The sequence below is a fragment of the Bos mutus genome, chromosome 10, assembly GCF_027580195.1.
Source record: "Bos mutus isolate GX-2022 chromosome 10, NWIPB_WYAK_1.1, whole genome shotgun sequence".
Classification (NCBI taxonomy): Eukaryota; Metazoa; Chordata; class Mammalia; order Artiodactyla; family Bovidae; genus Bos; species Bos mutus.
The window spans coordinates 27,958,559-28,102,146 of record NC_091626.1 but is presented as its reverse complement, the minus strand read 5'-3'; the positions used below and the strand labels follow the sequence as shown (position 1 = coordinate 28,102,146).

Genomic DNA, 143,588 nt, shown 5'->3' with positions numbered 1-143,588 from the left:
AGTGAAAAGTATTTTTTAGCAGACAGCCATGATAGAGTGGACAAGTATTCCGACCTCAATTTCTTCAACTGGAAAGTGGGAAGAATCACACGTACCCCACTTCCCAGGGTGTGGGGTAAATGAGATGAATGGTCCTAACGTGCCCTGGCACTGATAAAGACTGGGTCTGATTGAGGGGGTTTTGGCAGATGTTGACCTTCAGCCTGTCAGGACCACGGGGGCCATCCCATCGTGGGCACTCTCATATGTACGTGCTCCACTTAAACATATAGGTTAAATGTGAGTCAAGGCACACATTCTGTGAGACCACTGGGGGCCAGGCGTCCTGCCGAGTGTCGGCCCCCTTGGGTGTCACACAGGAGCCACTGCTGGCCTCCTCCCTCCCCAGAGGAGCCACCCCTGCCGTGCACCCCTGAGAAGAACAGGAATGGAGCCCCCAGAGTTTTCTCTCTAGATGAAGAATGAGTTAGAAAATGAAAAATAGGGCACTACCCATTCTGGGCTGTGGCTTTGAATGGAGAAATGCATCCTAAGAAAACAGATCTTTGGCAGATCAGCTCACTCTCAAAGAGGGGGACAAGGGCTGCACAGACACCTGCTCTGTGCTCAGTGGCGCCCCCACAGGGAGCTTCTGGAGCTCTAAGCAGGCATGATGGCCTCCAGACACCAGGGGGCAGCCTAACACACCCTCCAGGGGTGGAGGGACCCGCCAAAGGTGACCTGGCAACAGACACTTCCAAGACAAATCTAAGTAGCCCGGGCATGCAGAGGAGGAAATCCCAGGGAGGCAAGATGGCCCACACCGCCAGCTCTTGAGTCTTTGCCATTTGCCCCCAGGCAACTGGTGAGTAGCTTCCTGCAAGACAAGCTTTAGCCAGAAGAGAGTGTTGGTGAGGGACCCACAGGCTACAGAACTGGCAGGGACATGGCATGCAATAAAAGCAGAAGGTAGGCTGGGGGCTGAGAGAGCAGCCACGCCAAGTCTTTAGATTCTTGCTCTAGAACCTCCTGCCGAGCAGATGAAAGGTCTGTCCCATCCCAACCTGCTCCACATCCTCCCCTTCCGCTGTCCATGGGACCCCCCGCATGTTCTGTGCCTTCATCCCAATAAGGAAGCAGAAAGGAGACCCCAGGAAGGTCTGAATGTTTTCCAAAACTCCTTGGAGTTTGAGATCTTTGAAACGCATTCATGGGATTACTCTCAGAAAGCCCCCTGGCTCCAGAGAAGAGAGCAGCCTCTGTTTGAGCCCTTCAGAGCTTCAGTGCCTGGGTTCAAATCCTGCCTCTGCTGTTTACCAGCTCTGTAACAGAGGGCAAGGTACTTAGCCTCTGCGCCTTAGTCTCCCGCTCTGTAAAAAGAGTAACAGTGACTCTCTTGGGTCATTGCCTACAACAATGGCTGGCTGCAACAAGGGAAGGCATTTGAAGAAAGCCTGAAGTTTTCATAGAAAATAACTCAGAGACACGCACAGCACTGCTCTCTGCACAAGCCAGAAGTCCCAAAGGTCTGTGCTTCTTCCTAGCAGGATGCATTCACAGAGACCACCAAGCTGTGGAGGCACAGGCCCTGAGTCCGCAGCAGGAGTGGGTTTAGTGTCTTCCCAAGAGAGGGAAGCTCCTCTCACAGGGAGCTTCTGGAGCTCTGAGCACCTGAGCTCAGTGCAGCCAGCTTACCCAGTGCAGCCCGCCTGTGCCCACTTTGGGTTTTGTGCAGGACAAGCAGAATACATCACTCACATTGAAGCTGGGCTTGTTAAACTCATCAGCCAGAGGCTGGAAGGCAGGCTGGCAGCCCTCTGGAGGACGGGCCCACGTGGGCAAGCCTGGGGAGAGCCAGCCTTGCGGAGGCCAGGCCTGCACAGAGGGTGTGAGGAACCTACCAGCCTCAGAGCAGGGTTGGGCTTCCTTGGGATGGAGACGAAAGAGTTAAGTCGACTCTGGGCTCCAGAGGGCGGCTCTACAGCTATAAACAGTGAGCCAAGGGAGGGAGGGAGCTGACACAGGATGTGGCCAGGGCCTGAGCTGTCTGATTATTAACTTCACTTTTATTTGGAGGGGGATTCGATTCTCTGTTTTACTTCCCATCAAGGAAGTGAAAGCCCAGGTCTCGGAGGGGCCTGGTTTCAAATTGTTTTGTCACAGCTCATTTATTTTTCCTCTTAAATAAATAAACAAAACCACCTCTTTGTTTTCCCCTGAATGAATGTTCAGCAAATTATCTGTGGGTGAGGCATGAAAGGGGTTTTCTGGAGTCTTTCGTGGGGGCACTTGGGCTTTTTCTTTTAAAAGGAAAAAAGCAAAGATTCTTCCTTTAGCTTTGACCTTCTCCAAGACTGTCAAGGCACTTTCTTTTCTGTCTCATCTTGAGATGGCAGCCTGAAATCACAGCCTCAAGCCCAATCAGACACACAGACTTTCCTTTGCTGGTCCTTGGGGCCAGCCTTCACATGTCACAGGCTCCAACCCCAAGGCCACACAGAGGAAGCAGCAAGAACACTTGGAGCTCAGTGGTTAGTTAGTCCTCTTGGTCAGCTAGGACCCATGGGGTTTTTTTTCCTATGGCACTTTGGTGTTTCCACTAAAAATAACAAAGCAATTAAACACAAAAGGATTCCATCACAGGGCTTAATAAAACCCATTACATGTTCCTTCACTCAAGGTTCAAAATATTTGGAAAATTCGTTTACAACACCAAAACCATTCAATAATCTCTTGACTCTTGGAATAACCCTTTCCTGTATGACCTACATATGGGAGGGGCCAAGTGGGGTGCAAAGACCACCGTCACACAGTCCCTACCCTCCTGGTGCCCACAGTTCAGAGAGGAGAGAGGAAAACAGGAGCTCCTACAGCAGAGGCCAGTGGAACCACAGGTGGGCAGGGAGGGAAAAGACAGGCTCTGCTGGAAATGAGGGGGGAAATGGAGGATAGTTTCCTGATGGAGCTTATATTTAAGCTGGATCTTGAAGAACCGATGCTATTAAGAAGAAAGGATATGCGAAGAGCTGAAAAGTACTCAAATGACAGACAATATCAATCTGTGAACCAGGTCAGATACAAGACCATGGGACTGGTGGAGGCTGGAGGGCCTATGGTTCCTCAAATGGCATTCAGAAAGGCGGCTAAAGTCCTCACGGTGGAGAGGAGCTCAAAGGAGCAAGCCACTTCAATTCCGCTTCAGCTGCGAGTCCCTGGCTTGGCTTGGAGACGGGCCTGCGTGTGAAGAAGCTGCTGTTTATGCTGTGAGATACACTTGTCTGGGGCGGGGGCGCGGACAGACGCTGGGCTAGTCCCAGACACCTGAAGACGACCACCACCGGGAGCGACCACCATCGGGAGCAACGTTTGGTGCCTGTTCGCTGCCTCTAGCTTTCTGATCCTGGAATAAGGGGCAAAGAAGGAAGGAGTGACTTTAACAAACCCAATTCACTTACAAAGGCTCGGGCTCCTGATGCTATATAGAATATGGGATGGGGTTTCCAAAGACCACCACCACCCCGGGGGGAGTTGCCAGGATCTAAGGTTTTCTTCTAGGTCTTGGAAATTCCTGCTCCGTCCCCCGTGGCATCGCAGCTTCCAACCCTCAAGGTGCCCTCGCCGCCGCGCTGGGCCGGGCGCCGCGGCTACGAGGGGGTTAAGGCGCCGCCAAGATGGCCGCCTTGTTTTGCACTTCTGAGGGGGTCACGCGGGAGGCTGCCCTTTGCCTCCGGGGAGGCAGTCAAGGTCCCGCCGCCCTCCCCGGGCGGGCGCTCTGCCCTCAGCGGCCGGACGGCGCCTCCTCCCCTGCGCGTCCCGCACTTTCGGGGCCGCTGAACTTTCCAGGCCCCAAGCGAGCCAAACTCCCAACCTTCCAGGCAGCAGGCCTGGCCTTGGATGGGGCGAGGCAGGGAGGGCCCCCCACCCACCCTCGGCGATACCCGGGCCGGGGGTGCGCTCCAGCCGGGCCCCTTCGGCCTCTGAGAACGTCTGGAGGCCCTGTGAACCGAGACCACAGCCTGGGCCGCGATTCCTACTTCTTGTCTCTTGCCTGAAGCCGCCCCTGCAGTCTCCCGGAAGGCCTCCGAAGGCTGCTCCCGCCTGCAACCGGGCAGGGGCGCGATGCACGTGGTCGCACTGCCCTCCAGTGGCCGGTGTGCCGAACAGCACGGCGGGCCGGGGCAGGGGTCCGGGTGATGAGCCAGTGTCCCGTACACTCGGCCGGCCGGCCCGCCTTAGAAAAGGGCTCCCCCTTGCTGCTTTTGAAGACGTGGCCTTGCTCATCCCCAGTGCCTTTTATAGGCGGCCCTTTGCCGCGGTGGCCACTAATCCAACAACAGGGCATTTGCTTCCGCCAGTGGTTCTTGAACTCTTGTGTGCCCCCTTCTGGGTGCCCAGTTGCTTCAAACCCAGATTGCTAGATCCTACACCCAAAGTCAGGGAATCTGCATTTCCTTGCTAACAAGTTCCCAGGAGCCGCTCCTGGGGAGACATTTATAGAACCACTGGCCCAGGGGCTCCTCCTGTCCTGAGGATCCTGTTATTCACTCATTGGGTATGTAATACGCCCTGCTGGGCGCTGAAGACCAGAAGTGACCGTCACCAAGTTCCCACCTCACCAGGCCCCCTATAACAGAAAAGACAGATTCGTTTAAACAGATAATCTCATAAATAAATACAGTTCCATTTGAAAAAGTGTTCAAATTCCTCTGAAGGAAAAGAATAAGCTGCTCAAAGAACTTGTATGCATGGAAAACTATTTCAGAGTTGGGTTGAGGAGGCTCTAAGTTGAGGCCGACAGGAGGAGAGATGTCAGAGAGGTGGGAGAGGGTCTGAGGCAGCAGATAGAGCAGGCGAGAAGCTGTAGACACTGAAAGGAGATGCAGAGACTGGAAGGATGGAACTGGGTGGTAGAAGGGGAGGGGATGTAGAGGGTCAGAGACCCCAGGTCTATGCATCTGGTACCCAAAGACCCCACTTCAAAAGGGGCAACATGCAGAGAAAGCTGAACAATTAGCCACCCTCCTCAGGGCCCAGGAATCGTGTCCCACCAGAGGAAACCTCAGCCAAGTGCCCTTGGCCCATGAACTTGCTGCTCCCTGAACCAGATTGGTGCAGGCTTCTCCCCCAAACCTGAAGGAGAGCCACATTTGATGGATCCAGGTGAGCAGTGGTAGAAAGACGTGCTGTACCATCTACCCATCTGCACACTGGGCGTTTCATCTCCTTCCTACTGTGGGTACAGGATACAGCCATTTCTCCAATGAGCATTTTTAATTATCTATGTGTCTGCTCTGGAGTCACTACAGTGACACGTGAGGTGTGCCACAAGGGGCATGGCCTGCCCGCTGGACTGTCCTGCAGGGCAGGGAGATGGAGGACCCCATCCCTGATCCCAGTCTCAGTTCCTAGCTAGCTGCCTGAACCCACATCCCACCCACATATCCCTGGGGCAGCTCCTGGAGGGGAAGGGGGGCAGGGAACAAGATGGCAAAGGGAGTCTGAGAACTCTACTGTGGGGACGTTGTGTGTGTGCACGCTCAGTCACTCATTCATGTCTGAGTCTTTGTGACCCCTTGGACTGTAACCCTCTAGGCTCCTTTGTCCATGGGATTCTCCAGGCAAGAATACTGGAGTGGGTTGCCATTTCCTTCTCCAGGGCATCTTCCCAACCCAGGGATCAAACCCACATATCTTGTGTCTCCTGCATTTGCAGGTGGATTCTTTACCACTGCACCATTTACTTGGTATCAATGCCAGTTTGATGGCAGGGGTGAGGTGACCTCCAGCCACTCCACTGCCTCTATTCCTCAAGCTTAATCTCTAGGTATCTTCTCATTAGGACTGTCACCTTGCACAGTCACTACCCTCTCCAGTTTTCTCATCGGAAAAATGGGGGTGGAGATGAGTTGTATTAGATGATCTCCAAGGTGTTTTGATCCAGGCCTAGCCTATCAGCCCACGGCTGGAGGGATGGATGAAGAGAAGGTTTCTGCTCAGTGACACTGCAACTATGCAAAGTTAGGCCTTGGTGCTAATCACCTCCAGGTTGCGGGGAAGGAGAGAAGAGCATCTGGAAATCTGTTGCAGCTTCAGAGTCAAACCAGTCCAGTTCAAATACTGGCTCGGCTCCTGACTCGCTGTGTGATCTCCAGCAAGTGGCTCAACCTCTCTGAGCCTCAGCTTCCTCACTTGAGAAATGAGTATAACATAGGACCTTACCTCATCAGGTTGTTCTGCAGATGCACAGTGATAGCTAACCACTTATCAAGCACTTATTCCATGTGAGATGGCACACTAAGGGCTTCTTAGGAATGACATGAGGTCACGCACGTAGTCCTGGATCGCTGCCGGCGAGGAGTGACGTTTGATAATGAGAGCCCCAGTTGTTATCATTTCACAATCGCCCCCTGGTGCTTTGCACGGGCGGGTGCGTTCAGTAGACAGGAGGGGCTTAGCAAGCCCTCGGCACACAGGAAGCACTCAATAAAAGATGGCCTTTATTATTAAGACAGAAGGGACCCTTGTGAAGAGTTGCTGCAGCAAGGAGAAGTGGGGGAGGGTGGGCTGAGAGCAAGGCGCACCCGCTTCTCCCCAGGCGGGCCAGGCCCCGGGCTGCCTGGTTAGCCATTGCCCGGGCTGCGACGTCAGCTCTTACTCACCCTTCCCAGAGAGCTGCTAATTAGCCTCCTCGCAGCCAGGAGCTCCCCAGATGAAAGGTGCCTAATACACATGCAAGGTGTGACCCCCATATTTATAACCAAGGTTCCCTTGGGTGAGGAAGGCCCGGAGGCAGGGAGACAGGCCAGATCAGGGCCTCACCTTCTTTATGACAGAGGTTCTCAGGGAAGGGAGCTGCGCTGGGGTGGTTGCGAGCCTGAGAAAAAGGCTTCAGGGCAGTGGGTGTGGGACACCCAGGTCCTGGGAGTGGGAGGAGCTGGGTGGTTGAGGGGGAGGAACGCTCCAGGCCTCAGGCTGCATCTCGGACCAGGAGCTCAAGGTGGGGATGGTGGTAGCCCTGACCTCACAGCACTTAGGACAGTAGGCCTGCCACCCTCTGGCCTTTGCTCCTTCCGTAGACATTGATTAAGCACCTACTCTGTGCACCTACTTCATGGCAAATAGATGGGGAAACAGTGGAAACAGTGGCTGACTTTATTTTTCTGGGCTCCAAAATCACTACAGATGGTGACTGCAGCCATGAAATTAAAAGACGCTTACTCTTTGGAAGGAAAGTTATGACCAACCTAGATAGCATATTCAAAAGCAGAGACATTCCTTTGCCAACAAAGGTTCGTCTAGTCAAGGCTATGGTTTTTCCTGTGATCACATATGGATATGAGAGTTGGACTGTGAAGAAGGCTGAGCGCTAAAGAATTGATGCTTTTGAACTGTGGTGTTGGAGAAGACTCTTGAGAGTCCCTTGGACTGCAAGGAGATCCAACCAGTCCATCCTAAAGGAGATCAGTCCTGGGTGTTCATTGGAGGGACTGATGCTGAAGCTGAAACTCCAATACTTTGGCCACCTCATTCGAAGAGCTGACTCATTGGAAAAGACCCTGATGCTGAGAGGGATTGGGGGCAAGAGGAGAAGGGAACGACAGAGGATGAGATGGTTGGATGGCATCACCGACTCGATGGACATGGGTTTGGGTGGACTCCGGGAGTTGGTGATGGACAGGGAGGCCTGGTGTGCTGTGGTCCATGGGGTCCCAGAGAGTCGGACACGACTGAGCGACTGAACTGAACTCTGTGTCAGGCACTGGGTGTGCTGGGAATACCGACGTGGACATGCCAGATCAAGCAGACCTCCCCACCGTGGACTCACATTCTGTGTGGAAGACAGACAAGAAACACAAGCACCGAGTGATCCCTGATACTCTCCCTGACAGTGGCCCGCACTGTGAACAAGACAGGACTGAGGTGCAGGGATACGACAGAGGTGATGCGTCAAACGCGGCAGTCACACACACTTGCCAAGGCAGGTCTGGGCAGATTAAGAAATGGACGGAGGGTGAAGGACCAGCCCAAAGCTGCCCAGCAAATCCAAGGCTGGAGCCTGGGTCCGCAGCACAGGAACCTTGACCACAGCTGGTGAAGCGGCCGCAGAAGTCCCCTTTACCTCTGGTTAACAGACGCGCTCGCTGCCTGGCCTCATCTGTGCACCACCTGGCCCTGTGCACTGGCCAGTCTGGAGTTGGGGGGGCAGGCGGGCAGCGAGGGTTACAGCTGCTAGGCTGCACCTCGGTCTCACATCTCTCTCCGTTATCCCAGCTGCCCGGCGAAGTCAGTAGCAACCCCATAATGTTCATTCAGGTGAGATTCACATACTGGAAAACGAACCCTCTTAGAGTGACCAGTTCAGTGGCATCTAGCACACGCCCAGTGTGAGACCCGCATCTCTACGGAGCTGCAGCTCATTCTCTCCAGCCCAGAAGAGAACTTGTGTGCATTAAGCAGTTGCTCTCCATCCCCTCTCCCTGCAGTCCCTGGAAACCACCAGTCTACTTTCCATCTCTGGATTTGCCGGTTCGGGATACATCCTGTACCCAGATCTTTAGGCCTGGCTTCGGTCACGGGACCTGTGTTCAAGGTTCATCCACACTATAGTATTCTGTTTTTTGGCTGAATACTGTTCCATTGTATGTAAGCATCTCTGTAAGCAGTTTACAGACAAGGAAGCACTCAAACCAGCAACGCCCAAAGGTCACAGCCGGTCCACACAAGATTGGATCCCAGCCTGAGTCCACGCAGGCCGTTTCCACGAGCGGGCCTGCTCCCCGGAGCATGGGCCCGAGTCCCAGGATGGGAGAGGGCCGCCTCTGGGAGTGGACTCCGGCGCCCCCAGGTGCGGCCCCGCCTCTTCTCAGCACAGGTTCTCAGTGTGGGCGAGGTGGCCTCCCAGTCACCCTGCTCCAGGTCAGCCCAGAGCGTGGCTGAAGAGGCTGCCTCCTTGAGTGGAATTCCAGGTCCCTGCCAACCTCAGGGCACTCCTGGGCCCCAAATCCTCCCTCTCAGCTGGGTCACGAGGCTGGCAGGCACCTCAATCCAGGGGCAGCCTGGTGGGCTGGCCAGGTCAGGAGCACTGGACCCCAGCTGGCTGATGGCCCTGGGCAGAGCCCCCCCCAACCCAGCAAGTAGATACCTTGACCCACAAGCATTTATTAAGCACCCATTCTTTGCTAGGTGGCACGCGACTCCTGCCTTTACAGTGGCTCCCTCGCTGAGGGAGGCACCAGCCCCTGCACAGAAAGTGGGTTCTGGGACCCAGTAACAGAACGGAGTTGGGGAGTCCCTGAACTCCGTCAAGAAGGCTGCACATGTGCCAGCCCTGCCAGCCTCCCTCTACAGGGCAGGTGGAGGGCACAAGGCAGGCTACACACAGACCACTGGGATGCCCTCTCAGGATGCCCACTTGGGCTCCTCGATGCCCCAGCAGGATGCGATATTCACTGTCCATGTACCCTGACCTGACTGCTTGCCTGCCTAGCATCCATTCATTCATTCATCCCATTGTGTTGACCAGTGCCCATCTAGGGTGTGTGTGTGCGTTAAGTCACTTCAGTTGTGTCTGACTCTTTGCGACTCTATGGACTGTAGCCCCCCCAGGGTCCTCTGTTCATGGGATTCTCCAGGCAAGAAAACTGGAGTGGGTTGCCATGCCCTCCTCCAGGGCATCTTACCAACCCAGAGATCGAACCTGGGTCTCTTACATCTCCTGCATTGGTAGATGAGTTCTTTAACAGTAGCACCACCTGGGAAGAGGATACAATGTTTTTTTAAAATGTCAAATAGTCCTTGTCCTTTGGGAGTTTGAAACCGAGTGGACTCTGCAAACTAACAATGACCATGTGGCCTGGTGCAAGGAGCCCAGAGCCAGGGCCCCCACTCCGTGGGCAGCCACTGCTCGAGCGTGAGTGTGAGCAGCTCCCATGCGTCCCGCAGCTGAGCCCGTTTCTAGACAACAAGCTCCTCACCCCAGACATGTACACTCCCCCCATCCATACACACGATAGGTTCACTCGGCAAAGAATTTCACCAGCCAGGAAATGTCCCCTGAAAGTTCCCCTGAGGACTCGCAGAGGGGAGAGAAGGACCCCCCAGGGCCCCCAAAGGGCACCATTGCATGGCTCCTGAAGGCTGTCCTGGGGGTGCTGGGCTGAGCTGAATGACTCAGGAACTCCCCCAGGCTGGTACACGGCCACTGCCCACAGTGGCCTCCCCTCGGTGCCAGGCACATGCTCAGCATGGCACGTGCATTTCTTAAACCACTAAGATTTTTATCAGTGACCAGCCCAAGGTGCCAGGACCAGTGGAGAGTTTGCACTGTGGTCTGATCCACCCCGAAGTCCACACCCACAGTTGTACACATTATCCCCGAGACAAGGCTGGTATCCAACGCTCCCCCACGTACTGGGCAGCCTCCTGACTGTCTGCAGGAGAGGGAACTGACCCCCTTTCACATCAAGTCCCACCCTAACCTGCTCCTGCCAGCTCCCCTCGCCCACCCCAACTGACTCTTCCTGCAGTCAGGAAGCACCTTCCGCTCCCAAAGAGCCCCCAGAGGGCCTATGGAAGGAAGAGAATGAGGTGGGGACGGACAGGTCCATGTACAGGCCTCGGAGGGGAGGGGAAATGACCCTTTGAGGGGTCAGATGCCCTAAGCCGCCCCACTCTCCACAGATGTCATGAAGACCTTGCAGCCAAAGGGGAGGGAGCAAGCTGGCTCTTCCAGGTGTCTTGGCTGACCTGATGTAGCCCCAGAGTGCCCTGCAAGCCAGAAGGCAGAGGAAGGGGTGTGTGGGAAGGTGGTGATTATCGACCTCCATTTCAGGGCTGGGTGTGAGGGCCACCTGCCCAGGGAGGACAGCCTGGTCAAGAAGCAGGGATGAGCCCCTGCCGGTCCCGGGTGTAACCTGAGGCACAGGGAAGCCATGGGAAACAGGCCAAGTGGAGTCCCCACAGCCGGGACATGGCCACTGAGAGGCCCAGTGACCACAGCCGCATTCCCTGGGCTCTGGTTAAAGCACCCTAATTAATTCCGAATCCAATCTTTATGCCCACTGTGGGAGGAAGAGGGTCCCCATTTTACAGATGAGGAGACTGAGGCTCGGAGATTTGACAAATGTTCCCATTGCCACGTGGCCTGGAAACAGTACAGTCAGGATTCACATCTGGTCTCTCTGACCCCAAAAGCTTTGCCCTCGGTCACTTAGAGCTTCCCTAATGGCTGGGTTCAGTGCCAAGACCGGCAACTGAGCTGTTCAGACACCCTCTGGATGAGAGGGTGAGAGGACCAGGGAGTGGACAAGTGGGCAGTGGGCAGTGGGCAGCATGAGTGAGGGCAGAAGTATCTCCACTTCCACAGCCACCGAGCCATTGAGCAAGTGGACAGGTAGGCAATAGACTAAGATCCAAATAGTAGGACAGCTAAAGGGCTCAGAAGGGAAAAGCAACCACTGCTCCATCAAATGGCCTCTGGAGGACAAGAAGGACCGAGGTTTCTGGGAAGCTGGGTGGCCCATCTAGTGCTAGCTGACCATGAAGAATACCCTGTAGATCTCCCTCCTGAGACAGCAAGTCTCCAGAACAAGGGGCCCTGCCCGCCAGGTACACACGCTCCATGACCAAGTACCGGGCCGGCCTGGTCAGTCATCGACCGGCCATTGCTTGATTGCGTAAGAGGACCCCAGGCCAGGCGTTGCCCTGCCAACCCCTGCTGGGAGGAAAAGAGGAACAAGAGATCCATTGGCCCTTCCCGAGGTGGAGGTGGGGGTGGTGGCCGAGACAGCCTTGCTGCTGCCTCCTGCAGGGAGGTAGGCCTGGCCAGGACAGCAGCTCTGCCCTGCAGCCACCGGGCCCCGGGGTCAGTGCCCAGGCCTGTTTGCCAAAGGGATTGGGTACAAGCTGGCATGGAAGTAGCTCACCAAGGGGTCATTGCCAAGGGCTGGGGGAGTAGGGGATGGGGGGAGATCTGAGGTCCAAGGAGGTAACAGGGCTATGAAGGGTGGGGTCAGGGTGCACAGAAAACCGTTCAACAGCTTGCTTCCCTCCCCTGTGCCCACCCGCCTGTGTGAACCCCCTGAGCCAAGGAAATCTTTAAGGGGACAGAAACCAGTACTGCCCTCCTTGGCCTTTCTATGCGGGGTTCCTTGGTCTTCTTAGCCCCTTATCCCCAAATGAGGACCTTCTGAAATTATACTCCATTGGAAAATGCCACAGAGGTTAGTTTGGACCCTGAGCTGGACAGCAGTGAGAGGCAGGGTTAGGGGCAGGGAACGGCCCAGCCTCAACACAAGCCCTGAAGAGGAGGCGTGTGCCCCCTGGTGGCTCTGTGTGGAACAGACGTGTGGAACCACACTCCCCAGACAGGACTTGTAGGAGAGCAGCCTCCACGCAGCCTCCTACAGGCTCTCAGTTCAGGAGCATCTAAATAACCCATAAATTCTTAACGGGAGTGGGGGGAGGTGATACAATTTACACAAAAGGTCATTGTGAGGATTGCACAATATGGGCAGTCCTCTCAGCGTGACATTCTGCAAATAATAATAATGACACAGTGACTCGGGAGGTAGGTGTTTGTTTCCAGTTTTCATGAAATGGGAGCTTGCTCAGAAGCACTCAAAGAGTAACTGGCAGAACCCAGATTTGAACCTAGGTGGGATGCCAAGCTTGTACCGTGTTTTAGGCACTATAACCACTCAGATCTTAACAAGAGACCGTTTCCAGCCAATGGGTAGCTTTTTCTCTCCTGTCTCCTGCTTCCAAGAGACTGCACTAATGGGGAGAAGACAGAGAAATGACCCTTCCTCTTCGCATGTTCAAAGGATCAGTGTTAAATCTTTGTGTGTCCTGCACTTTACAAAGGACTTTCCCGTGTTACCTCACTTGCACTTCACACCAGCCCTGTGAGGGAGGGGGCTGTGGCCCCTAAACATGCAACCCTAAAGTCGGTGGTTCACATAACTTCCAGCCCTGCACCCACATAAGCCCCACCTGGGGCCAAATCCAATACCCAATATTCCTGTAAAAATCCACTCACAGAAAATATTTGCAAAACATATGTGACGAGGGACCAGTATTCAGGATATAGAAAGAACGCATATAACTCAGTAGTAAAAGGACAACCCCACCTAAAGATAGACAGAAGATTTGAACAAACACTTCTCAAAAGAAGACATGTGAATGGCCAGGCCAATAAGCACATAAAAGAAGATAATCAACATCATTAGTCATCATTAGGAAGTATAAAATAACACATTATACACCCACCACCATGGTGGAAATTGAAAAGCCTGACAAAGCCACATGCTAATGAGACTGTTAACGGGAACACTCATACACTGTTGGTAAATGTATAAAGTTGTACAACCACTCTGGAAAAAAGTCTAGTGATTTCTCATAAAAACGAAACCTATACCTCTTCCATGACCCAGCAATTACACTTCTTAGGTATTTACCCAAGAGAAATGAGGATATATGTTCACAAAAAAGACTCATAGGGGAATGTTCCTAGTAGCCTTATTCATAATAACCAAAAACCCAGAAACAGGCCAGCAGATGTACAGACCGTGGTATACCTACATGAGAGCACACTCCTCAGCAACACACAGGGACGAATTTCTGAAACGCACTACATAAAATCAAAATCATTATGTGAGTGACAAAAGTATTACACGAGATAACCTATTGTCTGATCCTATTTATATGGAGTTCTAAAACTGGCAGAGTAATCGATGGTGGGAAAATAATCACAATGGCAGTTGCCTCTAGGGGCTAGGGTAGGGATTGCCTGGGGAGAGAACTTTCTAGTTGCCAGTAATGCTTTATATCTTGATTGGAGTCTCGTTTCATTATTAGATGCATTTATTGAAAATTCAAAAAGACAGTTGTTGTGAACATTTCAGGGTATGTAATTTTTTTTTTTTTTTTTTTGCTTCCCTGATGGCTCAGCAGTATGGAATCTGCCTGCAAATACAGGAGATACGGGTTCGATCCCTGGGTCGGGAAGATCCCCTGGAGGAGGGCTTGGCAAGCCACTCCAGTATTGCTGCCTGGAGAATCTCATGGACAGAGAAGCCTGGCAGGCTACAGTCCATGGGATCGCAAAGAGTCGGACATGACTTACTGACTAAACAACAATGACAACAAACCTTCTTTTACCCCAAAGGAAAAAAAATTATAAACAAATACTGAATTCTAGTTAACAACTTGCACATGGAAACACTGAGGAGGAAGTGTGCCCAACCCATCTCTCCAGCCCTCATTCCATTTGCCCCACCAACCACTGCTGACAGCTGGGCTTCTCCAGCACCAGCAAGCAAGCAGATCACCAGGACAGCCTCATAAGAAGTTCCTTCTGAGTGAGTGCACCTGGGCTGGGGCCCAAGCATCTGCATCTCTGACAAGCTCCAGGTGATGATGCTGCCAGTCCTTGGACCACACTTTGAGTAGCAAAGACTTTGAATGTTACCTTCTGACAAAGATAATTCCTATATCGGGATCCACCAAATGAAGGTCACCCCAGTGGCCTGGCCCACATCCCAAATCTAAACAAACCTCAGTCGGGCCTCAGTTATTGACACACCTTACTGAGGAAAACTAACATGCATGGGTGGCAATCCTCTAAGACAGCTGGAGCTAGCTTACCTGGCCCTAGAAAAGAGGATCCGCTGGCCTTATAAGGAAACCCTCACCTCATAGCCAGTCATGCTCGGTATCCTTGTTACTGCTTCTAATGCTCGATGAAACCCTTGCCCCAGAATCCTCAGGAAGGATGCTGCACCCCTTGTGAGGCCATATACTCCCCCAACCCATGGAGTGTCTTCCCTTGAATAAAGGACACTAAAGCTCATTAGGAAATTGTTTTATTTCATCACCTGACACTTCCTGCCTCTTCTCTTTGGCTCCCACTGCTCCCCTCCTGCTTGCCTTGCCTTGACCACCCTGTGATTGGCTCTCTGAGTGCCCATCCATTTCCCACCTTTCCCCACCTTCCTCTTCCAGTGGGTGACAACTCCTACTAATGATAATGATGACTGATAGCAACGACAACCATCTGTGACACTAGGCGCTTGGACTGCGCTGCATACTTTACAAGCATCGCTTTGTGATTAATCCTTTTAACAGCCCTATGAAGTTGATACTAATACTGTTCCCATTTTACAGATGAGGAAACTGAGGTACAGATAGGTTACACATTTGCCCGAGGTCCCAAAGTCTTGGTCACCTGTATGTTTCCTCTGGCTCCAATTACTACCAGCCTCATGGTAACGACTGTTGTGTCTGCATGTGCACACTCACACACCTGTTTTCTCTCTGCACTGACATCATGTTGTCTTTGAAAGTAGGGACAATAATGCTGTCTCTCTCCCTCCTCCCCAGCCCCTCACCCTCATCAGCATGCAGGCATGCTAAGCCGCTTCAGTCGTGCCTGACTCTTTGCTACCCTATGGACTGTAGCCCACCAGGCTCCTCTGTCCATGAGATTCTCCAGGAAGCAATACTGGAGTGGCTTGCCAAGCCTTCCTCCAGGGGACCTTCCCAACCCAGGGGTCAAACCCACCTCTCTTACATCACCTGCATCGGCAGGTGGGTTCTTTACCTCTAGAGCCTTTGCCACATCAGGGTCTCTTGTTCAAAATGGAACACGATGCAAGTCTCAGCCCACCTGTCATGGGGGCCACAGATGCCCCACTAGTCCTCCCACAGGGTGCTGGCATGGGCGCCCCCAGCTTGGAGCTCCCCCAGCTGAGTGGGCCTCCCAGGCAACCCCTTCCGGTTCAGCCCATCTCTGCTCCTAGCTCCTTTCAGTCTTCCCTCCCATCCCAGGGTGTCCAGAGCCTAAAGCAGCCAACCTGGGCCCCGCTCCACCTGCCCTCTGAAGGGGACCCCACGAAAGTCTCCTTTGCTCCCACCCCACACACTACCCCCTGCACCACATGCTCTGTGAGAGCAGGGAGGGACCAGGCCCCTCCATGGTAGAAGGGTCTCCCGGGCTGGCCTGAGATCGGAGCAGAGCTCAGGTTGGAGGTCCCCGCCCCCTCGAGTAACCTTGCCGGCTGCTCGGTGTCTCCATCACCTTCCAGCCTAGACCGGAGGCATCTCCCACGTGGAGCCCTAACCATGTCCCGCAGTTCCCAGCCCTCCCCAGCACCCCCTCCATCCTCCCGCAAGGCCCTGCTTGGTTTCTCTCCTCCCCGCTAAGACCGAGGAGGGAGGAGATTTTACTTCCCCAGACAAGCTCAGCAATGCCGTGTCTCCTCCTAAGAGGTTAAGGCTAATTGCTCTTCCCAGAAGAAAAGCCTCCGAGGTTTTCCTTGTGGTGAGGTAGGAGGTTGGAAAATTACATGTTCGAGGCAACATCGGGTGACTATATTAAGTCCAGTTCACAGTCGGACGGCTACTGGGCAGCACAAGCTCCATCTGCTGGCCCAAAGCAGAATACCCGCGCGGTCCCGGGCGGAGAGGCCAGCACCGCTACTCCGCGGGGGTGGGGAGTCCTGACGAAGGCACGACGCACACCCGGCTCCGTCTTCCCTTACTGTTCTGATTTTAAAAGCCCCATCTCAACAGTGACGTCTAATTTATCGTGTCCCACATACACTAATTTTGTGATTTCCAGGGATGGAAAGACTTAAAAACTGCCAGTTATGAGCACATCAAGTTGCATACATTAAATATCTACAGGTTTTTGTTTATCGATCAGACCTCAATAAAGCAGTTTCTTTTTTTAAAGGTACCAGACACACTATACACATTAGGCAACGAAAAGACTGTATTTCTATACACGCCCATACAAACACACTGAGACATCTAATTGATGTGATCTCTGACACTTACTGTACCAAATTAGATTTGGCAGCCTTTAGCCTATCGGAGAAGGCAATGGCAACCCACTCCAGTACTCTTGCCTGGAAAATCCCATGGACAGAGGGGCCTGGTGGGCCGCAGTCCATGGGGTCGCTAGGAGTCGGACACGACTGAGCGACTTCACTTTACTTTTCACTTTCATGCATTGGAGAAGGAAATGGCAACCCACTCCAGTGTTCTTGGCTGGAGAATCCCAGGGACGGGGGAGCCTGGTGGGCTGCGGTCTATGGGGTCGCACAAGTCGGACACGACTGAAGCGACTTAGCAGCAGCAGCAGCAGCCTATGGTGTTAGCTGCCCACTCTGTGCGACCCCATCAACTGTAGCCTGCCAGGCTCCTCTGCCAATGGGATTTTCCAGACAAGAATACTGGAGTGGGTTACCATTTCCTTCTCCAGGGGATCCCCCCAATCCAGGGATCCAACGCAGGTCTCCTGCATTACAGGCAGTCTTTACTGTCTGAGCCACCAGAGATGAAAAGGTGTGACCCAGTCAGTCCAGTCAGTGGTAGGCCCTGAGCTAAGACCTTGCAGACTGGATCCAGGGGATCTTCCTGACCCAGGGATCAAACCTGTGTCTCTTGAGTCTCCTGCGTTGGCAAGCAGATTCTTTACCACTGGGCCACCTGGGGATCCCTTTTATCCTATTAGATTGTCTAACGTCCATCTTTAAACAAATGGCTCTCTCAAACATTACGGTGGGAACGTAAATTAGAAATGATTTTCAGTCAATCAAATGATAAAAGCACATAGAGTGCAGGAGTCCCGTTACTGGTAATGAACTCAGTGGACGCATCCACATGCCCCAGACCCCCAAGCGTGAGCACTGGAGGGGCAGCACCTGTACACGGGGAGTGGAGAGGGTAGAGGGTCAGAAGCGACCTTGCCAGTGGAGGTGCTCAGTCAGGGAGTGGTTACAGCACCCTCCAACACTCCAGAGACAGAAAAGTCCAGAAGCATAAAACCACAAATGAGAAGCAAAAAAGAATCACTATATTTCATGGATGCTAAGATAAAATGTAGTTTTTTTTTAATGTACTTTTTTTTTCATATTTCACTTCCTCTGAATTCTGAGTATGTTTCACATTCACTGGCAAGTCAATTTATCTGGCAGTTTTTTCTCCCTTCCTTTTGTTTGTTTGGTTTTTTTTTTTTTTTGGCCACACCACACAGCATGTGGGGATCTTCCAACCAGAGATGGAACCCATGCCCCCTGCAGTGGAAGCATAGAGTCCTAACCACAGGACCCCCAGGGAATTCCCCATCTTTCTTTGTTTCTTTGAAGACTCTTTTTAAAAAAATTTTTTTATTGAGATATAATTCACAAATAAAACTATAAGATATTCAAAGTATACTAAATATACATATACATTATGAAAGGATTCCCCTTGAAAGATGCTTCTTAAAACTGATGGCATGTTAGACTCAGTGAAATACATTATCTATTGAGCCCTGAGTATGTTGCAGGCACCGTGTTGGTCAATTAGCATTCATTATCATAAACTCATTACAGATGAGAAAAGCACCTCAGAGAAGTTAAGTAACTTTCCCAAGGTCACACAGCTAGCAAGTAGCCGAAGTAGGATTCAAACTCAGGCTTGCTGATCTCCAACGCCCCTGTGCTTCCCACCACGTCGTCCTAACCTCCTTCCTTCTGGATGAAGTGAGGGGGACAAAGTCAAAGCCTCAGGTCTGTAGGTCCTAGATGATTCTCCTGGGTGATTTCTTCCGGTCAGCTTTACTTGGATCCTCACTATTCCACTCCAAGCCTAGATGCTTAGGAAGCCCTGGTTCATGGCTCACAGCTCACCCGGTTCTGGAGCAGCTTCACAGACCTCCCTGGCCTGTCTCCACCGCCTGTCCTCCCCAACTCTAATTTTGGGTTTCCTGTTGCCTTCCCAAGCTCACTGGGTACTTTACTGGCCAAACCTACCCCCGCTCCTCCGCCCACCCCAGATTCTAGGGGGAAAGGCTAGAACTCCACGAGGTGGCAGTTTTGGGAAAGACACTAATTATGAGTTGTCTCATCAGACTGGAACTGAGAGGATGAGCAGACCAGGGCTCCCACTTTCAAAACAGCCCATGACAGAAGGGGCCACTGGGAAGGCCTGCAGGGAGTCAGTGGAATTGGAACTCAAACCAGAGTGAAGCAAGGGGACAAGCACCAAAGAGTCTGAGAGATCCCTCCCTTTTCTCCTCCTCTATGCTGCAGCCGCCCACTCGCCAAGGACCTGACATAACCTCTCCCCACCCTTTTTCCCCCCACCCTCCCCCCATCTCTGGGCTCTGACTTTGCCTGTGGGTTCAATTCCCCCCACCAGGCCTTGAAGTTTATGCTTTGTCTCAAGGCTCAGCTGCCTCCAGGCAGTCTTCAGCCCTCCCAGTCCCACTGGTCCCGCTCCCCTCTGCCAGGACACCCCTCCCTGAGGAGCTCTCAATTATACCACCATGTGGCTTGGTTACTCTCTTTGGCTTGTGGACCAGAAATGCTGCCTGCCATTTCAGTAAACATACTGCCCACCACCATGCCCTCAGTCCCTGCAGCCGCCCCCAACAATGTACACAGAGGGAAATTCAGGATGGAAATAAGATACTGGTCCCAGATAGTTAAGATGCTTGTCAAAGGAATGATTTCAATAAGCCCAGACACTTGCATCTTCCCATACACAGAAAACCGTTAAAATCATAAAGTTGAAATGCCTGTTTTTGTAATGAGCAGTAATTTTGTGATATTCGACTATATGTTTGTTTGTTTTCCAGCAAAAACTATACATCCTGGCTCCTCCCTTACCTCATCAGAATAGCCCCTCAGAGCCAACTGTCTGAGAGTCTGTCTCCCGGGCTATAGTTCTCAGGAAGGTCCCTGAATAAAACATAATTCTCAAAAAAAACAAAAAACAAAAAACCCCACATAATTCCCAACTTTTAGTTTGTGCATTTTTTCAGCTAACAAATAGTTGTGCCTACAATAGATGGACACTGTCCTTAGTGCTAGAGTGGCAAGACACCGCAGAGGGGACACGGAGTAGAATCAAACACAGTGGAGGAGAGCAAGTGTTCCAGCAGCAGCCCCTCGGGAGAGCCGGCTCCTGGGAGAGGGCAGTGGGCAGCTCCTCTCTAGTCTGTGGTCTCAGTGACATCAACTTGGCACTGGAAATTGGTCCTGCTGGGAAGATTTATGCCACAGAAATCTGAAAACCAGGACTTTTCTTTTCCTAAATAGTAATTTATTAAAGATGAACTAGTGGGCTTCCCTGGTGGCTCAGTAGTAAAGAATCCACCTGCCATGGCAGGAGACCCAGGTTCAATCTCTGATCTGGGAAGATCCCACGTGCCGCAGAACAGCTAAGCCCCTGTGCCACAACTGTGCGGCCACGTGCCACAGCTGCTGAAGCTGGAGTGCCCTTGAGCCCTGTGCTCTGCAACAAGAGAAGCCACTACAATGAGAAGCCCACTCAATGCCAGAGAGTAGCCCCCCCCCCCCACCACCACCACCACTCTCCATAATGAGAGAAAAGTCCATGCAGGAATGAAGGCCCAGCACAGCCAAAAATAAATTAAAAAAAAAAATTTTTTTTTTAAGATGGACAGGCAGGCCACTGTGGGAGGAGCAGGATGAGGCCTGTGGGTCTGGGGAGAGCCACTGGTTTGGGTTTCCCTAAAAACAGATCCTGAGACAAGGACTTAGCAACAAGTGGTTTCCTTGGAAGGTAATCTCAGGGGACAACAGTGGTGAGGCAGGGAAGGGAAGGAACTTGTTTAAGGAGGTATTACATTTTCAAACATGGGCAACCAGCGCTCAATCTGGGGATGGCAGACAGTGAGGAACAGAACTTCAGTCAGCCACTGAGGCTCGAGGAAGCCGGGCCATTTATCCACCCCTGTGAGTCTTTGGAGGCCTTCACTCCCTGGCTTCTTGGACCCCACATGCTCCTGTCTCCCTGAGACTATAAATCCCCTGGGATTGAGACTCTGCTATTCTGTCTACTGAGGTCCTTGAGACCCATTCAGGAAAGCCATTAGATCAAAACTATTTCTACAACAGGCTTCCCTGATGGTAAAGAATCTGCCTGACAATGCAGGAGACCCAGGTTCGATCCCATTTCTTTCTCCAGGGGATCCAAGTCGGAAAGATCCCCTGGAGAAAGAAATGGCAACCCACTCCAGTATTCTCACCCGGGAAATCTCATGGACAGAGAAGCCTGGCAGGCAACAGTCCTTGAGGTCACAAAGAGTCAGACACGACTGAGCAACGAACACTTTCACTTTCATATTCCTACAACAACACTAAGACGTTGGTATTCTGCCTTCTCATTCTCTCATGAGTCTGCAGTACACTCTTCCAGAGGCTCCATGGCGTGTAATATTACAGTAGTTCTGCGTGCAGAAGCAAATACAAGAGTCCAAGCTGTTCTTTTAAGCCAAACATTAAAGAGATTTGTACAAATGTAGCAAAAAGTACTGATCTTCTCACTTTTTTGTTTTGAAAGATACAAGTTTTAAAGATGAGGTTTTTATATTGGTATTTCACATCTGAAAGACAACATCAAATTAGACTTTAAGGTTTCGAGTCGGAATTTCTCAAACTGGGTCCTGGGAGGTTTTCTTAAAAATCTATGAAAACATGTTTCTTTTAAATGAAATTATTGCTCTCGGTGAGTTAGTCTGTTTTCCTGAAAACTGTCCAATCTGTAGGTTTCCCCAAATGAAAAGGGTTTTTTTTATATATAATAATTGTAAGAGTAGCACTTGCTTCAGGTTAAAAAAAAAATCAGATAATGCAAATGGTATAAGGAGGAAGTTGTGAGGAGGGAAGCACTAAAGAAAGAAGCACTACAGTGGGGGTGGGTGGGTGTGGGGAGTGAGGGGGAGCCCTCGTGGTCCTGAGGTGGGTGAGAGTGGGACGGAAATCCTACTGGTTTATGGAAACAAAGCTGGTGGGGGTGTGGGGAGGGAACCCTCTTGCAGGCAGACCCCTGCTTGGAGCCCCAGAGCCTAGGCAGGAGCAGCTAGTTTGGCCATCCACACAGTCCCTTGTCCCTCAAGGCCAGGTGCCCCCAGAATTCACCCTTGGCTCCCAGTGTTACCAAACCAAGCTCAGGTCACATGTAAATCACATGTGAGTTCCGGCACCTGCCGGAGGCCATACAGGAGGTAAAGCAGAAGCTGAGAGCGTCATGTTCCTGCTCTTGGCTCTGTCCTTCCATAGGCCTCCCCGCCCTGCACACAAGCTTGCAGAAACTCCTGAGCCCTCTCTGGATGGACGGCCTGAGTCCCTAGGGTGCCGGGGAGGGGTCTGTAGCACTCTGCCCTCTCAGACCCTGAGGACCCAGCCACAGAGCCAACCCCTTCCCCACACAGGCTTTGTCCACAGAGCAGAGTCAGAAGACTCACAGGGTCTGTTTTCTGCCTAAATAACTGAAAGTCTAGGCAGAGACCCCAAGGCCCTGGAGGCCTTGAGCCTGGGAAGCCATCAGACTCGTGGCCGGAGTATCCCAGAGGGCTGCTCCAACTCCAGGGTTGAAGCCACCCTATGACATCTAGGGCAGCTGCTCCACAGGCCCACCAGACCCTTATATAAGCATGCTCGCAACAGGTGAGGCAAGTCGGCTTAACAACACTGAAACCCAGACCCTGTAAACCCAAGTTCCTCTGCTGAGTTTCTGATCAACCTCTCTATCCAAAACTTTATTCCCTTTCTTGTCCCGTCCCTATTCCCCTCAGGACTGAGGAGAATCAGAAAAGGGGGATCGAAACTGAGCAGAACCCTGAGGGGCCCTCCTAGGTCCAAAAGCCCCTGTTTCTCATTTGTAGAAAAAGGCTTTCATCTCCTAGACCTTCCCTGAGTTCCAAAGAGCAGCTTCAACTATCACTAATTAGGGAAGTGAGAGAATGAGGAAGCCAAGGAAAGGCAGTCAAGAAACAATACTGCAGAAATAAAAGGGTCCTAGTTTCTCCTCAAGGGATGTACCTAATAATCTGATAAAGATTTCTGAGCACTACCGCAGAGGGCTGCTCCAACCTCAGGGCTGATGCCACCCTATGACATCTTAGCTAAGAAAGAAAGCTGAGCGCCAAAGAATTGATGCTTTCGAACTGTGGTGTTGGAAAAGACTCTTGAGAGTCCCTTGGACTGTAAGGAGATCCAACCAGTCCATCCTAAAGGAAATCAGTCCTGAATATTCATTGGAAGGACTGATGCTGAAACTGAAGCTCCAATACTTTGGCCACCTGATGCAAAGAGCTGACCCATTGGAAAAGACCCTGATGCAGAGAAAGACTGAAGGTGGGAGGAGAAGGGGATGACAGAGGATGAGATGGTTGGACGGCATCACTGACTCAGTGGACATGAGTTTGATAAAGCTCCGGGAATAGGTGATGGATAGGGAAGTCTGGCGTGCTGCAGTCCATGGGGTCACAAAGAGTCAGACATGACTGAGTGACTGAACTGAACAGAACAGATTTCTGAGTTGCTCTGCACGAACTAAGGCCCCACCAAGATGGGGGATGGAACTACATGCTGAGACCCTGGACTGGCTGGAAGCAGAAGGCTGATGACTGAGATTCCTGGAACACCGCCCTGTTACCTCACCACCACCCAATCAGAAGAGAGTCACACACTGCAGCCCTCACCCCAAATGTAGCCTTTAAAAACTTTACCCTGAAAATCCTCAGGGACTTTGGGTCTTTTGACCACTAGCTGCCCATTCTCCTTACTTAGCCCTTTAACTCAAATTTTCTCAGCTCTTAATTCTGACATTTCAGTTTGTTTGGCCTTGAGGCAGGAGATAGGTAGACTCCAGGCTGAAGAGTTTTCCCCCTGTGGACAGAAAGTCCATAAAAGCAGGATGGTGGAGGAGGCTGGCTTCTGCCTAGGTAGATATGAGATAAAGATATTCTTCATTCTCGAAGTCAAGGAGACCTCACCAACTACACACGTGCAGAAAGGCTCCTTGGAGGTCCAAAAGGGAGGGGGCGTCACCTCACAGTAAGTGGTGTCAACTACGCATAAGCCTCTTCACTAGGCTAAGAGATGACTAAGAGATGAACGTGCACACAGGAGTACCCTGAGCTATACCAAATACTGACTCAGAGGAGGCAAATCAGAATGACTTGTCAAAGGAAACCCCAAAGAAATGCCCCGTAAAAGTGATTCAAACCACTGCAAGGGTGCAACTCAGCTGCCTGTGTGTCTATCCACACAGCCTATACTCTTCTTCCTCCGAACAAACGTTTACTTGTTTCTCTACTTTCCATCTTTGTGGGAATTCTTTTTCACGCAAAGCCGAAGAGCCAGAGTCTTGTCACTGACCACTGGTCTAGTAGCTATAGAATTCGGTGTTCTCACCGCCGCAGCCCAGCCTCAATCTCTGGCCGGGAACCAAAGCCGAGCTTCAAGCCCCTACAGGCTGAGATCAGCCTCACTGAGTGCTGGGCACACAAACTTGAGTTCGATAAGGATGTTGTGCATTTTAAGTCACTTTAGTCACGTCTGACAAAAAGAATCTGCCTTCGAATGCAGGAGACACAGGTTCAGGGGATACGTTCTCCAGGAAAATCACATAACGCGGAGCAACTAAGCCCTTGTGTCATAACTGCTGGGCCCATGCTCTAGAGCCCTTGAGCTGCAGCTACGGAAGCCTGTGTGCCTAGAGTCCACGCAACAAGAGAAGCCTGTGCGCCTCAGTGGAGAGTCGCCCCCACTCACCACAATCAGAGAAAGCCTACACGCAACAGTGAAGACCCAGCAGAGCCAATAAAAGTAAATACACCTTTAAAAAAAAAAAAAAAAACAAGAGGAAAACAAACAGAAGTCTATTAACATGTGTATCCTGCACATACATGGGAGCTCTCAGAGTTAAGTAACTCACGAGAGTGGTGAGAACTTGGGCTTGTATAGTATCTTAACAAAAGAACAATAAACTTTTAGAGAAATGATAAGACACAGGAAAAGGAACTTGGAGGGTATAGGGTGGAAAATTATGGGAAGGCAAATATATGGGGAAGCCAGTGGTAGCTAAGGGCTAGTTTTAGCAAGACTTGTGCTTAGATTCGGAGGTGATGGCACCCCACCCCAGTACTCTTGCCTGGAAAATCCCATGGATGGAGGACCCTGGTGGATTGCAGTCCATGGGGTCACTAAGAGTCGGACACGACTGAGCGACTTCACTTTCACTTTTCACTTTCATGCATTGGAGAAGGAAATGGCAGCCCACTCCCGTGTTCTTGCCTGGAGAATCCCAGGGACGGGGGAGCCTGCTGGGCTGCCGTCTATGGGGTCGCACAGAGTCGGACACAACTGAAGCGACTTAGCAGCAGCAGCACCAGTGTTTAGATTCCTCTGATGTTGTCTCTAGGCTGGAGAGGGTCTAGAGCTGTCGCCAGAGATTAATTTCTGGACTTCTTGGTAGAGAGCAGAATTTACAAATGATACATCAATTTATAAATTTATGATCTGCTTTTAGGCAAATAGGAGAAAGGAATAGAGCTTTTTTGTATCTGCTTCTCAAAAGCCTTCAGTTCAAAATAATCCTTGTGCTGAAGTAGCATATTTTGGAGTGTCATTAGGGGCTACCCACCGTGATGGGCTGCCAATGAAAGGAGCCTCAAGATAGAAGAAAGGAGAGGAGGAATTTCTTATCTCTTGGAGGTTCACACCCTGGCATCCTCATCTGTAAACCGGGGCCATCGACCTCCAAGGGTTACCAAGGAGGGGAAATGAGATTGTGTGCACCTACATCCTTGATGTGTAGACATTAGCCGAATCAGAATATAGGAATATTACAAAGTTCTTTCTTATATCATAACAAACTCTTCCTCCTATTAATGATGCGGTCTTAATCTAATGCTTTCCAAAGCGTGGCCCGTCACCCTGCTTGGACTACTTATTGGATTCTACCCATAATGTGCCATGGACAGATTCCCAATTGTCTTTGCTCCTCTTAGATCCACTCAATCACAATCTTGGGGGATAGAACCCTAGACTCTGCATCTTTGACAAACTCCCTAAACAATTCTTGGACATAGCAGTTTGCCTACCACTGGTAAAGTGAATGAACCACTGCTTCTGGTGATTAGAGAGACCTGGGTTCAAATCTCAGTTTGGCCATTAACTTAAGGTTTCTATGCCTTGGTTTCCTGGTTTTTAAAATGGGGATGAAAATACTATATGTGACATTTAAATGCAAGGAAATTGCTTAAGATGGGCCAGCACAAGGTAAGTGTCAAGAGGTGTTAGACTTTGTTTTTCTCCCGTTAAATGTTGCTTCCGCTGCCCCTCTGTGGCACAGACCATGGCCCCAACCATCCTGCGAACAGCCCAGCTGGAACCTGTGGTGAGTGAGTGAAAGTTGCTTAGTCGTGTCCAACTCTTTGCAACCCTATGGACTATACAGTCCATGGCATTCTCTAGGCCAGAATACTGGAGTGGGTAGCCTTTCCCTTCTCCAGGGGATCTTCCCAATCCAGGGATCAAACCCAGGTCTCTGGCATTGCGGGTGGATTCTTTAACAGCTGAACCACAAGGGAAGCCCAGAATCTGTTGGGAGCAGTGCAAACCAGAGTGAAGAGGATGGGGGCTTGGGTTTTGCACTTTCTCCCTTCAAACTGGGAAACACTGTAAGGACACATCTGGCCACTGGAGGGCAGCATCCATCTAGCTAATTTAAACAACCGCTTTCTCAAAAAGCAGCTTTCTGTTGGTAATGAGGGGAAGATGGTGGACCCTGGGTGAGATGCCTCACCCGAAGCTTTCATTTAAATTTTCCTCCTTTAGTCAGCCCTTAGACGTGTCCTAAAATAACCTATGAAGAGAGGTTTTGCGCAAAGAACTCTGCTTTCCCATTGCCTTGGATTTGCATGAGAATTTTTATCCTAAACCTGGGTTCTCTCACAGGTGCCCAGTGACAGTCTTCTGAATGTCCATGTGCCTGACCGCCAGGACTCTGCACTCCACCCCCAGCACACAAATAGCTCCCGATTTTCCAAGCCTCAGCTGCTGCACATGAAGAGCACAGAGACTCTTGGTATTCCCTTCTCAAGGTGGCAGCGGGGTGCCTTCTGCAACCAGTGGGTCGGAGTGTTCCAGTGTGGAGTGAGGACCAGGCGTGGAGCCCCTGGTCACCCATCTCAAGGGTCTCAGAAGTCACTCCCCATAGCATGTCCTCGAGAATGGTCCGGGTCTCACTTTGGGTGAGCAAAGCTCTAGATGACAGTGTGCCAGTTAATCGCCCTCTGGCTGTACGAGCTTGAACTGGGTTTTGTGGTTCTTGCCCTAGAAGGCTTCCAACCAAATATACAACCTACTGAGCAGGTGGTGCTAGTGGTCAAGAACCCACCTGCCAATCAATGCAGGAGATGTAAGGGATGCTGGTTTGACCCCTGGGTCAGGAAGATCCCCTGAAGGAGGGCATGGCAACCCACTCCAGTATTCTTGCCTAGAGAATCCCCATGGACAGAGGATCCTGGTGGGCTATAGTCCATGGGGTCTCCACGAGTCAGACATGACTGAAGCGACTTAGCACGCATGCATGAGCAACCCCCTCACATGACTCGGGGTTGAGTACATGCATGAGATATCACATCTAATCTTCTCAAGCTGATTGTGTGAAACCAAAATATCCTTCCCTCTCTTCCTTTCCCACCCCCCACCTCCTCCCACCCACGTGGGCTCCAAGCTTGGCTGGATGGTAGACAGAGCCCTGGGCTGAGTCAAGAGACCTGAGTTCTTGTCACCCTGCGACCCTAGCAGTGCAACCAGTGCTCCCAGGCCTCGATTCTCTCCTCTGTCAAATGAAAGGTTTTCCAGCACTAACATTCTATGGATATTTTCCTCCATCCCATATTTAGCCAGTCACCGAGGCCCATTTAAGTTCCCTCAGACATCTCACCCACCCCTTCCGCATTCTATTACCTTTGTAAGGAGAATGAATACCTTCTCCCTTTCTTCCTTAAACCACTGCTTTCTCCATGGGGTCTAAATTTAGAACTATAAAGAAATTTTGCAGTGAGGAGAGCCTGAGAGATACCCCTCCCCCTGAAAGTTCTGGAGCGCCAAGGGGACATCTCCACTAATTCTGATCCTCAGAATAAGTCCCAAATGACCCTCTGCCTGGGGTTTCCTCAGACAACCTAGAGTCCTTGGTTGTGTCTTGCCCATCCCACTACCTCCGTATAAAGTGTACACCTTTTTGTATTGGTTAGGACTTTCGCTGCAAGTGTCCAAAGCCCATCTGAGCTAACTTGCATTAGAAAAGGAAAATGTGTCACTACAGACAAGGATCCAGTTCATTTCACTCCCAGGCTTGGGGTTGAGTCTCTCCTCTGTGGAGGCAAGGCTTTATTTTGTCTTGTCAAAGGCCAGCTTTTCATGCTTCTCCTACAATTGGCAGATGTGAGCACGAGCAACTTCTGAGTTTCCAAGTTCTCAGTCCAACCCAAGATCAGATTAGCCCTTTGAAGCTGCTTCACTACTCTGTTCACTCATACTAAGCTGAGGACCTTCTTGGTCTCTTTTTCAGGGTATCTCCCACATCTTGTGTTTTTTTAGATCCACCTTCAGGGTTTTACATGCATTCTCATAAAACATAATCTTAGAAGATTACTTTCATTGCCCGTTGAGATCTTTTGTGATCCTAATTCTCTTGTTTACCTTATAGGCTTCATAACACCTGCGGGTTTGAAGGTGAACACCTGAGTCCGAGTCAGTAGGACCTGAACAAGACAGGACCAAGAACCAGTGCTTACAGCCTACAGCAACCTCCCAGAAGTCGTCAGATTCATAAGCCAGCACACTCTGGACACACTTTTTATTTACACAGCCACTGAGCCCTGCAGTGGAACTCTCCCACCAAGAACAGAGGAGATGCTGCTTGTCTGAATTTCAGCAAGGACTGAGACATCTCTATATTGCTCTTTCCAGGGAGCCTGGTACCAACCCCAAAAGAAGATGTTAGTCAAGCAGCATCTGCTATTCATGGAACTGTGCTGTGCCCAGGGATGACTGTATCTTTTTACAAGTGTTCACAAGCCATCTTTCAAAGATCTTGCTTTTAGAAGCCAGCTTCCCAGGTATTAAGTGTTTGCAAAATCTCTCCTGCAGTTTCTGCTGGAAAAGTAGGACTCATGAAGATGGCTAAGAAAAATATAATTAGATGGAGAAGGAAATGGCAACCTACTCCAATATTCTTGCCTGGGAAATCCCATAGACAGAGGAGTCTAGCAGGCTATAGTCCTTGGGGTCGCAAACAGACACAACTTAGTGACTAAACAACAACAAAGATATCTATTTACACATTCATCCTTATATATAAATTTCTAAGGCCTATGTGTATATATATGTCCACAGTCCTTTTTTTTTTTTTTTTTTTTTACAATTTAAAAAATCTGAGAGCAAACATGTTTTCTTATGATCCATTTGGTTACCAAACCTGAGATGACCTGAATTTATTTGATGGTGAAATAAAGACTGTTTATCCCCCTCCCCCGAAAAAAAAAAAATATATATATATAATTAGAAGTGGAAGATACTAGAGAGAGGTGATAAGAAAGCAAATGTCAGTGATAAGAATGGATGTTTTACATTGCCTGTGATCTCTTAGCTTGCCAAATTAGAGAATAGGTTTAGGATGAACCTTTGTGAGACATCTCTATATTGCTCTTTCTGGAGAGTAAGGTACCAACCCCAGTGAATCTTTGAACCCCTGGTACCAATCTCCAATGAATCTTTCTTTTGTTGTCTCATCAAAAATAGAATCCAGAAGGTTTGGGAGAGTTGACAGGTAATCTGTTTTGTGGGCCATATTTCATTGGATCTAAAATACAATCAGATTAATAAGATGCTCCAGTATTTTATAAACATCAAGAAAGAAAACATGTAGCCACTTAAACTGTAACACAATGCTTTATCATTCTTACTATTATAAACTTGTTTATGTTTAATATATGTAGTTACTGATGGCCTTCCCTGGTGGCTCAGTGGTACAGAATCTGCCTGCCAACTCAGTCAGATAGATATGTGAAAGTAACATTACAATGGCTGCCCAAAGAGAACCCCAAGTTCAGTTCAAACTTGTTTTGGTGGGTGATGGTGACACTGGCAAAACTACGTCTGTGAAACGCCGTCTGACTGGTGAATCTGAGAAGTGTGGAGCTACCCGGAGTGTTGAGTCCCATTCCCCGTGTTCCATACTAACAGAGGACCTACCTATTAAGTTCAATGTATGGGATGCAGCTGGTCAGGAGAAATTTGGTGGACGAAGAGATGGCTACAACCAAGATGAGTGTCTCATTAGAACATTTGACATCAGGAGTTACGAGAACACGCCTAACAGGCACAGAGATCTGGTCCGAGTGTGTGAGAACAACCCCCATCATATTGTGTAGCAACAAAGTAGATATTAAGGACAGAAAGATTAAGGCAAAGTCAGTTGTCTTCCACCAAAAGGAGACTCTTCAGTACTATGTCATTTCTGCCAAAAGTAGGCAGAAAAGCTTTGAAAAGCCCTCGCTCTGGCTTGCTAGAAAGCCGAGTGGAGGCCCTAACTCGGAGTTTGTCATCATGCCCGCTCTCACCCGCCAGAGGTGGTCATGGACCCAGCCTGGCAGTGCATCTAAAGGTTGCTCAGACAGCTCCTTTCCCGGATGAAAATGATGACCTGTGAGAAGCTGAGCCCAGCGTCAGAAGTCTAGTTTTACAGGCGACTGTCCTGTCAGTGGTGCCTGTTCGCACTTTATTACACATCGAAGCAGAGCCTGTGCTTACTCTTTGGATGCTGAAGGAGATGGATGGGCTTCGGAGTGAAACTGGCAGTTTAAAGAAAACTTCATTTTTCCGACCTGTGTATTTAGGTGTTTCTGGAATACAGATGCTTCCGCCTTGAGTTTCAAATATAAGACTGCTATAGTCACATGACAATACTGAGAGGTGGAATCTTGTTTGTTACTGCCACTCGCATTCCTGTTTGTTTAGAATCAGAAAAAAGTTGTATTTCAAATATCTATTTAAAAAAAAAGAATTTGGCTGCCAGTGCAGGAGACGTGGCTTCCATCTCTGAGTCAGAAAGATCCCCTGGAGAAGGAAATGACAACCCCTCCAGCCTGGGAAACCCCATGGACGGAGGAGCCTGGTGGGCTACAGTCCATGGGGTTGCAGAGTCAGCCACGACGTAGTTATTGAAAAAGCTTTTAGTCTTTAAACATGTTTATCATCTGTCACTCTTGTGCAGAGGTGAGCAAAACAAATTTGCTAAAACTTCCTCAAATGCAGAGTCTAGCTCCTCTGAACTCCTTGCCAGAGTCTTCCAGTGCATTTTCCACACACCATTTTAATCCATAGCATTTAATAGCACAGCTTTTGATAAGGGAGCTCCACTAGGACTTCAGATTGTCTTTCTGTATATCCATTCTGCAGGCTTTGATCCTGGTGCTTGATCTTACTAGAAGGTGTCAATGGAAGTCTGAGACAAAACCAGGACTCATTTTCCTACTTCTAAAGAGCAGGCCATGACTGGAGGTCATGACTGCCACCTGGCCAACAGTAGCTAGGACACTATTAATTCCAAAGTGAGATTGGTTGTAAGCTGAATCCAAATCTCAGAGATAAAATTGATGATGAAATGAGGTAGCCTTCACTTTTTGAGTTATCTGCCCCACCCAGCCTGACCAATGCCGCAAGCCTCATCCATGGACTGGTAGGCATCACCGCGTCAGACCAGGCCAGGCTGGGCCAAGCAGGTCCTGCAAATGAGGAACAGGGACTGGCCTCCTTTTAGAGGAAAACACGAGGGCATGTGGGGTTGGCCTTTCCCACCATGGGGGTCATGACCAGAGAAAGCTAGGCCCAAGAGAGGAGTGAGGCCCCCACATAGAGGGGCTGAGATAGAGCAGGCTCACTGCTTATCCAGGGCTTCCTAGGGCGTGTGGCAGATCCCAGCTTGAGGCTGGGCTGCCACCTAGGCCCTGGGTTCGAGAGACACCCTGAAGTCTCATCTCCTCTTCATCTCTAAGGTGGCAAGGTGTCCAATAACTAGTCAAAGTTCCCACAGCAGCACCTGAGCTGTGCTTGCTCAAATGGGGACTCCCCCACCTCTCTTGGAGCTTCAAAAGCCTTGATGGTCACAAAGTGGCCCCTAGAGCTTTCATTTAGCTGAAGGACTCCATCCCACCACGTCTGAGTGTCCCGAAAACCCCAGGCCCTCTCGGCCTCGATGTGGGCTCCCAGCTCCCATATCCAGGCTTCCCCAGAGTCGGGTGTGGAAAGGGGCCCTCTCCAGCGCCACCCTGCAGGGCAGCGCACGTGGGCGAGGCCCTTCAGTGGTTCTGGTGGCAGTGCCACTGCTTAGTTACCTCTTCTGTCCCCCTAAGTTTGGCCTGGACTGGGGGGGAGGGAACAGCCTGTTGGGGGACTCTCGTCCATGTGAGGTCACCTACCCCATTAGGGGATAAGCCCACAGCCTTCAGCCCCTCAGCCAGTGCCACTAACCAGCAACCACCCCCCAACCACCCCCACTGGGCATAGTCATTCTGACCCTTTGGAGATTTCATCTGAAACCTCTATCTCCCCTCCTCTGCAGATGCAATTTTAGGGTTAGGGGTTCTGGTCAGCACCTGTGGCAGCCTCCCCAGACCTGACGTTTTACAAGTTTAGGCCTCTGAAGCTGGGGTGGTTGAGCCAAAGCCTCAAGCCTACAACACAAGTCACTGATATCAGGGTGGGGTTGGGGGGTGGGGGGCAGCCAGCCTGTCCAGAGGCCTGGATGATTAAGCAAGCGTTAGCTTCCTGTTGCCACAGTAACAAAGCACATGTAGTGCCTTAAAATACGTATTTATTATCTTCTCGGTTCAGAAACCTAAAATGGGTCAGCAGGGCAGCATTCCCACTGAGGCTCTAAGTGGGGCTTCCATCTCCTTGCCTGTTCCAGCTTCTAGAAGACAGTGCATTCCTTGGCTTGTGGCCTCATGTCATTCCAACCTCTACCTCCGTCATCACATCTCTGATACTGCTGCCTCCCTCTTCATCAAAGCCCACCCAGACAATCCAGAATAATGTCTCCATTAAGGACTTTAACTCAGTTACACCTGCAAAGTCCCGTCTGCCATGTCAAGTAACAGAGTCACAGGATCCAAGGGATTAGGACACGGACATCTCGTGAGGACCATTATTCAGCCCATCACAGAGCTCAAACGCTCAAAGAGGACTCCTCAGTGGTATTTTCCTAAATATATATATGTATCTCTTGAACCTCTGACCCCAAAAGCCAGCAATGAGTAGCTAAAGGACTTGAAATCGCCTCTTTAGAAATAACTAAACAGATGAAGTATTCATAAATCAAACTCTTGGTACTAATACGTTGGTGGTGTTCAGCAGTTTTGTATGCATCATGACAACGAGTGGGTTAAGGTGACTGAACACATAAAAGAACCCAGCATATAATAGCTTTGTGATTTTTCATCTGCAATGTGCAACTGAAATGAGATGTGTAATTTCAATTTTGGAGGTCTAAGAGAATTGTTAGTAAACAGCTTTGAACTGCTCCAGGGAACCTGATTTACTGCATTTATAATATTTCAATTGCTTTGTGCTGAGTGAAACTCTGCAGCTTGGATTTGAATCTGCCTGGGTTGGGAGTCTGATGTCTTGAAGAGTGATTAAAACTTGCTAATACGTTTAAAATATTTAAAGGGATTTAACAAAGTTTGCAAACGGGGTTGTTCTGGAGGATTAAATCTGTTTAAATGTATGAATGATTAAGACACAGAAGAATGTTATTTTTACCGGAAAATTACATTATCAATAAAATAAAATGTCCATGATGCGCTTAAAAGCTTAAGAAATGAAATTTTAAGATTTTACCTCTAATGGATTGAAAATTATAGTCGTTTGCACACATATAGTCGTTTACACACATATAAGCACCCTTGAATGTTGAGAAACTCAAACCCTTGAAGACTGTGGAATAACTCTATAAACACACCTTGTTCAAATGACTCTTACACATTCTTTTAAAGATTGATCATACCTCTGGAAATTGAGGGGGATTTTGTAGCATTTTGTTTAATACTGTGGCCATGATGCACAGCATGTGGGATCTTAGTTCCCTGACCAAGGGTCGAACCCACGTCCCCTGCAGTGGAAGCTTGGAGTCTTAACTACTAGACCACCAGGGAAGTCCCTGAAAATTGAGGCTTATTAATGCACACACCCTCAGTTTAGGAAACTTTCCGGATGGAACAATTTCCTTCTCCTCAACTCTTAAACCACAGTCTTCCCCACCAAGCTGCCGTCACAGCAGACCTACCTTGAGCAGGTACGGCTTTCTGCCAGCCAGTGGGAAAACCTGCAATCATGGTTCCCAAAGCAAAAGCCAACCTCTCCCCACGTCCATTCTCCTGAAAAGCCTTGTCTCTTTCCCAGGGCAGTGGGTGTTCCAGAAACTCATGGAACTAATTCCTAAACAAACGGGGCTTACACTGGAAAACTGTCATCTCTGGCCCCAGTTCAATAAATTCCAATTTGGTCTTAGTCTTCTTATATGAGGGGACTTCTATCATGTTAAGGGTTCTCTTTTAAAGAGATCCTTCAAGCGAATCCCTTAAAACTTAAAGTAGGATTGACCTCAACATTTATATGCACGAATACTTTGGGAGTTCTATACATTAGAGCATCAACCTTCCAGCAGCACTATTATTCCCTGTTAGTGGATGAGAGAACTGTAGTGCCCAGTTTATCCGTTTTGGAAATGGCCGTGGTAGGTTTGAACTCTGGCCGTCAGACTCCACAGACTCAACTCCCTGTTACTGCTGCATGAAATTGCTTTACCCCTCGACACAGAACTGGAACACAGACCTGCAGCTTCCATTGCTAAATTATGTCGATAAATCACTGCACTGTTACTGATACCGTTACTGGCAGTCCTCGCTGCCTGTCCTGTGAGTAGAAGCCTCGAGGAGGAAAGAGGCAAGGAGGAAAACTCAAAAGAAACAGAGATCCCCCAGGGACCTTGTTTAAAGGCAGATTCTAATGAGAGGGTCTGAGGTAGACCCGAGAGCCTGCATTTCCAACAGCCTCCCAGGTGAGGCTGGACAGCTGCTGTCTACGGGACAGTCTAACTTCCTGAGTGTCTCCTGCAGCAAAAATACAAGGAACCGGGGCATGTAGATGTCACAGAGCTGTTTGATGATGTGAGAAACAAAGGCGGGGTTTATTTTCAACGCATAGGAGCCTTGTGAGGAAACCACGTTCTTCTCTGGAAAACGAAACAAGTATAAGGTTGAACGTGCCAAGGTCAAAAGCATATTAGGGGTGGTACAGGTGCCCCACACCATCCTTGATCCCATGCACTCTTTTGGAAAACAGTAAGCAAGGAGCAAGGAACTGACATGGGAGTGTTGCTGCTTTAACACTGCTGCTGCTGCTGCTGCTGCTGCTAAATCGCTTCAGTCCTGTCCGACTCTGTGTGACCCCATAGACGGCAGCCCACCAGGCTCCCCCGTCCCTGGGATTCTCCAGGCAAGAACACTGGAGTGGGTTGCCATTTCCTTCTCCAATGCATGAAAGTGAAAAGTGAAAGGGAAGTTGCTCAGTCGTGTCCGACTCTTAGCGACCCCATGGACAGGCTCCTCTGTCCATGGGACCTTCCAGGCAAGAGTACTGGAGTGGGTTGCCATTGTGTGCCCAATAGGACCAAAGCTGTCCACACTTGTCAGTTTTGTCCTGACCATTTTTAATAGGCAGTATTTGGGGGCAAAAAGTGTGTGCTGATGAAGAGGGTAATTACACACACCTCTGGACTTCAAAAATGAGAAAACAAGCCACATAAATTCTCTTCCTTAAGAAAACAGCCATTTCAAAAGATTTTCTTTAATATCATAAAATATTTTCATGGACAAGTGAGCTAGCAAACACACATGCACCAATGTGCCTTTTGACAAGATTTTCCCCTGCCCTCACCTCCCACTCCCACATCAAGGTGGACAAGAGATTGGAGAAATGAATACAGCAGATGGTACAGATAGAAAGGAAAAAAAAAATCGATAAAAAGGATGGATATAACATTGTGCTTGGTTATTTTCCTATGTCACAACAAAACAAAACATTTCGGTGCAAATAGTTAATTATTCCTCTTTTCCATTTAAGTCTGGTGGAGAAAAAAATACTTTTTGTATAATAAAATATGTGGTTTTTTTGGTATTTTTTACTTTTTTTTTTAACGTAACTTTTTTTTCTTTTTTGCAGAAAATAATTTTGTAAACTGTCACTTCACGGGCAGGGAGGCTGGATGCCACACGGGTCCCAGCTCGCCCACTGGAGGCAGAGCGTGAAACCAAACCCGGGCGGGAGAGGGGGTACAGCGGAGGCGCAGGGTGGGGCTCGCACAGCGGACGGGGCGGGGGGCGAGGGTGTGGACCAGGCGGGGCGGGTTAGAGGTCACTCTCGCCGTACAGCGCCGTGGAGAAGGACATGTAGTCCAGAGCACCGGGCACGGCGTCGGGGCCGGTGTAGGGGGCCATTCGCGCGATGCAGTACTCAGCCTGGTCAGGCGGCAGCTCTCTGCGCAGCGTCCACCGTGATGTAGTTCTGCGGAAACAATGCGCTCAGGGCGGCCGCAAAGCCCGGAGGTCGGGAACCTCACTCAGGAGGTAAGGTACCCTGTCCCACCCCCATTCCAACAGGTACATTACATATACCTGTATCAGGCATATATGTAAATAAATGAATTATACGATAAGTTATATGATATAGACACATATGTATAAATGTTATCTATATATGTACATATCTATATATGTGTATATATATTTAAATAACATATATTTCAATCCCCTTGTTTTTCACTTCAGTAACTAGCCTGTTTCCAAGTAATTCCAAGAGCTAATTGCACCTGTAATCTTTTCGTGTATCTCTCTAGTGTGCACCAACCACAGGCTGGTATTAGCAATACCATATTTGGTGAAACAGAGTAGGACTCCCACGCCCAACTCAGCTGGGCTCTGAGGAGGTCACACAATTCTCATAAATCACAGGAGCCTCCAGTCTGGGGCATCACTGCCACTGATAGACTCTTAACCTTCCCCCAGCCCATCTGGTTCCCAGTCTGGGATGTCTGCTTCCTCCCTGTCTTGGGCTTGCCCATCAAAGTCTACTTGGAACCTGCATCTTTGGGGAGCTAGCAGCTTCACACGTGTTCAGGGCCTTGCCCTACTTCTGCCAGAGTCCCCTAAGGAGCCAGTCTGAAGGAGACAGGGGTTGGCCCTCAAGTCACTTCAAGAGTCAAGAGATCAGGTCCCTTTCTGGGCCCCGGAGACTTCCTCGACCAAATGAGTCACTTGAAGGAGGTGGTTTCTGAGGGTCCTTCCAGCTCCAAAGTGCTATGACTCTAACAAGGTGTCTTTGAATGTAAATAAGAGCTTTAGGAACCTCTTTGTTGGTTCAGTCTTTACTTCAATGTAGACTGAGACATTTCAGAAATTATTCTCCCTACTGGCTAAGGAAGGACAGCCTATGGATTATCCTATGAATTTTACAGGAAGGGAATCTGACCTCTAGACCTCTCTGCCCCCAAATCCCCCGGATGCGCCTACTTTCCCACTGTCAGGCTTGGCAGTGCAGGGAACCTGGGAGATTTGGAGAACTGAAGCTGACTGCTGCTTAGGGTAGACAAATGAGAAACATGCTTCTTTCCTGCTTCCCATCCACATGCCATGGCTCATGCCCAGAATGATGCAGGGCTGAAGTCTTAAGTTCCCAGATTGACCTTTCATCACCCACTCACATACTCCATCTGACTGGATTGCCCTCCACTGCCAGTCATTTCATCACCAGTATCTCATCGTAAGTATGACATGCAATGTCCATGGCAAGGGACTCCCTTAAGCTAACCTCTTAGCTGATGCCCAAATGCTACAGAAACGGGTAGAGGTGGACAGCAGTGAGGCTCGGGGTGGGAGAAGGAACAGCGGAGCTGCTCATGACCTCTCCTCCAATTCAGCCCACCTCCGCACAGCACCCACGCCACAGCACACCCACCTTATCCCCGGCCAGGATCTTGAAGGAAGCCATGACTTGGTCTGCTGTATCTGTATCAGCTGTCTCGCGAGACATAAAGTCGATGAAGGCCTGGAACGTCACCACCCCCAGGCGGTTGGGGTCCACGATGCTCATGATGCGGGCAAACTCTGCCTCTCCCTGGAGGGAAAAGCCAATCCCAGGCCTGTCAGCCACAGTCCCCTCTCTCTATGGACCTGAAGCCTCTGGGGGCTCAGAGTGCTTGAGGCTGTCAGAGAGGGCCCCTGACCTAACCTGAGATGTCTCAGTTTCCCACCCTCTACGGATGCACGTGGTCCTCTTGGAACAAAAATGATAATGCTGATGATAACTAACGCCAGCACTGGCTAACAGACAGCATACACTATATACTAGGCCCTATTTGAAGTGCTGTGTAAAATTCATTTAACCCTCCTCACAACCATGAAGTAGCTATTTATTTTATTACTTTCATCAGGTCTCCAGAGGAGAAACCTAAGGCCCAGACAGGCTTAGTGACTTGCCAAAGGCCACACAGCCAGGGGGTAGTAGAGCTGAGACATGAACTTGGGCCTCCACCACACTGCACGTTCTGAGTGTCAGACACGGCACAGCACTCACGTTGAGTTGCTTCATTTAACCGTTACAATGGCCCGGCAGCGCTCCCCTCACCTTATCTGGGCCTCCAAGCAGGGGATGACAGAACCGAGATTTATCCCCAGGTTCCTTGCTTCTAAAGCCCACGCCCGTGTTCCTGCGCTGGGCGGCCCAAGGGCTCTGGGCTTTGCAAGGTAGGCCAGGAGTTGCCTGGCCTGCTCAGAAGGCCTGCATGAGGGCAAGGCAGCTGAGAAGGTTGGGAAGGGGCTTGGGGCAACTAGCAAAGGGGCAGCATGCCTGGCTGAAGCCATCACCAGGACAGAGGTGGAACTCTCCAGGCCTCACGTGAGATAGAACTGAACCAACCTCCACCCAGAGTGCCTACCACAGTCCTGCCTGGCAGCCTCGGGGTCAGCCCCACCATCCACGATGGGAGCCAAAAAACAAAAAGCCCACTTCAATTGTAAATATCAAAAGAGAAACCGGCAGAGAAAGGCGAGAAGGCCAGGTCTCCTGGACACACACAGGCCCCACAGCTGGGGCCCAGCCTTTCAGTACACTATCTTCCCCATGGACCAGAATCTTGAGGCCCCTCCAGGGAGGGGGGCCCCTGAGCCTGAGGGCCTCCAGCCCACCACGGCCAGGACTCGGCCTCTCCGGTCAGCTGGCTGGCTGCTGCTCACCAGGGCAGAGGGTGGGGTTTACATTACCATGTTGTAACCCATGGAGATAAGGCAGGCCCGGAAATCATCCGTGTCCATCATGCCTGTCTTCTTCTGTGGGGCAAGGGGCACCAAGACACAAGGAGGAGAAAGGGCCAGCCCGGGGCCAGGAAGACAGGGCATAGATGGCCAGAGGGGAGGTCGAGGTGTACGGTTTTAGGGGGCGGGGGGCGGGGAGGGGGGGCGGCGGTCAGGAAGGGGAAAGGAACATAGGAGGAAGAGATGCAAATACACATCCGGGGAAGATATCCACAGAAGGAGGAAGACAGAGCAGGGAGATGCAAAAATCCGTCCATGGGATGGAGAGCGATGAGGAGAGAAGAAGGTGGGCACCGCGCAGGTTCCCACGAAAGATAACCAAGGGCAGAGGCCAGAGGTCGGAGTAGCGGGAGGAGGAGCCCGCCAGGGGCCAGGCAGGGACAGCAGAAGACGAGCCCCACGGCCCACAGGAAAGGGGAGGCAAGGAGATCCAGAAAGAGAGAGAGAGAGAAAAGAAAAAAGGAGAAACGCGTTATTTCTCGCCCCGGACGCCACCCCTGAGCGTGCTCCATGCAGGAGGCGAGTACCTGGGGGTCGTTGCCAATATCATAACCCAAGCTGATGAGGCAGGCTTTGAACTCCTCGGGACCCAGCGTGCCGGAGTGATCCTGGGGCCGCCGTGCGCCAGCCAGCGAGCCATGCGGTGCCAGGGAGGTGGAGGCCGTGAGGGGGAAGGGGTGGGCCATGCCCCAGTGGAGGGTAGCGTGTGTGGGGAGAGACAGGGACGAAGGCATGCGGATGGGGAAGGTGGAGGGCGGAGGGGCGGGGGGAGGAGGGAAATAAAAGTGCACAAGGTTAGACACACGGCCGTGGCCCAGAGGGGGCCCTCTCCCCGGTACACGCAGCTGTCCTGCCCCGGGGAGCAGGCTGGAGGGAAGCATGGTGAGCCATGGGGAAAGAAGCTCCCCCAGAAGAGTGCCCAGCCCACCTCTGGCCCCGATGCCCTGAGCAGGGTTTTCCAGGAGGACGCCACCCACCCAGGTGCCTGGAGGGCAGTGAAGCAGGCAGGGGTGGTGGGCAGCACCCAAGCCCATGCTCCCACCCCCTGTGGCCACCACAAAGCCCCAAGGCACTGGGAGGGGCAGCCCACACAAAACTGGATGAGAATCCAGGAGGACTGATAGCTCTGGCACCTCTACCAGGGGTCCGAAAGGCCCCCCGGGGCTCGGGGAGGAGAGAGGCTCTGCTCTGTCCCCAGGCACAGGCAGGGGATGGTCGCCATAGCCAGGGACAGCAGACCCTCCCTTGAGGCTATGGCAGCCTTGCCCCCAAGGCGTGACTCCTCATGGTAGGAGAGCAAGAGTCAGGGGTCTGAGGGTTTCACTTCACCCACAACACGAGCACTCTCTCCAGGAAAGCAGCGATGCTCGTGGGACACCTGGACAGCTTCTAAGGCCAGCCTGGGGCGGTGGAGAGTCAGAGCAGGCTGACTGCAGCTCCTCCCTCCCCACCCTCTCCTCCTCACTCGCCCAGGAAGTGGGCCCATGCCCTGGGCAGTGCCCTCCAGGGCCCTGGGGCTGGGGCTGCCGTCAGCGAGTGCAGGGGTGGAGCTCACCCGGTCAAAGTGGTTGAAGGAGGCCCGGAACTCATTCATCTGCTCCTGGCTGATGCCCTTGGCATCCCTGGTCAGGATCTGGTTCTCCACCTCATTGATGGTCCTGGCGATGGTGGTTAGGAGCTGCTCCCAGCCCACACGGATGTGCTGCAGGCACGCAAGGCCCATCAGCAAAGGGGTCCCAGGCCTGGGCCCAGGTCACCCCTCCCTACTCCCTCCCCTGATCATCAAAATGGCCAATGCAATCAAACCAGGCCTTCTGCCCGGATTAACAGAGTCAACAGGCGCTGGGCAACCAGGACAAGGACAGCAAACCAGGACAGAGGACCCAGATGATGAAGGGGGAAGCACAGAAGGGTGATGGTTTCTGCCTGGAACAGCAGAAACCAGGATGACCAGTGCGGTCAGGTCAGGAAAAAGGGCAAAGTTGACAGTGGGGAAGATCAAAGGACAAAAAAGTAGGTAATTCCCTGAACATCCAACTCTATAACCTCACACCCATGCCTTCATAGTCAAAACAAGTAGGTCATTTAAAAAGCAGAGGCCAAACCAGTGTCTGGTGACCACCAGTCTCAGAATCACTGGGTACTTGTTAAAAAATTTAGATACCCAAGTCCCATCCCAGACCTAGTGAATCAAATTCTGGGACGGTGCCTGGAAATCTGCATTCTCAGCAAGCTTCTGGGGAAATTCAAAAGGCACTGAGGACCGAAGACTCAGAGCTCCAGGAGGGAGGAGAAGTTGAGTCTTCTCTCACTTAAAAGCTAGGGTTTATCCTACTATGCAACCAGTCTGCTTGGAATGATGGGTGACCCCCCCCACCACCACTTCCCTAGCCGAGGGAAGCAGAAGGGGGATCCGGGGCTCCCTCTCCAGGGGAGCAAGGCTGGTGGTGCCCACCTCCATGGTGTAGTTGGTGTGCTTGTTGTCGAAGATGAGCGCCTCCTGGATGAGCTGGTGGTCGCCCTCCAGCTGGTCGATCTTGGGCTTGTAGTTGACGATGCTCTTCTCATATTGCCGCAGGTGGTTGAGCTGGTCCTCCAGGGTCCCGTGCATCTCAATGGAGATTCTTCCAATCTCCTGCTCATCCAGAAAGGAGGCTCTTGTGAGACCTATGCATTCTGGGCCCCCAGGGTGGAGACTGGGGCCAACCCCTCTGATGATTCTTGGCATGGAAATAGCATCATAAAGGAATCTGACCGGCACTGACTGTTATCACCAGATGAATACCTCCCATCTCCCGGCTACCCCTCAGCCTCAGGAAGGGGACGCAAGGTCAGTTGCTAACTTAAAGATTCACTCCTCTACCTGCCATTCAAACTCCCATCCCAGGCCCATTCCCGACTACCACCCATCTCAGGGAAGTTTTCCCACTGAGCTGGGTTCCTCACAGCCTCAGGGCACCTGGCTCACCTTCTCAATGAACTCGATCCTGCTGTTCTGGTTCCTCGGAGGCCTGCCTTGCCCATCTCAATCCCACCTGTCTCCATGGTCCAGGCCTAATCCCCATCTCTGTCTCTCATTGGGAACTCAGTTCAACTTGGCAAGCATTTCTGGAGCACCCACTACCATGCATAATGTGCTAAGCAGGTAGAGATGGGGTCCAGAAAAGCACAGAGGAACTTGACATGGTCTCTGCCCTCAAGGAATTCAGAGGGACACCACGCTCTAACCCAAGCAGTGTTCCTTCCTTACCTACATCACCCTGATACCTGGTCCAACAATACAGCAAAGAATCTCAAGCCTGCCCAAAGCACAGTTCTCTCTCTGGGGAGGTCACCTCCTTCTGGCCAAGCTCATGGCTCAGGAGGAAGGGAGACCAGCTCAACCACATATGCCACAGGGCAAGCCCAATCAGTCACCTAGGCACTGATCCTTCCGTGGGACTGTCTCATGTGGTGTCCCTGTGTGGGCACGGGTCCCACACCCTCCATGGGGCAGCAGGCCAGCTGTGGGTTCAGGACCCACAGTGGCCACAGGTCCCGTCCAGGAGGAGACAGGGAAAGCCTGACTGTCTGGGATGGTGCAGGGAAGGGTGGAAGCCCCTGCCGGGCCTTCGGTGCTGGGACCCACCTCCATCTTGGTCTGGATCCAGGGCCCGATGACATTGGCCTGGGCCCCAAACTGCTTGCGTAGCCTTTCGTTGTGCTGCTGGCGGGCGTGCTCCTCCGTCAGGGCCTGGTCCCTCCGTGGCACCAGCTGCCGCACCTGGGGCAGGAACAGTCAGGGGACATTGGGACGGGCCGGCCATCTGCCTCCATGTCAGAGGAAGTGGAGGAGCCATGAAGGGAAGAGGCCAGGCAGTAATAGGAGTGAACACATTGACCTGTTCTAGAAATGCATTCATTTGCTAGACAATGAGTACTTACTGAACGACACTGAAATCAATGAAAATCAGAATACAGACAGACAAAAATCCCTGCCCTTCTGAAACTTACAATGGCTCCGCCAGCGCCCCACCCAGCCCTTGGACTCACATGGTCCCATTTGCCATTGATCTCCTGAGGCGTGATGGTTGTGTAGGGGTTGGTGCCTGCCATGTTGACGTGGTAGGTCTGAACAATCTTGGACACCTCGTTGTGGATGCCCAGGATAGCCAGGCGCTCCTTGTCGGCATCGGGGAGGGTGGCCTTGAACTGCTCATGGGCTGTGGTCAGTCCCTGGAGAGAGACGGGCGTGCAGAAGCAGCACAATGACTGGGAGGGACCAATGCCTCCCATGGGCAAGATAAGCCAAGGGAGACCTGCAGGTCCCAGGGCAGAAGTGGGTGAAGGGGCCACTGGAGGCCGGCCTCACACCAGTTGGGCAGCCTGGAGGCATCAACCCAGGACTATTTCAGCTGAGAACCAGGATGGCTGGGCTGGCCACAGGAAGGTGCCACAGCTTCATGCTCAGGCCTGGTGAATCCAGCAGCAATCTCCCTGGGGGCTCACCACCCCACAGTTAGGTTGGGAACAAGGGGTGCCCTGGGTCTGCTCAAGGGACCTGTCCTAACACACTTTCTCATTGTTCTGCAAAATCTTTTTCATCTAACACTCTGCAGCTGTACAAAAGAATGGCTTATTGCAGTGAAATGAGCTCCAAGATAATTATGAGGTTAGAAATAAAGGTTCAGGATACAGTATATAATAAAAGCTACTTTTTACGTAAAAAGTGGGGGAAGAACATATTAATAAACAAATGTGCTCGCCTATGCAGAGACCGTGTCCTGCTCTCCTCTGGGGAGCGGCACTGGGGGCTGGGGGACAAAAATTGCACAGTCTCTTTAGCTTGTAGATTTGATACCATATGCATATATTACGGAGTCAAAATAAATAAAACACAAAGCTTTCAAATCTAGAACATCCTTGGGGAGGCTACCCTCAGCCCTCTCCCTACAAGGGCAGTGTGTGGGCCGTGCAGACCCAGCCTCCATGGATGAGGGGGTCGGCAGCACACCTGGATCTCCTCGATGGTGTGCACGATGAAGGTGTCCTGCAGGTCCTCCATGGCCCCCTCCATCCAGTTGTTGAAGGGTGCGGCCCGCTTAGCGTACTCCAAGTACAGTTGGTCAATGGTCTCCAGCAGTTTCTCCGTGCGCTGGGAGTGCCAAATGGCATGGGGATAGGAAGGTGCTTAGTAACGTCATGTCCAGAATCACCAACCCCCCACCCAACCCAGTAGACTTCAAGATCCTTCTGGCTAGCCCGAGAGTTTCAGGTCTGGAAGGACCAGATAACTCAGAACAGACTCTCCCAGAGTGCTGGTTCTTAATATGGGGTGTATGGACCACCCCACACTGGAGTCACCCGCCTAGGCCCCAGAGAGTCTGGTTTAGAGAACAGGAAGGTTCTCAAACAGGTGGGGCTTGCTCCAAGTACACTAAATCAGGAGGAGGAGAAGGCATGATCAGGGCATCTCCATCAGGGCAAAGGTCAAGTCCAGTGCCAATGTGAGCTTTCCACGGTCAGACCAGGACTGGGGAAGGTCTGAGGAACCCAGTGGAGCTTCTCAGCCCAAAGCAAAGGGAGTCGTGAAGCAGACAGGCCACACAGGGCTGCTGGAGGCGAGTCTCTGTCTCCTCAGGGGCTCTCACCTCCAGAGCTTCCCTTCGCTTCTGGGTTAGGGCCCCTAGATTGTCCCACTGGTCACAGATCTTTTGGCACCGGGCGTTGACACTGGGTGAGTCGTAATAGTCCAGCTCACTGCAGGGGAGGAGAGAGGAAGAGACAGGCGACCCAGGTTACCTCTGCGGCCTGCTCTCCTGCGCACTTCTTCAAGACCTTCCAGGACCCATACTCCCACCCTCAACCTCTGGGCTTTCAGGAGACTGCTGGGAGGAGAACAGTTCTCCTCCGCAAGGGCCCCTGCCCCAGCCTCGCCTGGAAGTCACACCAGCCTTGACTGCAATGCCCAGTGACAGGAAGCCACTAAGACCAGGCAAGATCTCAGAGCCATACTCGGTCACCCTCTGGTCCCACACTGGCTGTAGGTAAGGACCGAAGGCCTGTGACAGAATGGTCACAGGCTATTCCCCACCTGCGAGGACGTTCTTAGTCTTCTGTATCAATGACCTCCTGCCCCAGGACCCGGCTCACTTTTCAGGCCACAGCCCACCTCCCACAGCACTGCAGTGCCCGCCGGGCTTACTTGAGCTCCTGGGCAATGGCGGCAATCTGCTCCACGCGGTCCTGGTGGGCAGCCAGGTCACTCTCAAAGGCCTCGTGCTTCTTGAGCAGGGCCTTGATCTCCGAGAGGGTAGCCGTCTCGTAATCCTTCTGCCGCAGCATGGCCTCTTTGCCTGGGGGTCAGAGGTCGGGCACAAGGCTGAGCAGGAGCCGGGAGGCCCACCTTCTTGATCACAACCACCCCCACCTCAGGGCCCGGGAGCTCCACTTCTGGTATATCCCAAGGAGATAGATGTGCCCCATACGATGATCAATTATCTGCAGTTCGAGAAAATAGATACGCAGCCGGAACATGCGTGATGGGGCAGAGGGCGGGAAAGTCACTCCTTTTCATGGAGTATGCCAGGGCCACCAGGAGTGGTGATATACAGATGATGAGGCTAAGTGGACAGTCAGGGTATAACACAAACTTTATAAACAGCAGGAAACAACGATCTACGCCTGTGGTATAACCTGGGGAAAACAAGTTCCTCAGGGGTGCCCCGTCTTTAGAGTTTTCTCCACTTACAGTTGCTGCCCCCAGCAGCCCTGCAGGGACCCTGCCCCTCAATTACACCCAGGGTGGGCAGCCTGTCCAATGCACTCTGCACAGAAGCCATCAGCAGCCAGCACCCTCTCCAAGCCTCAGGTGCACTGCCCTCTCTTTTAAGGGGCGAGGCAAGGCTTGCATTTCTTGGATTTTTGTTTCCAAAGGGAAGAGGATGAGAATCGAGCTCTCAGATCGCTGTTAGATGACGGTCCCCAGCTGCCCTGTGACGCGGCTGCTGCGGGACAGAGGCTGACCTGGCCTTGCCCGCACGCCCACCTCCGGTGTTTGCCCCGTCAGGGAGGCTCAGCAACTCTCAGGAAATGAGAGCTGGGCCAAAGAGGTGATAGCTTCTCTCCTTCTCTCTACTCCTTTTTGTCAGAATATTAATATGATGAGTTTAGAGGGTAAAAAAATCACAGATGAGCCTATTTATCTGCTCCTTTTCAGTCTCGCCTTCTTTGGATGTTGTGTTAAAACCATTGGGTGTATGTAAATTACATATCCTGCTTTTAAAATACTCAGCAGCGCATCACCAGTTTCTACACTGCCACCACGGCCATCACACGAGTCACTCCGATGGCCCCGTAACATTCTGTCGAGCGGCTGAACCCCCAGTGGCGTAACCACACTGCGCTACCATGGAGCCTGTGGGCCCCTCAGCTGGCAGGACTGTAGATGGACTCATGCAAACACCCCAGACACGTGATTTCAGCCATGTTTAGGGGTTTTAGACAGCCTCAAGAAATGCAGTTCTTAGGTAAGTGGGCAACAGCATTGTCAGCTGTGAGTACTTATAGCCAGACTGCTATGTCGGCGTCTGTTGCAGGCACACCAGCACTTCTCATGCCTTTGCTGGTGGCTGGCGGGGCCAATCTTTGCTCTGTACCTTCTTGTGAGCTGTTCCTTAGCACCAGAGAGAACACAATAGAAGCGTGTGGGTGAATCGGTGCAAACTCCACCACCCCCCTTCTCCTCCATCCATCCGTGCCTGGATAGATAGCTCATACAGGCACAGTGGAAGGCGCGCAGTGACCTCATATCATCGTATATGAAGCCCAGTAAACCCCTCTGCTGAGTCAAGCACACACCTATCCCCTCCTGCTCCAAGCCACTCCCTAATGGCCCCAGGGTGTGGCCGTCCCTACTCATCTCTAGTCTACTGTCTGAGGACCACCACAGAGCTGAATGGGGGCATCTCAGCGTACTGAGCTCTACCGGCCAATGGGTCTGTTCCAGGGGCTTCAGCTGAAATGACCGCAGGGCCCTAGGAGATGGGTAGCATGGCTCACTCTCCAGCCCCAGCCCAGGTTCTAAGGAAAAGACCATTCTGGGTGTGATCTTCTCTCTTTGGGGAAGATTATCTGCCAACAAGCAGACACCAGACATGGCCAAGTGCTCCAGGTCAGAGTGATGGAGACACACAGGTGCTAAGGCCAGAGCTACAGGTTACTACAACGGCAGAGAAGGCAGAGGGGGGAAGGTATCAAAGGCTCCCATTTACTGAGTGTGTTTCATGTGCCAGGCACTCAACTACGCATAAAATGCACAACAACCGCATGAGGAGGTATGCTGAGTTAATAATGTCCCTCTAAAGCTCATGGCAACCCAGAACCTCAGAGTCTGACCTTATTTGGAAATAGGGTCTCTGCCAATATAATTAGCTAAGATGAGGTCATACTGGATTAGCTGTTGTTTAGTCACTAAGATGTGTCTGTCTCTTTGCAACCCTGTGGACTGTAGTCCACCAGGCTCCTCTGTCCATGGGATTTCCCAGCAAAGAATACTGGAGCAGGTTGTCATTTCCTTCTCCAGGGGATCATCCAGACTCAGGGACTGAACCCGTATCTCTTGCACCTCCTGCACTGGCAGGCAGATTTTTTTACCACTGTCCCACCTGGGAAATCCTACTGGATTAGAGTGGGCCCTAAATCCAATGACTGGTATCTTCAGCAGAAAACTGAGAGGTAGATTTGGTCACTAAGACCCAGAGAGAAGCAGCCGGTGATGATGGAAGGCAGAGATTACAGTGATGCTGCTACAAGCCAAGGAACAGCAAGAAGTGCCAGTAAAACCACCCGACACTAGGAAGAAGCAGGGGACGCCTCCCCCTCAGAGGCTCTAGAAGGAGCCAGTGCTGACGGCACCTTAATTAGGACTTCTAGTCTCCTGAACAAGAATGTCCTTGTGTCATGTAAAACCACCCAGTTTATGGCAATTTGCAGCCCTAAGAAATAATAGGAGGGCACATCATCACCTGCATGTAACAGACAAGAACACAAGACCACTGGTCCAAGATACGCCGCCTCTAGGTGGTGGAATCAGCATGTGAGCCCCAACCCGACCCAGGGAAGAGAAGCCACTACAGTGACGAGAATAATTAACACACATATAGCACATGGTATGCCAGGAACCTTTCTCATTGCTTCTGATGTATTATGCCACTTAATCTTCATAAACATATTAAGCTGATACTATTATTGTCCCCACTTAGCAGAGGAGAAAACTGAAGCAACCAAAATACTAATGAGGGACTTCCTTGATGGTTAAGACTCTACACTTCCAATGCAGAGGAGGCAGGTTCGATCCCTGGTCAGGGAACCAAGACCCCATGTGCCATGGGGTGTGGCCAATAAAAAAGGGAGTGGGGTGGGTCATGAACTCACCTAATGTTAAGGGACAAGTAAGAGACAAAAAAATAAAACATGAGAGAGAAAGGAGTTATGGCTGGTGGTTTAGCACGAAAGCTAGACCCAAGCTTGGGGTGGGGGGCAGGGGCTAGGCTGGTCTTACCGTCCGTCCAGGCCTCGTGGATGGAGGCCTTCTGCCGGAACTTCTCTGCCAGGTGGTCGAGCCGCTCCAGCCTCCGGATCTCATTCAGCAGCCACTCCTCATAGCCCTTCTCCGCCTGCTCCAGGCAGCCCCATGCGTTGTTGATGTCCTGCAGGGATGGGAGGCACAGGGTCAGCCCACCTGGCCCCCGAGCCCCCACGGCTCCTTCATACATTCCAGGAGGAGCCTCCTCCCCACCCAGTCCCCCTGGTATGACCTAGGGTTCCTAGGCACCAGGCCTCCTGGGTAGGGAAGTGGGTCCATGCTGCTATGGGGCGTTAGCAGTGCATCCCAGTGGGGAGAGAGCCCAAGGCCCTCTGGGCACCAAGACTGGCTTCTGCCAGGATTCTGAGCAACCACAGAGGTCACAGGGGCAGCCAGGGAGACAGAGCAACAAACTGAACAAGGCAGGCAGGGGTGGGAGCCTCCCAGCCTCCTCATGTTTCTGGGTTTACTCATGGGCTCTGGGCAGTAGCCATCCCAGAGTCACCCAGAGATGGTGACAGGTAATGAGCACAAACCCACAGGCGTTCAGACATGGAGCTGCCCTCTACAGTTAGCACAAGGACACCCCCGGGCAGTGACAGGCTGATCGGACTCGTGTGCCACCCAGGTCCTCGCCATGTGCCAGGGGCCACACTGCATCTGCCACAGGAGGGGCACATTAAAGCACGGAGCGCCACCCACCCCCAACACCCCGCCCCTGTCAAGCAGCAGCTCCAGCCATATAGAAGCTGCTGACTTGGCCTGGAATCTGTAAAAGGACCACAGTTTTCCAAACTGCATGCACAACGTCAGGCCTTTCTCTACTCCCCCAGGGTCCTCCCTCCTTCCACTGCTGTTTACAAGTTTCTCCCAGCCCCTTCCACGCTTCCCTTATGTGCCTGTGTCTCCTTGTCAACTCTCCTCTGCAAAGTACAAAAGCTCTATCCTGGTCAATTTTTTATTTTAAAATTTTTGTTTGCATGTTTCTCTGGCTCATATCTCAAGTCCTGGGGAAAGGGTAAACAGGGAGGAATAACAAAAAATGACAAAAATGAAAAAAAGTTATGACATGGAAAGCTGGTCACGATATAATTAGTTATTTCTTTCCTTTTTTTTGGTCATGCCATGTAGCATGGGGGATTTTAGTTCCTCCACCAGGGATTGAGCCTGTGCCCCCTGCACTGGAAGCGTGGATTCCTAACCACCAGGGAAGTCCCTGTAAGTTCTTTTTTCTAAGCAGCTTATTAAATAAAAGATGCTTTCGGATTCCCTTTAAAATCACATTTACAGAGTCTAAAAGAATCTCTTCTCCCCAAAATCTTTAAGTTGATCCTGGGTAGGAAGATTATGAAGAATTTCTATTTTCTATATTTTACTTATTTACATATTTGAAACTGTCCTACCAAAAAAAATCTATTAAGGTATTAAAAAAAAAGTTTTTAAGTGCTAAAAAAGATTCCATGGAAGTGAAAATTATCCTTTTAGCTCCTGAATTATGCTCTGTTTGGGTCAACATGTCAAGTGGGGTTTTGTTGGCAGAGATGACTCTTTGAGGGGTGGGGAGGAAAGTGCTGGGGCAGATCCAAGCAGATGAGCAGGTGTCTGGAAAGGGCAAGTATGACCCGGCGTGGGGAGGAGAAAGGGGGCTCTCTCTATGGGGCGAGGGGGAGCCCCACCTGGCCGAGTGTGGGCTGGAGTCCGGGTGGTCACCTGGGAGAGAGAACCCATCCCTGGAGCAGTGTGGGCAGGAGATGAGCACACGCCCCGCCCCCGCCCCGCCCACAGTGCGTCTTTTGCCGGCGCCTGGGAGCGGCTCCGGGTTGGGGCAGTCCGGGTGCTCACCGAGACCATCCTGCCCTCGGAGGGCATGAAGGCGGGCCGGTTGCTGAGGCGCAGCTTGGTCTGCAGCGTGTTGAAGTTGATCTCCAGCTGGCACTTCTCCTGCACCTTGGGCGGCTTGTGAAGGCGCCGGTAGTCCCGGAAGTCCTCCAGCTTCTGCTGCATGGCGTGCATGGTGTTCTCGGGTGCCCGGTTCTCCAGCCATGGGATGGTGCGGCGGATCCACTCCAGCAGCTGTGGAGGGAGAAGGGGAGGACGCTGGGAGGGGGGCCGCATCTCTCCTGAGGGCACACTCTTTCCCAACCATCACCCCAGGCCGTTCCCAGGCCACAGGGCCAGGCTGCCTCTGAGAATCAAAGGCTCCATGATGCCTGGCCACTAGGATATATCAAACCACAGCCAGCATCACTCAACCTCCCTGCTCCCCAAGGGGAAACCTGGGGGCAAGATGGCTCAACTCAGCAGGAGACCCGAGCTCTAGTTCTTCATCTACTACCTGGCTGGGCCTCAATTTCCCTATCTTACCATGGAGGGGTGAATGGTTGCTGGCCAGAGGCCCTGCCATCTGACCTTTGAGGATTCTAGAATGTGGGTCCTTGACTCAAAAGAGAAAAGGTTGCAGAGGACAGCCTGAATTTTGTTTCTTCAATGAGGTGACGGGGGGTGGAGGAGTGGAAACGATGAGAGGAAACTCGTGATCCCCTGCAACTGGATCACGTGGCCCAGACTAACTCATCTGAATAATGATGACGAGCTAAGTCATCACGGGATTAAGTGCTGTGACCGTCCCCACCAGTGGCGGAGGACATAACCAAAGCATGGTGAGCTTCTGTGACTTGCCAAGGTGACCGAAGTAGGGCAGGGATTAAATCCAGGCACTGGGACCCCAGAACCTGGGCTCTTACTATGCTGGGGGACAGTAAGTCCACCAAGAGGCCGGGCTAAGCTGTTCAGGGGCTGAATTAAGGAAGGAGCAAGTGGTGCTCTAACCCAAATGCAGTCAGTGGCAGAACAGCAAACCCATCCTGTCCCCCCCGTCCTCTGGGGGGGCCCAGCCGCTAAGCTAGCCTGAGCCAGCCTGATTTATCCCTGGTTCACATCCTCTCAGAACTGCACGCTCCTTTTAAGTTCAAACGAAACTCCCAGAGTAACAGTACACTGGGCCCAAAAGGCCTCTGAGGTCTCTTGGCACAGCTTTCATTTGTCAAGTGAAAAAAAATCAAGAGCAGAGAGGTGATAGAAAAAGCGTGGAACTCAGCTCTTCAAAGTCCCGACTGGCCCCTGACCCACCCCCACCCCCGATCTCTGGGGGAGCCCAAGCCGCCCTCGGTCAGCTGCTGTGATGAGGGGCAATGCCCAGGCTGGGACTGTGCCCAGAGATGGATTTGGAGGAATGGATGGGTACTGCAGGCTCCCTGGTCTCTCAGGACAGGGTGGCAAGGCCTTGCCAGGGCCAGACCAGGAGAACCCAAGGGTACCCACGTCGCTGGCCAGCTTCTCGTAGTCCTCCATGAGCTGCTCGTTCTCCTGGTTGACGGCCAGCACCTTGCAGATGCGATTGGCTGCTGTCTCGGCCTGACAAGACAGAGAGGGTGGTGGTCAGCGTCGCAACAGCGGGAGCGCCTGGCACACGCCTGCGCCAATAAGGGCTCCTCCCACCCCTGCAGCATCACATGGCTGGAAGGCAGCTCCCAAGACTTTGAATTCACAGGCTCCTCATCATCCTCTTTACCAGCCCAGGCTGAGTCCCACAGAGCAAGTGAGCACACACAAAGACCTAAGTGGCTGAACTGGGGGCCCCTGGAGAAAAGACTGTAAGTTTGAGATCCAACATGTATGTTGGGAAGAAACTAAGTCAATGGTTGATATAATTGAGATGCTGAGCTCAGGTGGAAGGTGAGAAAATCTATGCCCATCCTGGAATTCCAAGTAGAGACCCTGGGACTCCCAAGGTTCAGGCTCTCAGACTGGTTCTGCCAGGATTTTGGAGATGCAGGAATTTAAATCTGGGCATCCTAGAATAAGGTGGTGAGAGGGAGTGGGGCCTCTCAGGATCCTTGCAGAATCTCAAGGCTCCTGGCCCAAAGAACTTTAGAGAAGATGCAGGAATTAAGAATCAACCCAGCATAGACAGGATGCCCAGAAAGCCACCCTGGGCACCTCTGGGAAAGGTAAACACACATCCCACACCGAGTGCTGGGCCAGCAGACACCTGAGGTGGGCCAGGTGGCAAGAAGAATAAAAGACTGAATGGCAATCAGATGCAAAGGCCCAGAAACCCAGGGGACACGGCTTCTCTGGCTCAGAGGGCCCTCTGCACCTGATGCCAGCAGGGACTTGGCTCAGGTGATCTCTAAATATAATTCCCGTTCACAGTCCTAACCCAGCTCCAAGGGGAGGGGAACTCGAAGCCATCTGGGCCCTGGGATAGGAAGGAAGATAGCCTGAGTGTGGCAGCAGGCAATCATGACAAGTAGACAGATACACATCCTAGGGCCCAGGAGAAGGGTGACCCTGCAGATGGCAAAGGTTGAAGAGGGAGAAAGATGGGACCTTGAACCCACTTGATGAACAATGGGTTTCAAACTGCGGCAAGATAAACTGAGTTTAGGCATCAGGAAGAAGTTCCTGAGAAAGAGGGTGCTTTCATTTGGGAAGGAATGACTGAGAAGATGTAAATGTTTTTTTCCTCGTGGAATTCTTCAAATAGGACACACACCCACCAGACCACGTGATGCGTGGGTGACTGTGCCGGGAGGTATGTGCACGAGGGCAGGATGAGATCACCATAAAGGACCTTTCAAGCTCAAAGTGAAGACATACCCTCCACGGCAGGGTGTCAGGGTGGGTGAGCCTCCAGCAGGGCAGCTGTGGCTTGACCGCGGAGCAAGGAGCTGGGAGTCCCAGGTCTCAAGAAACGGAGACAAGCCATCACATCCTTAGACCCTCACCCCCGGCCCCGCCACCTAACTGTCCTGGAGATGCTAAAGCCACTTCTCAACAGGACAATCAGGAACCCCCGATTGATCATCCTTCCTCTTAAGAACCAACAGGCAACCGTGGGGAATCCCAAGAGGTGACGAGGAGGGAAATGCCTCCCCGGACCTGTCTCAGAAGATGAGAGGCCACAGAACAAGTAGGGTCCTGGGCACTGGCTGATGTACCCCATGAATCTGCCCAAAGTCACCAGAGTTGTTTCCCAAAGGCTGGGGAGGGGGACCCTGGCAGAGGCCAGTGCTCTCCTGTGTGCTGACATGTATGTAAGAACATGGGGTGGCTGCAAAGTCCCCGGCCCAAAGTGCTGACCGAGCAGGTAAGAATCGCAGGCAAGAGTCAACATCGCTGTGACAGTTAATGGATCAAGCCCGCCTTCACCTTGTTATCCTCTGATTCATCTTGAGATCCTAAGCTTGGAAGACATAAACTTTGATTTGTGGGCCAATTTGCAGACTTGATGGACTGAATGAGGCCTGCATGCTCATGGGATTCTGGAAGACGTGACTTCTGGGCCTCAAAAGCCTCACCCGCCCCTCAGAGCCGGCTGTCTGATCCAGGGTCAAAGGGGGCTCCTCTTGGATAAAGTCTGGGGAGTTTCCGGGTGGGCCTTCTGGGGACTTTTTACAAAGATCATCGATGGGCTGAGAAAATATTTTATGGAAACAGGCAAAAGGGTGACTTCCAAGTACCAAAGGAAAAAATTTCTGACCCTTCCATGGAAAGTATTTTTATGTTTTTTTTATGACCCACTATTTGTATTACTAAACAGTGTCATACAAAACAATGTGCTTAGTTTTACATTAGTTGTTTCCAAGTTAGGGCTTCCCTTGTGGCTCAGGTAAAGAATCTGCCTGCAACGCGGGAGGCCTGGGTTCGATCCCTGGGTCAGGAAGATCCCTGGAGAAGGGACTGGCTACCCACCCCAGTATTCTTGGGGCTTCCCTGGTGGCTCAGACGGTAAAGAATTCTGCCTGCAATATTGGAGATCTGGATTTTTAAGTTATGGATTATTATTCCCAGAGCACTTAGCTACCCCCAAATGAAACCCTTGCTATCCCAGGTCAAACTGAAAGGAAGCAGCTTCAATGATGGTGACATCAAACAGCCAAATGTGGCCAAATGAACCCCATGGCTCTGCCACCTGCCACCCACAGAGTCATGCGAATGCCAAGAAGATCTCATCTGCGACACTTTTAGTCAAAAAATTCCCAAATCTAGCTAGAATTGCCCATTTCCTTCCTCCCACAGCTTCCTTCGGCTCAGCCTTCCTTCACGATCCAAGTGAGTTCCCTGCCCTGGTGTTCCTGCCAGCAGCACCCCCAGACGCCAGTCGCCAACTCTGGCTTCACCCCTACTCCCTGTTCCAGCTTGCAGGATGAGACCCAGACCAGTGCTAACTTGCTCTCCCTTTGAGGCTGCATGGTCACACCACGAAGCTACCCACAAACCGTAACCGCCTTCCTCAACCTCCCCGAGCCTTTCATTTGCAGAACTCCCCCACCACTCAACCCTTAAGACCCTCAGGCTCAAGTGTCTCCTACTCAAGAAAGCCTCCATGGGGCTTTCCCTAGTGGCTCAGTGGTAAAGAATCTGCCTGCCAATGCAGAAGACATGGGTTCCATCCCTGGTCTGGTCAGATCCCACATGGCACAGGGCAACTAAGTCGGTGTGCCATAACTACTAAGCCCATGTTCTAGAGCCTGGGAGCCACAACTATTGATCCTTGAGCTGCAGCTACTGAAGCCCTAGCACCTAGAGCCCGTGCTCTGCAACAAGAGAGGCCACCACAATGAGAAGCCCTCACTGCAACTAGAATGTAGCCCCCGCTTGCTGCAACTGGAAAAAAGCCTAAGCAGCAATGAAGAGCCAGCACAGCCAAAACTAAAAAAAAAAGCAAGCAAGCAAGCAAGAAAGTCTCCATGTCCCACAGCCCTGCAGCAACCCCTCCCCTGCTCAGGTCTGAAGCACAGCAGAGATTAGACCACAGCATTGTGAGCTTCTTTTATTAAAAGTTTTCCCAGATGGACCATGAATCTCCCGAGGGCAGGTACAGGATTTCTTTGCCTTAGAAGATTCACAACCGACAGATGACAAATGGAATGATGCAAACAGCATCATCTACTTCTAAGAGCATCCAGAACCCCACAGCAGATCCAGTTCACACCCTAAAGGGCTGTTTTCTCAGAAACAGTTCACAGGCCATGAACATTAAAGCAACAAACAAAACAAAATCTGGTTGCTCACAACACCTTCTAAATCCCTACGGAGAAGAAGAAGAGAGAGGAGAGGCTGAGAAAGAATTAGAACCTAAACCAGTGCATCACACAGAAGCTGGTCTCATCTGACTAGGAACGTCAATCACACACACACACTCGTATCCACACAGGCACACAAATACATATACACAGGCGTGCACACGTCCTCCAGACTTGGCTGCCTTTCTAGTTCCACTGCCCAAGGCTTGACAAGAGAAGGACAGTGGAGAGGACGCAGGGCACCAGACACGGGTTTCAGGAGACTCTCCCACATTGGCTTCAGACACAAGACAGTCAAGAAAGGAAGAGGGTAGGAAAGACTCCTCCTCCTTCCACGGGAGAGGGGTAAGAGTCCCCGCCCACCAGCCCGCTCGGCTCTAAGCAGTTGCCTGAATCCTTCGAAGTGGGTTGGCAGGGGCAACTCTGGGTGAGGCCCCCAACCCAGGACACGAAAGGAACACCACCCACACCCCCAGCCCCATACCCCCCAAGCTGATGACGCTGTCCTCAGATACGGACCAAAGTAGCATGAAATGACTGCAACAAGGATGAGTGAGAGGGAAGAGGGCATGGGGAGGAGGTGGTATGAGATTTGGGAAGGAGAATAGCAGGCTGCTACACACGTGCACACACACACACACACACGCACACGCGCGTGCACGCGGACACCCACACAGGCACAAGCTCCCTCCCGAGCATCATCAGCCAGGACACAGGGAAGGCTCCAGAGACAGGGAAGGCCAGTGTTAACAGGCATGAAGCCCAGGACAGAATCCTGCAAGAGCAGGAGAGGAGGAGGAGTTGGTGGAAGGAGAGTTGGAAAGACCATGGCAGGCAGCTCAGCCTAGCTCTGGGCGCGGGCAGGGCTCCATGCGGTTCTTGGGGCTGGAGGTCCCCCGAGACAAGTAGATAGATGGTGCTCACGTCCTGCCTAAAAGGTGGGGTGTAAGAGGGGCCAGAAGAAGTTGACAAGAAAGAGCAGCAGCAGAGATGGGACAAAGAGAAAGAAGAAGAAGCAAGATGCAGACCAGAGAAGAGGCTGGAAAGGTCTGGGCCTCCTGGGGGGGCAGGGACACCCAGAATAGGGAGCCTCCAGGCAGGGCTGTTTCCTGCCAAGCAGCGCCCATGAGACCTGGAAGGAAAGTGAAGAAGGTCACGGGTGCCCATCCAGGCAGGGGATGGGCCTGCTGCTAGCTCACCTCATGCTTTTATGTATAATTTTTTTTTTAAAGGCACCTTTTCCCTCAAGGCAGTTCTATTAGAAAACTGTCATTCTCATTCTGTTAGAAGACATTTTTAGGGCCATTTCCAAGATTATTTTAGTAAAAAATATTCAAATCTTCATGGTCTATGATGTACACGTGGCACCCTTGTACAGTGTGCAACCTGCACCACTGTCCCTGGCAGACATGGGTGGGAAGGATCAGGCAGGACTCTAAGCCCAGGGCCTGGACACCAGGAGGAAGGTAAAAGAATTCTCCCTGCCCTGACTGCTGGGTAATTTTAGAGGGTGATCTTGCTCAAGTAGGAGGGAGAGAGAGAAGTGACAGGGTCCTCAATATTTATGAAAACAAGCAGAGCCCCAAACTGCACTGCTTGGGATAAGGGCTTTCAACTCAGTCCAGGGAAAGAGCTGAGACTTCTTTCCTGTTTGTGGCACCCATTATGCCCAGTGTGTGGGGACAGAGATGCCCAAGGCCATCCAGAAGCGGGCGTTCTCCAGCATCTTTAAGTGTCCTGGCCAAAGTTCAGAGAGCATCCTGCCCTCCTGCAGGACGTCGGGGTTGTGTGTGGGGGGTCTTTTCTAATCCTTCCTTTCATTCCAGGGCTGCAGTTCCAAGGGGCTGCTGCTGGAGTATTCGGAGAGGATGGAAGAGGTGGGCAGAAGGGCGCTGGGAGAGTGGGCGAGGCCGAGGGAGAGCTCACCTTCTGCGCACCGAGAAGGCGTGGCCGTGACATGAAACATTAGGTCACGGGGCCTTCCCATCCGGCCTTAGCGTGCCTATACATCTGCACAGAGAAGGAGAAGAGGTTGAGAGGAGAAGGAGGCGGCACAGCACAGAATCAACCCAACAGCCACGGTAGACAGAGAGCACAGACAGACAGACACTGAGAAAATGAGATGCTGGCAGGACAAACGGGACAGGGTGTGAGAGAGTCCAGGCTGAAAGAGCAAAGGTGGGGGCTGGGGAAGGCTGGGGGCAGGGGAAGGGGCATCACCCCATCATGCATTTCAAAACAGGCCACTCAAACTCCATGCAGAGGGCAGGAAATCTGCCTGAGTGTGAGGCAGGTCCAAGGCCCAGAGCTGATAAGGCAAGCCTGCCGCTTGTGGTCACAGCAACCTGGATGCTGTGTTTCTGGGGTCCTGCCTGTGAGGGAGGTCTAGCGGAGGGGCGTCAGCTGCCAGCTAACAGAAATACTCAAATCTTCAGTGTCAATGATTTGAGTGCAGAGCCTGCACCACTGGACTGGAACCTCAGACCTCCCTGAGCAATACTAGGTCAGGACACTGGCAGGGCTCACAGCTGCTCCCCCTTTCCCTCCCTCCCTCCCTCATGTACTGACCCCACCTGGGGGCCCCGGGCAAGATATAGAAGGTGTCAAGGGCCAAGGGGGCTGTGGACAGATTGGCTAAACCACAGTTGTGAGCGGGAGAAAGGGAGGGGCTTCGTGGCACTGCTGCAGGACAGGTCAGTGAAGACAGGAGGTGCCCCTGTCAGATTTCCTCCCTAAGGGCCACCGTGCTGCTCTGCTAAAGCCATAGCTTCAGCAGAGGTGGGCAAGGAGGGCTACTGCCCACGTCGCCTTCCAGGCGCCTCCTGGTTAATTTCACCCATGCCGCCCCTTCCTGCTGAAGTCTGCCATCTGGGTCCCAGAAGGTGAGCTCTTTCCCAGTGTTCTCTGAGACAGCAGATAGAGGAAGATGAGCGAGAGCAGAGAGGCTGGGGTGGGGTGGGGGGTGGGCAGGAGAGGAGCTGAGCAAGAATATGACACGCCACGTTGGCACCGGGGACTGACGCTACTGAAGAGACAGACCGTCCGGACTCTGTCGCCGGGGAGAGGAGGGGTGGGAGGGCGTGGATCGGGCTCAGGCATGAGGTGCGCTGGGCAAGGAAGGAGCAAGGGGCCCCAGGTACCTTCTGGGCTCCAGAGAAGGCGTGGTAGAAGCTGGACACGTAAGTCATGATGGCTTTCTCGTCCGGGCGGGCGGTTCCGACGATGTCTGTCAAGAAAAATCTGGAGTTAAAGCCAGCTGGTGAACACATGATACACTCCCTAATGTGATGGGAAAAGCAGCTCTCAGAACCATAAGTCTTCTTGCCAAGACGCTGAGCCTGGATCTAACCAGCATCTGGCATCAACTTCCACTCACAGGAACACAAGAGGCAGAGGAAGGAGTGAAATGGTACCTGAGGAAGGAAACGAGACAAACCAGAGAAATGGGCGCTCAGAACAGCTGGTCGTCAGGCTACAAGTTCAATGCCAGGAACCAAAGGTGTTGGAGGGAAGAGGGAAATGCTACAGATTAGAAAAGATACAAGAACTAGAACAATGAAATGCCACGTGCACACTCTGGTCAAACCAACTAAAGAGAAATAATGGGGAGATTTTGATTTTGAACCAAGTGGCAGATGTATCCAAGAATTACTGTCCATTTGCTTGGTGTGAAAACTATTTTATGATTGAAAAATAGAATGAAACTATTTCTATTTTTAAGGTCTATATTCTGAAGTATGTAGTAGTGAGATGCTATGATGTGTCTGGGATTTGTTTTAAAATACTTCAACAAGAAGACAAATAGAAAAAAAAAAAAAAAAAGTGACAAAATCGCAATAATTGTTCTATCTGGACGGTGGGTATATGGAAGTTCCTTATATTATTTTCCCTTCTTTTGCACATTGGAAAATGTCCCCACAACTTGACAGACATTGTCACAAACTGTACCTTCCATCTCTTCTCCTAAGGGTCCATTCATCTTTCCAAAAAGTCATTAGCATGCCCATAAGTGTTCTTTCTCTCCCTCCCTTTCCCCTGTGAAGTTAGATATGCATATAGACCTCAAACTCAAATCATCTCTTTGAATTACCCATCACTGCAAGCTCCCATGTATGGACATGAAGCACATGTAAATAAACCTTTTTCTCTCCCCTAAACAACAAAGGACCACTGTGCTCCACCCCAACACCCAGCACCCCAACTCCAAGACCAAGATACGCATCACCCTCGGGCAGCCCTTTTCAGCACCAGCTACCACCTCCCCCTCCAAATCTCAAGGTATCTATCTGTGGAATCCCTGAGAGACTAGTGATCCCCAGGCTCCCCAGAAGAGATCCCAGGAACCAGGCCTTCTCCCGTCTGGCCTCAGAGTGCCAAGGCCCAGCCCCTTGGCCGCTGCATGCAGCTGGGAGAAAAGCCGAAGGCTCAGAGGGAAGGGCCTCTCACCTTCTGCATCCAACATCTTGGGAATGTCCAGGTACTTCTCCGCTACATCGAAAGCTGTGTTCAAGTTTGTCAGTGGGTCATCCTAGGGGAGAAGAAGAAGAGGCGGGTGAGAAGCACAAGAAGTTTCTGGATGCCCCCACTGCATGATCATCAAGACTCGGGGGCAAGCGGGTACTGCTGTGGCCCCTCCCTGGTTCAGTCCTCAGGGGCCAGCTCTGGGTATAGAAGTCTGGCCTCATGGCCAGGATCTGCTAGCTGGGGGACTTAAATGCCATCTTTCCTCTTCAAGTTGCAGTTTCTTTGTCAAAGAAATAGAGTGAAGAATACTAGCCTGCAGCCCAAGAAAGAATTGCTAAGAAATGCAAGCTGAGACAGGGGCACTGGCCTGGGAACCATCAGTCTTGACTTCTGGTTTCAGCTCTGCCACCAGCCAGCTGGACTGGCAAACAACCTAACCTCAGTCTCCCCATCTGTTACTCAAAAGTTGGACTAGGAGCTCTCAAGCCCCTTTGGTGCTCACATTCCATGAAATTTGGGGACTCCTTCAAATAGCCACAGTCTTCTGACTACATTCTGGCTTCTGCTACCTTCTCAAGAAAACTTATCGGGGACTGGTGAGGAGGTGGAAAAATCAGAACCCTTGTGCACTGTTTGGTGGGATTGTAAAATGGTACAGCTGCTATGGAAAAACAGTATGGAAGTTCCTGAAAAAGTTAAACATGGAACTATATGACATAGCAATTCCACTTCTGGGTCTATATCCCAAAGAACTGAAAACAGGGACTCAAATAATTGTATATCCACGTTCATAACAGCATTATACATGATAGCCAAAAGGTGGAAATAACACAAACGTTCATGGACAGATAGATAGACACAGGATACTATTCTGCGGAAAAAAGAGAAGAGATCCTGAAACGTGCTACAACATAGATGAACCATGAAAACATTAAGCAAAGGGAAATAAGCCAGACTCAAAGAACAAATATTATATGATGCCACTTATACAGGTACCTACTCCTAAATTCCTAGATACAGAAAGCAGAACGGTGGTCTGCCAGGAGCTGGCAGAAGCAGGAGTGGAGAGTGATGGTGTGATGGCTTCAGAATTTCAATTTTGCAAGATGAAGCATTCTGGAGATGGACGGTGGTGGTGTGAATATACTTAATATCACCGAACTGTACACTTAAAAATGCTTCAAGTGGTACTTGAAAAAAAAAATCGTGGAGTATAATTGCTTTACAATGTTGTCTTAGTTTCTGCTATACAACAAAGTGAACCAGCTGTATGTATACAAATATCCCCTCCCTCTCACCCCTCTAAAAGTGGTACTTTTCATATTATGTACATTTGACCAAATTGAAAAAAAAAATTTAATGTGGAAAAAGAGCCACAACTTAGTAGAGAGTTCCTGGCTGGACCTCCCACTCTCTTCTTGGTTCCTAAGCCTAACCTAAAGCAAACTGGCTTTGTCAGCCTGCAACTCAGCTTCTGCATCTGCTAAGGTGAGAATCAAAGGGGACAAAAGGATACATCCATTCATTTGGGACACTTTCAGGAAGAAATTGCTCAAAATAGAGAAGGTGGAGTCCTTCTGGGAAAGCTTCTGACAGTTTCCAGAATGATAAAAACCACTGCCAAGAGGCAGTGGTCATATCCGTCCAAGGCCTTAGGCCATCCTCAGGCCCCGGGTGCGCACGTCCCTACCCTGCCAGATTCCCAGGGACCACCAGGCCCCCATGCCCACCGAAGGAAGTGTTCCCTGGTCAGAGCCCTTGGCTCCCCACTGTTCCCAAGCTCCAGAGGCTCTGGCAACCTCTGGGCTTTCTGGTAAGAGCCCACGGTTCAGTGGGAACAGGTCTGTGCTAGGATTCTAGTATCGCTATTGCTACTGTATTGAAGAGAAGAGACAGACACAGAGAAACACAGAGAAATGAGCCGGGAGAAATGAAAAGACACGGAGAGGGCAGAGGGTGGGGAGAGAGCTGGCCGAGGATGAGACAAAGGCCCCTGGACTCTCCCTCCCCTAATGGCTGAGGCTCCTGGAGTCAGGGCGGGGGTGTGTGGGGTGAGACTGAAGAGCCACAGTCAGCACAGGCCCCGCTTTACACAGGGTTGGGCACAGCTGTGCATCAACTGGGTGCTGCCTCCCTAGCCCCCCACGCAGGGACCCAGGCACACACACTCCCGTCACCACGGTGCATCCGCTGACCGGCTGGGAGGACTGTGATGATGACGCCTTTAAAAAAGTCTCCATCTCCAGGATTCCCCCACGTCGGCCCCTGTTTGGTTTGGCCGCACACTTTTCAGCTGGGGCGGTGGGGAGTGGGGTGGTGGTGGTGGGTTCTCAAATTGCTTTTTTTCTTTGCAAAGTGGCTGAATTAGAGGGCTGGGATTCCCCATCCCCCGAGAGGTAAGCCGGCCCCCGTCCACATATACCTGGACACAGCTATCACAGGGCCAGTCAGCGGGCTCCCCTCCTTCGGCAGGTGGTGAGCCCCTCCAGAAAGGCAGGGGCCCAGCCTCAAGCTTCAGGCCCAACTTAGGATTTCTGGAGAGTGTGGGAAACTCCACCAGACTCTTTTCTCCCCTCACAAATCCTTTTCGGCAGCCCCCTCCTACACACACATCCCCCCAAACAGAGGGTCTGATGCCACAGAGCAGCTCCTCTACCTGCAACATCAAGCCTGGCATGGCCACGGTGGGCACAGGCAAGGTGGGGGACTTGGCTGAAAACCAAGATCTCCAAGTACTGAGGTCAAGGAGACAAAAACCAGAACAGTCATTCCTAGAAGTCTTTTTTGTCAAGAGATCCAAGCACCTACAGGGGACATTCCAACCTGAGCTCCAGACCGTCTACTGGGGTGGGGTGGGGAGGGCACCAAGGGTGGTCTCTCCCAGGATGCCTGCTCCACGAGGCCTCTTGTGCCGGGATAGGCTGAGAGGGAGGGCAGTGAGTCCAGTCAGAGTGTCCTGGACGGCCCTCTCCAAGGTCAGGCCAGTGTCCTTTAACCAGCCCGGACGCTAAGAACCACCATGAAGCTAGACACACAGCTCCCACCTCCCGGTCTGCTCCTCAACACAGACGCTCAAGAAAATCCCCCAGCAGCTTCACGCCAAAAGCGCAAATGAAATCAAGCGGCAACAAAATCCCCTCCAACTTTCGACCAGGAGGGAAAGCAGATCCCTGGGGGGGACCTGCCCAGGACTGCGCAGCACGTCTCAGACAAGGCTGGGATACACATCTCTAAGGACGTGAGAATCTAAAATTAGGAAAGTAAGGCACGCACCTTGGGAAACCCAGAAAACCAGAACGGGGAAATGCCACTGAGGATCTCAGAACGGGGAAATGCCACTGAGGATCTCAGCATCCTAACAGAATTTCTGTGGCGCTTTTGATGCCTTTCCTGGCAGGTTGGGCATGTTGGCAAGCATATACACACTCAAGGAGCCCTGATGTAAGGTGTTTTCCTCTTACTTCCAGAGGGGCCGTCTCCTAGGCTAGTCTAAGACTGACACGCTCTCACGCTGGGCTGTGGGCTCTCAGAGCAGGTGGCCCAGTCCCGCCCTTCCCCCACCCACCCCAGGGGGACCAGCTGGGTGGGAGCTGGCGGGGACAGGTGGGAGGGTCAGGCGAGCACACAAACCTTCCGCAGCTTCCCATAGTCGATCAGCTCAGGCCGGTGTCGGTGGATCAAGGCACAGAAGCCGAGGCCGTCCTTCCAGCTGCCCAGGGGAGAGGTGGTGGGGGGTGGCCAGAGGGTGAGTGGAGCCAAGCACTCAGGGCAAAGTGCCAAGCAGGGATCTCATTTTTTCCAGAGATGAACCCACAACCCCTCGGAGCAGGAGTTGGGAGAACAGAGTGGGAAGGAGCCTGCTTGCTGCCACAATCCCAGGCACCGGGTTAAGGCTCCATGGGGTTTGGTGAGTTGTCACGTCCCACCCAAGCCTCCCACCAAGGTCTGGGGCCCTTGTCTGCTCTGTTTCAGAGCCCCAGGCTAGAACTCTCCGGACACTCTCCTGAGGGGGCTCCAAGAGCTTCAACCCAAGATGTATCAGGCAGCAGCCAGAACAGAGTGGGCCTCGAAGGGCAACACTCCCTTTCCAGAAAAGCGACTCCTTCCCCAAGGCTCTGTGTTCTGTTCCAGAGCAGAGACTGACCCAGCCCAGGAGCCCCAGGGGTCCTTGGGGGAAGCAGCCTGGCTTCTGCAAGAGCCCCTCAGCCCCCTGCCACGCACCTTATGTGGAAGTTCTGGATGTTGACGTTCTTGTAAGGGGCTGTCTTTCTCTGACACCACAAGAGAAGCCCTTCCTTCGCTGAAGTCTCTGTGGGGAAGGGGATGACGGGCAGAGAGGTCAGAGTCTGGCTTGTGGAAGGAGGGTGTGGGCTCCTGAAGGACCCCTGTGACCACAGGGTCCTTCACACGGGGGTCCACACAGAGACTCCTAGATTTCAACCCTGCTGCTTCTAGGCCATTAAATCTATTTCCTGGACAAAGTTTGAGACGTTATTTGAGACACAGAAGTAAGCCAGGTATCATTTCAGAACTGGCCACCTGATACATTAAAATAATGAGAAAATGGCCTTTCAAACTTTCAGACTCTCTCCCCTCACTCCCTTTTATGCAAAGAAATAGCAACAACACAAAATTAAGTCGGCAACCTCTGTCGGGCAGCCACTTTGGGGAGGAAGGGTTGACTGGTCTGTGAAATCTGAAATCTAGGACTCTTCAGACAGGGAGGGCCCGTGTGCCCTGTGGATTGCACACAGTCATGTAAGAAGAAAGCATTAGGACTCCCAGTCACATTTACTGTTCATCTAAAAAGAAAAAACAAGGTCTCCTCATATTTAATGCATGGATCGACACTGCTGCTGTGTGTAAAGCAGACAGGTGTCAGTAAGTAGGGCAGGTATCTGAGGGAGCCCCAGAAGCTTCCGGCCCGGGAGGGCCGCAAACCACACTGCCCCCATGTGTTCACATCTGTGAATAGCAGCTCGCGGTACTCAGTGAAGTGGGTTTCAGTTCACAAAATGGACTTTAAAATGACGCTCAACAATTCCTGCAAAGATAATATAGTAATTCAAGCACAAGAAAATGATAAAAATCTTCAAAGCTAATGCTTCCGCTTTTAGTTCAAGCTCTTTTCAGCAAGATAAAAACAACTATTTACTCAGAGCTGACAAGAAGTCTACCCAAAAGAATAAACTCATCAAGAAAGCTATTTGAAAACCAGATTTGTATCTATTACCATGAACAAGAACCCTAAGCAACTACTGTGGGTATCTATTTAGTCACTTCAGCCCTAATAACCAGGTATCTATAAACCAAACTTAAGACCTTCACATTGCTGTATCACTGTCAAACCAAGATTCCCATAACAAAGCAATTTAATCCACACTGTCCTCATTAAAAATTAATTTCTAGGCCATTAAAATGAATTTTAAAAAATACTTTAAAAATACCTCCAATCTCATCTTTTAAAAATCTGGTTTGATGTGTTTGTATAGCAATGGTGGTGGTGGTGGTTTAGGCGCTAAGTCACGTTTGACTCTTGCGACCGCATGGACTGTACCCTGGCAGGCTCCGCTGTACTCGAGAATTTACCCAGGCAAGAATACCAGATTGGGTTGCTATTTCCTTCTCCAGGATATAGAAATACATGAATATAATTTGCTGAAAAATAAATACACACCTATCAGACATAAAGGTCAAAAACTGCGGGAGTGTGAAACCAAAAGTTTAGAGAGACCACGGCCCCAGACCATGGTGGCCCCTTGCGGACGTGCAAGGTGGCCACCAGAGGGTGCTATGGGAGCAAAGTGGAGGCCCTGTCTCTCTCATGGCTCTCTCCTGACTGCTATTCCCCTACTCTGGGATTTGACAACCCCAGAGCAGTGGTTCCAGTACACTTCCCCACAGCCATCTCGGGCTTTCTCAAAGTGAGGAGGCCAACGCAACTCTAGGGGCCAGCACTCCAGTTTTTACTTGTCTGTAGACTAGGAGAGAGCGAGGATGCCATCGATAGACAAGCGGCCCAGGATGCAGCTTGCAATGGACCTCTTGCCCCATGGATCAGCGAGGAAGATGTGATGGTGAAGGCATGGGAGAGGTGGAAGCCTGGGGACAGCATGGAGCAGAGCAGAAGACCTACCTTCCACAGAGATGTCCTGGATGGCAAAGCGGAGGATGATGGTCCAGATCATGCCCAGGGTCATTTTCACATTCCCATCCACGATTTCTACAGAAACAGCAGCAGGACACGTTAGGATGGGTCTCAGCAGGGACAAAGGTCACATTTCCTGAGTGCTCACATCACTCTGTGCACCACTTAGGAAGTCAAAGGCCACACATTCCACTTCTAGAGGGAAGTCAAAAAGTCAGCACAATTATATATCGCAGGTGCCAGGAGGGAAGTCTATTTGGGGGTGTCCTGGGGGACCAGGAGAGTGTGGTCAGTTCAACTGGGTACAACAGGAAAGGCAACAGAGAAGGGGGCATCTTGAACCTGGGCAGTGTCCACAAGCCTAACAGAGAAGAGGGAAAGGACTTCTACGCCATCGCAAATGTCCTGGCACCTCCAGAGAGGAGGACCTCTGGGCAAGCACAGCTCTCACAACAGCCACCCACCCACCCACCTGGGAAGTCAGTGCAGGCAACAGAAATTAACCAACCTGACAAAGGTTTACAAACTGCTACTAGAAGGATCCACTAACTCACAAATCAAGTTCATGATGCCATAACTTGGTATTTTTTCATAAAAAAACAAACAGCAGCTTCAAAATCAAAATTAAGAGATACCCCACTAAATTCAATCTAAGCAGCACCTTCTAGGTTTTTATTTTAATGCTATAAATTCTATGAAGTTTTTTTTTGTCCCAGGCTTAGAGGCAGGACATACAAAGATAAATAAGCCCTGTCTTTAAGGATCCTAAAAGATGTAGTCATTTACAGGCTTGGAGACTGAGCAGATAACAGACAGACTCCTTACCTTTCCTGCTCCCAGGCCAGGAGACAGTAACCTGGCCCCGTGGTGAGCTACTCTCAGTTAAGACTCTCGCATCGAAAGAGTATCTCATTTTTCCCTCCTGACAACAGTAGATTTGGGGGACACCCAACAAGACCATGAGAAGAGACAACGGCCAAGGACCCCTGATCCCCTGAGCCAACGTCCACTTGGGTTTGCTTCCCACAAACCTTTTAAACAAAGAGTGGATTCCTGTAAGGAAATTAATTCTAATACCTCTTCCCCTTCCACAAAAGAGAGGGCAAAACTGCGTGCTGCTCTGTGACTGGCAAGGTGCAGGCACTGGGCAGTGAGGCCTGGCCCACAGCTGCTTCGGGGGGCAGTGTGGGGGTAAAGTTGCTGAGCCTGCACCAGGGTTCTCAGCAAAGGAAGAACAGTGGCCCCTTTGGGCATGGGACAGGATGTGATTCTTCCTGCTAAGAGGGGGGCTGAAATGTCCCTCCCAGAACTCTAGGCATCAGCAGAGCAATGACCCAAGTCTGAGAAACTCAGTTAGAGAGACAGGGAGCTGCAGCAGCATACAACCATCCTCCTCAACAACTGAGACAGCTGCACACACTCTGCAGAGCATGCTGAGGGGGAAGTGGAGTCAATCAGTCAAGAATCAGTTCCTAAAAGTTTAATATTTTTTATTTTATTTTTTGGCCACATCTCATGGAATGCACGGAGAAGGCGATGGCACCCCACTCCAGTACTCTTGCCTAGAAAATCCCATGGACGGAGGAGCCTGGTAGGCTGCAGTCCATGGGGTCGCTAAGAGTCGGACACGACCGAGAACTTCACTTTCACTTTTCACTTTCATGCACTAGAGAAGGAAATGGCAACCCACTCCAGTGTTCTTGGCTGGAGAATCCCAGGGACGGGGGAGCCTGGTGGGCTGCCGTCTATGGGGTCGCACAGAGTCGGACACGACTGAAGCGACTTAGCAGCAGCAGCAGCAGCATGGAATGCAGGATCTTAGTTCCCCAGTCAGGGCTCCCTGCAGTGGAAGCATGGGGTCTTAACCACGGGACTGCTGGGAAAGCCCCTCCTAAAGGTTTGCTATGCTTAAAATGCTCTTTCACTTGTGACTCCCAACAGTATTGCATCTGTAACATTCAAAGTGCTTATATAAATTGATAAGGTAAAAAAGTCTAAACTCATAATACAGGAGTCGGCAAAGAACATGAACAGACACTTCACAAAACACGAAATACAAACCACCATCTTACAAGAATGTCAAACCCACTTGTAATTAGAGATATACCATTTTCCCAGCTATTAAATGAACAAAGTTAAAAACAAGCAAATACACATAATGATGGTAACGATCTATCGTTAGATTGACAGATCTATCAATCTAATGATAGATAGCCGTGTGGCTCTCACCCTGTGGCTAGAAGTATAAATTAGTTTTAAAGAAACACCTTTTGGGGAAATAATTTGTCAACAGGGAGCAAGGCATCTTGAAGTCGCTCAACTTTTTGAGAGTAAAATTCTCTCTCCAGCCCCAGTCAGCCAGTGGTGTGAAATGTAGATTAAGGCTGGCGTATAAAGGCACCTGCTGCCAGGTTACTTATCATGACCCCACCCTGGAAACCCTGTGAAGGTACAAAATACAAGGTGTGACCAAGTGCAGCCCAGACCCTGCCACTCCCTCTGCTCAAGACGTCCAGGGCGTCCCACCCCACTCAGAGCAGCGGCTGCTGGGGCCTCCGGGACCCCTGTCCCCCTCCCCCTGAAGTCCCACGGCCTCCCTGTTGCTCCCCTCTCCCAGGATATCCCTCACCTCCCTCCTGCCTCCACTCACCCTGCATCTTCTCACTAAGCCCTTCCTGGATCTCCCTCTTTACTCTCCTGCAACTGATACACGTATTTTCTTTCTCGCTCTTCCAGAACATAAGCTCCCTGAGGACAAAGATGTTTTCGTTTTCCAGCACTGCTTGGAGCCCAGAACTGTGCCTGGCACAGAAACAGCCCTCCATCAACGTCTGCTAAACGAACGAATGAATGGAGGACACCAACCACAGACGCCTGAACGGGCAGAGAACACAACAGCATTCAGGCTCCTCGAGGACTGGATGCAGATCTGGAACAGAGCACACTTGTGCTCAACAAACAGATAATTAACACAGCCATTAAAAATCATAATTACAATTTTTTGATGATTTGGAAAAAATCTTTGTAATTACAGAAGACAAAAATCAGGTATTAAATTGTATGGACACCATCTCAAATCAAGGAGAAATTTTTTTTAACATCAAGAAAAAGCTCCAGGTGGTAATGCCTTTCTAGGGAGTCGAGGCTGCAATGCCACTCCCTCTTGACCTGGGGGGTGGAGGGGTGTGTGTGTGTACTCACCCACCCCCATCTGTTGTTCAGTCGCTCAGTCGTGTCCGACTCTTTGTGACCCCATGGACTGCAGCTAGCCAGGCTTCCCTGTCCTTCACCATCTCCCGGAGCTTGCTCAAACTCATGTCCATTGAGTCAGTGATGCCATCCAACCATCTCGTCCTCTGTCATCCCCCTTCTCCTCCTGCCTTCAGTTTTTGCCAGCATAAAGGCTAAATAACCCAGCCTCCTGTTGGCCTTGAGCTCAGAGTCCTCCCAATACCAAGGAAGACAAGACAGCTTCCTCTTTAGGTCTTACCAACTTACTTCTTTTCTCTTCCAGAAATACCCAACCCCTGAGGAGTTTGCTTACTGAATTTTCAACGCCTACCAAGGAAGCAGTTGCATGCCAGAAAACAAAGGAGCCGAGTACAGGCAAAGAGAGCGATTTGTTTTCATCCCCGTGTCCACCTGAGCCCCCCTCACCCTCAAAAACCCTCCCCAGAATGGATCCTTTCACTAGGCAGCTCTATGTTTGGAGTAAGTTTGTCCATCTCACAGGTGTCTTTATGGCTGATACACTGAGTCCAAAAGGGGGGTGCCATGGCTGTAACCGGGCCCCTGGGGGAAACCCATGATGACAGATTAACAAATGTCTGCTGTGGGTGTGGGAAGATGCCATTCCTAAACCACGGCTACCTATGAAGCTGTTCATATCCTGCTTTTACTCAGAACCTGCCTCTCTCTTGGCCCCACTCCAGGCAGGCAGTATTCAGATGGTGGAATCAATGATGCTGAAGAAACTCCATGTGGTAGAAAACTAGACCCTCCACCCTGGGGGGTCACCACTGCCCAGACCAGTGGCCACCATCCAACCTAAGGACAGACACTAAATCATCAAGCCCACTCCCAGGCTCTGGCACCCAAAGCTATCAGGCTTTCCCTGCCTCTAGATTTTAAAATGAAAATTCCTTCTCAGGTGCTCTCATCTGGTTAAATCCCAACCACTCACCCAGGTCAAGTCTCAATCCCATGAAGTCTAGACATTCTAGAACCAAGTATCACACAAGAAATGGATCTATTCTAACCTCTCCTGTGGCATGGATGCTCCTTGCCTCCGACCTCCACCTGAACATCTTTGGGTGTTCACTTTGAACACCTGATGCTTTTCCCAGAGCACCCACTCCATCCCCTAAGGTTCTGTATGTTTTCCACAGTCTGCCTACCCACAGGATCTCCCTTCCAGGCCTGGTGCTTCCCACCAGGGTCAGCCGGAGTCAAGACCTTGTCCCACGTGATCATCCTTCAAAGGTCTGGGGTCTTTCACTGGGGCCCCAATCTGGTCCCCAAGGCTCCCCTGCCAGGATAAATGGCAACGTCTCCTCCCACCCCAATCCCAGGAGAGCTCCTTCTGGGTGATCCATTCCACTGTCTTTGATAGTCTACAGCAGCAAACTTCATTTCATTAAAATAAACAAAACCCTTTCTGGGCCTCATCCGGTTTCCTGGCTCAGCAGCGGGCCGTCCTGGCATGATCTTGGTGCTCGACCTCTTTCTTTTTAGTCGCAGTATAGTTGATTTACAATGTGTTAATTTCAGGTGTACAGCAAAGCGATTCAGTTATACATAGAGACATTCATTCTTTTCCAGATTCTTTTCCCATATAGGTTACTATTAATGCATTGGCTTAAAATGGGAGAGAGGATTTCAAAGAGGGAAGCCTTGGCCTAAAGGTAGCAGGAAGGCTTGGAATGTCTCATTTTAAAAGCAGCTTTAGAAATCTTTCAAGAAGCAACGTCTGTGTTAAGGGAACTAGAAAACTCCAGCCAGCTAGGTTAAGTGACCTCCTGGGAGAACAGAGGTGGTGGTTAGAGTTTATGCCCCTGTCTGGCTGTGCTCCTTACCCCTCTGTTGAGACCACACAGCTAGTGTGACCCGCCACTTCACAGCTGAGGAAAATCAGACGTGAAGGTTCTGTCCTGGACCCCTGCAGAGAGGCAGCAGTGCCCTGGTGATTGGAGAGGTTTAGACTTCAGCTCTGGAGTCCAAACCCCCAGGGTTGAATCTGTGTTCTGCCAAATGGAAGCCACCTGGCCCAGAGCCTGTGGCCAACACACTGCACACTTCCATTCGAGCAGCTCCTCTGAGCCTTCGTTTCCTAGACTGTAAAATATGGCTGGTGATACTACAAGCCTGTCAAAGCATTCTGTCCTGTCTGGCCAGCCACAGATCTGGACCTCAGCAAGTGCTATTCTTGCCCATCTTCTCCTTTCTTCCTTCCCTTTGGTATTCAGTGACACACACACACACACACACGGCTTCACTGGTGGTTCAGATGGTAAAGAATCTGCCTGCGATGCAGCAACTAACACTACTACCATATATACGTGTGTGTGTGCATGCGCACACGCTAAGTCGCTTCAGTTGTGTCTGACTCTTTGCGACCCCATGGACTATAGCCCACCGGGCTCCTCTGTCCATGGGATTCTCCAGGCAAGAATACTGGAGCGGGAAGCCATTCCCTTCTCCAGAGGATCTTCCAGACCCAGGGATCAAATCCAGTCTCTTATGTCTCCTGCATTGGCAGGCAGGTTCTTTAGCACCACCTGGGACTCTCTCTCTATATATATATATGTATATATATACACACATATATATATTATGGTAGTTGTTACATTCTCCTTTCTAAAAGTCTGGATTTCTGGCTTCTTTCGAAAAATTCAGAACATCTGGCAACACTGGATATGTATTCCCACTCAGCAACAATTGGTTAGATCTACACAGCAGCTGCCCCGCTTAGAAGAATGTGTTTTTCCCACTTCTCCCCACTCCCCACTCATCCCTACTGTCTCTGGCCCACCTCACACATCCTCCACTTCCCTGCCCCAGGGAGCATCTGAGCTTGTAGCAGACTACCAGAGTGGTAATTTCTTTGGCTTCCCATCCCTGCTTAGCTGAAACTTTTTCTGCCAAGTCTTGATTCCTCCCTAAGAGAACAAACAATTCTTTTCTTCTTTGGTACCTTGCTGTACACAAGCCCTTCAAACATTTACTGAGCACTGACTGTGGGCAGCATGCCACTGGGAGCTGGGGCCACAAGGATGTAGGAGACATGATCTCTGCCTCACAGCTCAGGGGGTGGGACACAAAAGGCACCACCCACAATGACCTCAAGGACTAGCCTGAGTCCCTGATAAGGCAAGGGTCAGCAAGCTTTTCCCGTAAAGGGCCTGATAGGAAATATTTTCAGCTTTGCAGGGATATGGTCTCTGAGACAGTTATTCAATTCTGCCTGCAGCAGGAAAGCAGCCAATAATATGTAAACAAACGGGTGTGGCCGTGTTCCAATATTTACAAAAGCCCGGGTCCGCCAGGTTTGACCCCATGGACTATAGTTTGCCAGCTCCTGTGCTCAAGTTTCTCAGTTTGAGTTTGCTATATCAAATCCCTCAATTTTCAGAAAAAAGGAGGAGGACTTTCAGATCATCAACCAGAGAAAAAGATCAGCTGCTATGGATTTACTTGGAGAAGGCAATGGCACCCCACTCCAGTACTCTTGCCTGGAAAATCCCATGGACACAGGAGCCTGGTAGGCTGCAGTCCATGGGGTCACTAAGAGTCAGACACAACTGAGCGACTTCACTTTCACTTTCCACTTTCATGCATTGGAGAAGGAAATGGCAACCCACTCCAGTGTTCTTGCCTGGAGAATCCCAGGACGGGAGAGCATGGTGGGCTGCCGTCTATGGGGTCGCACAGAGTCGGACACGAATGAAGCGACTTAGCAGCAGCAGCATGGATTTACTGGAACAACACCCCGCACCCTCTGTAAGGAAAGGCCACCCTCTGGGGCATTTCTCTAGTGTCACTCTGGCCTGGATTTGAGTTCCGGCTTTACCACTTGCTGAAGACAGGACTTTGGACAAGTTAATCTTCATTAGGCACATGTTTTCTTTTTGTAAAATGGGGATAACAATTCGAGCCATCTCACAGGGCTATGGCGAGGATGAAATAAGATCCCTGGTACAAAAGGCTTTAGCACAGTGCCTGCTGCAGAGCAAGTGATCAGTAATCACAGTCCAGGTTATATCTACAATGAATGAATGAATGAATGGAGACTGTACTACTCACCTTTTAGTCTCTGGCACCACAGAGGTGCCCAATCCACTGATGAATCCGTGGGACATAGTCCTCATGGGGCCTGGTTATGGTACTTTATTCTAATCACCTTGACCCTCTCCAAGTCCTTCAGAACCGCACACAAGAAACTGTGCCACCTCCTTCTAACCATTAAGAACATGCTAATAATGGTTTAAACTGAACTTTAAACAATTTTTAAAGATTGAAGTATAGCTGATTGACAAGCTGGTGTTAGTTTCAGGTGTATAAACAAATTTTTTTTCTTAAGTAAAAGGGAAAAAATTCAAGAAGCTGCTCTGCAGGGAAATGTTACTAAGAATATTCCTGGGACTTCCCTGGCAGTCCAGCAGTTAAGACTCTATGCTTCCAATGCAGGGGACACGGGTTCGATCCCTGGTCTGGGAACTAAGATCTCTCATGTCTCGCAGTGTGGCCAAAAAAAGAAACCTAAAGCCTTCTGGACACCCATCCTACAGGGGCTCCCGGTACGCACCAATGTCCACACATTCTCCCCAGGCTGCAGAACTCTGTGCTTGGGACAGGGGAGCACAGCCAGGCCTGCAGAAGGGGGATGTGGCATTCCACACATGTGGATCCCACGGATCCGACAGTGCTGGGCTTCAGTGGGGGGTGGGGGGTTAAAGGGGTGGGGGGGTTGGGGTCACGGTCACCAAGGTACAGAGACTAGACGGAAAGTGATGTTTTTACATGAAGGATCCACTGGCTAGCCAGGTGCTGGGAGCCCTACTTCCAAATGCGCCCATGGATGTGTGGGTCTAGGAGTCAGGCTAGAAAAGGCCAAGAGAACCAAGAGGTGGGGGCAGAAAATCCAGCTGGATGCAGAGGGGTGGGATGGGGGTGGGGGGCAGCCAGGGGGCAGGCCCTACTCACCTTCAGCTCCTATGGACACCAGCTTGACCCCCTTGCTGGCTATGAAGTCCAGGGCCTTGTTGACATTGGAGATCTTGTGCACCCTCATTTTGCCTCTCTCGGGCTTGGCCAAACGTTCACCTGAACAGACGGAGAGGGAGGAATGGGAAGTGAAACACTGTTCTCCTACTTCTCAGCTCTAACTGCTTGCAGCCACTCAACAAGTCTGTACTAAGCCCTGAGTATATGTCAAAGGACTTGGCTGTGTGCTAGGAATACAGGGGTGAACAAAACAGCTCGCTGCCTTCATGGACTTACGGTCCAGGGGGACAGACAGACCTTCAACATACATCAACATACACAAATGAACAAAAAGCCAAAAAGGAGAAATGCTTAAAACAAACGCTTTAAAAGAGACTGCAGAGGAGGAGGGCAGGTAGGAGGGTGAAAGAGTTGTGAGGTGGGCAGGGGAGGCCTCTTAGTGGGAGGCCAACAGACCCAGACTGCAGGGAACAGCGATCAAGGCAGAAGGAACAGCATCTGCAAAGGCCGATCCGGGGGAGGGTGTGGGTCTTGCTAGGGTATTTGGGGAAAGCTCCCTGTGTGTTGCCCACAGAGCCCCTCTCTCATTTGAGAACCACAGGTCTTATCCGTTTACTGCTGCCCAGGGGCACTCTCAGCTCAGCTCCAAGTCAACCCTCCACCCTCACTCAGCGGCCATTTTGCTGACCCCTGCTTCCCACACAGAGCTTCTGCTGTTCAGTGTTTACGGTCAGGAGCTTCAGGGAAGCAGGGGGTGATGAGCTGGTTCTCCAAATACCCTGCTCAGAGCACAGGAAGGAGGTGTCCAAGGATCCCCTGAAGCCATTTGAAAAATGTATACATGCAACGTGTGCCCAGACCTGGGGAAGGGGCGCACAGCTTTCAGTCTCTGAGAGGTCTGAGAACCACCATCCTCGAACTCAGGACGTCACACCCACCACAGGCTCCAGCCCAGCCCAGCGGCCCCCTCTCCACCCCACTTCTGAGCACATCAACAGCCTGGCTGAGAGATCCCAAGGGGCATGGTGGCCCTGATGCTGGCCATGCTCATCCTGTCAAGAGCAGCACTTCTCCAGGGAGCCCCCTCCCCAGAGCCCCCACCCGACTTCCACAGAACAGACTTCCTGCTACAGATGTCACTTGGCCTGGCAGCATCCAGGGAAGCCCAGCTGGGTTTTTATTATTAAATCAAGACTTCCCATGTGTGGCTTCCCCAAGGCTGTGGCCACAGCCCACCCTCTCTGGGAAGGTATCCTACTGCCCCCCTGGGCAGATGAGACGCCCCAGGGCTCCCTTCCAATAGGTGGGATGGAGCCAGTACCTTGTGGCCCTCCCCCCACACCCCACCGTGCCCCATGAGGGCTGCTCCCACTAGAGCCCCAGCCTTTAGGTCCTGCTAAGCCTGAGCTCGCCAGCCTAACTGCCAGCTACATCCACTGGCTGGAACAGGCTCCTCCAAGACAAGGGAGGTAGCAAAGTCCTGAGACTTCGGTCCACACAAAATCACCTGGAGAACCTGCTGACGGTAGGCGTCTGGCCCCCTTCCCCTTCCTCCTGAGTTTCTGACTTTGGAGGTCTGGGAACCCACATGTGGCTAAGTAGTCCTGCTGATTCTGCTGGGTGGTCCAGGGACCACACTCAGAGGACCTCTACAGGCAGCAGAGGTCCCCTTGCAGAGGGGGGGACCCCCCCTTCCTTTTCCTGCCATCCTAACCATCTCCAGAGACACTCAGGGAGGAAAAGGCATCGTCTCAATGACTCAGTCTCTCCCCACCCCAGGAAACAGAAGAGCCGCCTCACAGATGTGCACAGGCCTGTTCAGTGCAAGCACCTGGTGGGTATTCAGAAAGCCCAGCTGGGCGGTCGGTCACTCTATATTTGCTGAGCATCCCTACCTGCCCAGTATATAGATCTGAGCACCTGGGACATGGACGAGTTTGTCCCTGCCCTCCGGGGCCAGGTGTGCAGTGGGGAGAAAACACACGAGCCAAGAACAATCCTGCTGTGTGGCAAATGACGTGCTAGAGGGATCAACAGTGTGTTCCAGGAGCCCAGAGGAGGGCAGGCACCCAAAGCAGGAACAGAAGGGGTGATGGTCAAGGAAGCCTTCCCGGAGGAGATGCCTAAACCGAGTTTTTAAAAATGAAAAAGAACAATGCCAGATTTGCTTAAACTAAGAAATGTTGGAGGAAGAGGTTATAAGGACACTCTAAAAGGCATTTAGAGTTCTGTAACAACCTAGAGGAGTGGGATGGGGAGGGAGATGGGAGGAACGTTCAAGAGGGAGGGGACATATGTGTGCCTATGGCTGATTCATGTTGACGCTTGGCAGAAACCAATTCAGTTCTGTAAACCAATTATCCTTCAATTGAAAAAATACATTTAAAACTTAAAAAAATAAATAAAAGGCAGTTAGAGGAAAACATATGGCAGTTCCTGAAAAAATTCAACACAGAATTACCCTAGGATCCAACAATTCCACTTCTGGGTACATACCCAAGAGAAGTGGAAGCAGAGACTTACACAGTATCTGTATATCCATGTTCTTTGCAGTATTACTCACAATATCCACAATGTGGAAACGACTCAAGTGTGAATGACAGATGACTGAATAAACAAATGTGGAACATATGTACACAATGGAATATTGTCTGGTCTTAAAAAGGAAGGAGATTCTGGTACATGCTACTTTATGGAGGAAACATGAGCACCTTATGCTAAATGAAATAAGCCAGTCACAAAAGGACAAATACTACAGGGTTGCACTAATATGAGAAGCCTAGAACAGCCAAGTTCACAGAGATAGAATGTAGAATGGTGGTGGGCAGGGGCTGGGGGGAGAAGGAGATGGCAAGTTGGCATTTAATGATGGCATGGCATCTCGGTGGGGAATGATGAAAAAGCCTGGAGATGAGTACTGGTGATGACGGTAGCACAATAATGTGAATGCACTCAATGCCTCTGTGCACGTTTAAAAACGGCCCAAACGTTAAATTTTAAGTTACGTATATTTGAACACACACACCCCCTACCCCCACCTGCAGTGGAAATATTTTAAAGCACCGAGGGGCAGAGAAGCCTGCCAGAGTTTGTGCAAAAGCACCGAAAACAAAGAGCAGGGGGACACACACGTTGGGGGGGAGCTGCATGTCTTCCTGTGGCAGAGAGTCTGACACCTTTTGGGGAACAGTTAGTCAAAAACAAAGCAAGTGCCAGCTCATGAAGGATTCTGCTAGCTATGTTAAGGAATGTGAGCTGCAGGTACAAAGCCCCAGGGAGGCACTGAAAAGTTTCAAGCAGGGAACAGTGCAACCACATTTGGGCTATTAGATGGACCCTCTGGCTACGTGTGGGTGATGGAGGCCAGTGAGAAGGGGGGAGCTGGGAGGAGGGGTCAAAGGCCTCTGGACATCATCTAGGAGAAAGCTGATGCAGGCACAATATCTGTGTAGCAGAGGTCAAAAAAGGAGAACAGAAGAAGAAAACAGAATGAATGAAACTTAAATGCCAAAGAAGAGCTGTCTAAGATTCCTGAATGAGGCTTAGAAGAACAAGATGAAGACTGCAGGAGGAAAAAGAGGTTTGCAAGGGCCAGGTGTGGTACACAGTATTGAAGCCTGGGGCACAAATGGGTGGAGATGCCCAGTGCAATTCAGGATTTAAGCCTGAACTGGAGCCTCCAAGAAGGCTGGACTGACCCTAGTCTAGGACTCACTGGCGTCAAGATGGAAGATAAAGTGAAGAAAGCAGCTTAGATTGACCAGTGTGTAAGCCAAGGCTAGAATCTCAAGGACCTCCAACCCTTAAGGGATAGTGGAGGAAAGGTATTTATAAGAAAGTGGAGTCAGGCATTGGAGAGAGGAGCTGTCCCTCCAGATATCTGGACATCCAAATCCCAAACTGGGGGCTGGATAAGGAACTAGGATCACCTTGATATAGGTGGACAGGCAGCAGAGGAGCCAGCATTTGGAGACAGTCAGATGTGGTTGCTTTCCTGACCAAAGAATTTTAGCCTTGGAGGAGAAGAGACCCCAGAGACCAACCTTCAGACCGCTCTGTATGCAAATGAGGATGCTGAGGCAGAAAGGCAGTGACTTGTCCAAGGACACACAGAGGGTCAGCAGCAGAGCCAAGCCCAAACTCAGTCTCAGGGTCTGAAATCACACGCTATCTCCCACTTTTTCAAAAGCTCCAAAGCTAGCCCCAACCAAAGATGGAGCAGAAGCAGAGGTGTCGGGGCAGCATTTCCAAAGGGGCAGAGCCCAGTGGGCAATGTCTGATCCTACACCCTGGTGACCCTGCCCGTCTGGCATCACCTTTGCCCCGGCACTCCCAAGACCATGGTCCAGCTCACCTGAGATGACCTCCAGCAGTAGCATCAGCTTCAGGCCGTCCCGGAAGTCCTCCTCGATGTTCTCGATCTGTGTTCCTGCCTTCCGGAGGTGGGAGTTGCACCATGCTGTAAACGTCTGCAGGAAGGAAAGACGAGCAAGTGGTCAGGCTCTCCCACAAGCCGCAAGGTCTCTGAGGCTCTCACAAGGGCCTCACTGTGTCCCCAGGACCCTGCTGCCTCATGTCATTTTTCCGGCTGTTTTGTGCAAGGTGCCGAGTGGGCTGGTGTTGTCATCCTTGTTGGTTAAGACATCTGACGGGGTCAAAGAGGGCAAGAAAGAGCCCTCAGTAGAGCCCATAAAACCTCTCAGCATCATTTCCCCACACAATCTCCTTTACCTCATCGCAGGGCAATAGCTGAGGGGTCGCCCTGCAGGGCCAGCAGCACAGGTGGGCACAGTGGGATGGACAAAGGAGCACCCTCCTTTTAAAGTCCACCCTCCCGTCCTTCTTCCAAAACCATTATCCCCACCTACATTTAGAAGTGGTATGATTCTGTTCTTACCAGTTTACCTCTTAGGTTTTAAAGCTTAGTATCGATCTTCACAGTTACAAGGTGGAGTATCCCAGAGGTAAAATATTAAGCCTCATTAACACCTTAGGGTAAATAAATTTATTAAATCCTTGCCCACTTGGCAGCTAGCTAATGGAGAGCATTAATCAGGTTTACTGGGGACAGAGTTCAGAGGAATAGTGTCTGGATAAGCAGAAAGAAAGGTAAGTACCCCATGGTGTATGTGTGTATCCTGGGGGTGGGAGGTGGAGGCACCTTAAACTGCACAAGTATGAGCAAGAATTTTAAAAAGGGACTATAAGGAGACTAAATGAAAGATCATCATCACTGTAATTTTCTAATCTGTGGGGAGAGAAAAGCAACCTTGAAGCTTCTGTATTCTGTCTTAAGCAGATGACCGGGCAGGTCACCAACCAAGCTGTCCCAGGCCAAAAGCACCTCCTGGTGGCTCACTCAAGGAAGAGGGTGGCTCAACAAAGACGAGAAATAAAAAGTGTGCGCTTCAATTTCATTCGCCCATCCAAGCAAAACCTGGGCAAGTGCCTCTCCCCAGCTCACAAACAGAGAGAAGAGCTTTCCTGCTTTAGATCCAAACTACTTTTTGGTGACTCAAGACTTCTCTGCACCAAATGGTAATCTCAGTTACATAGGGACTCAAGAGCCAACATCCAGTCACCCCCAGCAGGGCCAGCCAGGTCTCTCCCCACTCACGCCGCCAAGTGGCAATGCTGAGAGTGAGCTATTCATCAAAACAGCAGCATCCACGCTAGAAATCCTCCTCCTCTTTGGAAGGGTCACCAGACTCATGACCCCCACCACCACTTCCTCTTGCCCTGGGAAACTCCAAAGTGAAGTGGCAAAAATGGGCAGGAGGAGGGCAGGATGCCACACCAGTGAGCACTGGGGAGAAGAAAGGCTTGAGCAGGTTTATGAGCAAGAGTTGAAGAGCCTGGAGCAAGAAGCGGAGACAGCAGTCACACAAGGAGGGGAAAGGAGGCTGTGTTACAACATTCGGCCAACATTTATTTATGGCTCTGCTAGGTCTTCGCTGCTGTGCATGGGCATTCTCCAGTTGTGAGGAGCAGGGGCTACTCCCTAGCTGAGGGGCGTGGGCTTCTCACTGCCAGCTCTAGGGCACACAGGCTTCAGTAGTTGCAGCATGCGGGCTCAGGAGCTGTGGCACATGAGGCATGTGAGATCTTCTGAGACCAGGGATCGAACCCAGGTCTCCTGCACTGGCAGGCGGATTCGTATCCACTGGACCACCAGGGAAGTCCAGGCCTCATTCTTAAATCATATCTCACTAGGCACTTAGCAACACAGGATACTCTTTTTCTCTCCCTGCAAACACATCTCCACTCTACAGGCAAGCCCACTCCCATGATAGGCAAGAGGGATGTGTGGGCTGTCCCAAAGTTTGATGAACCCGACATATAGACTGAAGGTGGGCAGGGGACGCACACTGACTCCTCAGCCTGGAGTGTCCTCTACATCAGGCTCGGCCAACTCACACTCTAAGACTGGGCTAAGAGATCACCTCCTCCAGAAAGCCTTCAGAGTAGCCACCTACCACATGGGGTGATGTGTCAGCCCCTGACACCCTGCATCTCCTCCATCATTGCTCTAATCCCACTGCAAGGTGGCTGCTGGTCAGCTTCACACCCGGACTCAAGTGTTCACCCTAGAGTCTCAGCGCACAGAGTCACAGATGCAGCACTGAGCAAAGTAACAAAAATCCTTGCCCTGTGCGACAGACACTCGGTGGATGTAAAAATGAGACAACTGAGTGAGTGAAGGAGCAAGTGAGGAACCGATACAAAGTGCGAGGATCCAGGAAGATGCAACTGCACCTCAAAGGTGTCAGGGCGAGGGACTGACAGCTCTCTGAGGCCCCAGGAAGCCTCTGGCCCAGAGGAAGGAAGATTCAGCAGGGCAGGAAAGAGTGGTTACAGGACGTTCCTGGTGGTCCAGCGGCTAAGATTCCACACTCCCGATGCGGGGGCCCCAGGTTCAATCCCTGGTCAGGGAACTAGATCCCACATGCTGCAATGGAGATCAAAGATCCTGCAACTAAGACTTAGCAAAGCCAAATAAATAATTTTAATAAAGGGGAAAAAAAAAAAAGTATTCACTGGGTCCCCTTCCTCTCATGCTGACACTGCAAACCTAGCTGGGGATGAGAAGCTATTTAGTTTTTCTTTTCATTTTGCTGTAAATTTTTTGATGCAAAAAAACATTAAAGAATTTTTAAATCTTTACAGTAAGTATAATTTTGTTTGTGGTTCCTTGTTCTCTCCCAGATGCCATGTGTCCATATATACAAAGGATGTCACCACACTCTACGCTGACGAGGGCGGGTCATTTACCACCACCTTGCATTTCCACAGTACCTTCCCCTCATCTCCCTCCCAGGCCCACCTTCAGCTTCTGCCTGAGGTTTTCTGCCGACTTGACAGGAAGTGGATCACCCCGGCAGCTCAGATGGAGTTTCAGGTCCAGTGGTGCTGGGGTCCTGGTGGGAATTGCCAGCACCCTCACAGTTAGGGGGACCATGAAATCTCACTGTTTACCACACAGTCGTGGAGAGGGGATGGGGTGAGAGGCAGGAGGAAGAGATAAAAAGATACCGCTTTTGCAAGAGGAAAAGTGCTGTTGAAAGCAGCCAGCCCCATTTCCTGGAGAAGCCAGTCCCAGAGCCCTGGAGGCTGAGACGCACCTGTGCTTGCCCAGACTCCCTCCCACAAAGGCCTGCCTCGGAGGCCGCGGGGGGCCACACGTGGCTAAGACCCCAAGGCCTCGTCCTGACCCCAACAGGGTGACTACCAGGAAGGGGCCTCTGAGCGCCTCCCCAGCAAGCAGCGCCCAGCTCGAAGCTCGGGCCACAGAGGAAACAGAAACTCAGTAATCAAAAACATGCACTTGGGGGAACCAGATATGGTTTAGCACTCAGGTCCACTCTTCACCAGCCACGTGAGCTGCAGGCTCGCCTGCAAACCTCAGGTACAGGTCCCTTAGCCGCAAAATGGGGGTAGCGTGGGCACTTTATAAATATCAGGCGGATTAACTGGAAAACATCTACAAAGTGCTTGCCACTTAGAACATGCTCAATAAATGATTAGAGGAAGGAGAAAACTAGCTCTTCCACAACCTCCCCAGGGACGGGCCTCGGAGGACTCAGCCCTGTGTGCTCCCAGCCCACACTCTCCTCCCTCCTCCAGCCACCCAGCTCGGGTTCCATCCATGCAAGCAATGCACCGTGTCCCCAAGATGACCAACCTTGTGTCTGAGAACTTTTATTGAACTGGCCCCGATGTGTTATGGGAAGAGGGCTAAAAGTGCGCTGTGGGGGCAGAAAGCCTATGACTTTGACCGTGGCCTTGTGGATCCCCAGCAGAGGAGGCTGACAGGGCCCCGGGAGAGGAGACAACAGAGTCAGGAGTGAGGTCCTCCCTGCACACCGCACAGACACCCTCCTCTGGCGTGGGCAGGCCCTGGTCCTGAAGCCCCAGCTCTCAAATTATGACTGAGGGAGGCACCCGCCCCTGGACAGGAGGAAAAGCCACCAGCCACAGGGGACGCCCATGCTAGAGATCCTGGCCCCATGGCCTCCAGCCCAGATGCCCCGGTGTGGCAGGCAGGGCTGCCCTAGTAGGGTTACAATCCATCCTGACTTCAAATAAAGGCAGATGGCATCTTGCTGCCTCACTCCCAACCAGCCCCTGCCCCATCCGAGCTTCCCCTTGCTCCAGGAGGTCTTTCAGGGGGTCCATGCTTTGTCTCGGACAAAGGAGATAGGAGCTGATAGACTTTACCGGGACCTGCTTTGCTGCAGAATGAGCTTGGGTGTGCAGACAGCTCAGGTCTTAGGGAAAGAGCCTGGGCTCCATGGTGGAAGGGCAGCCAGAGCTACAGTGGGGCTCACTCCCTTCTCATCCTTCACCCACCTCAAGCCCCACTGCACAGCCTCAGAGGACGTTAGACAGAGAGGGAGGGGCTGGCAGAGGACCCCAACTGCTGCTCAGCTTCTCACTGACCTGGAAGCATCTGCCCACGTGTAATCTGGCATGAAGGTGATTTTAGGAAACAAAGAGGGTAACTATCCAGCACTGTAGTTCAAGGCTGTAAATGGTCCTGGCCCGGCTCCTATGGGGGGTGGGGGAGTATGGGACACAGGAGCTGGTCAAGGTCCATGGAGATGATGGAGAGAGAAGCATCTCTGTCTACATTCTCTGCTGGGTCTCACAATCCTGCTTTCACACGAGATCCTCTAAGGGCTTTCCCTTACATCTTTAACAAGTATCCTGTCCATATATCTCCTTTTGTTGCAGCTGAGGGGATGGGGTGGGGCCGAGTCATGTGGCTGGTGGGATTTTAGTTCCTCGATTAGGGATCAAACCCAGGCCCCTGGCAATGAAAGCACTGAGTCCTAACCACTGCATTGCCAGGACATTCCCTACATTTCCTTAAAATAAGGCAAATGGCTTTCGAGAACATGCTTTCCCTACTTCCCAGCTCAGATGCACTCAGTTCAGTTCAGTTGCTCAGTCGTGTCCGACTCTTTGCAACCCCATGAATCGCAGCACGCCAGGCCTCCCTGTCCATCACCAACTCCCGGAGTTCACTCAGACTCACGTCCATCGAGTCAGTGATGCCATCCAGCCATCTCATCCTCTGTCGTCCCCTTCTCCTCCTGCCCCCAATCCCTCCCAGCAGATGCACTAGCATGTGACTTTAGCCCCACAGGCCTTTTTGAGCCTCAGTGTTCACATCTGTAAATGGGGGACAATAGCATCTACCAGACAGGACTGCAATGAAGATTAAACAATACAGAGTATCTACCACACACACAAAAAAGAATCAGGAAAAGCTAATATTAACATACTAAGTTGTTAATTTTTATTAATTATGATAACATAATATTAATACTAATGTGGTTTGAAATATATTAAGTATGACATAGTAGTCACTATCATCATTACTGACTAAATTTTAGATTCTAAAAGGTGTCTGAATAATCACAGCCAGCTGGGATCTGGGGTACAGAGGATTACCCTGTAAGCATGAGTCAGGGGCTGAGCTTTTGAAGTCAAGCGGTATTTAGGGTCGTGACCTTGGTGGGAGGAGGGAAACACAAGGAGCAAAACACAAGATGCCGAGCACAGGAAGGTCACAGGACTTGCTTAAGATCCACAGAGGGGACCCCTGGAGGGACTCCGCGCTTTCACTGCTGAGGGCATGGGATCAATCTCTGGTTGGGAAACTAAGATCCCATAAGCCACACAGTGCGGCCAAAAATGTTTTTTTTTAACTGAAAATAAAAATCACTTCACAGAGCAGGAATCCAAGAGAGGGGAAGGATTCGATTACTCTGAAGAAGACAAGGTAAACCCCAGCTCATCCATTTCTAGCCACGTGATAACCTCAGGCAAGCGACTCAAGTGGCTCTGCCTCAAGGCTTGTCTGTAAAATGGAGTAATGACAGTACGGGATTAGTGGAGAATTTCCTGAGAAACACTGAAAAGAAGGTCTGGAACACAGGGGCTGCTCCGTAATTACCTCTCATTACTGTTACCACAATAATTAGAGATAATTATTACAAGTTCATGCTATTCAACACATGTCATCAAAGAACGTTAGAGCTGGAAGACATGCTTGGCACATCAGAGCCAAACCCTCACTTTACAACTGGGGCACGTGGACCAGAGAGGGTGAGTGATTTTTCCTAAGCCACACAGCTGGGGTATGTTCACAACCTGGCCTCCTGAGTCCCAGCCCCACATGCTTTCTGCTCCACCACGACCATGGGATGACTTCAGGTGTGGGTGGGGTGCTGGAAGGGAACAGCAGAACCAAGGGCAGACAGGTGAACCGAATCTTGTGGCATGTCATGGGAAACTCATCACTGTGAAGTGAAAACACCACCCCGAGAGACTCCGGTCAGCACTGGCAGACAGCGTCTTGAGTTGATGGACCATCAGGAGAGCTGGCGTGGGGCGGGCTGCCTCTCTGCGGGTAGCATGATGGAGAGAGGAAAGGGGAGTCCCGAGGCAGGCAGCTGCTTGTCCAGAGATGGAAGAATATTCTGGATGGTGAGCAGATCAGAAACATATGTCTTTGAGGAGAACTCTGGGAAGTGGGGCTCCCTGACCAGGAAGAGAGACGAGTGGACTCAGGGGCTCATCCAAATATTTGAAAGACCCTCCTATGGACAAGCAAATAAACGTGCTGGGTGCAGCCCTGGGCAGAACAAGGTAGGCAGCAACGGCGAGGAACGTGTGTTCTACAGCAAGACTGACCTAGTTCTAATCCCACCTCTGACCGAGTAACCCCGGGCAAATGACTTTAATTCTCCAACCCTCAACCCCCACATCTGTAAAATGGGTATAATAATAGAATACGCCTGGAAGGGTGCTGTAGATCAGTGCAGCAACATGCAGCAAGTGCTAAGCACAATCACCCATACATAAGGCTCGATAAATGGGAGCTGTTGTTACGAGGATGAAGAACAGGAAGACCAGAGCTCAATGTAATAAAGGACAGACCAAGTGCTGGATGTGTTACCCAACAAAGGCATGTGCTTGGTGAAGGTGCTGAGAGAGGACTCAACCAAGCACCCCCTCAGGGCTGAGCTAAGTAGGTCCCTTATAATATTGATTCTTCAAGAGTGCAAAGCAGCCCTTGAAAAGTTGGTTCAGAGATGTGTTTGAAGAGTTCAACTGGACCAAGACTACCCGCTTCAATGTCTGAGCGGAGTTTCTCAAGCTCAAGACCATTGATATTTTGGGTCGGCTACTACTTTGTTCAGGGTTTGGGGCCTGTCCCATACATCATGGGATGTTTAGCAGCATTCCTGGACCTTCCCACGACATGCAGGGAACATCCCTCACCTCAAGCTGCGATAACCAAAAAACACACCTTGGCTGAGAATCTAGTCTAGAGGAAACAGACACATATGCCATTAATAATAATAACAGCAGCATCTAACATCTGTTGAGCACTCGCTCTGTGCTGGATCCCCTTCTGCATAGCCCTTTTAACTCAATCTTCATGACAACATTATGAGGCAGATGCTGTTACTCTCCCCATTTTACAGATGAGGAGACTAAGGCACAAAGAGGTTTAATAAAAGCACAATGGGCAAGCGTAAGAAAAGTGGGACTGGTGAGACCTCGCCTCCTCCATGTGTACTCAAGGATTTGTCTTGAAACAAAGGCCCTCTTGGGCTCTCCGTTGGGTTTCTACTCAGGAGAGCAGCATGGGCACCAAGGCCTGGTTGCAAGCTGGTAAGTGGCAATCAGAGCACAGCTTCAGGACCAGGGCAGGCGCAGTGAGGAGACAGGAGGCTTCTCTCCTTGGCTCCACAAGGGAACATGGGTCCTCAGGTGGCAGACCTCGAATGAAGAGGAGCCAGAAATCTGGACTTTTAGAATTTTTTAACGCTAGGACAATATAACGGAGAAGGCAATGGCACCCCACTCCAGTACTCTTGCCTGGAAAATTCCATGGACAGAGGAGCCTGGAAGGCTGCAGTCCATGGGGTCGCTAAGAGTCGGACACAACTGAGCGACTTCACTTTCACTTTTCACTTTCATGCATTGGAGAAGGAAATGGCAACTCACTCCAGTGTTCTTGCCTGGAGAATCCCAGGGACGGGAGAGCCTGGTGGGCTGCCGTCTATGGGGTTGCATAGAGTCGGACACGACTGAATTGACTTAGCAGTAGCAGGACAATATAAAAGTAAGACATTCCGAAGCCCCCTCAAAAGATACAGGCAGGTCCCTGGTTCCACTGTAGGAAAACGTGAAACCTTTCTAGGTCTCCTAACAACAGAGTTACCATACGGGAACGTGTGTGTTAACACACACACTCAGCAGACAGCTGCGCCCAGCAGGGTCAACATTCCTCGCAGACCGCTGCCGGCATCAGCCATCTGGGAATCTGCAATCAAAAACTCAAGGTCCATCCTGTGAGTGGCCACAGGGGCTCTTCTCATCTGGGCTCGATCAGGGACCCACACCTGTCACCAGGGATCACCACAGGTGTGCCCCACACATTCATGTACACACACTGCCATGCTGTGTGAACCCAAACCAAGGTGCCAATCTTCATTTACAACATCTGCAAAAGCGACTTTCTGCTAATTCCCATTAAAGGGCAAATTCCCATTAAAGGGCAAAGCCACAACACGTCACAGTGGGCAGGCCGATGCGGGGCACATCTCTGGTGGCAGGCACCTAGCCAAGGGGAGCTAGAATGGGCAAGACTCTGAGCCCAAAGCTGGGACACTCTCCTGGGTAAATATCACTCAAGAAAGAGGAGGGCCGTGGGGACAAAAACATCCTTGCCAGCATTACTTAAGAGGAAAAAAATCAGAAATAGCCCCAAATTCTATTAATAAAATATTAGTTAAGTAAATTATGGTTCATCCACTTAATGGAACATTAGATGGCCAAAATGATGGGTTCTGAAACTAACTATTACGGGAAAAGGCTGACATGTAATTAACAAAAAAGCAGGATACAAGACTGTATGCACCACAGGCTTAAAACTATGTGCGATCACATGAATGAGAGAAAATGATGGAAACAAAATCCCAATGCCAGCAGAGCTCGTGTTCCTGTAGCTGAATTGCCGGCGCCTTTTCTTTCTCCTTGCCCATCTGTCTGCAAATGTGGTTGGCGGTCCCCATCTCCTCCCTGGCCTTCTGCCTGCCAGCACTCACTCCTCTTAGTCCAGGCTGTCCATTACTGGCTGACCTGTCCACTGGTCCTGCAGCAGGGTAAACTAGATACCCCCCCTGCAGCCAATCAAGACTGGCTCAGCGAGTGGGAGACAGCAGTACCTACCTCACCAGCTGCCAGGCCCCAGACTCACGTGCTGACCACATCTCTCCCAGGCATATCCTCCCACTCCCCTGGGATCCTGAGACTCAACACCAGCCCCTGGCTCACTACGGGGGAGTTACTGTTCCAGGCACAGGGGTTAGGAAACCTGCACCCTGCCCTGGTTCAGCCAGGCATAAGTGTAGCCTGGTATAAGCCACCCCAACGCTTTCCACCTATGTAACCTCAAAAGCATCCCTCAGACCCTGCAGGTCAGAGCCTGGCAACTTGTCCCATTGTAACACGCGAGCGTTAAAACCACAACCAAGGAGAGCACATCAGACGTCTTCTGTTCCCGTGTAAGGCTGATCACAATGGATGGGTTCTGCCCCTTTTCAGAGAGGCCAATACCAGTCAAGTCCAAGGGGGCAGTTTCATCTCAGTGACTCAATGCATGATCAGCGTTTCGGTCTCAAGATTGCCTACCCCTCACAACAAGACACCTGTTATTATTTCACTGGATAGTCCCTAAAAGCTTCGTGCCAGGATATCCCTGGAAGGACACACAGGGCCTGGCCCAGCAGCTGCCTCCAGGGAGGGGAGGCAGGAGGCTCCTGACAGGGAAGGGCGTGGCGTTTGCTTTTCACAGAATACTCTTTTGTTTCTTCTGAATTTTATACCATGTGCAGTCATCTGTCTGTTTTTTTTTAAACTATGCAAATATAAGAAAAGCCTGTCTGGAAGTGTGTACATTTATCTGGTAAGTCGGACCTCAGGGATGGGACAGAGGGAACTTCCGGTTTCTCTAGGAGGACTTAGAATGGCACTGGGGTGGGGTCAGTGCTCCTGAATGATCAGAGAGAAAACACACGCTTCCAAATAAAAAAAGTGTTGATAAAGGAAAAATTATTCCACCTATTTAAAAGAATTAGTAAGAATATAGAGAAAGGGTTGTGAAAAACTCTAACGTGCCTTATCAGTGTAAAATATTATAAGGAAAGTCAGAATTAGGGACCAGGACATGAAGATAAAGCAGCAATCATACCCACATGTCCACCTCGATAGTCAGACAGCAAACTGTCAGGAAATTAAGAGGAGAAACCCCTGGCCCAGCAGCCCAGAAAAGCCCAAACAAGCTTCTAAGCCTCTTGAAGGTGGTGCAGGGCTTCCCATACAAGCTGGCTTCTCATCGGATGGTTTTCTCCTCCCTGGAGGAGGGCACCAGGACCCTGGTCTAGGCTCTAGGGCTCATCACCTGAGATATTAGTTCAGCAGCCTCCCAACCCGCCGCACCCCTCTGGGCGGGGGCCTTGCCAGGGCTGCCAGGCAGAGCCCACCTCCTCTGCCACTCCTGGCCGCCATGTTCAAGCATCAGGCCAGGGCACCTTGAGAACTCAGGGCCGAGGTCTTTGCAGCATCTGCTGGCCCCGGGGGAGGTCACTGGGGACCAGCCAGGGAGAGTTCTCTCTCCCTCTGACCCCCACACATGGCCAGTCTGGCCAGGGCATGGGCACTGGGTGGGCTCTCCAAGCAAAGGCCTGCCAGCAGTGATCTCAATGCCCAGGGTTCTGGTAACATAAACAGGAGTATCTGGTTAACTTATCAAGGGCTGGCTGCCAGCCTTTCAAAGCAAGCTGTCAGCTGCTTCACTCACGATGAAAAGCAGAGTCCCCAAGAACATCTCCACCCAGGTCTGTTTGCTCTCCACCCACCTGGGAGTGGTGCTGAACACCGGGCGGTTTCCTCTGCTCTGAGAGGGCACCTCCCCACCCGCTCTCCCCCTCAAGCCGACTGAATGCTGGGGAACCGGAAATTCAGAGGCAGGTGGCTGGAGGCTCCCAACGGAGCTGGACTCTGTAACCGGACTGAGCCGGGTCTCCACCTACACCTTTCATTAGCTGTGTCTCTCCGGACAAAATTCTCAATCCCAGCCTCAGGATGCCCATCTGTAAGATGGGGATAACAAGACCTATGACAGCCTAGCACGGCATGAAAAAGAACCACATTAGACCTCCTGTACTTAAAGACAGTCTGGTGCTCTGTTCACAACAGAGGCTTTAAACAATGTTAAACCAGCCAGCCTTTGTCCCTCAGTGGCTGTGTGGCTTTAATGAACCGGCCGTGGCCTCAGTTGCTTTGTCTGACAAATGGGGATACAGAACATCATGATGTGCAGGGCTGTTCTCAGGTGAGGGCCATGGACGTGAGGACGGGACAGGAGTCCCATCAGTGTCTGCTTCCTGCTGCTCTCGCTTCCCATTCCCTTTCTATTTGATCAAAGTTAATCATTCACAGAGCTCTACAAGTTAGGAAGAAAGAGGTCTATAATATCTCTCCAGCTAAAGAGGAAACCCCAAGACCAGCCTCTGGCCAGGGTGAGGAGAACAGGAGGCGGAGGAGCAGGGGCCCATGTTTCTGGCTTATGTCCACCTCCAGCCCACTCGGGGAGACATCACCAGATGACGGGAGGGTGGCCAAGGCCACAAGGCCAGGGCACAGGGGGCCAAATGGCTCATCTAGGAGGTGATGTGACCTAATAACCATGTCCTGGTTGGAGAGAGGAGAGCTCCCAGCCCCTCCAAGTGTTCCAGGCCCCTCTTCCCACCGAGGCCCCTGGAAGACAGCCCAGGGCCTTCCTGCAGGTGCTGGCTGAACCTGGGGCTGCCGAGAGATTTCAGGACCATTTTAAGTCAGGTGGCGTGTGATCCCAGTGAAGCAACAAGGGCTTCCCTCCCAGCTCCAGGCCAATGAGTGTCAACTGCCCCCACCATCCACAGCTGGCCTCTCCCAGGAAGAAAGAGCCTCAGCAATGGTCCAGCCATCAGCAGGCTCTGTCACTACGGGCTCTGAGATCCTGGACTTGCGGAGCCTCAGTCTTCACATCAGTAAGTGAAGTGAAGAAGTGAAGTGAAGTCGCTCAGTCGTGCCTGAATCTTTGCGACCCCATGGATAGTAGCCTGCACCAACCTCCTCCATCCGTGGGATTTTCAAGGCAAGAATACTGGAGTGGGTTGCCATTTCAGACAAAGACCAAAAAAAAAAGCTTATTCCGTGCAGCTGTTCTAAAAGAGGGTTGTGTGAGCTAACACAGAAGGCTTAGCTCAGTGTCTGACGCAGACTAAGTGCTCCCTGGATGTTAAAAAACCAAAAATGTATCTACAAGAGGCAGACATAGAGTAGTGGTAGCTTAGGGCTGGGGGTCGGTGATAGCTAAGGGGGGTGGGGTTTCTTTTGGAGGTGATGAAAATGATCTAAAATTGACTGCAGTAATGGTTGCACATATCTGAATATGCTAAAAAAATTAAATTATACATTTTAAATGGGTGAACTGTATGGTATGTGAATTATATATATCAACAAAACTATTTTTTTTTTAATGAAAATATTCCAAGACCCCACTAAGTCTTTTAAAAACCCATTTGGCCCACTGGCAAGGAACCAGTCTCCAAGGCAGGCCCCAGACCCCCGTCCTCTCTAGACACTGAGGTAACTGAGACCAAGATTCCAAGGGGGGAGGCCTGGGCTCGCCCTGGGCCCATGTGTGGCACTTGGGCCAGGCCTGAGCTGCGGGCTTTAGCCCCCACTGGTCTTGTTGTTGCTTCCCCCAGAGAGTGGTGACTCCAAAGAGCAGGTCACGCTCCAGGATACCTGCTTAGCCATGAAAGGCCTGTTGGCTCTTCCTGGGCACACTTCACATCCGGTGGGGAGCCCAAGTCGAGAACAGCCTGCTCCCCACTGCCAAGCCAAGGGTGGGCCTGCCTGTGACACCTCCCCCACGTCTGGAGTCCGAGTCTGGCCCTTGCGGGTCTGACAGCACACAGGCCACGTGGGCTGCAACTCACAGGAATGGCCTGCACATTCCTTCCCCAAAGAAGGAAAAGCCATTCACATGTGAGGTCATTTGGTTTTCCTGGCACGAGGCTGAGAGCCACGGGCCACTCAATTCCATAGAGAACTTCCCCACATGACAAGGCTCAAGCCCTGCTTGGTATTCATAAAATATGGGAATCTGTGGTCTGGCCACCTCAAGCATCTAACCTGACTCCTCTGTGTGGTTGAGCTGTGACTCTCAACTTTACAGCCTGAAGTCTTGATGGTCGCATCCATGAAATGGGAATAATCAATCCACCCCGTCCTAGAGTTGTGATAAGAATTAAAGAGCACAGTACTGGACTGATGGTGGGGGCTCAAAAAGTAAAATGCAGTACAGTTAGCGACCCCTCTCTCGCCAGGGTCATTTCTAATGAGTGTGCTAGCTTTGCTTACTGGGAACAAAGATTCTGCCCGGGCTCCAAGCCCCTCAAGGGGGAGCCTCTGGAGAGGCCAAACCACTTATTACAAATTTGCAGAAAAGAAAGAGACACTGCTTGGATCAAAAAATTTCCCAAGTCTCTTCTCTGTGTCCCTGAATAACCCGCTGGACTGGAGCTTCTGTTCTGGCCTGTCCCACAGTTCACCCCTGGGACCCCTGCCCTCTCAAGGCATCTCCTTTGGCACAGGGTCAGGAACTCTGACCTCCAGAGGCTTGGAGCTGGAGGCAGCGGGGGCATCAGCTCTGCCCAATGCTTTCAGGGACTTGGGAGGGGTTCCCAGAGACCCCAGACCCAATATAGATAGCCACTGAACCTCTTCCAGTGAGCAGGAAACCACCGAAGAGAGGCCAAGGCCCAAAGTCTGAGCTTACACCGATCGGCTCAATGACACAAGAGCAGGGCAGCAAACAAACAGAAAAATGTGGAGCAGAGTAGCTCCATGCAGTGGTTCTCAAACTTGAACATGCATTAGAATCACCTGGAGGGCTCGCTAGAGCAGATTTACGCATCCCTCCAGACTTCTGCTTCCATAGTTAACGGACAGGTGGAGAAACTGCATTTCCCACAACAATCCACCTGGCGCTGCTGCTGCTGGCCTGGAGACCACACTAGGCACCATGGGCTTCATGCTTAAGAGGATGCGTTCGGGGGCAGAAGACTTGGATCTGGTCTGGGTCTGCCACTTACTAACGCTGAGACCTGAGCAAATTCTTGCCCTTTTTGAGCCTCAGTCTTTCTCCCTGGGCTGTTAAGGGGTTTCCATGAGCTAACATTTGCAAAAAGCTTGTGTGAGTGCACTCAGTCACTCAGTCGTGTCTGTCTCTTTGCGACCCTATAGACTGTAGCCCACCAGGCTCCTCTGTCCATGGGATTCTCCAGGCAAGAATACTGGAGTGAGTTGCCAGGCCCTCCCTCCAGGGGATCTTCCCAACCCAGGGACTGAACCCGTATCTCTTGTGCCTTCTACACTGGCAGGCAGGTTCTTTACCACTGTGCACTTGGGAAGCCCTTGCAAAAAGCCTAGCACATGCTAAGTTGTTAATAATATCTAGAGTTCCCTATTTAAATACAAGAACTAAAATACAGATACTCACAGAAAGGAGTGAGATAATAGAAAATGCTCAGGGTCCATGGAATTGCCTATGTGTTCTAGATGGTCACCTGGACCACCCAAGGGTTACAGAGGTTGCCCGGGTGCCCGGTGTGTGCCTGAGTCTGGGCCAGCACGCACCAGCCAGCACTGTGCCCCCGTAATCCCTGGCCCTGGGCTCCCTGACCCAATCAAGGACATATGATCAGTAAGACAACCTCAGCCCACAAACCCACACCTCCCTCCCAAGGGACTACCACATGCCCTCACACCGAATGTAAGTAGAAACAACCTCCCAAAAGAAAGTTCAAAGCTCCAGGGAACCCAGAGCCTTCAGGGTACCAGAGATGCCCTAAGCAGAAAGCAGGTGGCAGGGGGCACAAGCTGAGAACCCAGCAGCTGCACAAGCATTGCAAGCCACAAGGAACCACGCCAGTGATGTGCACTCTGGGTGGGGGTGGGGAGGATGAAGCATTAACAGACCGTCTATAAACCGCCACTCCCTGGGGAGTCGGAGCTTTCTGCAATCACTCCATACCGAAGAGGAAGTTTCTGGTTTCAGGAACACTGAATGGAGGAAGGGAACAGAAGGCTTGGCACTTTAAGAATTCCTCCTCAGTTGCATATAAAACAATAATTCGCCTTTAACCCGCAAGAGACCGGCAAACAATTAGAGGTGATCACCCCAAATACCACTATGGTTGAGGAATCCCGGAGCCCTCGTGCCTGGCTTGGAGGGTGGGCTGTGCAGCCATACTGGAGAGCAAGCCACTGCTACGCTATGCAGTGCAACACGTACCTGCCCAACAATCCACCCAGGAAATCTCTAGAAGAAATTCTCACGCAGTGAACACGGGGGTCCTTGGGAGAACATGCATCATTCCGTCATCTGTGTTGGAAGGGGAGGGGTGGGGGACCAACGGCATGACCATCGCAGGGAGATTTTAGGGTAAAACGTGACGTGTTTTATGCAGTGGCCTTGCATGGATGGACCCGCAAGTGGGCCATGAGTCGAGGGGCCTAATGAAGTCAATCTTTTCACCCAATGTCCAGGAAAATAAAGTTTCTTCTCCCAAAATACAGACACAGCACATTATAAAGCAGCACGCGACTGCCTGTGTGCAAAGTCACTTCAGTCGTGTCCGACTCCTTGCAACCCCATGGACTATAGCCCACCAGGCTCCTCTGTCCACGGGATTCTCCAGGCAAGAATTACTGGAGTGGGTTATCACGCCCTCCTCTGGGGGATCCTCCTGACCCAGGAATCAAAGTTGTATCTCTTATGTCTCTTGCATTGGCAAGAGAGCTCTTTACCACTAGTACCACCTGGGAAGACCCTCCGTAAAGCAGCACAGAAACCCTCAAACCCCTTTATTAAGAAATCATGGGCAACTTTTGGGCCGTGAAAAACCCCACCCAGGCCCAGGTGGACGTAGCCCAAAGCCATCTCCACCCTCCCAGCCGTGACCCAGCATGTGGGCAGCCCCGCACAGCAGGCTTGCTGGCCAGGCGGCCGACCAACACCTCAGTGTGGCCAGCCCGGCTCAAGGGACAGGGCAGCAGGGGGATCAGGAACGGGGAGAGGAGACTGAGGAACCGAAATGTCTGTGGAAACTTCCACATCTCTGGAAGGGTGGGAGGAAGAGCAGCCGTACACAGATCTGGCCAGGCCCACCCAACCGACTGCTGGGAGAAGGCGGGACCGGGGCTATTGTCTGCGGGTGAGTGTGTGCATAGCCTCCAGGGAGCTGCGAGATCCACACCCACTGTCTCCCACCTCCGGACTTCTGCTCAGAAAGTGTGCAAGGCATGAGAGAGGCAGCCTCCCCCAAACCTTGTTCTAGAGGAAAGGACAGCACTAAGCCCTCAAATTTAAGGAGGGGACAATGGAGGCAAAGTGGACCTCTGGGAGCCCCTAGAGGAGGGGAGGAGAGACTGAATAAGGTTTCAGAGTTGCTCAAAGATGTGCACTATTATTGCCACTCAGTGAGGCACACGCTATCTCAGCAAACCTACTCAACAACCCTATGCTAGGGGAGCAAAGCGAGGGTCAGCAGCATTCAACAACCTTCCCTGTCACACAGCTAGTGAGAGGCAGAGCTGAGATCGGAACTGGGCTCTGTAGGATGCCAGTGCCTGAGCCTTTTCCATTCTGCGGGGGACTGAGGCCCTTCCAGGTTCTTCACTCAGGCTGGAGAACAATGAGGACTCGGCCAGCACCAGTCTCAGGTCTGCCGAGAACCACACGAGCATGTATACGGCTGTCCCCAGGCAGTCCCTGGGCCTGTCTCGGGGAGGGCAGCCCAGGACACTGGATGAGAATCACGCCAGAGCTCACGTCCAGCCACGAGAGAAGGTTCTGGATCTTGTGGCTCCCTAGAGATGCAGAATGGGCCGGGCAGCTCTTTCTCCTAGGTCTCAGTTTTGGGGAGGTGGGAAAAGGGTTTGAACTCTTGTCTCTTTTGGCTTCCTGAACACAAAGCCCATTGAGAAAGGCCATGAATAATTATAGGGGCAGCCAAGTCAGGGGATGTGTATGCCAGGGTGTGGACAACCGGCTTGTTTAGGCTTGGATTGGCCCAATGTCAGCAGCCTCCCTCAAGGCAGGCCCTTGCAGATGCTCCTGAACCATCCAGGCCCCAGGCTCCCTCTGCCAGTCAGCTGGAGCCAGGTTCATTCATCATCCATCCATTCACTCACTCATTCAATAAATTCTTACTGAGCATGATCAGGAACTGGGGGTCCCACTATGGACCAAGTAAAGACATAGTCCCTAAATCAAGAAGACTCTGGTCTAAGAAGGATGACAAATGTTAATCAAAGACTCATATAAATGAATATATATTTGCAAACCGAGCTTCAATGCGTAGAGAAAAAGTTATGGAAGATATGAGGCTAAAATGAGCCCCTAAGTCCAGGGGCTCCCCATTGGCTCAGCAATAAAGAATCCACCTGCAATGCAGGAGACATGGGTTTGATCCCTGGGTCAGGAAGATCTCCTGGAGGAGGAAATGGCAACCCACTCCAGTATTCTGGGAAATGCCATGGACAGGGGAGCCTGGTGGGCTACAACAGTCCATAGGGTCGCTAGAGTCAGACACGACTGAGCAACTAAACGACAACAACCTGGTCCAGGGTGTGTGTGTGTGTCTGTCTGTCTATTTGTCTGTGTGTCTCTGACCACTGCTCTGAGGAAGTAAGTGAATTTTTAGAGCTGAGGAATTTTAATTAGATGAAGAGACTGTAAGTGTGGAGGGGGACCATAAAGTTTATCGGCAAAACCAGGGCACTTGAAAACAAAGGGAGAGGCTGTTAATAATTACATCCGGACAACAGGTGCAAACCGAGATGCGTGGCACCCACTGCACGTGTGGGGTCAGGGATGGCCAGGAAGGTCGTGTCACCCAAGCAGGGGAAAGAAAATATAAATGGCCCCAGGGGAAGGGATGAAGGCTGCTGAAGCCACTGAGAAATGGACACTCAGGCTGATGCAGGAAGAGAGGAGCAGGGAGCCAGGAGCCAGCAGACCGCAGGAGCACGGAGCTCCCCAGGACGCTGGATGGTGTCTCCTGAGAACAAGGGAGAGGTTTTATTTGATTTCAGCTGAGGGTTGAAGGGTAGGGTAAGGTGGGTGTGCAGGAATCAGGTGCTAGTTTATACATACTTACATTTTAGAAAGAGTTACATAATCACAGTGTGAAGAACAGATCAGAGGAGGACCAGAATGGCAGGAGAGACCAGTCAGGGGGCCATGGCAAGAGAGGTCCAGGCAAGAGGCAAAGGTGACTTAGACCAGGGTGGTGGTGGCAGGGACAGAGAAGTGGGTGGGTGTGAGAGATACTCAGGGAGAGAGCGAGGGAGGGAAGGAGGGCTCAGAGGTCACACCAAGGTTGTGGATCCAAGCCAACAGAGGAAGGCAGCAGGTGCTAGACATCCACAGCATTCACCACGGTTACAGAAGGCCCACCGTCTGCAGCCTGACAATCTAACCTGAAGTCAGCACAGAGGACTTCAGAGAGCAGGCTGCCTCCGCAGCCCACTGCCCCAAGTGCTCTGTCACTATTGAGACAGCCAGCCCTCAATACTGCTACCCTATGAGGCTGGTGCTGTCATTCAATCCATTCTACAGAGGAGAAAACTGAGACAGAGATGCTCACACGGTCACATCAAACAGCCAGCTGGAGGAGTGCAGAGCTCATGCTTCTAACCCACACTGGCTCAGCGTGGCCCTCCTCCCTCCTGCTCCTCCCGCGGGCCCAGCAGCAGGTCACAGGCACCAGCCCGGGCAGTGCTCCTCCTCTCTCACTGCCCACAGCCCACCTCACTGCAGCCCAATCGGATCGCTCTTGGGGGTGGGTCCAGGCAGAGGGAGCTGCTGAAGCCCCCTGTCCATGTAGAGGTAACCCTGCTGTGCAGTCAGGGTGGCCCATCTCACCCTGGAACACCTTAAAAGAGCAATTCCAATGCCTCCCGCCACCCCCCTTCCCCAAACCTCTCCACCAACACAGGGAGAAAAATCAACCTGAAATCATCATCAGGAGCCTCTTGGGGGAAACTGGAAGGGGATCCGGTACACAGAGGACCGATCATGGACACCAGGCCAACCTAGGGAATAAGGAAGAAGGGAGGCCGTGGGCCCCTGCATCTGCCATGGCCAGCTGACCTTGGCCAAGTCCATTCCTCTCTCCCGCACACTCTGACTTCTCCATCTGAGAAGAGGAGCCAGCCCTGCCTGTGCTTCTAGAAGGCTTTCCAGACCTAATCATAAAAAGGGGGAAGAGGGAGAGAAGTAGACCTACCTGCCCAGGACTCTGCCAACGGCCCTGGGAAGGTCCCACTTTGGGCCAAGTAAAGACATAGCCCCTAAATCAAGAAGACTTTGGTCTAAGAAGGATGACAAATGTTAATCAAAGACTCATATAAATAAATATATATTTGCAAACTGAACTTCAGTGCATACAGAAAAATTTATGGAAGATATGAGGCTAAAATGGGTCCCTAAGTCCAGGGACCTCCCTGGTAGCTCAGCAGTAAAGAATCCGACTGCAATGCAGGAGACACAGGTTTGATCCCTGGGCCCAGAAGAACTCCTGGAGAAGGAAATGGCAACCCACTCCAGTATTCTGGCCTGGGAAATGCCATGGGACAGGGGAGCCTGGTGGGCTCCAGTCCACGGGGTCGCAAGAGTCAGACACGACTGAGCAACAAACAACAGCAATTCGATCCAGGGTGTGTGTATGTGTGTGTCTCATTCGGGCCCTGCCCACCTGGCCCCAGCCACCCCTAAACTCCTCACACCTGCTGACTCCCAGCGACCCTGGGACAAAGCCCTTGCTCATCAAGCTCACCTGGGCCCGGGTTTTCAGAAGGCACACCTGGGGAAGTGTCCTAGCGTGCCTGCCACCTGTTCCCGTGCTGGCCTCTGCAGGCTTCCCACAAGGGGGTCGGAGGGGCGTCGCGGGTCTCCCCCTGCCACCACTGCGGCCTTGTTACTCACCTCCTTCCAGTTGCCCCATTTTTCTCCATCCCCCACCTTTTCCATGCTTTACTAGAATGTTTGCAGGCACAATGGACACAGCACTGGGAGATCTGAGTTCTAATTCTGGTTCCACCACCAGGGAACCAGCCGTCTGTTCAGACCACCACCACCTCTGACCCTTCCACTCCACCGTCTCACCTGTAAAGCCCCCCTCACCTTACATGGGGCCATACTGCCTCAGACCTGCCCCAGAGAGCTCTTGTGAAGAACAAGTGATACAGCCACTGGGAAAGCAATCTGAGGGAGGTGAGGTTTCCCAAGTTGGCCGAATCATACAATATGATGAAAATACAGACCCCACCCCAACAACTGCCATTCTGGTTCAGGAATTCTGCAGTAAGAATCAGTATTTTAGCAAGTAACAAGTACTCCAGGTAAATCCTAGAATCAGACGTGTTGCGGCAACTCTGGGCTCTGAAAACACACCGGAAGTCTTTATGACCTTGCCTTCTGGGCAGAGAAGGGAAAGAAGAGTTTGTGTAAATGCTCCTTGGCTCTGGGCACACTTACAAAATAACAACCCCTGCTTAGAGAGCCCACTAGGTGCAGGATGCCATCATCTCGTTTAGTCCTGGCAGTGATCCTGCAAGAGAGATCGCCTTCTTTCTACAAATGAGGAAACCGAGGCTCAGAAGAAGGACCTGTCGGAGGACACAGCTAGTAAGACAGCAGAGCTCCCCTCCAGCCCAGAACTGGCAGCTCCAAAGGCTGTTCTCAGTACCCAGAAACCTCTGCCGGATGGACTCTCCTGTAGGGAGGGGCAGAAAGGAACCAGCAACCCCAAGCTGGACTCGCTCTACTGTTCCCACCCTAGAGCCTGGACATGACCTGTGCCCAGGTGGTCCCAAGCATCCTATCCTGTAGGATAAAGGTGCACTCTACTGCATGGAGACAGAGGCTGCTGCATCCTATGCCCATATGTGAGGGAGACAGGATCCTGGAGCCTGCAATCTACAAAGGCAGGTGGCTTCAGTCATGTCCAACTCTTTGTGGCCCCATGGAACAGAGCCTGCCAGGCTCCTGTGTCCATGGGATTCTCCAGGTAAGAATACTGGAGTGGATTGTCACGCCCTCCTCCAGGGGATCTTCCCGACTCAGGGATCAAACCTGCATCTCTTACATCGCCTGCATTGGCAGGCGTGTTCTTTACCAATAGCACCACCTCGGAAGTCCACAAAAGTAGACAGGACCCACGTAAGAAATAGTCAGGACAGGGGCCTGTCAGCCCAGGGCAGGGGGACTTCTGAGCCAGACCTCCTGGTGCTGGAGAGAAGGGCTCCCAGAAGGTCTAACAGGATAGGGTGCCAAGATCAGAAGACATTACATCTGGAATGAAGCCCAAGATACCCTGGACTCCTCCTTTCCCCCAACACACAATCACTGCTCGGCAAGCAGCAACTGGCTGCATGGAGAGTTTCACACAACTCCGGACTCCCTGGAGAGGAAGTAATTTCCTCCTGCAGAGGAAACTGCCGCCACCCAGCCAGATGGCATCACACAGCTTCTTGCTCCTCTCCCAGCCTCTCCAGGGACCAGACAACTGAGAAGCAGAGGAAAGCATCATGGCCCTCCTAAAACCTCGCCTTCCCCCAGGCTCCTCACCCAGACCTGGCCGCGGGTGACTTTTCTCCCACTTAGAGGGCACAATGATGACACGGCTGACATTCAGTGACACTCACTAAGCACTTTGTCCTGATCATCACATTCACTCTTCACAACAAGTTTTAAGAGGGAGATTTTGATCCCTGTTTTAGAGATAGACTCTGGAAGATTAATTAACCCAGCTGGCAAAGAGCAGGCCCCAAACCCCAAACCAGGCATTTCCCAACCAGATCCCAAACTCTTTTTACTTTCTCTTTTCTCTCACTGAGCACCTCTAAGTACAGGGTCCTAGACCAGTGACTGCTACAACAAGAGAGACAGCCCAGCTCCCAGGGAGCCACGGCCAAGCCGATAGGTACCTACACACCCCACCAGTGACACATGGACTAAGCATCGGGAAATAACAACACAGATCCTGGCCAGGGGCCAGCACACAGCACATGGTGGAGGTCCACTCCAGACAGCAGGCAGAAGCCAGTTCGCTCTGCAGGGTGAGCATGTTTGGGGGCCAGACTCCAGACAGCGCTGGACCCGAGTAGAGCAGGAAGCCGGAGGGGAGAGCTCGCTCTGTTAGCAAGAAATAGACCTTTTCTCCACGGGAATTTAGGAAGTGTGCCATTAGTCTCTGGAACTCCCTGGAAGACAAGGGATCACACAGTAACCTTCTAGGAGACAAACAGCCTGGGGCAGGAAGAACTGGGGGAAAAAGCCAGTGTGGGAAAACGGGGCCAGTTGGCTCTGGGGTCCCTGTTCCACTCCAGGGTGCCCAGCAGACTGCACCCTGCTTCACCAGATTTACAGAGAAGAGGGATGGGGATCTGGCCACCACAGGCCCTCCTCCATCAGGAGATCCAGAGCTTCGCACTAGCTCTCCCCAGAGCTGTGCTGCGGCCGGCCCTGGACACAGAACAACAAGGAGACCCAGCTGGCCAGCCCACCCACCTCGGCTGACAGCTACCACGGCAGGCCCAGCCAGCCAGGGACCCAGCCCTGCGGGACGAGCAAGGGGATGTGGGGGAGGGCCCAGGGCACTGTGCTGACCTAACACCCCTGCCATGGAGGCTCAAAGTGCCTGAGAGTTTGCGAATAGTAAACTGTCAGTACGTAAAATACTGCAATTCCATTTCTGGGTATAGACAGAACAGAAGGGAAAGCAAGGACTTGAACAGGTATTTGCATACCCACATTCCTAGCAGCATTATTCACAATAGTCAAAAGGTGGAATGACCCAAACATCCACCAACAAATGCACAGGTAAACAAAAGGCGTGTGCGCGTGCAATGGACCTCAGCCAGCCTTAAAGAGGAAGGAGGTGCTGGCACACCACAGCGGGGATGAACCTTAGGGACACTGTGCAGAGTGAAATGAGCCAGACGTGAAAGAACAAATGCTGCTGGATTCCACTTTAATGAGGTTCCTAAAGCCGTCAAGTTCACAGAGAAGAACGAATGGTGGTGGCCAGGGGCTGGCGGAGGACTAAAGGGAGCTGCTGTTCCGTGGGTGCAGAGTTTCAGGTTTATGAGAAGGTGGTGATGGCAGCACGACAATGTGAAGGTACCTGTTGCCACTGAAATGCCCACTTTAAAAATGGTCAAAATGGTAAACTTAAGTTACGTATATTTACAGTCAAGTAAATTATATATATCGGAGAAGGCAATGGCACCCCACTCCAGTACTCTTGCCTGGAAAATCCCATGGATGGAGGAGCCTGGTAGGCTGCAGTCCATGGGGTTGCTAGGAGTCGGACACGACTGAGCGACTTCACTTTGACTTTTCACTTTCATGCATTGGAGGAGGAAATGGCACCCCACTCCAGTACTCTTGCCTGGAAAATCCCATGGATGGAGGAGCCTGGTGGGCTACAGTCCATGGGGTCGCTAAGAGTCAGAGACAACTGAGCAACTTCACTTTCACCTTTCACTTTCATGCACTGGAGAAGGAAATGGCAACCCACTCCAGTGTTCTTGCCTGGAGAATCCCAGGGACGGGGGAGCCTGGTGGGCTGCCGTCTCTGGGGTCGCACAGAGTCGGACACGACTGAAGCGACTTAGCAGCAGCAGCAGCATATATATGCATATATATAAATTAAATATGAAATATTGTGTGTGGCATACAAAAATAACCTGTTACGTGTGGGGAACTGTTTATTGTTTTGTTTTGTTTTTACCATGAGCATGTCATACTTTCATAATAAAACCAACAAAGACATTTAGCCTTATAAGGCAAACAGATTTCAAATTGCAACCCACGATGGGATTTAAGAACTCCCGGTTCTTAGAATGGCACAAAGATGTTGCCTGACTCCTCTGGCTACCACCACCAGCCTGGTCTGCAGTGGACCATGAGAAATACCCCTCCAAAAGCAGTAAGTCAGGCTTTGGGTGCTGGCCAGGTGTACCACATGTGTCCCCTGGCCCTCCTCTGCTCCCATGAAACCAGCAGGAGGGAAGTACCCCCCCAAGCCAGAGGTGATGGAGGGGTTGGAGGGCCCCTCCCTGGGCTCTGACTCCAGGATGACTCCAGTTATGGTTTCCCCAGGAGGAAACGAGCCTGGTCACCCTTTTTCCCCTTCTAGGACGGCACAAGGGAATGACTTGGCCCATCCCTGCATGCCCTAGCCTCTCCCGAGATGGCACTGGTGAAACCATCCCACCATCCTCCTCCACAGTGGGGAGGAAGCTAGACTGAAGAGGGAGGCAGAGGAAATGGTTCATCTGCCCAGCTGAGGAAGACACGGGATGAGGGAGGTACAGAGAACCCATAGCTCCCTCCATAACACACCAGGCTCTGCCTTCAGTCCTGTGTTCCCACTGATTAGTCCCTGCTGATCCATCCAGGACCTGCAGACCCCAGACAACTGGCCTTGCCTCAGTTTCCTTATCTGTAACTCGAAGGGGATGGACCCTTTGCTATCAAAGGCTCCTTTTAGCTCTGAAACCCTAGACTTCCCTGGAAGCTGGGTGATGGGCCAGAACCAAGAAAGGGCTGGGAAGACAAGACCCAGCCTTGGAACAGGACAGCTTCAGGGCAGATGCTCAGAAGGAAACACAATGCTTCTAACTGGAACACCAGCACCTCCACCCTCAGGCCAAGCCACCCATTCATCCATTCATTTCATTTTTTTCTGAGCTCTTACCCTGTGCAGGGACAGAGACAGTGCTGGAAAACGGCAGTGAGTCAGCCAGCCTTGGAGGTGCTCACAGCCTCGTGAATGTTGCCACCAAGTTTCAAGACTTGCCATCACAACCCATATCCCCAAGGCCAGCCCTTTGAGGAAGCAGAACCTGGAAGAGTCACACAAACAGCAGGCAGAAAGGGAAGCCTGATGGCACCCCCAAGAGAGTACCAAACCGAACTTGAGAGTCAGGAAAGTCTGGTTCAAATCCCGAGTCCGCTGCTGATTCACTATGTGACCTTGGACAAGCTTCTTTGGCCCTCTGGGCCTCAGTTTCCTCATCTGTCAAGAGTGAGACCAGATCCAATCTTGGATCTGGTCTGTGCAGGACCTTCCAGCTCTGACAGCCTGGGCCTCCTATACACAAGCCCTCAAACCCGGGATCACAGCCGGGATGCCTGCGGGAACCAGCAGCACTGCTGACCCCTGCAGGACCCTCAGATCCAGACAAGCCGAGCTGACAGCTAGCCAACTCTGGGTGCTCCACTGCTCGGCGTGCAAAGCCCAGCTGCTGGAGGCAAACGCCTGCTTCAACCTCCGGGATGAAATGGATGTCCAAGATGTCTCGGAGTTGGAACCTTTTATCTTGGGATGGGGTCAGAGGACCAGAAGGAAGCTCTATGCATTCCCTGTGCCCCACTGTCTAGCACGGGGAAGTGGAGCCCTGCTCGCCCCATCTCTGCCGGATTTGAACCACAAACACAGCCCTTTTCTGAAGGGAAGAACTTAACACAAAGCAGATGCACAGGGACTTTCCCCCACCCTCTCCTGGCCCTAAAATTAAACGTTCAGTGTCCCCTCTGCCAAAATTCACTTGAAGGCCAAGCCTTAAAGAGCCAGCACCTCCGGTTCTCACCCTCACACACTCTCAATCACATCCTCTCTTAAACAAAATGTCAAGGTCCCCAAATGGAAAGTGTGGATGGGCGGCCTCCCAGGAGTGCCCAGCAGCCCTGCAGGCCAGGGACAGATTTAAAAGGAGAGATCACTGGGGAAGGAACGCTGAAACCCCACCCCCCTCCACTAGCCCAACAGGGACCAAAGTGCAGCCTCACAGGTGGGGATCGTGAACAGGGGATTTGCCCCCGGGGAGGGCACGGCCGGAGCTGGCAGACAAGCACAGCCATCCCAAAGGGAGCAGGCCTGAGCAGCAGCCTGGTCCCGGGGGGCATGTTGGAGATTCCTGGAAGAGTTCATTTCCTGGCCTTCAGTTTCCAGTCTCTCGAGAAAATGGAGTGAATCATGGGCATTTATTTAACTCTGATCTCATTCAAAGCAGTGATGACTCGGATAAAACACATCTTAGGAGAACTGGACTCTTGCTGGGCTTTGCGGGCTTCCCAGCTGCCAGGCAGGTGACTCCCTGGTCATGAAAGTTCTCCTGGTCCTACTTGTTGTTCTCTCTCAGTTGCTCAGTCATGTCCGACTCTGCAACCCCATGGATTGCAGCACACCAGGCTTCCCTGTCCTTCACCATCTCCTGGAGTTTGCAAGATCACATCCATTCAATCAGTGATGCCATCCAACCATCTCGTCCTCTGGTCCTGTATGTATGTCCAATTCTGGCTGAAGGCCCAGACCGTCCATCTACCTGCCTCCTCTCCTCCCCATGACTCCTGGCCATGCTAGGACCACGCCCCAGCAATCAGCACCAATCAGCTTGCTCAGCACATCCAGTCACCGCAGCAAGCGGACACACACCCTGTTCTCAAGCTCGGGGGGCCGTGTCTTACCCACTCTGTGTGCTTCATGGGACCCAAGAGTGCACAGCACTCAGCAAAGTGCTCAGAACAGACAGTTAAATCTCACTGAGCTGCCATTCCTCAAGAAAAAGGGCAGGTGATGGCAGAAAAACATTTGGAGAGGGATGTTGCTGCAGACAGCAATTCTCTGACTTGCAAAAAAAAAAAAAAGAGTACTATCTTTTTTTACATATTTAATCCTATAACTTCGACACAGTCATTTTCACTTTTGTATGCTATCTTCCTGTTTACACAGATTTTTACAGTTGCAACTGATTACAATGTACATACTAGATGAAGTTCTCCTGCTTTCAACATTCTGTTGAGCATTTTATTCCTGTGTGATCATCCTAAATGTCACTTAAAGGCTGAAAAAATGTTCCACCACGATCATGTGTCAGGACGGTTTGTTAAATTCCTCCCCTGACGTGAGTGAGACACAGGAACCTTCCCTTCTGCTCCTATGGACAGCACAGAGACTATTCTGAAGCCTTTCTTTGTTTTAGTTGGACGCTTTCCTCAGGACACAATCCTGGGGGTGGAATTACCCGGCCCAAGGGGAAGAACATTTCCATAGTTCTGCTACGTAAACAAGCCCCAGATACTAACCCACAGGCTGCACCAATCCTCAAGGACTTCAGAAAAGACCACAAGCACGCACTGGACTAGAAGCCTGCCCTGATCAGATTCTCTTCTTACTTTTTAAAGTTGAGTTGTTCTGACTGGAAGAGTTCGTCTTTTCTGGGCCTCCAGGCTCAGTGCTCTGGACATCCTTTTTCTTAAATCCGACCTCTGAGTCCTCTATACCCGTCCTTCTTGTAACCCCAGTCCACTCTGACATCAGTAGACCTTGTAGCTCCCCTAAAGCTTTCCCTACCTGATCCCCTTCTACACTGTGGCCCCCACAGTGCCACATCTCCCCTGCAAAACTCTCAGCCCCTCTGCTAGGCAGAAGGCTGCCAGAGGGTTTCTTGACCTAGAGCCTCCAAGATGACCCCCTAAGGGTGTGGAGTCATTAGGGAATTGCCTGTTAAGCTGAGTCCTACAGGCCTTCAAGCTTCCTGTGCTGCCTGGGCCCCTATCTCGAGGGGACAGTTTGAGTCTGGGCCAGCAAACACACTGCTGCTGGCAGACCCCCAGGCTGAAATGATCCAGGGCCATAACAATGAGGAGGCGTTTACACGGTCTAGGGCCAACCCAAACCCCTCCTGTCACGCTGTCTGGAGGAAAGCTAGAACCCAGACAACAGCCCACAGTCAGAATTTGGCTCAACTGAGAGTAGAGGACCAGAGGTCACTAAGGTGGACGGGGAGGGGAGGCGGGCAGAGCAGGATACACAACGCTGAAAAGCCCTCCCTCCACAGGAAACCAAACAACGGGGCTGGCAGGTCACTGCAGGACACAGATGTTTGTGCTTAGTGGCCAGGACAGGGTGGGCCGCCTGTCTGGTACAGACACCCCCTCTGCAAGTCCAGGATGAGAAAGCGGCTTCCACCCACCATGGTCACCCCAACAGTGCTTGCAGATAGCCCACCGGCCCACCTGCTCCAAAGCCAAAACCGTCACAAGAGGAAACAGGAGGAGATCTTCCCTCCCGTCCCCTATCAATACTTCCCCTCTGGGCTTGGGGTCCAGAAGAGATACCTGACTCACATTTGCGGCGGGGGCGGGGCGCAGCTAGTGAATTTGCAGTCTATGAGAAGACAAAGCATCACCAAGATGTCCCAGGGGAAGTGAAAGAGTTGAGCTCGTTTAGCTGAACACCTATCGTTCAGCCTGAAGCAACAACATTCCCAGGTCATCCTTCACAGAGGTCTCTGCTGCTGCTGCTAAGTCACTTCAGTCGTGTCAGACTCTGTGCGACCCCATAGACGGCAGCCCACCAGGCTCCCCCGTCCCTGGGATTCTCCAGGCAAGAACACTGGAGTGGGTTGCCATTGCCTTCTCCAATGCATGAAAGTGAAAAGTGAAAGTGAAGTCGCTCAGTTGTGTCCGACTCTTAGCGACCCCATGGACTGCAGCCCACCAGGCTCCTCCGTCCATGGGATTTTCCAGGCAAGAGTACCCGAGTGGGCTCTAGTGTTGTCTAAAACTTGAGGTAGGAGCTTGCTAGAAATGCAGATTCCACGGCTCTGAGACTAGAGTATTTGGTTCAGCAGGTCTAGGCAAGGCCCAGGAAGCTACAATTTTTATATGAATGCTAGGTGGCCCACAGACCACCCTTTAGGGAATACAGCCTTGGCGTGAAACTCTCCACTTGGATGGCAGAGGGTGGACGTGCCTGCAGGAACCAGAATTCTACAGGGAAGTCATGGCCACCTGGAGTAGTAGATGATCATTTAATAACGTGTAAGTAGTAGGCCCTTCGGAGAAGGCAATGGCACCCCACTCCAGTACTCTTGCCTGGAAAATCCCATGGACAGAGGGGCCTGGTGGGCTGCAGTCCACGGGGTCGCTAGGAGTCGGCCACAATTGAGTGACTTCACTTTTACTTTTCATTTTCATGCATTGGAGAAGGAAATGGCAACCCACTCCAGTGTTCTTGCCTGGAGAATCCCAGGGACGGGGGAGCCTGGTGAGCTGCCATCTCTGGGGTCACACAGAGTCGGACACAACTGAAGCCACTTAGCAGCAGCAGCAGCAGCAGGCCCTTAATTGCTACCTGCCTCCACTTCTCACAGCATAGATCCTCTCTCTTCACAGAGCAAAGCACAAGCCATGGTCTCCTCAGGAGTCCCTCTCCCTCTCCCAATTACCATGAATTGTAACTAGACCAGCCTTGACAGTTCACTGTGGTTTTCTGGGTGGGGGGAAGCAGAGGGTAGAGTGTCTAACCAACCAGACAGAATAAATCAATCCCAGCCTCTCCACGTGGCCACAAACTAGAGCCTTACAAGGCTCCAGCAGGGAGCTCTTTACCCAAACAACTAGAACAGCAGCTGAGACATTCTGGTGGTGTCCCCCTTCAGGGCCTCCCCAAGGAAATGTCCTAACACCAAGACTCTCTGTGGTGGATCTCATGGTTTCAAAGTTCTGATCATCCACAGCCCCCAGACATAGGAAAACTCTCCCCAACTGTGTCAGATGAGCTAACCATAGGAAAAACAGCACTGGAACATCAAGCCTCCTCTAAGTGCACCTCCTCAAGGGCCTGACAATTCCACAGATGGGCAGCTCTAAGCAGCCATCATTTCAGCATCACTTCTTCCCATAACAAGGGCAGCTATGGTCCTGCCCAAATCCCACCCAACTCAAAGGCAAGTCCAAAGTTGCAGGAAAAAGGAAGCTTCTGTGCACCACCTCCCCCATACCGAAAGTAACAGAACCATCCAGGTGAGCCCTACTGTGGCCACAGTACCAAGCGCTCCCAGCATATTCACCCATTCTGGCATCTGAAGCCCCCTAAGACACTGAATAGAGTCAGACATGATTGAAGCGACTTTGCATAAGAAAGTGTTAGTTCTTGGAATTCCTGGGGACTGAGACCTCCATCCCAATTTGAGGTTAAGTCATTCCATGGACAGACCTTCTTCTTCCTCCCACCCCAGTATTCAGAGCGGACGCGTAACTGCTCGGGTCACAGACATCTCGCTGTGGGTTGGAGGTGTCAGCCACCCTCAGCCCAGCACCGGCACCCCAGCCAAGAGGTCAACAAGGGCCAGCCCAGATCAGGAAGTGGTCTCTCCTGCCTCCAGGAGGCCCCCTCCTAAGGACAAGCTGCAGAGGAGAGGGTCGCCTGGACCACAGGATACTCGGTTCAGAGAAGCGAACAGGGAAGTGAGAACCCGCACGGAGACGGCAGGCGCAGGTTCTCATTTACGACTCGTCCTACTTCCCTTCAATTTCACCAAACACCCTGGCTCTTTGTGACGAGCCTCACAGGAACTTGGGGAATGCGGTCAGGAGCCAGGACCGGGCAGAATCTTCGCAGACACAGATTCCACTTCTTGCTTGCTTGTCCCCCCAGCACTCAGCAGCCACACCCCTGGCCCTTAGGTCTCGCCTGGCAAGGGGCAGCTACTGCTAAGTTGCCAATAGGCGATAATATTTCACATGTTCCTCTCAAATGTTTAAATCCTGAGAGTTTCCCAGTCACCTTCTTATGTATCTAGCACTAGAAAAAAATGTTAGCGAGCCCTTGAGAACCTTAGAAATGTAAGTCTACAGCCAGGGACGGGCCAATGCCTGAGAAGATACTTTGGGTCCAAGGAAAACCAGGCACCCCCGCCTCTGCCAGGTAGGGGTCCCCTAAGGATGGCCATTAAGGGGGGACTGTCGCAGATCTGATAAGAGGCAACAGATTCACCGCAGCAGCCCATCAAACCACACACCTCCATGCTCTCGGGTGAGGGAATTCTGCTGCTGCTGCTAAGTCACTTCAGTTGTGTCAGACTCTGTGCGACCCCATAGATGGCAGCCTACCAGGCTCCCCTGTCCCTGGGATTCTCCAGGCAAGAACACTGGAGTGGGTTGCCATTTCCTTCTCCAATGCGTGAAAGTGAAAAGTGAAAGTGAAGTCGCTCAGTCGTGTCCGACTCTTAGCGACCCCATGGATTGCAGCCTACCAGGCTCCTCCATCCATGGGATTTTCCAAGCAAGAGTACTGGAGTGGGGTGCCATTGCCTTCTCCGGAGGGAATTCTAGGCGATCCTTATTTTCTTCTTTGTATTTTGCTGTATTTTTTAAATTTGCTGCAGTAAATACTACTTTTCATCTCAATTAGTTTAAAAAAATAGGCTGAGTATAAGCTATAAAAGTACTAAACCACTTTGTTGTACACCTGAAACTGTACTTCAACAAAAAATAGCTTGTATATTATGGATGGCACATTAAGCTAGCCTGCCCTTTCTATTTCTCTTATTATTTTTAAAATTTTATTTATTTTTAACTGAAGGATAATTGCTTTTCAATATCGTGTTGGTTTCTGCCAAACATCAACATGAATCAGCCGTAGGTATACATATATCTCCTCCTCCTTGACCCTCCTTCCCACCTCCCGCCCCATCCCACCCCTCTAGTTTGTCAGAGCACAGAAGTACAGACTGCGTCACAAATCTGCACGTCACCCTTGCACAGGGACCACGCTAATCTACTCTGTGTCATTCTAATTTTAGTATATGTGCTGCCACAGCGAGCACCATTTGATTTTTTATTAGTCTGCATTTTAAAGGCAACTGATTAGTATGTAAAAGCACTTATAGAAATGATCATCTCTTTTAACCAATTTACTCAGCTCCTAGATATTATCCTAAAATGCAGGAAAAGGTCCACGGTGAAAGGAGTATTTATAGAGGAATTATCTATGAGCGCTCAAAGCTGGACACTATGAAAATGCCCAGGGATGGGAGAATTAAGAGGAGCAGTTTGTCACCTGGCGGAACAGTCGGGCAGCCAGTCGAGGTCCAGGCCCAGGCCTGACTGGACAGCCTCATCCCCGCTCTGCAGCCAAGAGTCAGGGGCCAGGAGCACCTTGTTGAGCAGACCACCAAGTGCTTCCAGAAGACAGCTTTGGCTTCAATGGCTCTCCTTCTAAAGAGGTGATGTGAGCCAAACTCTTGTTTTCCTAATGAAATAGCAGTTTTGGCCTCAGACGGCCCAGCAGTTGGAAGCATAAGTTCTCATCTCAGAAAAGCCTCCGAAAACCTCTGAACACAGCCCAGGAGTCCACACTGACCGCCCTCTAGCCCCTATCAGACAAGTGCAAGTGAGTTTCCAGGAAACGCTGATGAGCGTCTCCAAGGACCGGGGCCTCGCTCAGGCTGCAGCTCTAGAAACAGTGGAACCAGCTTTCATTTCTCAGCTCCCCACAGAAGTACCTTCACACCAGTATGATTTAACACCGTGCCTTTGACTCTACCGCAGGTTGATTTAAGAACCAATATACAAAAAGGTCTCTGTGAGCTCCATGAAACCAACACTGATGGCATCATCAGCACACTGCTCTCCTAAAATGGAAAAGCCCTTGGTGTTCGGTGCTCACGCTAAGAGACAAGGTGTCTCTTTCTCACGAACCAGCGCACTTCCCTTTATTAGGAAGTAGATGATAATTCCAATTTCTCCTTTTGTTTTAGCTACTGGGCAGCTCAAAACTAGGGTCAGTGCTTACAAAAACTAAGTTCTTTTAACATTATTTTCTCAATTACCTCACCCACCTACAACCACCCTGACAAAGCTCTGGATCTTTTTTTTTTTTGTAGTATGGTTGATTTTAAATGTTGTGTTAATTTCAGGTAGACAGCAAAGTGAATCAGTTATACATGCACATGTATCTACTCTTTCTTAGATTCTTTTCCCATATAGGTCATTACAGAGTACAGAGTCGAGTTCCCTCCGCTACACTTGCATTAAGTTGTTTTTTTTTTTTAATTGGAGGATAATTACTTTACAATATTGTGCTGGTTTCTGCCATCCATCTTCATGGATCAGCCACAGGCATGCATATATCCCCTCCCTCTTGAACCTCCCTCCCATCTCCCACTCCATCCCTACCCCTCTAGGATGTCACAGAGCACCTTCCTCACTTTCATGCTTTCCTCAAATGCTTTTTAGAAAAAGATGCAGGAAAGTACAAATAAATACGTATTCATGAAACAGTCTGTACACTTGGATCTCACTTGCTCCAGGGAAGGAAGATAAAGGCTGTGTGGCTATATAAGAAAAGGTATCTTTGATAAAAATGCCAAGTGGGGAAATATAAAAGTAAACTAAATATAAAAGTAAATATAAAAAGGAAATATAAAAGTAACCACCGTTATAAAAATAACACAAGCGTGAGGATAAAAACAAAACCGGCTTCTCGAAATTTAAGTAGCTGTGTTTAGGTGAAAGGGTTAAAGTGGTCATTCACCGTTCCCCCAAAGTCATTTATCTTCTCAGATGGAAACAGAGGTCCATGGAGGTGAAGCAGGCAGGCAGTGAGAAACTAGAAAAGCCAACCTCCCCTGGCCTTTTCAATGTTATCCCCAGGCTGCCCCAAGGAGGGAGGGAACAGGCTCCAGCGCCCATCTGGATTCTGAGGGACTAGAACCCAGTAGATGATGGTCTGCATTTAGTAGGGTCTTGAGGAAGATGCCTCGTGCTCTGAAATCACAGCTGTTTGAGATGCTAGTCCTCACCTGGCAGTCAGTGGACATTTTCTGCACACTCCCCCATAAGAACGATGAATTGCACACGTGGGCGGTAGGGAGGCAAGGGCCACGAGTCACAAGCCCAGGCCTCCGAAAATATACCTAGGACTCGATCGGCAAACTAGTGACCCCTAATCCTTCCAGTGTGCAATCAAATCCCAGAAGGTTTCCTCATCCACCCTCGGAAACCACCCCTACATCTGACCAATAGACATCCACGAACAGCCTGAACTTCCTCAACACCCTCAGCACACAGCATCCGTCTAGCCTACGTGCCGGGACTACAAGGTCCCAGGTGTATCTGGTGCCCTGTCAATGTGAGGTGAGCAGCCTGCAGATAGGATAGTTCAGCCCTGCTGAGCACCATGGTTTGGCCAAGTGGAATAGAGGCTTTCTCCTGCGTCTACTGAAGTCAGGATCCCGAGGGCTACCAGAATGGCATGTGGCTGCCTCTTCTGCCTCCATCTCCTGTCTAATGACAACGGCTCACATCAGGCAGAGAAGTATCAGTGGTCCATGAGGGGCAGAAGCAGGGTCCTGCTCAGCCCTGGATGGCAAGCAGGACTTCGGAGCAGGCTGACTCATCACCTTGCAGGTGGAGTGAGCTCATTCCTTTCAGGGCATCCTTGGAACTGGAAACCCACAGCAGAGATGGTTCCCATGGCAACAGGCCAACACCTCCTCCATAGCCGCCTTCCTTGGAGCACCACTTGTCTGTGCCCACGGGTCACTTAACCAACTCTCTCCCAGCTTATATTCTTAGAAAAGACCGTGAAGGGCCAGTGCCCTCCTTCCTCCATGTCCTTCCCATCTCATTTCTTTTAGAGTTAGTTGAATACCTCAATTAGAAGGGTTTTGTTTCAGTATTGTTTTTTGGCCATGCCACATGGCTTGTGGGATTCGTTCCCCAACCAGGGACTGAACCCTGGCCCTCAACAGCGAAAGCACGAAGTCCTAATCGCTGGACCACCAGGGAATTCCCCCCATTTCCATTTCAGCAGACCTAAACACATTTAAGACCAGGTAACTCCCAACCTAACAGTTCATTCCTTCTTTGGAAAGTGTGACTAGTAGAAATTCTGAGCTTAACTCCATTTCCACTCAACTTCCCCCAAGTCCTGCTCCTCCAAGCCCTGGGGCCCACTCAACACGCCAAGTCCAGCAGAGCCTCTTCCAGCCTGGTGACTGCTCTAAACAGCCAGCTTTCTTCAAATACTCCTCTGACTCGGTTCCCCCACCTCCCCTGCCCCGTTCCCAAACCTCCACTGAAGATTACACTGGCCTCTAACCCTCTCAGCACACACTGTCCAGTTCAGACAGGCCCGGAGCCCGCTACTGCCCCCACAGACCCTCTGGGCTCACCGTCACCCGCCCCCAGGCCTCTTCCCCTCCAGCTGCTCCCCGCCCCACCTCACACTCATTCCCCGCCCTTCCCTTCCCAGAACTTGACACTCACTGTCTCATGTTTTTGGTCACACTCTGCCTGGTCCACCTCCCCCACTCTCTGCCACCACCCCCCTCGCCTGACTCACTCTTATATATTCTAGATTTAAATTTTAGCTCACAGTATCACCTCCTGTGGGAGGTCTTACTGGTTTCCTCAAAGGCAGCCTGGGGCCTTCCTTGCGTGCCCTTCACTGTAGAGGCTGTGACATCCTTGATCATGACAGGGAAATGCTAGGTGGTGGGTCTCTCACTCAACTGGCCTCTTCAGAGACACATGTCCTGCATCATCTGGCCGTGATCTGAAAAGAGCGAGTGCTTAATATCTCTTAAATCCAGGTGGCAAGCACCTGGCTATGTGTTTTACTATTCTGTACTTTGAAAGTATTTGAACACCATTTAAAAAGAGAGATAATAAATATGAACTGAGTGGATGAACTTTTGTTGGCTGCACTGCCTTTAGCCACAGCGTATGTGTCTGAACATCTCATGGATCTGCTGAACTCATCCCTCAGGAACTTTCTTCCCACTCTGGGGCTGGAGCCCAATGCCACATGGTCCAATGCAGTCAGGTCAAACCTTCAAATAAGCACCTCCAGCGTGCCTGGCACATGTCTCATGGCAGTGACGTGAAAGCGAGTTCTTACTAGTCCTATAGCATCATCTCATCTCTGTGTGTCCTTTTCCTCTCGAGAAGCTCTTAGCAGTTCATCCTAGCGTGCTAATCTCACTGTAAAGTGTCCCAGGTGGCTACGTACGACCAGCAGGTTCCGCTGCTAATTGCTGAAGCTGGGTAATGGGTACACGGGGATTCATTATACTCTTCTCTATTTCTGTGCTTGAATTTTCCATATGAAGATTCTATTTTAATTCATTCATTCACACAACTAACATTCCTTAGGTGCCCACCACATGCCAGGAAACATGGATAAAGAGAGAAAGAAAAAACAACCCCTGCCCCTATGAATTGATGATAACTTTATTAAATTCTAAATTATCTGCTATCCCTCCCTGGTAGTTAAAGGCCTACTGGCACTTATAACATGAAGACAGGGGAGACCTCCCCACAGGAACAAGTAGCTAATGAGGGGCTTTCTGGGCCCTGTGTCTCCTGGGCTTATCTTCCCAGCCCTGCCAACTCCATCTGCACTTGAAGCCTTCCCCATACAAGGGGCTCCCCTCATAAGTAAGTGGCTTCAGGAGACCAAGGGTGGGGCTCCGGGTCTCACTCCTCAACAGAAAGTCATGCCAGCCATGCCGGGATCCCTGAAACTTAAAGGCAACTTCCCCTCAAAGGGCAGGATGCCAACACCCTTCATTCTATCATTACGACTCTTCCTAGAGTCCACTTGGTATCAGGTACTAGGCCAAAGGACAGAAATAAAAGCCATGGGGAGGTCCCTGACCTCACGGGAATCATGTATGGTCTTACTGACTGGAAATCCTTGGATTCAAGTCCCAGCTCTGCCCCTTGCTAGCTGCAGGACCCTGGATGAACAACTAAACCTCGCTGGGCCTCAGTTTTCCCATCTATAAAATGGGGGTATTAGTGCCCACCTCACAAAGTTATTGTGAGGAATATATGGGTTAATACATGGAAAGTCCTTATTCCAGTGCTTACAAGCAAAAAGCTAAGGACACAGCGAGGCAGAGCATTAGAAGAGTTAGTGCATATAGCTCTCACAGTATTATCATATCATTATTATTATCATTCACTAGGCTCCCACAGCCGCTATTAACAAGTTCCAATGACAATGGGCGCTGAAACTCTCTGAAAAGAAGGAATCACAGAACCGGGCCAGATGCGAGGGACAGGCTCCGACTGGCTTCTGGCTGCCTGTGCATCACGTGTTCTCCTGCCTGAGTTTTTCTGAGCAATGCCTCGGCCACAGACTCATGAGTAAGAGGTGCCCATGAGCCTGTAAATGCTTTCCATCTGGCCTCTTCTCTCAGAGGAGACCAGCAAGGCGCCTTCATGAGGGAGACACCCAGCCCACCCGGACCCAGGATACTCTAGCCTGGCTGGGAAGCATTTTACTGTTGTTGTCTGACAGGGGTTCTGTTCTGCTGCAACTCTCTGCTCATGCTGGGCATCAGTGGACGTGGACACTTGGGTCCACAGACCTGGGCATTAACCCCTATCTGCCATAAACTAGCCTCAGTGCAGTCTCTGACTTTACAGGGTTTTGATTCCCTCGCCTGTAAACAGGGCTGATACCTCCTACCTTGTTGTTGGGATGAAATAAGATTCAGGATGTGTAACAGCCAGCACGGTAGCTGCAAGAGAGACAGGGAAACACGACCGTGGCTGTTTCAGAGGGTGGGAGCCTGGAGCCCTCTGCAGACACAGGAGCAGCCCAACCCTGACACAGCCCTGCTCCAGGGCAGCCCGCAAAGGCAGCCAGCACCTTGCACCCCGAGAAAGGCAAAGAAAGCCATCCCTCTGGCGAAGCCTACCTCCCAAGGCCAATCTCAGGAGTGGCCAGTGCCTGGGGTGCCACTGCGGGGCAGGAGGGAGAGACAACAGACGAGGAGAAGAAAGGAGGGAGGCAGAGAGAAGCATGGAGGAGTTCATAAAAAGCCCCCATCTGGGCTGAGCTGCCCCACCTCCACTGCTGCCTCAGCGCTGGGACCTGCAGGGACCAGAGACAGTCACTTCCTGGCTCCTCAGGAATGCACAGGAATGTGTGTGTCAGGAGAGAGGTATTTGGGGCCTAGGGAGGGTGGAGACCCAGCTCCTTCTCTAGCGAGGGGTTCCCCATCTCCAATCAGGCCGACTTGCCATCAAGCAGCATGCCCTGGCAGAGAGGAAAGGAGATGGTCAAAGTGGTGGTTAGGACTGCAGGCTGTGGCTGGGCAACTCTGGCTTCACAGGCCAGAATGCCACGCAAGAACTTGGGTGTGCATGCTGTGTGCTCAGTCATGTCTGCTTCTTTTCGACCCCATGAACTGTAGCCCGCCAAGCCCCTCTCTGTCTATGGCTTGGGCAAATTATTCAATCTCAATAATGCTTAAGTGCTTCTGTAAAGTGGAGATGAAAATGTATTAGCACCTAGATCTTACGGGTGGTTATGACGATTCAGCGCTAAGTGCTAGCATCAGGACCACTAGCATCACCAGCACTGGTCCCTCTGACCATTTCTGGCTCCCTCCTCAACTGCAAAATCAGAAGCCGGTGCCAGGAACATCTAAGCGTAAGGCCAGCCATGCAAAGGGCCCACCTGTCTATCCATCACCACCTCCACCCAGTACAGCACAGCTGTCAGCATGTGTGAAATTCACCTGAACTTGACCACCACCCACACAGATCCCCAGCAGCCCCACCTGCCTTCAGAGCACAGAGGCTCACCTCGTCTATCTGTCGGCAGGTGTTCTGGAGCCCACTGGCAAGGATGACTTCAGTTGTTGATTTATATGTCCCCAGAATAATTTTTTTACTTAAACCAGCCCCACAAGGAATGAACTCAAAGCAGTGTGTCCTTGGACAAGACAGATCACCACCATGGACCTCAGTCTCTTTATCTGATGTGCAGAAGGTCAGGTGACAGCACGGGTTCCCTTCTGGTTGGGCCTCCTGTGATTTGATTTCTTCAGACTGCTACCAGGGAAAGGATAGAGCTGGGTTCTGGGAGTAAACAAAGTGAAACACAAGGCTGCCCATTGACACCAGTCCCTTGGGCAGATTCCAGGCTGAAACCCTTGTTTCCTGGCTCCGGCAGGAGTTTGGAGTTTCTTCTACCCACAGAACCCACGGGCAGGCCGCCTCCCTCCCACCAGGCCGTGGGTCAGCCAAGCCACACAAAGGGCTGATTATGAGTGGCCCACCTTGCAGAGGGCACAGATGCCCTCCCACCCCTCCAGAGCCACCCCCAGCATTCCCACCCCCCGACCACACCTGGCGCATCTTAGGCAAAGCTAAGAAACCCATCTCCACCCTAAACAAGGCTCTCCACTCTCCCCTCCCCAGGCACCTGGGCTTCCCACTCGGCCACCCCAAGCAGGTATTTCCAGAGCAAGAGAGTCCATGCAGGGCCCAAGACACAGAGCACTGTGGGTCCCTAAGGGAAGTTCATTCACCTGGCCCCACCCATACCCTCCCTAGAGGGTGGGAACAAATTCCTGAAGGATGAGGACACAGAAGACTCCTACAGATATGAGACAGTGTTTTAGCAGGTTATTTCAGGGCCAGACTGCAAGCCCAGGGATCGACCTCAAGGTCACCTCAAGAAGTATTAGACTGCAGAGTAACCCGTCCCCACAAAGAGGACAAGAACATAGGATACTGGCGTTGACCCAGACCCTAAAGATCATCTCCACGCGATAATCCAAGCAGGACACTTACAACAGAGCCCCACTGTCACCCTATAACCCAGTCCCCTCATTTTATGATGCCCGGGTCGGGAAGATCCCCTGGAGAAGGAAATAGCAACCCACTCCTATTCTTGCCTGGAAAATTCCATGGACGGAGGAGCCTCGTGGGCTATACACTCATGGGGCTGCAAAGAGTCAGACACAACTGAGCGACTAACACAACTCATTTTATAGGTAACAATCCGCTGTGACTTGTCCAGCGTCACATAGTGGCCACAGGAAGCTCTAAGAGACCTCGGGTCTCCCACAGCCCCGGAACCTAACGCACAACTGTTCTCTCTGCTCTGAGGAAAGAGGACAGGGTCTCCCAAAGCAGCTGTCTGGCCTAACAATGCAAAAAAAAGGAGCAGTATCTCCATACCGATTCTTCTCCTAAATGACACCCCTCCAAGGTCCAAGCTGAAAGGGAGGAGAAGGCAAGCAGACCAAGGTCCTACTGGACCCCACATCCTGATGAGATGCAGAGCCCCAGGTTCTGTCTGGTTCCACACCCTCAGGAGGCTGAGCCTAAAGACAGCAGAGCAGGCCACCCATGTCCAATACTTGAGAACTCCCTCGGCCCTGGGACTGGAAAGAGAAGGAAAACCGAGGGCCAAGTTTACTTCCTTTGAGGTCCCAAACCCTCACAAGAGGACCAGAAACTCCCTAAGAATTTCTGAAGTAGAGGCCTCCGCCAAATGCAATAGGGCAGGGAGTGGAGAGACGTGTCAGCTGGGCCAGCACCTCGGGAGAGGAATGTGAAGTGGGCCGCTGGCCAAAAGAGGAAGAAACGCAGCTGGACTACCTAATAGGGAGCTGGAGGCCTGCGCTGGCTCCCACCAGCCCGCAACAGGACACGCAGGGAAGGGTGCCAGGTGGCGTGGCAGGCTCAGAGCCCATCCCGAGCTACAGGCCAGCTTCCCCAGCCTCCGGCGTCCTCCTGACTCCAGGGCACCCTTCTGAATCTCAGGAGCCTCCCCAGCCCTGCTCTGTGCCCCGGATTCAGCCCCATCACTGGAGTGAACCTTGGTGACTCAAAGGGACATCACCCCCAGTACCTTCTCATCTGCAGACGTCTCTTGCTGGACTGTGGCTCCCACACCCCCTCGAAAGGCATCCGCTGACACTGTCCGTCCAACATTTGGTGACCACCGATTACCACGTGCCCATCGGAGCTCCCTGGAGTCCCCTTTTCTCGGGGTGCAAGAGCACACCTCCCTCCCCAAACTTGGACCTCCCAAAGAGAGAAAGAACGTGGTCTTTATTCTGGGGGAGAGTCAGGAGGTACGAGGCAGAAATTACCAGCAAAGTCACAGTCTGGTTCAAGATCTCTGTAGCAGACTGCAAAAGGAGCCCCAGTTCCTCACCCCTGCCTACATCTACCCCCCTCTGCAAGTCATCTTAAAGTGTCATCTCACTTGCTAAAAACGTAATTTCTCAGGCCCCACCCCAGACCCAGTGAATGACCAACCCTGAGGATGAGGCTCCGCAACCAGTGCTGTAACAAATCCTCCAGGTGACGCTGATGCACATTAAGTGAGAACCACTGTTAAACCACTCCTATCCTTCTAGGCTTCAAGGTTCTGGGATGAGGTGGCATGAGTGTCCAGATGCCAGTGCCGCAGGCTTCAGGAGGCCCAAGCAATGGACTCCTTACTAGGAAGCCCCAGGAGACCCTACAGACTCACCTTCACTCATCCAAGGAGTCCCCAGTCAGTCATAGATGAGTGACACCCCCTGAGAACCTTCCAAATGTCCTCAGAGCTAAGAGTCTCACAACAGTGCCCTAAGCAAGTGTGGCAAAAGCTGTCAAGAGGCTGCCAACATGTCTGTCCTCTCCAGCTCTCTCCAACCCATCTTCTACCCAGGCGCTAAGTGAGCAAGGCAAGGGGCTGAGTGGCCCAGAGCCAGGGCAGAAGGAAGAAAGGGCCAGAGCCAGGAAACCAAGCATGCACAGACAGACATAACTGGAATCCCACTGGCTGCCCCTGGGACCCAGCCAAGATGGACTCAGCCAGCCACGGCTTCCCACCTCCCGCCTCTTCCAAAACTATGTGCAAAGAACAACTAACTTCCAAATGTTGCAAGAAGCCACTGTGAGACATACAATACAAATTCATTTAGAAGCATGCCTTAATTCACAGTAGCTTTTCTGTCATTGCATATTTACTTCATCCAGGAACAATAAAAGCAGAAGGGCTCCCTCCTGGGAAGAGAAAAAAATGGCAAAGTACTGTGAGTCCAGGGCAGCGGGCAAACGAGCACATGCCCCAGGGGATGAGAACCAGGTGTCAAAAACACATGTGGGAGGGAAGAAAATAAAAAACAGACTCTCTGCCCCTGCCCTCCCTCACCAAATACCAGTCAGTCTTTGAACTCCGATGTGGCAGGAGCAGCAGGTGAACACAAAGAGCCACCCGCAAAGGCAGGAAGCCCGGCTTCTGGCCCCACCTGCCACCTGTAAACATCCCCCAAATCCTCCAACCCCTCCTGGTCTCAGCCGTCTCATCAATGGAATGGGGTCAGAGCTCCTACCAAGTGGGGTGTGGGACAGACAAGCACAGAAACAGCAGTGTGCACGGTGATACGCTGGGTGTGACACCATCTGTCATGCACACAGCCAGACAGGTAGGAACTGTATAAATGGACGCTTAGGAATGAAAACCACCAAGCTCGATAGTGATCACTTCCACTGGGGGACAGGAACAGGACTGGGGAGAAGGCGGCCAGGGTCTCCAATCTGCAATGTTCATCTTCTTTGCAAACGGGCCTCAGAGCAGAAAATATAGAAATAACAGCTGTAACCGCCTGAGCCTTTGCAGGTCTAAATTTCCTTACTCTTCCAGCCAAATCATTTCACACGGGTGTTCTGAGGATTAAATGAATTAATATCTGTGAAACACTCAGATGTGCCTGGTCCACAGCATAGCCCGGGCTTGGCTCCTGCTCAGGGGAGGGGGTGGGTGCTCAGCTCTGTAACTCCAAACACACTCCCTGAGCCATAAGGTGGACCTAAGCTGGCCTTGTCCTGAGCCAGCAGCTTCCATGGAAAGGGACTGGGAGCAAGTGCCCTAACTGGACACCCCTGGGCCCCAATATGGCCTTGCTGCCTGCACCAAGCAGACCGTTAAGGGGGAAAGGAAAAGGTGCGGGGCGGGGGGGGGGCAGTTATCCAGACAGGCCCAGGGAATTAAAATCCCAATGTGGAATTCTTTCATTGTAAAAAAGCTGAAAGCTAATTATACACAATGAATCTCTAAGTTTACCACTGCTTAACTTACCAAAAAAAAAAGAAAAGCTAGGTGGCTAGAGTTTGGAAAATTATCCAGATTTCTAAAGTGAGTCCTCAGGACTCATGAAAGACACCTCCAAAGAGCCCAGCTAGCACAGCATCCAGGATGAAGGGCAGGAAACCAGGGGTCTGGGCCCCCACCCCCACCCCCGCTTCCCTGCTCCACCTCCTCCAGCTCCCAGCTCCTAGCTCCCAGGGCCAAGTCTGGAAAAGCACTCTGGGTTCCTGGAAGGGCCTTTCCGAATATCGGGAACTCTACTGGAAAGTGCCATTAGACATTATCTGGAGGATGTCTGTGGTGTTTGAAAGGGAGCCACTCCCCTGCCAAAGTCAAGGCAGTGGCCAAAAATAACAGAGGGGCTCCTCAGAGCTAGACACACACCACACAGATGTACACACACACACACAGACATACACACCGATATACAAACACACGGGTACACACATACACAAATATACATATATACACACTCACATACACTTGTTATACACACATAAACACAAACACACATACAAATACACATACCCACTCACACGTGTACACACATACACACACACACTCACATACACACATACACAAACACACACACACATACATATATATACACACACCCACGTACATACACCTCCATTCACACCAACACACACATCCTCGCTCACAGACCTGGAGGTCAAAACAGACCTGGAAGTCAAAACAGACCTGGGACCTCAGAGCTACTGGCCCTGCCCCCAGTACAGCCTCACACTGGGGAGGCACAGATCCCATTTTCTGGTTTGGGGACTTAGAAGAATTAAAAGTGCCACTTCTCTCTCCATCCTCAAACCACAGGCTGTGACATGTGCACATTTCCACATGGGACATAAGGAGAAAGACAGAGCCTGACAGTAACAAGCCCCCTCCCACCCACAGGCAGGACTGGCCGCCTCTCTTGCAAGATCGAAAGCCAAGTTCCATTAGGAGACCTGCCTGAAGGGGGCCACCCACGTTGCCGCACCCTCCCCTCCGGTCACTTCACCTACAGACGATTTGAAAACGGAGCCCGGCACCACTCTGTTCTATTCCCCTTGGTTATAATCAGCTTTGCAGATGACTTTTAAAAAATAAATCTTCAGGCCCATAAAAATGCTCCCCTGTAAGCCCTGGCCTCAAATCACAGGCCTGCAACCACACTCCGCAGCCCCCAAGTACCAACCACCACAGAACAGGAAAAACAAGGTAGAGACCAGGCTCCTTACCCTCCCCACCCCCATCACTTTTCCACCATCATGGCCTTTGATTTAGACCCTCAGCTGCAAGGTGATGGGATGGGACAGGAAGGGCATGGTCTTTCCCCGCCCTCAATGCTGTCCCCTAGCCGGGCCTGCAGCACTGAAAACCAAAACAGCTCACCCCAACCTAAGCTCTCAGACTCACCCTCACCCCCTTTCTTAACAGCCTCAAGGCTCAAATCAGAACCTGCAACTTTGTATTTACAGGCACAGGCTTCTAAAGTCAAAATAAACACTGAGCATCAGCTACCTGGTTCAAAGGTGCTGGGTGTCCCTGGAGACCAAACAGAGGGGCCCGCAGGAGCCGCTGAAGCTGAAGGGTCCCAAGGAGGAGAGAAGGAGGGGGCATGGATGACTCTCATCGCAGGGAAGCCAGCCCTCCACAGCTAGGGTCAGCTTCAGGAGAGGCCACCAGGCTCAGGAGTCTATTCCCTGCAGTTACTCCTTCTACTGAAAAGTGGGGAGAAATACAACTAGAATCCTCCGCGACCTTTCAACCCAGAAAAGGAACTTCAGAAAGGCCTGCACCCCTTTAGTGTCACAGACCCTCTAGTCAAAGACCTGGATTCAAAACCAACTCTACCCCATTTGGACTTCAAGAGACCCTGGTTAAACCACTCCCCCTTTCTGAGCCTTACATTCTCTGTCTATAAAATGGGAATAAGACCTCACAAGTCTTTTTATCACAGTGAAAGGAGAGGACACATGTGAAAGCATAAATGTTAAAAATCATGAACCATCTAATGAGTATTCGGTTATATTCCATCTTAAAAGTGAAGTCGCTCAGTCGTGTCCGACTCTTTGCGACCCTATGGACTGCAGCCCACCAGGCTCCTCCATCCATGGGATTTTCCAGGCAAGAATACTGGAGTGGGTTGCCCTTTCCTTCTCCAGGGGATCTTCCCAACCCAGAGATCAAACCTGGGTTTCCCGCATTGCAGGCAGACTCTTTATGGTCTGAGCCACCAGGGAATCACTATATTCCATCTTAAGCTATTCCATATTATTTTATATATGTAAGCCTTGTCTCAAAACATAAACTCCAAGATAGCAATGGGTGCATCTGTACTTCTGGTGAAGGATGGCATTTCAAGGTCAGTCTGCCTGGGTTCATTCATAAACTTGTTTATTAGCTGGTCAATCTTTGGAAACCTACTTAAACCCCCTGAGCTTCAATCTCCCCATCTATAGTAACAAGGGAAGTTAACAGTATCTTTCTCAAAGGGTTTTTTTTTAAGATTGAGATAATCTAAACCATGCAAACTTCAATCAGTGTAAACTACGGTCTTTTTTACTTATTTGGAGAACCAAGACATCTTATTAAATATTATTGGTTGATCACTGGATATAAAACAGACAACTCGTCTTTCTAGCCTTCGCTTCTCTCATCTTCTTCTCTTCCCTCCCCTGAAGGTGGATAGTGTTTACATTCCTTCCCAGATCTTGGGCACGTGAAATGCTTTAAGCCAAAATGAAATGTTTGCTTTAAGGACCAAGGGTACCAGCCCCTTCTCACTGGGAGCCTTTGGGTGTGAGCCTGTTATTCTATATTTCTAAGCTCAGCATCTTCATCTATCAAGTGTGATCATCCGACATGCCTTACAAGGCTCTTGTGAATGTTAAACGAGGCTGCAGAGAACATATCCCCCACAGAGGCCATGTGCAAGAGGTTTCTCTACATCCCCTTCCCCCGCCCCAACCCTGTGGGTGACAGGCCTGGAGAGGTCCCCGCAATCTCTCAATGAAGAATGGATCCCAGCCCAGAAGTAGCCCACTGCAGCCAAGGACCAAGCAGGCGGTTTCCAGGGTAACAGCATCCTCTGCATCTACTCCCGATTTCCATCCCAGCTGCCTTTTATTCTCCTCCCACCTCTGTAGTGGGCTAAGTCACCTGTTCCCACTATTGCTAGGCAACCTCTGAGAATGGGCAGCTGTCTCCTGGGGGAGGACCCTGGCCCTACCCTCCCCTCTTCATGCCTCAGGACTTAGGGAAATTTGCCCCACTTAGACCCTCCCTGTTAACCATGGGATGGCAGAAGGTGGGAAGTAATCCCAGGCCAAGCAGGCAGGTCCCATGGGACTGGCTCAGCCTTTGATCAATGAGGAAGGACACACCTCCACCCCAGGATTCTGTTTGCCTGTGCTTATCTGGGCTCTAGTCTTAAGCAGTTTCCAAGAAAAGGGCCACATCAGGCTTTTTATGAAAGCTATCCTTCTTGATTATTTTTCTCTTCTGTTCTCCCACTCACGCAATGAACCAGGATCCCTGACCTTTTCATAAACAGTGAGCGAGAGAGAAAAGGTGGACTCACAGTGAGAGAAAGAGGGGCGAGGATGGAGAGAGCTCACCTCTGGGAGGTGGGCTGACAGGCAACTGTCATTCTCTTCCTAAATTAGCATTAGCTGAGGGTTTTTAAAGTTGAGATATAATTCTTAAACCGTCAGTCACCCAGTTTAAAGCCTACAGTTCAGCAGTTTTTAGTATATCCACAAGGTTGTGCAACCGCCACCGCTATCTAATTCCAGAACACTTTCATCACCGGGTTTTGTTTTGTATATGTTTTGGCTTTGGGTAAATGTTGCTAGAAATGCAAGCATTTGCTTTATAAGCAGCAGAGCAAAATCTGAGGAGGCAACACCACCCGGCTTCAGACCCCAGCTCCACCTCTCGCCGGCTGTGGGTTCTTGGATAAGTATGTGACTGCTCTGGGCCGGTTCTCTCCTCTGCGAAACAGGGTCAGAGTATCCCCCTCGCAGGATTAGATGTGTTAATGCATGTGGAGTCCTTAGCACAGGGCGGAATGCTGAGCACATGCTCAGAAAGGGTGAGCCACTGTGATTATCATAAGAAAAAGAATTTCTTCAACTTAAAAAAAAAAAATCCAGTCCGTTCCTAGCTCTGCTAGCAGGCAGCTGGGACAGCCAGTTTCTGTCTGGGAAGGGTTGGAGGCCCTGCTACACCCACCCAACCCCTTTGCAAGCAATGGCACCACCTGGAGTGGCCGAACAAGCATGAGGAGGGGGCAGAGTGAGGTTGTGACTGTCGTCGCCGTATCTTTGCGGCCAAGTGTGACTACTCCAGACTCACAAGGTGCCCTGCACGGCAAGATCCTGCCAGTAACCCCCAGCCAGGATGGGGGTGATACGGGCGAAGGAAGACCAGGAGGGACAAGCAGGAGAGCGAAGGACTAGCCCTCTCCCCAAGGTGACCCTCTACCCCCTAAGGAGGGAGGGTTCCCCGACCTGATGCTCGGCCCAAGAACCAGCAGGAATCCTGGCCCTGTGTTAGGGGCTCCCAGGATGGCTGAGCCCCGCCTTGCTGGACCCCCTGCCCTGGCCACTCCCGAGGTTTGCCTCAGATTGGGCAATCAGGACTTAGGATACTGTGCCACTGCCAAAGGAACCAGCACACCCTGGGCTAAATCCCCAGTCCCGGCAGGGTGACCCAGTGTCACCAGGACTATGGAACCCAGGTTACAGGGTCCCTCTGCCTACTGCCTCTTAGCTGTGACCCCTCTGGGGAGCTGCTGACTGGACTGTCCAAACCATATCCAGCTGCTGGTGGGCTCTGGGACCCTTTCAGTACCCCAGGTGAGTAACTCAGCCTGGCTCCCCAGATCCTTCCTGCAGCAACATGGGCCCTTTGACCAGACTCAGGGGATAAAAGCAGGGTCCCAGAAACATGCCCTGACACTTCAACCCTGAGCTGCACACCAGGCCCCAGGAAAAGTGGGGGTGGGTCACACATGGGGGCAGCTCAGGTGCTGGACAGTCCCAACACCTGCACGACAACACCTGTGCGGAGGTGTGGGGCTCCAGAGTCCAACCTATGAGCTGTACAAACAGCCTGGCCTCTTAGCAAGGTGAGAGGTCAGCTCCGGGAGGGGTAGAGGGAATGGGGAAGGAGGACAAGGGGGGAAACAATGGCAGGTGGACTCACTGGCACCCCTGCTCCTCCCAGTCTTTCCCCTCCAGTAGGGGAAGCCCTACCCCCTGTACACACACACACACACCCCCCACCACCATCACCCCTGATATTTGCCAGGGAAAGGAAAGGCTTCCCAGCAGAACCTTCCCTGTCACCTCCTGCCCCGCAGTGGTCAGGGCCATGCCCCTGGCTGTGACTGGTATGGCCTGGGGGGATTTTCTGTCTGTCTGCATCTAACCTGTCATTGTCACAGCCCCACCTGGATGGAGCATCTGCTACCTAACAGGGGGTTCAATCAGCGCTCAGACTGCCTCCACAAGGAGACCTCGCCGCTGTTCTCACACTATGCAGGGACTAGAAGGTGAGAAGCAGGCACACAGTAGCAGGTCTGTGGCCGGGCCATGTCTCAGGCTGCCCCACCCTGGCAGGCAGGAGGCGCCAGGTCTCATGTGACAAGTCCTCAAGCCAAGTTTATGGTTTGTGGCCACTGGCCAGGCGCCCAGCCCCAGGCCTTCCTCGAGAAGCTGGAAAGAGGAGCCCCAAATCCCAACCACAAATCCCAGGTGACAGGACGCCCATTTGGTGTGACCTCCTCGCACAGAACCGCCCACCGCCCCCAGGGACAGTCCCAGGGGTAAGGTCCTCTCCCAGGCCCCATCCCACTGAGCAAGGAGGCCTTGGCAGCCCTCCTCAAGAAGTCAGACTTCAGGAAGCAAGATTCCTCCTTTTGAAGAGGCTGAATCCTAAAGCCCATCTCAGCAGCCCCTCAAGGTCTCATCATTGCTCAGAACTGAAAAGTCTGGCCAGCCCTGTACCCCAGGCCCTCTCATACCTATCTCTCCAGGGCAGCCCTGAGGCTCCCAGCCCGTCCATCTCTCCCATCTCTCTTCCAGGTTCTGTCCACCACTTCACCAACTAGCGGAACACCTGCACTCAGAGCACCCACGTGGGCCGGGTTTCAGAGAGGAAGCAGCTGCAATCTGGAGCCAAGCGGGGCTGGGCGAGCTGCTGAGGGTGTGAGCAGGGCCTGCAGAACGCGCTCAGTTAATTATCAGAGGGGCCTGAAGACACTCTGAGGTCATTTTACCTGTATTACCACCAGCCGACAATGTTTTTAAGCACTTTGGCATTCATCAGTTAATTATCAGAGGGGCCTGAAGACACTCTGAGGTCATTTTACCTGTATTACAACCAGCTGACAATGTTTTTAAGCACTTCGGCATTCACCTCTTCATCCTGGATTCCCAGGAAGTAGGAAAAGGGTAGGCAAAGGATTTTATACCATTCTATAGGTCAAGGGATTGAGCAAACGGAAAGGTCGGGTGACACTCAATGAGCCAGCACTGAATTTGGGGTCAAAGGTCAAGGACAACACAACTCCAACACACTTCTGGCCTCCTTCGGAAGCAGATTTATATACTACATCTTATCTCAAAGCATCACCGTAAAAAGGCCATAGCAGCTCTGGTTCCTCAAAATAGTTAACATTTACTGAGCACTCGCTATACCCCATGTGCTATGCTAAATTCCCTGTATACCTTACTTGGTTTTTAAGCTTCTACTCAGCTATTTCAGGCAGGAACAATTATTATCTCCATTTCCCTCTTGGCATCATCAGGCACAGAGCAGGTAAGTGACTCACCCTGGATCACACTGCTAGCCAGTGGAGGGGTGAAGACTTGAACCAGGGTCCCCAGAGCATGTCCACCTGCAGAGGCTGGAGCCAGAATCCAGTCCCAGAAAGGGATGGTTTATCTGGAATGTAAAGCATTTCATCCCAATCTCTACTGCCCTGGCTTGGCGTTAGAAGCCATGCATGATGTTTATCCAATTATTTCATCATCATTTCTGGACCACATGCAATAGGTCTGACTCTGTGCTAGGCACTAGGGATTCTGCAGAGCACAGGACAGATTGGGTCCTGCCCCCATGGACACTGACAAGGAACGAATCGGGAAGAACCCTAGCGGTATGAGGATGGAGATGAAGGCCAATTCTCTTCTCTCTCAGGCTTTATTGCTACCAGGCATCACTCACTCCTAACCTCCTGCCTTCAGGTAGGCAGACATCCTGATCCTCCCCAGATAAACCCACCTATGGCAGACTCTCCCCTTTTGCAATCCTCCACCTTGGTGGGTAACCTTGGTAGCTCCTCTGATGATGATCTCACAGTCCAGGACATGGATGCGTGCATGCTCAGTCTGACTCTTTGTGACCCCATGGACCATGGCCTGCCAGGCTCCCTCTGTCCATGGGGATTCTCCAGGCAAGAATACTGGAGTGGGTTGCCATGCTCTCCTCCCATGTGTCCAGTGGCTCCTGCATTGCAGGCAGACACTTTACCGCTGAGCCACCAGGAAGCCCCTCAAAGTCCAGAAGCAAATGTAAATAAAGCAGCTTCTCTTCCTGCCACATAGCTTGACAACCTGGCTTGACGTAGATATGGAATCAGGATCTGGGCTTATTTACAACTACCTTCTTTCACCTGCCAGGGCCATCTCTCTGTTTGAACATCCATCAGCTCAACAAATATTAATTAAGGTCCTACATGTGAAAAACAGAACAAAAACGCAGGGCTGGCACCTGTGGGAATACACAGTACACCAGAGCCTCCCAGATTTAGAGGGAAGAGAGAGAATAAAACTTAACAGCAGAAGAGGCCCTTTTACATATCCTCTGCTGTCGACCTAGCAGTGAAGAGGGTCGGTGGAGGGGGTGGGGTAGGGTGGAGGTATTAGCATCTTTTTATAAATAAGAAATTGGAGGCTGAGAAAGGATAAGTAACTTGCCCAGGGCTGCAAGCATACAAGTGTAGAGCCAGGATTTTACTCAAAATCTAGCCAAGCTGACTCCAGGCACACATGAGCACACATGAGGACGTGGGTGAGAGTCACGTAAGGGAATAAACTGAGGACTCTGGCCATTCCCCAAAGATGGGTGTTCAGAGCTGGGGCCCCTAGAAAAGACGGCTTCAGTTCTCAGCCTCCAACATCGGAAAGACTGTGAAATCCAGTAAACTCCCCCAAGCCACGGCATTTTGTGTCTTTGAGGCAAGGAGCCCAGCATGATGAACTCTGCACTGAAGCACTCTTTGAAGGGACAAGCCGTGGCCAACCCAGGGCAGGCTCTTGAGTCATGCCTGCTACCTGCACAGACTTTTACCAGCATCTGCATCAGCCTTGGCGTCACCCAAGAAGTCATTTAATCTGATGCTTGTAAGGAGCCCTGAGGGGTGGGCAGGGCAGGCCGAAGGAGGAAACAGAATGGAAGGCCGTGGGGGACAGAGACCTGGCCTGCCTAGTTCACGCTCCACCCTCTGCACCGGGATCCCAGCCTGGCCCAGAGTAGGGGTTCCAAAAGTACTTGCTGAACTAACTAATAAAAGCTCAGAGAAGCGAAATGACTGGCCCGAAGTCTTACCCACAGTCCAGGTTGTCTAGTCTAGGACAGAACACGGGGGTCTTCAGCCTCCTGCCCAGTGGCTTTTGTATCTCATAGCACTGTGACCTCCTTCCGCCCCTCCTCACCCCACCCTCACTCTCCCGCCTCCATTTGGAACCGTCAGCCTCTGACCCACTCAACCCTCACCTCACCTCAGCAGGGAGACTGTCAAAAGCACCAAGTTACTTTAAATCTGATCTTCCCGTTATAATACCAATTTAGATCCCGACCAGCCTGCTGAGAACTAGGGGAAATATGCAGAAACTGAGATTACAGAGACTTAATGGCCCAGAAAAACAAAAAAAAAGCTGTGGACCAGATTCAATCAAGGCCCAGAGCTTGTGGGCCTTCTCCATCAACCCCACCAAAGCAGGGGTTGGCTCCCCTTGGTCCAAGATCTTTGCAGGCTCTGGGTGCCAGACCCAGCTTTCCGGCCTCCTTCACCAACTAAGGAACAAGTGAGGGGAAGCTGCCTGCTGGAGCACAGCTGCAACCCAGCCCCACCATGCAGCTGTCTGGACGCTAGGCTGGTTACTTCCACCTCTGCCCTCATTTCCTCATCCTCCCGTTGCCCAGCTCCCACAGCTGCTGGGAGTAACAACTGAAACCATATATACCATTAGAACAGTCCCAGCGTACATCAGCCAGTCCCAGCTCTTGGAACTGTGGGGTTTGTCCCTGGGTAACCAACCTTCCCAGGTGACCCTGTTCCCACCTGGCTGCCCAAAAGCCTGGTACACATCCATTACTACCCAGGTCAGAGTTCTGAGTGTGTGTGTAGGGAAAGAGAGACACTAATTTTTCTCCCCCACTGCTTTTAATATACTCACTCATTCATTTGATAATAATGAAACCATGTGCAGGTCCAATGCTTAGTCCCACAGTCCTTAAAAGGACCTAATTCCTAATTCTTGGGTAGTCCTGTCACTCCACCCCACCAGGCACACAGTAGGTGCTAGGCAAACAGAAATTTCTACACTAATCCCACTCCTCCTGTCCAATTTAAAACCTATTCTCAAGGAAGGTGCACCTTGAAACTCCCCAACCTTTACCCCCATGAGAATCTCCAGATTACTCCATTCTCAACTCCCCAACAGTACAACTGACCCAGGAGATAAACCAGGTGAGGGAGGGACTCACCTCTCCCCCAGCCCTCCCCGAGGGGCCCGACAGGTAGAGGGGGAGGGGTGTTTAAGTAACGGCCGCAAGGCAAAGAAGTCTGCTAGAAGCAGGGCAACCTTCTGGTGCGGCTGCAGAGGGCTGGGCCCAGCAGAAGCCAAGACCCTGGGGCTCAGGTCGCCCTGCTTTGGGAAGCCCTTTGTGCGCTGTTTTAAATTACCTCTGCTTGTCTGATGAAGTGAGTAAAAGGGCGCCAGTTTCAGGGCTTAGGATTCCTGAGTGAGCTAATACAGGATGCCTTTGGCTGAAAAAAAACTTCAGTCGGCTCCCTAAACTCCCCCCCTTTTAAGTTTAAAAAAGGGAATGAATGTTACCATTTTTGGACATAAGCGTTCTCCCTCAAGCCCAGCCCTAACCGCACTATCCAGGGGGACGCGCCATCCTGTGTGTCCCCCCCACCCCATTCCCAGATCTGCGGAGGGGTGGAGGTGGGGGTGGGGGTTAAGAAGGGACCGGATGGGAGCGGGCCGCGGGGGAGGAGGGAAAAGGGTGTTCAGGGTACGTGGCCGCCTGGGGCAAGAGCTCACCGCGCAGGCAGGAAGCAAAGGCACGGTTGGGGCGCCCTCCCCCCCAACAAGAGTGGTTTCTGACCTCTTCCTGCCACCGGCCGCTGTGCCCGGGTCCCCTCGCCAGCTTTGAGCCCAGCGCCCGTGGGAGAGCGCGCACCCGGCACTGGGACGCGCCTCGGTGGCTAAGCATGGAACCCCAAGGACTGACCCCAAATATCCCCAGAGACAATGCCTTGCCCTACCGAGCCCCTCAACTCAGATCAAGTTGCCCAAATTCGCCATCTGCCAGGAATGAGCAGGGATCGGAGAGGCAGGACGCAGACGCAAGCTCATGTCGGTTCGCAGCTACCAAGCACCGAGTTAAGCAATAAAACGGTTTGCCGCCCTGACCCCGCCTCCACAGGGCCCGTTGGGGAGCCCGCTTTGGTCCCGGGTTCTCTCGGCCCTAACCCCACTCCGGCAGGTCCACATCCACACAGACCCAGAGGTGGGTGCCAATCCCGCCACGCCCGCTGCCCCCTCGGCCGGCGGACTGAGGCTGGGAGGACCCATGCAGCTTGTCCCCTTCAGGTACCAAGGCGACCCAGGAAGCGCGCTGCCACCGCACGCCATATGGAAAGGCGGTCAAGGGGCGGGGAAGGAAAGAGAAAATCGATCCGGAGCTAACTGCCACCGAGCCCGGGGCTCAGCCCCAGCCTCCAGAGCACCGCCCCCGCGCCTTGCCCTCGCGGGGCCGCGGCGACTACAGCCGGGCAGCCTGGGTAGCCCGCCCCAAGGCGACCTGCCCGCGGGCGGCCCCACCTCCCAGCGCTCAGCCTCGGCGTTCGCGGGCTCTGGGGCCGGGGCGCTCCCCCTTCCTCCCCGCGCCTGTAACCCAACACCCCACCTCGCTGCGGCCGCGCATCCCCCGCCCCCGCTCGTGCGCGCCTGGAACCGGTTCGCAGCCCAGAACCCCAGAGCCCCGCAAGCCGAGCTGCCCCGGGCGGGGGGCTGCGACGGGCCGGGGAGGTTGCTTACCTTTCTCTGCTGCTTCTCCCACGCTGGGTCCAAGAGCAGGTCTCGATCCCAGTCCTCTTCGGGCTGCATGTAGTCATTGGTTTGCTGGGAATCATAATGGTCCATGATGGATGGTGCGCGCGTGCTAGGGGCTGGATTTCTTCCTCCACCTTCTCTCCGGGCGGCGGCGGCTGCGGCTTGCTGCCCCGGCGTGGGGAGGGAGTCGGGACGGTCTGAGCTGGGGCTGGGGCTGGGCTGGGCTGGCGGGGCCGGGCTAGCTCCCCTGCGCCCGGTTCCACCGCGGCGCTGCTAGCGAAGGCGGCTGCTGGGGGGCGTCGGCGGCGGCGGCTGGAGCTCGCGGACTGCCTACCTCGCGCCGGCGCTCAGACCTAATCTCTACGCACACTGAGCGAGGCGGACACACTAGCGCTGCGGGCGCACAGGCGGGCGGGGGCGAGGGGCAGGGGCAGAGCCCTCCGGAGGCTCTCCATTGGCCAGGCCGAGTTGCCCAAACTTCCCCCCTTCGCCTCTCATTGGGAATTCCTGGCATCCGTCAGCCGGGCCGCGGCGCATATAGGTGGACTGGGCGGCCCCCTCCCGGCGCACACGCCCCCGCCCACTCCCCGGGTTCCCACTCCCCCGCGCGGCTCATGTGACACCAGCTTAAGCTGAACGGGACCGAAGCCGGCGGACGCCTCCCCGAGCTCGGGGACCGAGCGGCCGCGCGCTCGGGAGCCCCAGGAGGAACCGCCGGGGCATTGGACACGCTCCCAGCCCGCAGGAAGGCCCGGTACTCCGTTGCTGCGGCGTCCTGCGCTCCCACGCGCTCCAAAGCCCACAACTGCCAGGGGCTGGAGGACCGACGCGAAGAAACCCGAAAAGCATTTCATTTTCTGTTTCCCAGGGTCCGGAGAGATCGGCACCCGGGGAAGGGGGGCGGGGAGTGCCGGAATGTTAAGGAATTTCCTGGGAATTTCCTGATTCCGCCCCCGGCCCCGCCCCGCGCGGCGCGACCCGGCGAACCCCTGCCCTGCCGGAGCCAGGTTTCTAACCAGCCATCGGCCTCCGAAGCCACACAGCTTTCCCGCCTCGCCCCAGGCTCCTTTGCCGCCCTCCCTTGGGCTCAGGGTCTAAGTCGCCCAGCTTCCCGGGTTCCCCTGCGGGTTCCCGCGGGCTGGCAGGGCCGAGCTATCCTTATACACACCTGGGCAGCACCCTAATAGCTCTGAGCGATCTACCTACTCCACGCCCCCTCAATACACACCCCTGACCCAACGGAGAAACTGAATTTCCCGAAGATGAGCTTAAAACGGGGACTTTTCGGGTTCTCAGAGCTCCACAAGCCAACCCGGTAACCTTATGCCTGACAAACAAAGCCTTATTGTTATTGGAGGAAGGAGGGCAAGAGCGAAGAAACACCTTTAAGTTCGTGGAGCCTGCCTGCTCTACGCCTGTCCTAGTAAGTGGCGGATCTCCCCAGTGGGCTCACACCCTGGTGGGCTCCTCTGAGAGCTCCGGGACTCAAGAACGGGAGCCAGAGGCCTCCAGTAGCGTCTGCACAGAGTAGTGCTTAATCCATGTATGCTCCTGAAGGATGGCTGGGTTTACTGTGAAAACAACTGTCAGTTCAGAGGTGACTGAAGGAGTTAGAAAGGGCAATGAATTAGGTTACCTGAAAGGCCAACAGATGGGAAAGTTGAAAAAAGTGCCTGTGACTCCCAGGAGAGCCAGCTGCTGCTGTCCTAAGCAGATATGGGTGATGTGTCACTGCCTGCACCATTCAATCTCGCACATTTATACAAGTGTCACTGGTCAGCACTGTGCCCTCCACAAGTCCCTGGCTGAGGAAGCACTGCTTCTGAGCCACGGAGACAGCAGATTTATAGACTATTTTATATCCACTTATAAACTATGGCTCTAAACCTGATATCGAGGGTAATGATGGTGCTGCAGCCATTCATTCTCTCAATAAATATGTGTGGAGCCGCATCCATGTGTCAGGGGACATGCTAGATGTTATGTATCTAGAGATGAAAAAGACACTCCTTGCCTCTGGCAGTCCACCAGAGACACACAGAAATAAAAATATTCTGCAAGGAGAGAGATACTTCCCCAGCCAGGGAACTGTAGGGAGGTAGGTAGAGAGGGTGGACTTTGAGCCCAGTGTAGGAAAGGAAGCTCCAGGTATCACTTTTTGGAGGAGGGGGAATTCAAGTGAGCCTTAAAGAACAAGAGCCAGCCAAAGAGGAGAGTGGGAGATTATTCCAGGCAGAAGAAGCAGTGTGAGCTGATACATGGGGGCAGGAAGCTGCATGGTATAAAGGGAATGCTAGCTTTCAACATGGCCAGACTAGAAATTCAAGGCCAGGAGGGACCAGAGACAGGGCTGGAGAGGTGGGCAGCAGCCAGGCAGTGAAGGCCTTCTCAGCCACATGCCTCTCTGAGGGGAGCAAGGCTGGCTGGAAGCTGTGACAACCAGTCGCAGAGGAGTTGGAGGGAACTTCCCTGGTGGTCCAGTGGTTAACACTCTGCACTTTCAGTGCAGGGGACATGGGTTCAGTCCTTGGGGAACTAAGATCCCACATGCTGTGCGGTGTGGCCAAAAATTAAATAAAACGAAATTTTAAAAAAAGGAGTTGGAATAATCCAGGTAGTGCTGGAACCGGAAGTGCTCTGTCCGGAGTCAGCTGTCCAGTAAGTAGGTGATGGCACAGCCCTGACTTGAGGGGAAACAGAATCTGAGAGTCATCTGACTACGGATAGCATGGACACCATGAGGAACTCCAGGGAGAATGCCTCGGTGGAGCTAAGAGCGCCCAGAGGAGCAGGACTTAGAAAGGAACTGTAAAGAACAAGGACCCCTGGGGGAGACAGAGAGCAAATGGTCCGCAGAAGCGCAGGGAGCCTGGACAACATGGTGTCCTGAAAATCCAGAATGAAACATCAAAGTGAGGGGCATCAGCAACATCAGATGTGGCAGAAAGGCCTGGAAAGTAAGGCCTGAAAAGTTATCTCTGAAATCAGGCAGTATGCATACTTTGGTTTCTGGATTTTTCACTAAGTTTAATGTCTGTGAGATTTGTTTATGTCGTGGCTTGTATCAGCAGTTGATTTTTGTTTGTTTGTTTTCTTCCTGTGCAGTATTCCATTGTATAAGTATATGCTAAGTAATTTACCTACTCTCCTGTCATTTGTATTGTTTACAGTTTGCAACTTGAATAAAACTGCTATAAAGTTTTATATTTTTATGTGTGCTTTTGGTGAACATATTTCTCTTGGAAAATAATTTCTCTTGGAGATATCACATATATATCACATACAAGAGAAATTATACATGTATACCTAGGAAGAGAATTATGTCATCCTATTGTAGAGGTATATGTTTCATTTTAGTGGATATTGCTAATTTTTCAAACCAACTAAGAATTTACTCTCCAAGCAGCAGAATGTGAGAATTTCAGTTGCTCCATGTTCTCCCACCACTCAGTGTTATTTTTTTAAATTTTAGTCATGAAGATTGGTGAGTAGTGGTCTGTTTTTATGGGTTTAATCTGTCATATACCTATTGACCATTTGAATCAATAACTCTCATTCCCACTGCCATTGATAATAGCAATTTATTTATTTTTTTTAAAGATTTTGATGTGCATCATTTGTAGAGGCTTTATGGAATATGTTACAATATTGTTTCTGTTTTATGTTTTGGTTTTTTGGTTGCAAGGCATGTGGGATCTTAGCTCCCTGGCCCTGGATCAAACATACACCCCCTGCATTGGAAGGTGAAGTTTTAACCACTGGACTGCCAGGGAAGTCCCAGCAATTTATTTTTTAGCTGCTTGAGATAACAGATGATGACATGCATATTTTATTAATTTCTCAAATTTAATTAATTAGTTCATTCAACAAATATTTATCAAGCAATTGCTCTATGAAGATATAAAAGCAAAGAAGAAAGATGTGGTCCTCTCTTAGAGGAGGTAGAAGATGCTTAGCAAATATTCCAGAAATGCTTGTTTGGGGAGGCTGTTTGGCCCCTTGTGGGAGCTGTTTTGTTTTGCATTGGTACAGGTCCATTATGACTTTTCAATAAAAATGTTTAAGAAAAGCAGCTCCTTTAAAAAGAAATAGGGACTTCCCATTGGTCCAGCCGATAAGACTCCATGTTCCCAATTCAGGGAACCCAGATTTGATCCCTGGCCAAGGAAATAGATTCCACAAGCTGCAATTAAGAATTCACATGCCACAACTGAAAAAAAAAAAAAAAAAATTTCACATGCTGCAACAAAGATCAAAGAAGACTGGCACAGCCACATAAATATTTTTTTAATAACGAAAAAGAAATAATCCCTGGGGTCACATCAGCAACCCAAGTAGAGTAAGGCAAGATCATGAAGGAAAATGGGAGGGTTCATCTGGAACAGCACTGATTCCTTTCTCCCCAGAGGCTCAGCCTTTCCAGCCCCTTTTCCGTCCTTTTGGATTTCTCTGGATGCGATGACAAAGGAACTGTGATTGTGGGCAGAGGTCTTGCCATTCTATAGGCCAGTGGGTGTGAATCGAGACTGCAGGAGTCTCAAGTCAGTGGTCAGGAAAACACTCAGGTCCTTTCCACCAGTTGGGGCTTTCTCTCCCCAGCTCCTCGAGGAATGGAACTCCTGGCTCAGTACCAGCTCTGAGAGGCTAGTTTAGTCCATTACCAGCCCTGCAGGCAGCCCCACTCCAGCCAGTGATGAGTCACCCAGAAAGCCACAAGTGCTTTGTAGCTGAAAGAACCTAGCTCTGGTGGTGATGACCCATTTTCCCCTGGAAAGAGGGAGGAATGGTATGTCTATGAGTTCTGGGAGTACTTACCAAGCCCCCACTTTGTGCCAGGCAGCACCAAGAAGAGTCCTGGCGTTCCCAAGCCTCTTGGTCTAGCTGGGACCAAACCATAGGCTTTATCCCCTAAAATGCATCCATCCAACAGATAGTTACCAATAACACAGTCTTCCGATAAAAATGAACTGGATTGACATATGCCAGGAACGTAAAGAATGCAGAGTTCTAGCCGGGAGCCTGTCCTGCTGCCACGGCCACTCCAGTGCTCCTCAGGCCCATCTTCTCCTAAGTCTGGAAATGACCACACAAGGCCCTGTGGGGAAACACGCAAGTAGGATCTGTAAGATTCTGGAAACCAAAAGCACCACGGATTTCACAAGCCCAGAGATCTGGGGGTTTCCTTCACTGTGTCCTGAACCTCTGACTTACAGACTAAGGTTCCTTATGGGCTTCTCATAAGGAATGATTGTATTTGTAGAAGGCTAGAGGAGAGGGGATATCACTCATCAGCAATTGAATGCATTAAGTCACTCTCCCCTGAGCTTCTACAGCACATCAGTTGTAACTGAAAAGAGCTTTTTTTTCTTTTTTGCTTTGCTTTGCTTTATTGTAGTCCTTTGCCCACATTTCATCTCCTACAGCCCTTATGCAGTCTTACCCTTCTACTCCGCCCCCACCCCCCACCTACCACAGCACCTAGAACACAAAAGATCCAATGCAGTCTTTGTTGAATGAAAAATGACCTGAGTCAAATTTCATCTCTGGGCCTCCCTTTCCCCCTTCAACCTGTGGGAGGCTTTGCCATCATCCACATAAGCATTTTGTCAGTCCTGGACCTCCCCCAGAAACCAGCGCTGGAGAAACTGACCAGGTCATCATCCTTCTCATCCCTGCGGGCAGCTCTCAGCCCTCAGGCCCAAGTCCTTAGCCACCCACACCCAATTCCTGGCCCTCCCACCACAGGCTCATCAGGGGAGGAAAGAAGATGATGGGCAGGGTCCCTCTTGCAGAATCTTTACTAAAAGACTGGCCTGGAGCAGGCAGAAATGTTTCTTTGGTTCTCATGCTCTGCCCAGCTCTCAGGTTTTAGATCTCGGGTGGTGGAACATCTAGCTGGTTTGGTGCCCTTGTTTTCATCTTTTTTTGCATATATCTCTCCCCCAAAGTCCAGGTGGTAGTGGTTTAGTTGCTAAGTCATGTCCGACCCTTGCGATACCATGGACTGTAGCCCGCCAGGCTCCTCTACTCTACCCATGGGATTCTCCAGGCAAGAATACCAGAGTGGGTTGCCATTTCCTTCTCCAGGGAATCTTCCTGACTCAGGAATCGAACCCAGGTCTCCTGCATTGCAGGTGGATTCTTTACTGACTGAGCTACATGGGAGCTACCCCAAAGTCCAGGGGTCAATCCAAATAGAAACCTCAGAAATCTCCTCCTCAGAGAGTCACCCTGAGGTCAGCTCCAATCAGGGGACAGTTGTGCCTGGTGGGTTCCCCAACCTGAGCCCTCTGAGGAGGGTGGGGGTCTCTCCCCAGCTACCTCTAGTTCCCAGCAACTACCAGAGTGAAACACCCAAGTCACAACTGGGAAATTCCTGGTGACTAGTACCCTCCCACCCCCACCTCCTTGGTAGGGACAGGCAGACCCCAGGCTAGGGGAGTGAGTTCCTCAGGGGTCTTATCAATCCCAGCTTACCCCACTGGTCTTCCATAGAAGCTCATCCTTAGAGGCCTGCTCAGGTCACTCCGTGGAAATAATGGTATAGCTTTTGGAGAGCAGGTGTCCTTAACTGAGCACAGGATAACATCAAAGGAAGAGCCCCAGGGTGGGGGTGGGGTGTCAAAAGACCTGAGCTCCTCAGTTTGCTGCTGCTGCTAAGTCACTTCAGTCGTGTCCAACTCTGTGCGACCCCAGAGACGGCAGCCCACCAGGCTCCCCCTTCCCTGGGATTCTCCAGGCAAGAACACTGGAGTGGGTTGCCATTTCCTTCTCCAAGCTCCTCAGTTTATTCGCCTGCAAATTGAGAGAGCTGGACTTTGCCAGATGGTCTTTAAGTTCTAAGAACTGTGCTAAGAACATCCTTAGGCTCCTCCTTCAGATCTTCAATGACAAGAGGGTTTGAGCCTTGGGAAACAGTGTTTCACGATCTGAAATACAAAGTAAGTCCCTTTATAAAGGATACAAATTCTCACAAAATTACTTAATTTTTGTTTTAATGGTCCTTAAATGTGCACAAATATAAAACTAGGTACAATCTTCTTAAGGTTTACCACCAAGATAAAATCAAAACAAGGTTACAGATTCTATTTAACAGAAATGGCAAAACCAATAAGATTTAAACGAACCATTTTCATTTAAATGTGACTGTTGCTATTTGCTGAAATTAAACTGCGACTCCCAGCATGATGTAAGTTCTGACTGTGATAGAGCAGGTGTTTCTTTTGCTTTCAGGAGGCCTGTATCGCCACAGTGCCAGAGGATGACTCAGTTCTACTAGTTTCTCTACTTGAACCACTGATCAGGGCATCATTTAACCTTCATTTGGTGGGAACACACTGTAATCCACTAAGTTCCCCTCTGCTGTTTTCTCATTAGCACTCTACAATTAACGTTTCCAAAAAATTCTTTTTAATCTTTTTGCCAACAGGAGCCATCTCTCGAGTTTCAATGTCCTTACCTCTAACAGAAGAAGAATCACCTTCATCCCACCTATTTCCCAGGATGGCTGTGAACATCCATTTGCTGTGCTTAATCGCTCAGTCATGTCTGACTTTGCGATCCCATGGACTGTAGCCCACCAGGCTCTTCTGGACATGAGATTTTCCAGGCAAGTATACTGGAGTAGGTTACCATGCCCTCCTCCAGGGGATCTTCCCAACCCAGGGATCAAACCCAGGTCTCCCGCATTACAGAAAAATTCTTTACCATCTGAGCCACAGGGGAAGCCCAAGAATCCCTGCTCCAGGGGAACTTCTCAACTCAGGAATCGAACCTGGGTCTCCTGCACTCCTGCATTGCAAGCAGATTCTTTACCAGCTGAGCTACCAGGGAACCCCATTCATTCATTTATCCAACCATTATGTACTGAGTACCCACTCTGGGCCAGATACTGTTCTAGACACAGAGGATATAGCAGGAACCAGAATGGACAATATCTCTGCCCTATGAAACTCACATTCCAAAGGGAGAGACTAAGATAAATGAGGAAAATAATATGATATTATTCAGGGGAAAAAAATTAAGCAGGGAAGGGGAATAGAGAGTGTAGGGATCTGATACATGGGTTTTCCGACACTACCAGACAATTCTTCAACACCAGCTGGATGTCCTCCACATAATTTACCTCAATTCTGACACTACCTACCTGGAAACAGCATCGTATCCCACAGGTCAAGGCTCAATCCTACATGACTTCGGATGCCAAACAAAAGTCTGGGTTGCCACCTGTGTTTCTGACACACTGGCTATTAATTCTGAGATTGTCACGACCCCCTCTGACCTAGAGTGGCTCAGAGAAAACATTTTACTTACTAGATTACCAGTTTATTACGCCGCTACTGCTGCTGCTGTTTAGTCGCTAGGTCATGTCTGACTCTGCGACCCTATGGATATAATTCAGGAATAACTAGATGGAAGAGGTGCATACGGCAAGGTATGCAGGAACGGGTACAGAGTTTTTTAAAGTCCTCTTTGGGGCACGTCGTTCTCCCCAAATCTCCATGTGTCCGCCAACCCAGAAACCGTCCAGAAACACACCCCAACACCCTGTCCTTATTGGGATTTTGTGGAGGCTTCATTACATAGACATGATTGATTAGATCATTGGCCACTGGTGATTGATTCAACCTCCAACAGCCCCCACTTCCCTGGAGGTCACAGGAATGGGGCTGAAAGTTCCAACCCTGCAATAACACAGTTGGTTCCCCTGGCAACCAGCCCCCATCCTTAGGTGCTTTCCAAAAGTCATACAATTAACATAAACTCTAGTGTGGTTGAAAGGGGTTTGTTATGAATATAAAGACATCTTTATTGCTCTTACCACTTAGGAAATTTTGAGGGGTTTAGGAGCTCTGTGCCAAAAACAGGACAAAGAGCAAATATATATTTCTTATTATAAATCACAACATCACAGGGGAGACGTAGAGGGCAGTTACTCTTTTAAATGGGGTGTTTGGGGAAGGTTTCATTGAGTAGAGAATATTTAAGACCTAAATAACATGAAAAAGGAAAAGCATTTGATGAACAGCCAGGAGGCTGGCATGGAACAATGCGTGTGAGACACATGAGGAAAAGTACAGGGCAAGTGTGGGCATAATAGATATTCATTGTTTCACTGCCCAGAAACCATTTCCTCTCCTGGCAACTGTACCTTGACTTTCCTCTAGGGAGATACCTCCTCTACCGCAGGCCCTGTTCTGCAGGTAGAGTTGACCACACCCCTAACCACCAAGGCTGAGCAACAAAGGGCCAATCAGAGCACAACGATTGGTTTGGGCTGGACATGAGAGCCAATCAGAATGCATGACTGGCAATAAGCCTGTTGCAGGCACTGCCGGGAGAGAGGCACACAGTCTTTTCCCCTGGAGATCCCAGCAGTGAGGATAACTGCAGCCTGGAGCTTTCGGGAGCTACATGGAACCTAAGCGAAAAAGCCAGTGCAGAGGATGGCAGCTCTAAGGAGTGAAGAAAAACTGAGTTCTGGTGACATCTCTTGATTCTCTGTATGAAGTTGTACTACTTCCAGACTTCTCAGTTGTGTTTATTAATTAATTTCCTTTTTTTGGCTTGAGTTGGCCTATCGGATTATTTATTGATGCATAATAAAGAACTGTGAAACTGGATGAAAACAATAAACATTAACTATCTCACAGTTTCTATAGGTCGAGGGTTGGGAGTGGTATAAGCTGGATGATTCTGGCTCAGGGTCTCTCACTGGATTTCAGTCTGGATGTTAGCAAAGACTCTGAAGGCCTGACTGGGCTTTCACCCATGTGGCTGTTGGCAGGAGGCCTCAGTTCCTTGTCATTGAGCTCTCCATAGGCTGATTGCTTGTCCTTAGAACATGGTAGCTGACTTCCTCCAGAATGAGTTACTCAAAAGAGCAAGTGAGAAGGGCTTTTTATTACCTCAATTCTGAATTGCACATTGTCACTTCCACTTATTCTCTTTGTTAGCAGTGAGTTACTAAGTCCGGTCCAGTTAGAATCATTACTAAGTTACTGATTCCCTCCCACTCAAAGGGAGGGTATCAGTCTTTACCTCTTGAAGGGAGGAGGACCACCAAAGAATGTGGACCTATTTTAAAACCACCACACCTAGTTTGAGTTTGG

The 143,588-nt window shown here is 51.4% G+C and overlaps 1 protein-coding gene, 1 non-coding gene and 1 pseudogene across 2 annotated transcripts; 1 reads left to right on the top strand and 2 right to left on the bottom strand.

Moving 5' to 3' along the window:
* The first annotated feature begins 27,716 nt into the window (after nt 1-27,716).
* On the top strand, nt 27,717-30,460 carry LOC102271375 (GTP-binding nuclear protein Ran pseudogene; annotated as a pseudogene).
* Nucleotides 30,461-35,685: 5,225 nt separating this feature from the next.
* On the bottom strand, nt 35,686-133,868 carry ACTN1 (actinin alpha 1). Its single transcript, XM_005905735.3, is given in 22 exon segments — nt 35,686-36,404; nt 36,406-36,422; nt 37,872-38,030; nt 39,176-39,241; nt 40,782-40,928; nt 41,682-41,861; nt 42,855-42,989; nt 43,259-43,441; nt 44,220-44,360; nt 44,857-44,965; nt 45,411-45,561; nt 48,768-48,915; nt 50,634-50,864; nt 52,113-52,205; nt 59,023-59,108; nt 60,329-60,410; nt 63,977-64,055; nt 64,568-64,655; nt 66,483-66,569; nt 74,697-74,816; nt 79,072-79,186; nt 133,462-133,868. Coding segments are annotated over 22 exon segments (2,661 nt in total). The 5' UTR covers nt 133,567-133,868; the 3' UTR covers nt 35,686-36,265.
* On the bottom strand, nt 110,938-111,044 carry LOC138989600 (U6 spliceosomal RNA). The gene has a single exon (XR_011465859.1). It is a non-coding gene; the product is annotated as a U6 spliceosomal RNA (small nuclear RNA).
* Nucleotides 133,869-143,588: the final 9,720 nt, after the last annotated feature.